This window comes from Prionailurus bengalensis, chromosome B1 (assembly GCF_016509475.1).
Source record: "Prionailurus bengalensis isolate Pbe53 chromosome B1, Fcat_Pben_1.1_paternal_pri, whole genome shotgun sequence".
NCBI lineage: Eukaryota > Metazoa > Chordata > Mammalia > Carnivora > Felidae > Prionailurus > Prionailurus bengalensis.
In genome coordinates, this window is record NC_057344.1 from 122,005,837 (window position 1) to 122,125,819 (window position 119,983).

The 119,983-nt window shown below is 37.0% G+C and overlaps 1 protein-coding gene across 2 annotated transcripts; it reads left to right on the forward strand.

Annotated features, from left to right (window-relative positions):
* The first annotated feature begins 14,462 nt into the window (after positions 1-14,462).
* Positions 14,463-117,308, forward strand: EMCN (endomucin). 2 transcript variants are annotated; one of them, XM_043571718.1, is made up of 12 exons: positions 14,464-14,668; positions 52,937-53,056; positions 59,380-59,457; positions 70,653-70,763; positions 82,506-82,544; positions 94,626-94,718; positions 95,190-95,243; positions 96,942-97,037; positions 101,473-101,497; positions 102,675-102,736; positions 109,196-109,269; positions 116,777-117,308. In XM_043571718.1, the coding sequence occupies exons 1-11, from the start codon at positions 14,602-14,604 to the stop codon at positions 109,228-109,230; spliced, it is 780 nt and encodes a 259-aa protein (XP_043427653.1). In that variant the 5' UTR covers positions 14,464-14,601; the 3' UTR covers positions 109,231-109,269; positions 116,777-117,308. The 2 variants fall into 2 exon arrangements, with proteins under 2 accessions (XP_043427654.1, XP_043427653.1); XM_043571719.1 differs by lacking the exon at positions 82,506-82,544 and having other exon boundaries at positions 14,463-14,668.
* Positions 117,309-119,983: the final 2,675 nt, after the last annotated feature.

Below are 119,983 nucleotides of genomic sequence, written 5' to 3' on the forward strand. Positions count from 1 at the left end.
TACTTATAGTTGAGGTACCTAAACATGTGACTGTACATATATGTATACTTGTTTTTTGTAATACTAATCTGATATTTATCAGACAACTTGATAAATTCTATTTCTCATGATTCCTATCAAAAAAATTACTTTGCATTTACATTTGAACGTATGGAATCTATTAAATGTTTTCCTTATAGAAGAAAAAAAATGGAACCACATGCTGAACATATGACTTGATAAATCTGATGATTAGGAGAATTATCCACAAACTGGCATCCAATTCTATACATTTCAAACATTGTTTTGCTTCCACATCCACAAGTTTTAGTACCAAAAGCCATAAACACATTCAAATTATAATCACGCAACAGGTCTTAGCCACTTACGCACAACACAAGCCCAATCCATGCAGTGACCAGTAAAGACATTCCTAAAAGACAGTACAGTGCACTGAAACAGATGGTCATAACTTCATGGTGCAGAGAAATGCCTGTCAATCATAACAATCATATACCACCAAATCTTTAAATTCCCACTCAAACTCTTCTTACTTATATCCCCATGATATCTATTGCGATGCTACCCAGGAGGGGAGGAAGGAAGACAATGGAAAGAGAGACAATAGTCTAAACTGATTTCCGTTAAAATATCTTTCTTTCACAAATTTTACAGCAAACACATAGAACTATATGAAAGCATTCCTAGGTCCTACCCAGATGACCTTGAAATTAGCATATGCAAGTGAAACACTCTGAAATGTCAACTTCATTAGCTTTGTGGTAAATCTACTCTTGCCCTCAGATCTTTGTCTGATGGAAGTCTCATCCATCAATCTATGTTTTTTTTTTTTTCCAGAATGAATACTGGGGGAGATGGGTGAGGGAGAGAAAGTCTGGCCTCCTGCAGGGTAGAGGCTCTGCATGGCTTCTTAAGGGGCCATTAGCCCTGAGTCTCCTATTTTGTTTTCTAAATCTTTTATCTTCTGGAACATCGAGGGGAAAATGAATTGATGTTTGCTGTGGCAAATGCTTCTATTTTTCATTATTTTCATCAGGAAGAAAATCAACAAAAGGGAGAAGCTCTACTATTTCTTTTTGGAGGTTAAATTTGTTTTCTGTGCACAAAAACGATAGCTACCATAAGAAGCGCATGTCTAAAATTAGAAAACACAAAGTTTCAGTAGGTTATGAGTTCTTCTCAAATCTCCAATGATATCTTCCTAATGTTAGTGATTCTGCTCCATATATGGCTCTTGCCTCCCAAAAGTCTCATATCATTGTAATAATCAAGTAAATAACTTCATTCTCTAAAACAACTACTCATCTCAGCCTCAGCTCTACCTATAAATAAACTTCCCAAAACACATGTTTTACTATACTGCAAATCTGAGCTAAGCAAAATGTCTGAGTCTGTAGTTTATGGGGCTTTGTTTTCTGTCTCATAAAATCACTAAGTAAATGGAAGCATTCCCTTTTGTTTCACTCCTCAACAACATTCCTACATTTAGTAACACGCTAAAGGCCTAGGTATTGGTGGATTCCCTTATTTGGGAGCTGATTAAGATGTCTGATATGGAAACACTTAGTAAACCCTGGGGAAAACAAACAAAAATGAACACACACACAAAAATACAGATGTGCTTCTAAAACTTTAGCATGCGTAAGAATTACCTACGTGATACTCTCAGTAATATAATTTTTAGGATCTTAACTTTAGAGGTTTTGACCCTCTGGTCCAGACAAAATCTATGCTCTTTATTTTTTAGTAAGCACTCCTGGTGATTTTTATGCTTATAGTCCATTGCCACACTTACAGAAGCCTTGTGCTACAGAATTTCTAAGCTCAGGTTGACAAACCAAGACTCTTGATGGCTAGTACTTGGGTCAACATCAAATTGGGTTAAAGCCAATAGCCAATTCTAATGTATAAGCATTTAGTATTTTCTCTTTCTTGTCTTTCTACATCTAAAACTTCTTTCTCATTTTTGTTTGCTTCTGTTATACTTTTGGTCTTACAATCCATTTAAACATTTTAAAATTCTGAATTAAGATATTTTTCAGAAATTAACATTTGGAATTGGGATAAGCAATTGGTGTGGATAAATCTTTCTATTTTCAATGATAGTGAGATATCCTTCTATATCTTTTCTTGACTTCTCAATAAACTATAAATGTCTTCCAAAAATTACACTCAAGAGACAACAAGCCATCTGGACATCTTTGAGACAAAGTAGCCACTACGATCAATTGTGCCTAGCCTACTGTGGAATTTGACATAAATTAGTTTTAAAAATTAGATTAGTTTTGGAATTCAGAGATTCTCCATTCAAGACCAGTATCAGTTATGGAATTTCTAGGATTTTTTCATTCTTAAAGTTCAGAAGAAAGCTATAACGAAAAATTTCTGAATGAAACACTTGATTGTAATGCAAGAAATGGTTACCCATTACATAAGGCCATGGGTATTGTGAGAATGCTATGTTTATTATTTATACTTCTCCACATCATTCAATGAGCTTCCACCGAAAGTATTTTAGATGTTAATAAGAGTATACAATAAAAACCATATTTCTTTAGAAATGAATTATTTTAAAAATCAGAGTTTTAATGGAATGGTACTTAAAGAAATAAGATAACTACCATCAGAGTTTATAAAAATAAGAAACCAGTTTTAAAGAAAAATGTTAATTTTTCATTTAATTTCATTAAATTAAATTTCAATTAAATTCAAGGCTTAGGGAGCCATCCTTGAAGCTTAAAATAGTTATTTAAGGAAAATGAAAAAAAAAAGCAATACATTCTATACAATACAATGGATAATGAAACTCAGGAATTCTTGGGGTGCCCTGGGTGGCTCAGTCAGTTGAGCATTGACTTCAGCTAAGGTCATGATCTTGCTGTTTGCGGGTTCGAGCCCTGTGTTGGGCTCACTGCTGTCGGCGTGGAGTCCATTTTGGATCCGTTGGTCCCCTCTGTTTCTACCCTTCCCTGGTTCATGCTTATTCTCTCAAAAATAAATTTTAAAAGAAGAAAGATAAATAAATTTAGAAATTATTTTTTGTAACAGAAGAAGAAATAACCGTAAAAATAGAGATATCACCCAGGAACACTCAGGCAGGGTTTTCATAGAAGCATGACTTGGTTGGATCACAGTGGATCAGCATCTGGTTTTTAGTTTCATAGACCCAGAAACTGAGCATTTTCAGATCTGGAGCATTGAATTAAACTAGTCATATCCACCAGACTCTGGTTGTATAGAAACATAAAGGCTAATTAATTAATGTAAATAGAACATAATTATTGCTAAGTATCTGTGAAACTTGCTTTATTGGTCAGCATGTTTTGTTTTTTTTCTAAAGGAGAATTATACTTGGCCTGCAAACTTATAATCAGAAGATTGTTAGGACAGCATGAAATAAAAGGTGGTATAATTAAACACATTAGACAGAATGACATTCTAATGGAATTACACCTTGGTCACCATGCCTTAAATTTGAGTGTTCACAAAAACACCTCAGTCAAATAGAAAGAAAAAAAATCTAAAGCCACTTAGAATATAACCAATCCTTCAAAATTTGGAGATATTATATTCTTGCACTGTATAAATCGGGATGCAAATGTAATGAGATTCAAAAGGGAATTCATGAATGATTATTCAAGGCAGTTTGGAATGTTAGGGATTTTAGGGTGCAAAATCACAAAAATTAATTATGTCTTCCCATAGGCTGAACTCATTGCCACCTGAAAAGATCAAGCCAGGTTTAATTAGCTGTGAGTTTGACAATATAAATGGAATTTATATTTTAATTTAAAGCAGTAAACATTCTGTAAAAGTGAGCTTCTGAAATATTGTCACTGCTTTTAAGACTTCATTACACCGATGTTGAGAAAGCTTGATAGGAGACAATTAGAACCACTTATACAATCTTAAAGTGAGACTTTGGAATGAATGCTGAGAGTGAGAACCAAGAAATTCAGCTGCTTACTTTTAAATAGTAGTAAACACACATTAAAAAAATTTTTTTAATAATGATCTAAATAAGTAATTATTAACAGGGTAACCATCAGAATCATCAGTATATATATTTTTTTCTCATATGCATGCCTGGCCCCTACCCTGGGTTTCCGAAATAAAAATTTTATGTTTAAGTCTTAAACATATATATTTTTGAAAAGCTCCATGAATTATATTTGATATTAAAATTCATGGATAAACATGGGCAAAACTGCCAGTGGTATAGGGTCAAGCCACTCCAGGGTATCAGAATCTAAAACCTCTTAAGACAGGAAATTTGAATTCTATGGTTGGAAATGTGCTCAAATGCAGCACTCAGCTGCTTGTGAAAGCCATTACTATGTCATTTCCTCTGACCAAAGTCTGGATTTGGAAGGATGGGTTGAATTGGGTCCCAGCTTTGTTGTTAATCCAAGATATTTTTATGTTTAGTTGTGCAGGATGAGAAAATATTAAGTCAATGCTAGTTTAATGAAGTTGAAAACATTTTTAAACGATTCTATTTGGTGATGAAATGAAAATGATTTATTTTGAGGAGCTTGGTGCAAAGACCATTTGCATTTTGCTAAAATTGTTTGCATTCTGGCAAGACAAGGCATTTAATAATGGCCATATTCTTAATTATTAACACCCTGTTCCTAAAACTATTTGTATTACTTTACATCTTCTTACTTTTCAGAAAATTGAAAATAAAGTATCTTACTTTTATGTAGAAACTAATGAGTATTAGAATAGTTTTATTCAAATCATCTTTAATTTTTGAAACAAGACTATCAGCTTGATAGTTTCAGAAATAAGAAGTGTCATTGTCATTTTATAGATGAGTAAACTAAGATTCAAAGAAAAGTTATTTCTATTCTAGTGCCACATAAAAGAACTGGAATGGAAAGTTCATCAACTATTTCAGATAATTTACATATATGAAATGATGTATTACTTCAACAGCCCCAAGGGAAATTTTTTTTTCTCCATTTAGGATTAGAGCGACTTACTAAGTTGCTCTTAGTCACATAGAGAAAATGGCTAAGCTGAGGCTATTTGCACCCAAAGCCAATGTCCTCATGATACACCAACTTCTCTCAGTAAAATGAGGAAAGCTACATAATCTCTAAGAAACTATCTAGATCTCCTTTCTCCCCACCCACCTCCTGGACTACTCAACGAGCCTTCAGTTGAATCAGTAAAACTTTCATTGCATTTTATTGCTTAAGGAAAAATGGAGCAGGCAAATGTGGGGAAAGAAACTAGGATTCAATAGACAATCTTTCTAAAAGGTTAAGATCAGAGCCAATGGATCAACATAGTTGACATAAAACTTTAATTATTTTATGTCAGGCACTCTACTAACTATGGGGATAGATGACCAAGACAAATGCTCTGCCATTGAGAAATTTACTATCTAGTGTGGGAGGCATATAATGTCTGAAAAATAAGAAAAATCAAGATTTTCAAAAGAATGTAATAAATAGGATCCTCTACTGGTCAGGACAGGTTTGGTAATGAAATAAACTTGAAGCAATCGCAGTAGCTTAATACAATAAATGTTTATATGTTGCTGATACAAATTCAGAGCAGATCTATGGCTTAGAGGTGGAGACCTCTACTCCATACAGTCACTCTGGGACCCAGACTGTACTCTCAGGAATAGATGGTCTCAAAGGTTGCCATGGAAGGGGAATAGAAAGCATATGCCTTGTCCTGAGAGTGACATGTGTTATTCTGCTTATAGCCTCTAGCCAGAACCAACCACATAAACCTACCTAATGCAGGAAGTTGGGCATTCAGTAAGCAGTAAAAGTGTTGGCTACAGATCTCAGCCAGTTTTGACAAGAGTCAGGATTGAGAATGTAGAACATCACCATCTGGGAAATGTCTCCACAGGTTAGCAGAATATTGGTCTCAGATACAGCATCCAGGGGAAAAAACAAACTAAAACAAACTCTACATCTAGGTAGTCTCTTCTGAAGAGCATATACTAGGTCAAAAACCAGAATCCTGAAAGGAAATGACCAAAGAAGATTGGGAATTAAATATAAAGATTGAGCCACAGGTTCTTAAATCCCTGACGTATAGTCCAGAAGGCATTAGTAAGGTAACCCTTTAACTGAGAAGTGGTTTATTAAGAGGAATGAGCCAGTACAGACACTCCATTTCTAACTTTAAGTTTATAGGTTTCTATGAATACCCAAAAGCTGTGCCTACAGTTGGCTTTCTTTATTTGGAAAAAGAGGGGGGAAAAAAACTCACAGTTTTTAGAGAATTAACTAACCTCCATTTGTCTGGAAGTTTGGAAAGGAGAAGTAAATAAATCACTTCATCATGCCTTTAAATTGGTTCAGATCTGCTCCTGTGAAAGATCCCTTTGACTATTACTAAATAGCCATAGACGTGAACAATGCAAAAAAGGATTTTGAAAATTAAGAACAAGAATTAGAATGGGTGAGAAAAAAAGGAGTAAAACTTAAATAGGTAAATTAGTAAAGCTAGATGGCTCAGATGTAAAGTGAAAAGTGAAGACACTTAGATGCCATTCACTCACATGTCACATTTTTCATGAACATATCTGTGAAAAATACCTGGCATATACTACACACTCAATAATTTTTAATAGGTGTCTTTTGACATAAGAAAAGAATATTTCTCTCAGATACTATTTCTAGCACACCAAAAATGAGACATCTGAGCAGAAATCTTGGATATGGGCTGTATGGCAACAGCTGAGCTAAATGGAAAGTCAAGTAAACTATTAAAGAACTTTCTACCTGCCTATTTTTTATTCATCTACATATTCCAGAACTTTACAGAAGTCATCATACCTATGCTGTGTTAGATATTATCAAATGAATTATATCACATTTTATTCCCAAAAAGCTCTTGGAAAAATCTTATCTCCTTATTAATGTGATTTACATAATTAATGGAAAAAATACTCTTCAACTCAGTTTTGTACACGGAAAAGTCAATTTATGATAATGATTTCCAGAGCTTCTTAAGGCAGATAAAGATGAAGAAATGGTAATTAAAGTTTTTTACAGGACGAGTGGTCCAATAGAAGAATGGGCTGCCTCACAGAGTAATGAGTTCTGATCATTTCAACTTTTGACATGCAGGCTCATTCATCATTTGTCAAGGGGATTTCTGACAATGATATGTTAGGTAAGAATTTGCACTGAAGTAACTTATTGTATATCTCATCTCTGAGCTACCATGCTTTTATGATTCCATCATATTTGTGTCCTTATGTATCAAGAGCTTTAAGAGATTGATCCCTATCAAGTTAGGGAGTTGGTTTGAGAGGAGAGGACTGTCTTTACATGTTGAGGAATACAATTGCGACAAATCATTAGGAATGTGAAAGATAAACTGGAAACTTCAAGAATTAGCTTGCCATGTTTTCTATCACTTGAGCAATATGAAATAGCACTGGTTTTGGTCCACTAGAAGTTGATTAAAAGAAATTTAGTAATTAAGGAAGAGAGTTCACTGGCATAAGTTTGACCAAATGGTGAGGCCCACCCACTCTTCATGTTCATTGTCCATTTTGGCTCTGTAGGAGGGAGACTTTATATCTCCAGTATCATGGACCCTAAATATCTGTTTGTCCTCAGTTCTGATCCCAACACCTTCAGAAGATTCCCTGATCCCCACTTCAGATAGACAAGTAATAAAAATAAGCTTTTAGCTTCTATCTCCCTTGAAGGAAGTACTTGACATTTAAAATACCTTAAAGTGGAGCATGGACTGAATTCCTGCAAATACCAGTTAGAAATGTATTTAATCTATTCTCAACATATTTTGGGATTTGCATCATCAGAATATTTCTTAGGAAATTGGTTAATCACTCTAGAATGAGAAGGTTTATGTAAAATCCTAAAACTTGAAAATATATCACTGAATGAAGGCAATTTCTTTTAGCCTAAAGATTCTAGAAGTTTAAGGTTAGTTTAATTGTTTGGTTGTTTGTTTTAGAAAACTTTCTGAACTTTCACCTAATTCTCTAAACAACATTCACAGTTGCCATAGTGATTATCCCCATTTTTTCATGGTAGCATGAAAAAGCATATAAAGGCCAAGGACTCAGTCAAGTCACATATAACTAAGAAAAGGAGTCAGAATTTGAACCCAGAACTCATATTCTTTGCCAGTTCATGAGATCACTTTTTGACATTCCTTCCATTTTTAGGTAACTTTATTCACTGACAAGCTGGCAGAGGAAGAAAGCAAGTATAAAAAGGAAGTTTAATTTAGATGCTTAATAACAGTGCCAATTGAATAAATTTTCTCAGCACCATATGAGTTAACATAAACTCATCAGTGTTGAAGTCTTCATTATACAATTTCTTCAGTGTCAAAGATGTCAATGACAAGCCTTGATATGTCCTTGTAAAGAATTCTGGGTTGGTTCTTGCATAACCTCACAAAAGCTTATCTTTCAGATTAGACAAGAAATACAGAAAACGAATTGCATAAAAATACAAACAAAAACAACTTTTCACCTCTCAAGTTAGGGTGGTTTAGTTCCTTTCAAGTATTATGTTTCATTAAAGTGCTCTTAAATCACATACTTCCTAAAAATTCAAACATTAGAATACAAAACGTTTATATAAATATTCCCTCTAAATTAAATTTAATTAAAAATTTAAATTAAAAATTAAATTAAATTAAATTAAATTAAATTAAACAAAGTACCAGGTAGAACAAAGGCTTTGTTTGTTTATTTGTTTAAAGATAGAAATAATATATGTTTACTCTGGAAAATCTTTTAGAAACACGAGCAAATATAAGATAAAAACCTTATGTGATTCACTATTAAGAGATAAGCACTGCTAACACTTTCTGTTTCTCTCTGTCTCTGTCTCTCTCTGTCTCTGTCTCTCTCTCTCTCTCTCTCTATATATATATACACATACGTACATGCAACAAAACATTGTGAAAATACATCCATCTCTAAAAAAATTTCTCTAATACTATTTTGTGGAAGAATATGGTATCTTACTCCCCAATAATGAATGTTATTGACAAATATTTGTATAACATTAACCTTAATGAGCATCTTCATTTTTAGAATAAATTCTTTTTTTTTTCAATATATGAAATTTATTGTCAAATTGGTTTCCATACAACACCCAGTGCTCATCCCAAAAGGTGCCCTCCTCAATACCCATCACCCACCCTCCGCTCCCTCCCACCCCCATCAACCCTCAGTTTGTTCTCAGTTTTTTTTTTTTTTTAATTAATTTTTTTTTTCAACGTTTATTTATTTTTGGGACAGAGAGAGACAGAGCATGAACGGGGGAGGGGCAGAGAGAGAGGGAGACACAGAATCGGAAACAGGCTCCAGGCTCTGAGCCATCAGCCCAGAGCCTGACGCGGGGCTCCAAATCACAGACCGTGAGATCGTGACCTGGCTGAAGTTGGACACTTAACCGACTGCGCCACCCAGGCGCCCCTGTTCTCAGTTTTTAAGAGTCTCTTATGCTTTGGTTCTCTCCCACTCTAACCTCTTTTTTTTTTTTTTCCTTCCCCTCCTCCATGGGTTTCTGTTAAGTTTCTCAAGATCCACATAAGAGTGAAACCATATGGTATCTGTCTTTCACTGTATGGCTTATTTCACTTAGTATCACACTCTCCAGTTCCATCCACGTCGCTACAAAGGGCCATATTTCATTCTTTCTCATTGCCACGTAGTACTCCATTGTGTATATAAACCACAATTTCTTTATCCATTCATCAGTTGATGGATATTTAGGCTCTTTCCATAATTTGGCTATTGTTGAGAGTGCTGCTATGAACATTGGGGTACAAGTGGCCCTATGCATCAGTACTCCTGTATCCCTTGGGTAAATTCCTAGCAGTGCTATTGCTGGGTCATAGGGTAGGTCTATTTTTAATTTTCTGAGGAACCTCCACACTGTTTTCCAGAGTGGCTGCACCAATTTGCATAGAATAAATTCTTAAGCATGTAATTTCAAAGAGTATGTTTTTATAAGTGTTTTGATGTATATTGCTGAGTCACACTCCAGAAAGCTTATACCCCTAAAAAAGATAGTAACTTCCTTTGAGCATTCATCAAAACTGGGTATTGACGGAAAATATACCCAATTTTATTTGAAAGGCAAAAATTGTTATCTCAACTGTTTAATATCCATTTCTTTGATTTCTAGTGACCTGAATATGTTTTTCCATTTCATTGGCTTTCTATTTCTTCTTTTGTGATGGTCTTTTGTCTATTTTTCAGTTGTAGAGTCATTGGTTTATTGTTGGCTAAGAAGAGGTCTTTACATATTAAGGATATCAGATCTTTTTTCTGTATTATTTTTTTATAAGATTTTATTTGTTTTTTCATCTTAGGGTGTGTTGAGCCAAAAATATTTTATTTTTATTAAAAAATCTGTGTTAAGAAAACAGATCAAGTTTTCCTTTCATGTGCTCTGCTTTTTGTGTTGTGCATAAAATGTTCTCTCCAACCCAGCTACATGCAAATAATTGCCTATGAATTTTCCAATTTTGTTTTTCACATTTAATTGTTTAGCATATAAAAATTTATTTTAGTATTCAAAGTAAAATAGCAACCTAACTTTAATTTCTTAAATGATTAACAACTTGCCACAAACCAGTAATACATCCTACTAATCATATGTACTATATGTCAAATTTGCTTATATCTAGTCTCTTTTAGACATACACATATCTGCAAATATATGTAAGTATATAAATATACCTATTTGTATATAAACTTCCTATTTTATGCAATTGTTCTTCCCGTCTCTTCTGGCAATCACCCCCATTTGAATGAATTATTTTACTTTAAAAATACCTTCTGATATGTTAAGACAAAACTGACCCATTATATTACTCTTTATTTTTCCTTTTGCCTAAGCCATTTAAAAATGCATTTTCCTTTTTTTTTTTTTTTTTTTTTTTTTTTTTTTTAGTTTTTATTCAAATTCCAGTTAGTTAACATACAGTGTAATGTTATTTTCAGGTGTACAATTTGGTGATTCGACACTTACTTAAAACACTTCATGCTCATCACAAGTATACTCTTTAATTCCCACCACTTTAACCCATCCTCCACCCCCCACCTCCTCTCTGGTAACTATTAGTTTGTTCTCTATAGTTAAGAATCTGTTTCTTGGTTTGCTTCTCTCTTTTATCCCCCTATGATTATTTGTTTTGCTTATTAGATTCCATATATGAGTGAAATCATATGGTATTTGTCTTTGTCTGACTTATCACACTGAACATAATATTCTCTAGCTCTATCCATATCATTGCAAAGTGGCAAGATTTCATTCTTTTGATGACTGAATAATATTCCATTGTATATATACCACATCTTCTTTTTTTAATACTTATTTATTTATTTTGAGGTTGAGAGAGACAAAGAAAGAGAGTATGTGTAGGGAATAAGCTTCGGAAACCCCTGGCTTGCACTGATGGGTTAACAAGGCATAAAGAATGAGAAAGCCATAGGATGTTCACACCCAAGTTTGGGTAAACAAGATTAGGTAAATAGGTATAGAGAGGGCGGGGCAAAGGCCCCAGTATAGAACAAAGGTATATGAGATAAACAAGATTAGGAAATGCCCCCCAATTTAGTACTATGGCAGAAAGCTGCTTTCAAGGGAAGGAAGGATCCAAATAGGTAAACAGGTAAATAGGGCTATAGACTGCCTTGGGGTGAAGTTGCCCAGAGAGGAGCTAATTAGCAAAAGAAAGGTGCCTTGTTCCTGAGATAGCATGCTCTGTCTTTCTTATCCCCTAGACCAGTTTAGGTAGAGGTGGTGCCTCAGGTCTTCTGTAAACAACTTTCTGCCCAGCCCCAAGATTTTGTTTTGTATTAACCCAAACCCCTAGCCCTGTATATCTTCAAAACCCCCTTTACCTCACGCCCATGAGTTAATGTTCACAGTTTCATTGTCATTTTCTGAACGTTCATCACAATGTTTGTAAGCCTTCTGATCCTAATAAAAACAGGCAAGGACCCTTAATGGGGGCTCTTGTCTTCTCCCGGACATTAGCCATCTCTTGCATTTTTAATCCTGTGTCCCACTTTCTTGCTGGACAAGAAAGAACTCCAGATCCAGAGTCTATGACAAGAGTGCAAATGGGGGAGGGACAGAGAGAGAGGAAGAGAGCAAATCCCAAGCAGTCTCCATGCTGTCAGCACAGAGTCCTGAGCAGGGCTTGATCTCACAAACCATGAGATCGTGACCTGAACTGAAATCAAGAGTCAGATGCTTAGCTGACTGAGCCACCTAGGAACCCCATAAACCACATCTTCTTTAACCATTCATCAGTTGATGAACATTGGGCTCTTTCTATAATTCAGCTAGGTAGATAATGCTGCTATAAAAATCAGGGTGCGTGTATCTCCTCAAATCAGTAGTTTTGTATCCTTTGGGTAAATACCTAATAGTGCAACTGCTGGATGGTAGGGTAGTTGTAGTTTTAACTTTTTGAGGAAGCTCCATACTGTTAAAAATGCATTTTCTTAGTTTATGTTTTAGTTTTAGTTTTTTTTTTTTTCATCTACAAGGCTTTCCTTCTAAATTGACATAATATTCTTTTATCAAATAGTCTTAAAATAGGTATCTAGTCTTTTTCATGAAAATGCCTAGCAATTAGGGCTGAGAAATCAAAAAGCTCTTGAACCCCTATGGCAATGACTATGGTCAACTGTGTGCTGACAACTCCACAGTCAGAGCAGAGCAAGGAGCAGGAAGTGAGGCAATGTAAGTGCTCGCCTGTGAATTCATGGCCACACCTCAATTTATTTCTGGTAAGTGCATGTGACAACTATTCACATACATTACTATCTTTATACTGTCCAGGATATGCCAAATAAAGTAACAAGTCCAAAGGCGGTCTGTTTTAGAAAATTAATTAGAAGAGAGGGTAAAACTTGGTCTTGCTTATGCACAAAATACAAACTTGGAGGCTCTTCTGAGACTTGGTATAATTTAGGAAGAAACAAGCTAGAGTTTGGGATATTTTGATCAGTTGACTTGTTCTAACCACTTTTGTAATGAGTCCTCCTCAGCAAGGTGCAGCAGTGAATTGTGTGTCTTTCTTATAACCATGTAAAAGCATAATTTTGCAGTAGTTTTCATTGTGAAACAGATGGCTGTATACTGATTACTGACACTCTTTTTTCCATGAGGCTTCATACCTAAAGGTTTTTACAAGGATCATTGGATGAGATTAGCTGTGCAGACCATGGTTAAGGAAAAGTGTAGAATTCCTGGGCACACATTGTAGCCAGGGCTGTGGCTATGCTATCACAACGTCTTAATCAAATGCTACTAACATCAGAGAGAGCCCTAATATACAGAGAGTCTTTCCTAGTTGGCATTCTGGTCTGAAGAGTCTGTCTCTCCCGACCTCACTGACTTACTGGGAGACCAGTCTACCCCAGTGCCATTTCGATCATATTTCTTGGAGAAGAGTGCCCATGGGGGGTGTACAAGGTTTCCCTGGCTATCTGAAAATAAGGCATTCCTATAAAAACTTTCCTAAGTGGAAATGGTGTGAAGAAGCAATTATCATTAATTTATATGGAGAATTTTTGAGCACTCTCAACACCCCCCCCACACACAGAAAAAAAACAAAAATAATCTTTCTTAGGCTTTTCTCATAGCTTAAGACACATCTTGCTAATGGACGCACAGGTTAAATGGAGATAAAGCGCAGATGCTCACAGGGTAGAGTTTAACACTGCAGTGGCTTGACTCAGAGATACTGAGTGTCATTCCAGGGAAGGAGCTTGGCGGGGCCACTCTTGTTGCTGAAGGTTGCGTGCTGACTCTAGAATAGCTCACTGCAACACGAACACTGAACCCTACTTGCCAAAAGCAGGGGTTGCCTGTATAACTAATTTTTCCTTATTCTGCATCAAATTCCACCAATAAAAAACAGGAATGAGCAGTGAAGAGTCACATATCATTGTTTAATTCTATTAGAAATGTCCTAAGAAACCTCCCCAGACATCCCTAAGAAGTCTTTTTGCTTACTCAAGAGCAGAGCATGACCTATTTATTAAAGTTTTACACTTATTTCCAGAAGATGGTCTTTGCTAATCTGGCTTTCAAGTTGGAAGGAAAGAAGAAAAGTTGATTCCTTATGGATCTTGCTCTAAACTTTAACCCTCAGGCGGTTAAAGCCTCTTTATCCAAAGTGAATCTCTGTTTAATAAGGCCCCTTTTATAACCGCTCCAAAACACGCTTTCAAAACAAAAGTTAGAATGCTGTATGGTCCATTCTCAAGAAAGATCTGTTTCTGTTCAGCACCCGCCCTGACCTTTTTGTTGAAGAAGAACAAAATAATGTAGTAACAAAAACACAAGTGGCTGCCAAAGGAAGAGAAAAAAAAGTTCCTGTAAGGGACTGAAACAATAAATCTCCTCTCTGCTGAACTCCCAAAGGGAGTGTGTGTATTTCCTCCCGTTCTTTATCAGAGCCCCCGAAATAAGTAGGAATGGGCAGTGGCTGTTCACATTCAGCACACCTTTTCCATTTGCTAATAAGGCCCTGCCAGGCTGGGAGGGAGTTGTCTCTGCCTGACTCTGAAGAGAAGAGCCACGGAGCCTATCCGCGGGCACCATGAAATCCCTTCAAGTGACCATCCTTTGTCTTCTGTTCGGTCTTTATAGCAGTAAAGAGGACACAGGTACCATTTTCTCTTATTCCTCTGATGGTGTGGATCAGAAATCACTAGCAGGGGACTCAGTCTCAGTTTACCCTCAGGGATCTTGCCCTGAAACGTGGCTGCAGCAATTCATTTGCTGTGTCCAGTGTGTGGATGTTGACTGGGAATGCATTGAGAAGGCTCCACGGAGAGAATGTTTGTTTTCACTGAAAGGAAATGTTTGCTGGTGCGGTGGCCTTGCAGCGTATTTGATGGGATCGTAAAGGTACAGAGAATACACAATAGCATGTTTTGAAAATAAAAACCTGGGAATAAAATACTGGTTAAAAATGTACTATTTCTCACCACTGTGCTCCTTTCAGGTGTTAAGTCTGGAAATAACGATTGTCAAGTATGGGTGAAAGGCTGTAGTCAGAAACATTGCGTTGCAGATGCTGGCCTATATGCGTGGCCACTATCTTTTGGCTCTGATAAATTGCGAGGTTGGATAAAGCTGCCTAGGAAAATGAATAGCAGTATCTTGAGGTGGTAGGGGAAGTAAAGAGGAAAGTCATTTTGATAAAAGTGAACAACATTTATTTGCTCCAGAAACCAGCATAAATCCACACATATACACACAACATTTGGCTCATCATCTCAAAAATCTTACCCATTGAAGGCAGTTTCAGAGACTCAACCAAAGGCTATATGTGAATCAATATAAGTCTTGACTATATTAATGACCAGTTGCAAGAGATTATTAACATTTATCTTTAACCCTTTCTGAGGGATTCACTGTACGCAATTAAATTTAATCAATATTTATTAGGATCTTACCATGTAGTCATCAGTGCAAGAAATACATGAATGATTAAGCCATTGTCCTTACCAACAGTGGTAAATGTAGTGTGGGGAAAAATAAATATGTAATTCTAATACACGACAGATTTAATAAGCATGAAAACCAAAGTACAAGCTATCATAAAAGAGCACAGTTGGGAAATATTGATTCTGAGGGGCCCTGGAAAAATATCAGTTCTAATTTTATTTTTTCATGTGCTCTTTTCAAAAGTTTGTTGCCTACAAAAATTCTAACATAGAGTAATAATGTAGGAAAAATTATATACACTGCTTCAATAATATTTATCATTAATTTCTCAAAATACATACATAAATTTAGGACTCATTCCCAAACACTTCAAAATCACCTATGATGGCTTACCATGCATCTTGGCGTTTCCAGAGTCAAGTTGCAGCAGGTATCAAGGCCAGAAAACCTAACTTAGAAGAGTTACCAAGAATCTGAGTTTTAAAATAAAGAGTATTTATGAGAGGCCACAGAAATCAGTATATGAGCTTTTAAGTAACTCTTCAGTATGCATGGGAAAGATTGGTAGGAATCCCAATGCCATGAAAAACACTGCTTACAAACACGGGTCAGGTCAATATAAATTTGAAAGTCTGGGTGAAGCTGCCCCCTACCCCGGGTCTGTAAGTACACTAATTTCCCGGCATTGTTAAACTCTGAATGGATTACATGTCTTTCTGAAAGCAAAATGGAATGGTATCAGTTCAAGAATTCAGTAGTGTCAAATCAAGAATCAGCCTGCAAAACCTGGCCGTAAGAAAGATGGAAAGGTACAGGATAACCCAGAGATGACCTGGCAGATTTTCTGTTTATGATCATTTGGGGAAAATACCAACTTCTTTTAACTCACCAGTAGTGAGCACAACCTGTTAATGGTGTCTTCTTTCTAGTGAACTATTAACCCAAGTAAGGTACTTTCTTATTTAAGCAGATATAATGATTACATAATGACTATCTCCTTCAACTTCTGCCAACAAGCCTATTTGTTAAGGAAAGTGTCTGTAAAATCTACTCCATTTTTCTTAAAAAAGGAAACTTTAGCTCATGAGCATAAATTGCCCATCCAAGTGGTGCCCAGAAGGAACTGGAAGAGGTTTTCCACCAGGTTGTATGATTTTGTTGCACCTGGCTCTGCCTGTTCTGTTTCCGTCCCCAGATATGCCGCAGGAAATGAAGCATTTCCTAAGCTGATTTATTAAGTTCTTTCCCTAACCCCCTGTACCGGAAACACATTGATTTCAAAGCTTTGTACATTCCCCAAACTTAGAATGCTTAACATATTTCATCAGCAGAATTGATTATTAGGGGTGAGGAGGGAGGCATTTCATCTGCCTTAAATTCACAAGTTGTCAAGAAGATCCATGCTTTTTTGCATAGTAATTTATTTCTAAATAATGATCTTTTAGAGAAATTGACTACTTTTCTTTTTCCTTCTGACATTTTTGTCAGTCCCAGATTTAAATAAATACAATATAGTCTTTTGTGCTCATTGTGAAAATCAAGTGAATCTTTCTACACAGCAGTGAGTGACTTTCTATTACTTGGTTGGTGGTATAACATTTTACATTCTCCAATTTGGAAAGCTGTTCTGTTGAAATATGTACGTGAAGTTCCTGAAAAGGAACTGTCATTCTTTCCCAAGGTTTTCTAAATTGTATTTAAAACGGAACAGACCCCTCCTGTGGCTTTTAAACCCCTTTGGCTTTTAAGCCTAGATCTGTGAGCCTTTTCCTGTCAAGACTGAAAGAAATGAAATGAAGAGGGCCTGGAAACAAGTTACTCTTCAAGCGCCATTTGCTTTTTGGAGTTTACATTAATTTAGGAAAGATGAAAATGTTTCAAGCATTTGAAAATGGGAACAAACATCATTTTATTGGTATCTGAAGAAGAATTTAATTGCTTGGAGAGATTCATTTGATACTGATCGAATATTCAGTTTCATGGAAAAAATGGATTGAACACACTGTAAGACAGGCATTATACTAAATGCTATAGATTTATAGAGAATACTTAAGACTCAGCCATGGCCCTTGAAATGGGGAAGAGAAGAGGAGGTAAGGAATAAGAAGTTTGACTATATTGTAAGTCTTAAGTGGTGAATAAAGAATGATAGGGAGCTTAGTTTGGGGTGTAAGGGCATCAGAAAAGACTTCATATAAAAGTGGAAATTATGATGAACTTTGAAATTTGAAAAACAGGACATTCCAGACCGATGGAATTTCTTGAGTAGGAACATGAAAACATCAGTATATTCTAGTGTAGAAATGTAAGGAAATCACACATTGGATGTAGGTTAAGTTTTAGAAAATAAGATTGGAAATAGAGTCTCAAGATATGTGGCTACCAGGATGAAAAATATTGGCTAGTTATCAGTCAATAGTTAATACTGAATAGTTAATTCATTTAGAGCCTCTAAATGTGTTTCAGTGTGGAAATTATATGATTGGGCTATACGTTGGGAAGATGAATCTGTCAGCAGGATATAAATTAGACTACTGCAGTCAGGAGAGGCGAAAGCTAAAGAAAATAGTGCAAATGTTATTGCCAGTCTAAAAATATGTCAATAAAGTGAAAAAAAAAAAGATTTGGGGAAGAGCCTAAAGGGAGTAGAAAGTTTGTGATTTGACATATTCTTGACTGGCAATGAGGGAGAAAGTGAATGAGATGTACAGAGAGGATTATCTGAAGACCAGAAGTAGGAACATGGTTTGGGAGCAGAGGGAGGGAAAGATAGGTGGAGACCATTTAAGGAGAAAAATGAAGTATTTGATTTTGGTCATGGTGAGTTTGAAATCCTAATAAGATATTTAAACAGAGACGTTGAGGGTAAATTAAAATCCGCAGGGAATTGTAATGCCCCTGAAGTTGAAGGTGGCGGTGAGTGTTCTTTACTCTTGAATCCCAGGAGTTCTTAGTCCTGCCCACTTTAAGATTCATAACAGAGAAAAGCAATTTATTTCTCACCTGGATGCTCATATTTCTAGCTCTCTCATGGCACTTGTGTTTTAATTCTATCATAATTGTTTGTAGGCATATCTGATCTCCTCTTCCAGACGATAAACACCTTGAAAGTAGGGGCCATATTTAATTACCATATTTATTTTGTTTGTCCAGTAACAGTTCTAAACATATAGTAAGGACATAGTTAGCCGGATGACATGTAAATAAATGATACAGTTGCCTTCTTTTTTTGTTTTGTTTTGTTTTCATTTTTTATTTCTTCCAATGACAAGCACTCACCAGTTTACTGCCTTGTTTGTATGAAAGATTATGGACATGTATGACTCATAGTGTATAACATGGATACAAATGGATTGCTTTGATCCTGGCAATGAAAGTGGGCACCAAATATAAGGAAAAGGGAAAAGGGCTTCTTATCAAAGGGAAGCCAGTTCCCAAAGTCTGGCCAAGAGAGAAGATGACAGCTATAGATGGACCACCTAGCACTGGGTGACAGTAATTTACAACAAATATGGAAAAAGAAACAGCCTTGACTATAATCTTTGGGAGGAAGAGCATCTAAAAAGAATTGGCTCTACTTTTCCTTTTTGGGAATAAAATACTTTATGTAATATCTTCTTATAGATAGGAATATTCAAGAAGAAACCTTATTCTCAAGCAACTTGTTAAAAATACAAAATGGATTTTTAAAAAAAAAAACAAAGTTCATAAAAAATGAAGTTTAAGAAAGTTAATTCATGTGTTATTTTAGATAGCATAAGAGTTGCTTTAGAGCAGATCATTTTACTGATTACTTCTGTTTAGCTTAATCACTGTCAGCAAATCTTACCTAAAATGGGTGATCTATTGTAAGGAGAATGAACCAATAGGCAAACAGATCCAACGGGGAAGTATTCAGTCCCCACACCATTTGTTTAACATTCTTTTTTATTCCACTACTCATTTTGTTTGAAGTTTCTACCTAAAAGTAGAAGTGATCAGTCTAGAATTTCTGCTTTCAAGAGATTCATAACAGTAGTCACCAGTAAATTCTCTGGCAATTTTATCTTGCTAATTGTAATTATTCAAATAATTGAGGGAAAAAATGATGCCCCTTTGGGATTTTCAGAAAGCTTGTATTTTACTGGATCATTGCCCATCCTTTCCTTTTCATTGATGAAGTTCCATTTCATGCTTCAGGTAAACATTTTAACTTATGAATAATTCTAATTCAAGTAACTTCTATGTTTTGGGTTTTTTTTTTTTTTTTAGTCATCACTTTCCAACTTCCTCTTCATTTTTGAGAACAATTTGAGATGCACATTTCTAAACAGTGAATGTCAAAGCAGGAATGTACTCTAAGGGACATTCAATTCCTGTTAGTAAGTGCCTCTTTTCCCGTTACTGAATTCCTGTGGGTCATTATAGGATAGGATAATAATTCCTGTTGGGTGTTAGAAGAAACTCTTTTAGTTAGCAGACAAGATCCCTTTTGTACTGTTGCAGACACAACACCAGCATCGACATGAAAACCATTAGTGATGGCAGTTACATCTAGAAAGGCCGCTGTATGGTTCCCAAATTTGGAACAACCATAGGAAAAATTGTTTTAAACAAGGAAAAGAAAAGAAAAAAACAGTTTTCTAAACTTGAATACAAGCTTTATGTCTTGTAGAAATATCAGCAGAGATAATCATAACTAGTGTCTAAATAGAGGCAGCTACTGTACAAGCATTAGACCCCTGTTGTGTCTTTCCCTCTATCTTCTCTGGCTGTGTTTACTCCAGCCATCGCTATGGCAACCTGCCAGGCACATGTGTAGCCTGACTGCGCCTTGCTTCACGTGAATGTATATCTTTTGCTTTCTTGTCTGTGTCACTCTGATACTGAGACAGTGTCCCTGGCAGAACCTCACATGGCACTGTTGGGCATCTGAGCTGTAAGAGCAGGAGCAGTAGCCCCTCTATGAGACAACGCCTGCCGAAAGGGGAAATGGAGCCAGTGAATAAATGCTTTCCTCTTCTGTTCCTGCTCTGTTTCACTGCTTTAGTCCTCTATTCCTTTCCCTGACTTCACTTTCCTTTACAAACTGCACACAGAGAGTTTGCACACTCTGCTTCGTCTTGGGCTCTGTTTTCCAGTGAAATCAGGATTAATTATTTCTCTTGATGGGCTCATTTTAGTGTGAATGATAAGAATATATCGAGATGTAGACTTGTTACAGTTTCTCTGATACTCCAATCATTATTCACCACCTTTCTTCCTCTTCACTTAAAAAAAAAAAGCAAGAAAAAGCTTTATCGATCTTTTGTTGAATATGTTAAACGATATTCTAAGCAGGTCCTTTTCTAAGGCAATCATTTGCCTGTTTGTATAGATTCAGGAATGAATTATATTGTAAGGTTGGTAGCCAGAAATGTTGAAGTCATTGATTTTATTCTTGGTGCACTGCTCATCTAAAATATGAACTGCTTTTTAAATCTGTCTGTTCAGTCATATTCTGTCTTAAACACAAATTAGTTGTGTCAAAACCCTGACATAGTTGGATCTGGTCCAATTTAACCCATATGAGTGTCATCACAACATCTACTGACATCTACCATTTATTAAGCCAGACATTTTACACAGATTACTTCCATCACAACATTTTAAGGCCAACTTTATTATTCCCATTTTACTGATTAGGAAATGAGGCTTGAGGGACTATAAAGTTATACTAGAGCAATGTGGTTTAAAATCAAACAAGAGGAAGTTCTTCAAAATCTTCCTTGTAGCTTGTTGCCTTCCAGCATGGTGAAATTGCAAGACGTTGAATTTTTCTAATGGAAAAGAGAAAGCATAGAGACTTTACCACTTGGGTAATTCAGAAGCCACTGCTGCCTCTCATAGCATCTTCCACACCTTAAAAACCACAAACTAAGTGCCATGAATGAGTTTCCACTTAGTGATAATGATCCTCTTGCTGTGCTGGATTCAATTAATTACTAAGGGGATGCATTGAAAAGAGGTGTAGGCATTTGCCTACCTACAGATTGTTAAGTTAGTTGGGAAAAAACAACGTGGTTGTCTGCAATATAAATGTCAGTGCAGCTAATACGAGACTTGGAGAAGGAAAGAAGCTAAGGAAATAACTAACAGTGAATTAATCACTTAGTGTCACATTTATAATTCTTTTGGAGCCAGACTGTCTGGGTTCAAATTCCAGCTCTGCCACTTACTATCTGTGTGAACTTGGGCAAGTTATGTAACCTTCAGCTTTCCCAGCTGTGCAATGGGACCAGCACAGTCCCTACCTCACGGGAGTATTAGGGGGATCACGTGAAGGCATGCACACAAAGAAAACACCCTCAATAGTGCCCTGCATGTGAGAACTCTGTAAGGTTTGCCGAGTTTAGGGACTCAGAGTTCTCTAGTTTATTATATCCCATTCCTTAGACAAACTGCCTTATTTCCAAATCGATTCTAATGCAAACTCAGCAAATATTTAAATAATTATGATGTTAATTCTCACAAAGTGAAAAACCAGTGCGTGAAAGTTTTCACTGAAGAATTGATGTGAGATGCTAGAAAGATGATTGCCATGTTTTTAATCACCATACATGTAGGCACAATTTGATATGTGCAGATCGTATTCTCTAGAATGTCTTTCAGATTTGTAAGTTATTTAACTCACTGTATAAACTAACCACTCAAACTAATAAGTAAAAATATGTTTGTGTTTTTTTGTTTGTTTTAATTTTTTTGATGTTTATTTATTTCTGAGAGAGACAGACAGAGCGTGAGTGGGAGATGGGGAGAGAGAGAGAGGGAGACACAGAATCTGAAGCAGGCTCCGGGCTCTGAGCTGTCAGCACAGACCCCTACACGGGAGTGGAACCCTCAAACCGTGAGATCATGACCTGAGCCGAAGACGGATGCTTCACCGACTGAACTACCCAGGTGCCCCAAAATGTGTTTGTTTTTAATGAAGATGCTAACTTTGTAGCCTGAGAATTGTCAACCTCCTTACATAGTCTCACCTTCCTTAAGGTATTGAGCACTGCTTAATCTGAGAGGTGGATACGTGAGGGGAAGACACCTTGATTTTAACGTGAGAACCAAGTTTGGGTCTAGCTTCTTAGTATGCTGAAATTAACCAAGACATTAAATACTTCTTAGCCTCAGTTTCTTCATCTGAATATGAGAAAAATGATATTTGCTGACACAGTATTAGTGTTACATGAAAATCAGAAAACCTATTTGAAGTGCTCTGGAACTCATAGCTTACTATTTAAATATTGGTTATTAATATGCAAACTAACATTTAACTCACAGTATCAAGGAATAAGTAGGAGGGCATTTCATACATTTGGGAATTTGTCCTTACTGACTGGCACTCCACGATTGCATTTTGAGCTACAATACTTTTATATGTTGGGGCGCTGGGTGCCTCAGTCAGTTAAGTTTTGAACTCTTGATGTCGGCTCAGGTTATGATCTCACTGTTCGTGGGTTGGAGCCCAGCCATCAGGCTTTGCGCTGACAGCACAGAGCCTGCTTGGGATTCTCTGTCTCCCATTCTCTTTGCCCCTCCCCTGCTCATACACATGTGCATACTTTCTCTCAAAATAAAGAAAGGAAGAAATACCTTTATATATTTTTCTACGGCTGCTACACATTCAAGTAGCCATGTGTTGAACTACTGTTTGAGTTATAAAAACCACACACATGAAACACAGAACCATTTGTATCAGGCATTGAATTTATTTTTAGCTCAAATGGGGAAAGAAATTATTTTTTGTGGTATGAACTGTGAAATCGTCCTCCGAGAGCATTTGGCAAGCGTGAGGACATAAACGGCGAGCTCTGGGACGCTGTCTCTAGGGAAGAGAGGTCACTCCTGCATTCGTCAGCTCGTGGCCATGGTGACAACTCTCTCCAACAATGAAACATCTCTCAAGTATCTCTCCCTGTGGACCCAGTTTTTGAAAACGAGATCCTCCATTTTAAATACACAAAATTAACAGCAATTGCATTATTGGGATTAAGATAATGAAATGATGTGAATCCGTAAGCTTTTCTTTTTCTTTTTTTTCTTTTATTTTTTTTTTATGAATCCATAAGCTTTTTGTTATTTTTCTTTTTATCTTTTTCTGACAGCCTCATTTGTTGGGGACCAGTTTTATATTAACCAAAGTTGACAACTCCCAGGATTTGCAAAGTTAGAAGAAAGAAAAATGGCAATCCTGCCAGCCATTTAAAATCCTTTGATTAGGGTCCATTGTAACCTAACTGAATGTAAATCTCTTGAGAACGAAGACAATATCGAATTGATCTTTTTTCCCCCCAGGACCTATCTTTGGACACATAGGTGGTGATCACTAGCTCATGCTTCAATTTGGAAAACTGTATTTCTTCAAAAGTCAGCTGAGTTGAAAAAAGCCAGAGTTGAAAATATACAAAACATGCCTGGATTTGTTTTCAGTGACTTGAGGACAATATTTATTTTTATCCTTGGCCTGCGTAGTGGAGAAGTTGTGAGTGTCATTTTGGTCAGCTGAACTGATTTAGTTTGCTTTATGAAATTGACCTGCAGTCCTATTGCTGTATAAATAGCAGAAAATGCCCACCTCTGGTTTACATTAACTGTTCAAATCGCATAGGAGTGGTATGATTATCAGAACGCAAGTGTTGAATCATTCCTGTGTCTCGCTCAGAAGAAAAAAAAAAAAGGTATCCTACAATTCATTGGGTAATTCTGAAACACTTAGATCTCACTAGTCCTCATTCCCGCTAAAATGTAAAATTGTGGAAGTTCAACTGTAGAGATGCATTGATTACAGACTTTACCTCTCCAACTCTGAGGCCTTCATTCCGTGTGTTGAGTTAATAACTTTATTCTAATCTTGTCCAGAAGCAAAGGCATTAAATAATTCAGTTATTCCCAGGTTTTAACATTTTCGTTGATCAGTAAATAATAAAATTCCCCTCGGGCAGTTGACAGGCAATTAACCGGTTTTTACTTTGTCAACTAAAGACACAAACTACCTACAATGTACATACCATTTCCCAGTAGGTTACACAAAATAAAGTCTGCTTTAGCTGTATGTATATATCCGGCAATAGAACAACTTTTTTTGCACTGAGTTCCGACTAATGTCACAAGCTGGCACTGTGCAAAGGTGAAGTGTACTGGTTGGTCTTGAAGCCAAGAGGCCCTCGGTGTTAGTTACCAGGGGCCACAAGCCTGCTGTGTGGCTGGGCCAAGCAAATGTTTTAGCCTCTCGAGTCTTTAATTTCCCAATCAACAATATGAGTACAGTCCTACGAAATCATATTCAAGTTTTCTTCCAGATCTATCATTGTGTGATCTGTAACAAGCAATTTCTGTGTATTTTGACTCAAGTTATCTTGCTTCACTTTCATCCTGTTATTTCTAGATGTGTTCATTTTGGATCAAGATTTCAATTCTATTTCCTCATGTTGTTTCCTTTGGGAATTTTCAGACAGGGCTGTAGGAAAGTATCTACTTCACAGGTAAAGGGTCATTTCTCTGCCATGAGACACATGTCTCAGAGGACACACCCACGAAAGACAGTTTTTTTCCCATTTGCCCTGTGGTCTTATTTGTATATAATTTGGACACATGTGATGGTGGGAGGGATAGAAGAACAGAGAGAGAAAGAGAGAGAGAAAGATAAATTCACTGACATCCAGAAAAAGATTGAGAGTAAAGATGAGGTTAAAAGAGTCGAGAAGGTGCTGGAGGCTGGGAGAAAGAGAGAAAGCCTCTCTGAGAGGGTTGGGATGGGGGAAATATGAAGAATAAGAAGGGGAGGAAGAAAGATATGTAACAAAAGCTCTGATAATTTGGGAGGAGCACTCCCCAGTGGCCTTCCAGCCACTCTTCTGGACCTGATATGCAATAGGGTTCTTTCTTCTTATCATTATATCTCCTGCTAGTCCTTCATTCTTCCATCCATTTCATTTGCAACATGCTACACATTTTACAAAGCACTTTATGGATCAATTATCTCATTTAATTCTTGCCGTTGCCTGGGTGATTGTGCAGGCTGGCGTTACTGGGTTCGCTGTCAGAGGAGAAAAGCCCAAGGACACACACACTGTAATTCAGATCAGTAGGTTTTAACATTTATTACTCATAAGAATCACTTAAGTTATCTGTGAAAAATAGATTTTCCTAGGGCCCATCCCCAGTGCTTCCAGTAAAATCCAGACAACTCTGCTTCAGCAATTACTATGGATAATTTGTATACGCTGGCACACGGACTTACGTTCTGAGAAATCCTGGACTAGATTTCAATTTCCTGAGCAATCATCTGAACTCTTTTTATTGCCCCTCAGACCCACAAGATTCCCAGAGGTGTTAACCTTGAAAAAAAGGTGCTAGGATCTAGTGCTTTCAGAGGGAGACTTAGTATGAATTCAGAGCGATTTTTAGTTTTTTTGTTTTTGGGGATTTGTTTTTCATTTTGTGTGTGTGTGTGTTTTGTGTTTTTGTGGTTTTTTTTCCTTGTACTAGTTTAGTATAATAGAAATTAGATTTGGCCAAGGCAAACTGGATTTGAACCACTGAAATCTCCATAGGTGCATAGGTTTAAATTCCAGGTTTTTTATCCATCCATTGTAAGGAGATTCCCTACTCATTATGAGTTCCTATTGATTGCTTTCCATTCTACTATTAATCTCCTTCCTGTTTTCATCAACACTGCAAGACCTTGGGTCTCTGTCCTGTCGCTGCTCAAGAGGAACCCCCTTGAATAATAGTTTGGTTAGAGACACAGCTACGGCCTTCTCGTCAAAGTTTCAGGTGGTGTCCGAATGTGTTCAATAATCCAAACACAAATATTTTGGTTCCTGGAGAGGTGCTGGAGCCAGAGGAGTCTGAGAAGGTATGGCGAGTTCAAGGGCCAATGTTAACAGATACCTTGTAAGCTTAAAAAGAGATTGAGAAGCTGTGATGTTATGAATCTACAATAGCCATGCAGGGAAACTGGTAGTATTAGAAAATAACAAGGTGAAATTTGTCAGCTGGCTTATTACCTGCCATGACTTAACACACTGGGATATGTGACAGGAGGAATTCAATAAGCTCTCTTCCTGGGCTCACAAACTGGCATCCACTGACATAACCTGCACATGTGTATCGTTTGGCCCCAAAGTGTTCTATGACTACAGGAAAATATTTAAAAATAAGAAAATTTCACAAAACAGCAACAAAGAAGGACATTGATGATCTTATTTTCAGGTTTTCTGGCAACTCTGGGCCTCATATTCCTCATGGCAGCATTCATTTAAATCTAAGTAATGGGGCGCCTGGGTGGCTCAGCTGGATAAGTGCCTGACGTCAGCTCAGGTCATGATCTCGCGGTTTGTGGATTCGCGCCCTGCATTGGGCTGTCTGCTGTCAGCACAGAACCTGCTTTGGATCTTCTGTTCCTCTCTCTCTCTCTCTCTGCCCCTCCCCTTCTGCATGATCTCTCTCTCAAAAATAAATAGCCATTTAAAAGAAAACCCTCAGTAATACATGCCCCTTTGAATTATGGAATGTTCTCTCTCTTATAAACATATGGATACTTGTACCCTTCCTGGGTCTCTCATTCACTTCTCTGTACAACCACTGTGGGTATTGGGGTTAATTCCTTCACCTATTTCATAAAATTTGTAGGATTTCAAATAAGCATTAAGTGGATAATTTGCAAACTTATTCCATGTTTGTGGTGGTTCAGTGGATTTGGAAAGAACAGGGTTCTGGGGCAATTTCCTGTAATTGACTAGGCTTGCTAACTCCATCTAAGAATTTTAAAGACATATTCCAGTCACCATTTTTTTCATTTTTCATAAATAAGAATGTTTTTATTGAAGTATGGTTATACATAATTAACTTAGTGCTGATGAATACTCTCTTTTTTTCATAGACTTAAGAAAGCATAAAACTTAGAAAATGATTTAAAGAATTTAGAAGCTACAAATCATAAAATGTGATTAAAATTCTACACTATTTTTGTTTCCCACCGTCTCTTAACAATTTATTTGGTGAACATAAACTTCCACCCATGAAGAAAATATTGAAAGCCCATGGCTTTTTCGCTCACTCTTAAAAAGTGAACAATTGGGGCGCCTGGGTGGTGCAGTCGGTAAAGCGTCCGACTTCAGCCAGGTCACGATCTCGCAGTCCGTGAGTTTGAGCCCCGCGTCAGGCTCTGGGCTGATGGCTCGGAGCCTGGAGCCTGTTTCGGATTCTGTGTCTCCCTCTCTCTCTGCCCCTCCCCCGTTCATGCTCTGTCTCTCTCTGTCCCAAAAATAAATTAAAAACGTTGAAAAAAAAATTAAAAAAAAAAAAGTGAACAATTTTATGGACAACTAAATTTGCAGAGTGCATCAATTCAAAATTAGAATATACAATCCAAAACAATGATTGAAAATTTTCTCCTATAGAACATGTCCATGTGGGATGGAATTCTACAAAGTGGTTTCTTTATAGTCTCTCTGTTTTTCTGGTTCCCTGTCCTCCCTCCAGCCCCTTTCTGACCACTCCATGCTGGGAACAGAGTGAGCAAGGAGTAAGAAAGGTGAATGAAAGGTGTTACTTGACCTAGCACCGTAAGTTGTGCCCGGAGCCTCATAGATAGTTAAAGACAACTGCTGAATGGTGCATTTTCAAAGGTGTGCTTTTGGGCCTCTTGCCCCTTGCAGCTCTTCGGTTCATAAGAATGGATCCTTATTCTAGGAGTTCTCTTCTTAGTCCTGAACAAAGAACTGGTAATCCTGTGTTAACCCAGAGCTTCACGATGCTAACGTGCCCACCTCTCTACATATACCTGAGGAACAGGACTCAAAGTAGCTCTAAATTCACTCTCTCACTCTCTCCCTGCGTTTGGTCCACAAGAAACAGTCATATATCTCTTTCTCTAATAAGCTCTGCTGGGGCAGTCATTCTCAATGTAGTAATAACTCTCCTGGTCCTACACTACAGCAGCTAGGCAGCAGTCTTTCATTGTACTGATTTTCCAAGTATGAGTCACTGGCCACTATGACTTTCAACTGTAAGAACCACATATTAGGGCAGGTTTGCATTGCAGACCAGACAAGCCTTGCTCCTTGGGGGTAAAGTAAGTGAGAATGGGATTCGAAAGAAGTATTTTGCAAAGACAACCTCCTGTCAAATAATATCTACGTGCCTCTCTCCACACTTTTATTCCTTTTATGTTACAGAGTGGATAAAGGGATTCCAGTGTCAACAGGCTTTAGGTATTTTATTTGAAAATCTGATTATGATTGTCTCACAACTTTGTGATTTCACATGCATTAGTACCTGAATAAAACTTTGATGTTCACACATTGGGCCAGATATCGTGTGCCAATCTTTCCTTTGAAGCAATTAAAGCCTTGAATGTGTATTTTCTCAAAGTTTGATGTAATTATGCTATAAATCAGTATTATAATTAGAACAATAAAATTATCTGTATGTTTAGAAGTTAAGGCATTCCCTTATAAGTGACCTACGGATCATAGAAAAAACGATGATAGAAATTAGAGAAAATGTGTTGAATATGAGGAGGAAATAAAATATTTTATAACAAAATGTGTAAGATGGAGCTAAACCACTTATTAGAGGAAACTCTGTAGTCTTAATTGTACACATAAGAAAGGAAAAAATAAAAGAGCAAAATAAACCCAAATAAAGTAGATGGGAGAAATAAGACAAGTAAGAGCCAAAATTAATGAAATAGAAAAGAAATATATAGTGCAAAGAATTTCTGTATATAATAAGATTGCTAAATTTCTGCCCAAATTAATCAATAAAAAGGAGAGAAGAAACAAACAAAAATGAAAAAGCAAACATCACTCTAGATGCCACTAAAAATGTAAGTCTACATTGTAAAAAGCTTTATAATTCAATAATTTTGGAAATTTATATAAAATGAATACATTTCTAAAAAATATGGCCCCTCAAAACTAACTCAAGAAGAAATACAAAATTGTGGTAGATCTTTACTCATTAAAGAATTGAGGGGCGCCTGGGTGGCACAGTCGGTTAAGCGTCCGACTTCAGCCAGGTCACGATCTCGCGGTCCGTGGGTTCGAGCCCCGCGTCGGGCTCTGGGCTGATGGCTCAGAGCCTGGAGCCTGTTTCCGATTCTGTGTCTCCCTCTCTCTCTGCCCCTCCCCCGTTCATGCTGTGTGTCTCTCTCTGTCCCAAAAATAAATAAACGTTGAAAAAAAAAAATTAAAAAAAAAAAAAAAAGAATTGAATCAGCAATTAATAACCTTCCCACAAAGAAAAATCTCACAACAATTAGTGTCACCAAAATGTTATATTAAACATTCAAATAACAAATAAATTTCGTTTTGCATAAACTCTTCCAGGGACTAAAAATAGAAGTTTTACTCCCCAACTTATTTTATGAGGCTAGCAGATGGCTAAAATCAAAACTTGACGAGAATATTATGAGAGGAATATGTTGGTCAATCTCATTATGAAAAATAGATTTGAAAATCCAGCAAAACATAAAAAGTTACTTAAATTTGCCCAAGTTGGGGTTATATTAGCAATGTGAAGTTGGTTTAAAACTAGGAAACCAATCAGCATACCTGACTGACTCTGACAGTAGAGCACACAGCTCTTGATCTGGGGACTGTGAGTTCCAGCCCCACGTTGGGCTTAGAAATTGCCTTAAAATAAATAAATAAATAAATAATAAAAAACTAACTAAGAAATCAACTTAATTCACTAGATTGACAGAATAAGGAGTACAACATATGATCGTGAGAACAGATGCCAAAAAAAAAACTCTTTTAACAATTCAATATTATTGAATTAATAAAAAAAAATGGAAACAAGATATTTTAATCTGATAGAATAACTTCAAAAACTGTGACAATCATTGTGTGGAGTGGGGAAATATTAGCTTTCCCTCTGAGAATGAGAACAAAACAATCTTGTCCCGTAATGTTATTTTTATAAAACATTGTACCAAATATGCTACCTAGTACTATAAGACAAGAAAAATAAATATTACCATAAATGGAAAGGAAAAAAGTAAAAATTTATTACTTGGGCAGGATACGATATGATTGTATAAGTAGAAAATCTGTAAGAATTTATTGAAAAATTATTAGAATTGAAGAATTAACTGAGGTTTCTGGATATAGAATTTATATAAGTTAATTACATTTCTATCTATGCAACAACCATTTGAACATTTAACAAAATACAGTTTACAAAAACATCAAAGAAAAAAGAAACAACACCAAGTACCTATAAATAATTCTAATAAAAGAGATGTACGATTCTTAAGAGAATACTAAAACTTATTAAATGAAATTAAAGAAAACCTTAAAAATTAGAAAAATATACCATGTTCATTGATTGGGCAACCCCGTATTTAAATTATGTTAATTTTCTCCAAATAGATCTGTAGACTCAAGATAACTCCAATTAAAACCCTAATAAATTTTATTGTGGAATGTAGGAATCTGATTTTAAACTTATATGGAAGTACATTAAAGTCAAGAAAATCTTAGTAATTCTTAAGAAAAACAAAAAAGGAGAACTTGTTTTACCAGTTATCAAGTGCCATAATAAAGATATAATAATTAAAACTGTCAAATTGGAGCACAGGTGGTGTATCAAGCCGTAGTGGCATTAATGCTATAAAGATCAGTGGATAGAATAAGGAGCCCTTAACCAGACCTACAGATATATGGATCTTAGATAGAAAACAAAGATGGTAAAACAGAGCAGTGGGAAAGGATTGGCTTTTTTCATAAATGCTGCTGGGACAATCCGGTAGCCACTGGGGAAAAATTAAAATCGATTCCCACATAACACGATATACAAAAACCAATGCCAGATGAATTATATACTGATGCAAATGTAGAGTTTAAAACTTTAAGAAGAAAATTCAGGAGAATATCTCTGAAACTTTATTTTAGGAAAATACACAAAAAACAGTAACCATAAATTAAAAGGCATATATTCTGTCGCATTAGAATTATTCAGTTTCTAAAAAGAAATAACAGCGAAAACGAAAAGACAGCCACAAAATGGAACAAGGTATTTGACATGGATATAACAACAACAACAACAACAAAAAACTCATCTAGAATATATAGAAATAATTACAAATCAGTAAGGAAAATTAAAACAACCCAATCCCAAAACAAAACAAAACAAAATAATTGGCAGTCTTAAATAGGTACTTCACTTTTTCAAAAAAAAAGAAAAGAAAAAGAAATACAAGCATGCTCATAGTTGCACATTTTTTTATAATAGACAAAAATTAGTGACAGCTCGAATGTCTATGAATTACCAAATTAATAAGTAAATTATTGTTTATTCATTCAATGAACTGTATGAACCAACAATAATAAACATACTATAGCTATAATCAATAAAAAAATCTTAAAATACGAAATTGAACAAAACACAAAACATACCTACAATATATTGCAATTTACATGAAGATAAGAATGGTCAAATTCAAATTTTATCATATTCAGATATATACATAGACAGTAAACCCAAAAAGAAAGGCTAGAAATTAAGTCAGATTTGCTACAAGATTTGCTCTAGAGCAGTGGGAGAGGGATATAATTCATAGAATATTCCCAAGAAGCTTCTGCACTGCTCGGAATATTCTCTCTCTTAATCTGGGTCATAATTACACTAGGTTCTGGTTAATGTCTATTCACGATATGTATATTTGTATTTTCGCACTTTTCTGTCTATATTACTCTTTTATAATGATTACAAAAGATACAGAGCCTGAACTTAAGAAACTTAAAATTAAAGATAGGATCTACCTACAAGGGAAATAAGCTGTCTTATGGGGTAGATGAAAAGACTCCTCAAGTCTTAAGAGTGATTACTATGTAACAGAGGCTGAATCAATTTAATCAGAAAATATCAAGAAATAACAAGAAATTTGGTATATAAATCTCTATTGTCATTATTCATGCACTATTTGCGGATTCTCCATTTCTCCCTCCACCCCTGCATCCCTAGGACAAATCTCCTAGGAATAGGGAAGACCATATAGTTTTAAGCTTTAATTTAGATGTTACCAATTTTCTCTCAATCTCATTCTGTTTTTCTCTTGGATTTTAGGTTGTCATTCAGTCTTATTTATTTAGAGTCAGAAGCTTTCCGTGTGAGACTTGCTTCTGGTTTGTTCCCTTGTATTGAGCTAGCTTTCTGTAGGATGTCACTACCTGGAATTACTTTAGCAGTCAGAGGCATTCATCCTTTTTAATTTGATATGCACTAGTCGAGTCGTGCACTCTTGTTCCACGGGACTAAATGCTGGCGTGAGGACTCATGGCCAGCAATGCACCTCCGGATCTTTGGTCTTCACCAGATCCTCTTTGAGGCTGGAACCTGTCTTGTGAAGTCCAAATCGAAGCTGGGTCGCTATGCTTCTTGGTGTTCAAGACAGGCTGTCATGAATTGGAACAAGGTTTAATCTTCCTGAGGACTCTAATTTCATTTAGATTTGACTTTCTCCAATTTTCATCTAAGTCATGGAAAGAGAAGTACTATTTAAAAACATTTGTAGCCATTCTAAGAATTGATAAAGCATTTATTAAAAGTATTATGAGCAAAGCCACATGCTTTGTTTACCACTGAATCATTTCAATATGGAAGCACATCTGACTTTATGATTTAATAACAATAATGCCATATGTATGCACTAATTTGGAGTTTGCAAAGTACTTTTATATACATTATCTCTACAAAATCCTCAAAGGCAGGCAAACTAGTATATGTTAACTACTTTCAATTTATGAATAAAATTTTAAATATTTAAGGGAAATTAACAAATATATAAATGGGATTAAATGTTAAAGGATCTCTAAAGGAATTGTTAAATTTGCCTATTAATAAATAGAATAATAGCATTTATAAATTGAGTTTAAAATCTTAAGAGAGAAAAAGATTTTTAATTCTGTGAATTAAAAAGAAAGTTAAATATATACTTCCAAAACTGAATTAACTTCTATAAGACATTTTCTGCACACAAAAGACATACTTGGGGGCATCAAAAAAAAACTTACATTTAGAAACTTGAAAATATGCTTACAGAACTAATATACTAAATATTAGTATCATGAGTGCATAAGTAAATTCTTCGTATTGGTAAGGGAAATAAATCATTAACTGTATACCATCACTTATTTTTGCCCTGGTACATAGTAGGCATTCAGTTATTGTCCGTTAAATTAATGAAAAGTACTCATTAAGTGTTTAATTGTGTGGTTTAAGAACAGTATATATAGGGGCCCCTGGGTGGCTCAATCGTTTGAGTGTCCAACATTTGATTTCCATTCAGGTCATGATCCCAGGGTCATGGGACCCAGCCTCAAAGTGGGCTCTGTGTTGAGGTTGGAGCCTCCTCATGACTCTCTCTCTCTCTCTCCCTTTGCCTGTCTACCCTGCTGTGCTTTCTCTCTCTAAATTATTTTTAAAATTATATATACAAATTCTAAGGAGAGGAAAGTTATTGTAGACAGAACTAATAAACAAGGCTTTAGGCAGATGGTACAACTTTAGCTGAACTTTAAAGAAAAAAATTATCCATGTTCTCTGATATTTTTATTTAATTTTTTAAAAAGGAGAAAAAACACGAGCAAAACTACGACGTTGGAAGTAAAAAATGTCAAGTTTAAGAGATAGCAAAGAAACCAGCTTATCTGTTGGGAAACAATGGGAAAGTTGAGTGAACAGGTTCAGGCTATGAATAAAACTTTGAATTTTTTTTCCCTAAAAGACAGCAATTTATTTTTTTAATCTAATATTCTCTGTGTTTGAAAGTAATCCAACAAATTGTAACTATTGTGGTAGCCAATATCCAAGACGGCCTCCAATAATCCCTGCTTCTTGGTATTCAAGCATGTAGGTAGAACATTCTTGCACTTAATTAAGGCTGATTTGTGTGACTCATAGGATACAGTGAAAGAGATATTGTGTGATTTCTAAGGCCGAGGCAGTAAAAGACATTATGGCTTCTACCTCAGTCTCTCGGATTGCTTTCTCTGGGGGGAGCCAGCCACCGCGTTGTAAGAACAATCGGGCAACCTTGTGGACAGACCCAGTGGAGTAAAACTGACAGCCAGCACCAACTTACCAGCAATGTGAGTGAATCACCTCATAAATGGATCTTCCAGACCCATCACACACTTGGAGATTGGTGCCCCACCTGCAATCTCTACAGACTGCCATCTTGTAAGAGACCCAAAGCCAGAATTGGTCAAAGCTGCTCTCAAGTTATTTCCCCACAAAAATTGTGGGAGATAGTAAGCAATTGCTTTAAGACATGAGTTTAGAGACAATTTGTTGCACAGCAGTGTATGGCTGATTTAAGTGCTATTATCCAGACGTGTAATACTTTAAAATTTTTGATACAATTTTTTTAAATGTTTATCATTGAGAGACAGAGAGACACAGAGCGTGAGCAGGGGAGGGGTAGAGAGAGGGGGAGACATAGAGTCTGAAGTAGGCGGCTCCAGGCTCTGAGCTATCAGCACAGAGCCCGATGCGGGGCTCGAATTCACAAACTGCAAGATCATGACCTGAGCCGAAGTCGGTCACTTACCAACTGAGCCACCCAGGCGCCCCAAGTTTTTGATACAATTTTTGATTGATATTCAGATCAGAAAGAACACCTTGCATCAAGGGAATTGTCCTGGGTTTCAAGGTAAATTATTTTCTCTCTAGCGATATCCACAGTAAGTGTTTAATTAATACTGGATGAATTTATTTAATTGATCTCTTATTTACTTGTTCCATAAGCCAAAAACATCTTTAGGATTATATGTCTTGCCTATTAAATTCTTAAAGTTCGGAGCTTTAATTTGACATTGAAGAATTGGTGCAGATAGAACTAAAATAATGCTTCATCACCTTTTTTTGTAATACTGTCATAATAATAATAGCAATAAATTTTATAAGCAGCATAGATTAACATAATTTTTAAATTACACACTGTAATTAATGGAAGTTATAATGTTATTTTCATTGCAAATATATTTTACTAATAAATTTGGGTTAGTTATCCTTTGCATTTCTTGATGTGCTTACATGAGAATTACTGTTAGCGAACTATATTTGCCCATTTATATCTCTGAATATCGGTAAAATAATCAGTAATTTTTTTCATCTAGTAAAACATCAGAAATGTTAAGGTGAAATTCTTTTCACTTCCATTCGTATATTGGGAAATTAAGATATAGACACAAATGATATTACAGTTTCAGACACTGTTTTCTCAGATTAAACAGCAGATCATCCCAACTCCTTTTTCTTCTACTGGAATCCAATTTCCATCTCTATTCACATCAATTTCTCTTCTTTGACAAATTTTTCTCCTACTTGTCTAAAATGCAAAGATCAAAATTGAATTCATGTCACAATAAGAATCTAACCATTACTGAACAAAAGAGCAATGGTTGCTTCATAGTTATATAACATGATCTCATCACTACAGTTCCATTTGCAAGTATGAATTTAAGATAAAGTATTATATTAATTGTTCTTTTTCTTTGGTTTTACATCTTTTCCTGATGTATTTATTTATACTATTCTACTAAATTTGTATACTCTTTGCTTTTACTCTTTGGTTGTTCACTTTATTCCAACTGAACTTTATCTTGTAAATAAACAATAATTTATCTAAAATTTTTATCTTGTTAACACCCTTATTCTTACCCAAAGTGTTAAAAAAAAAAAAAGCAGTTCAATTTACTATCCTTTAAAAACTTGACTTGGATGTTTTTTTAAGTGTAAAGGTCAGACTCATTTGAAGTACTGTGCTAAATGTTTTCATAAATTGATTCTACTGTTGACTGCTTTATAGTTTGTCTACTTCGTTGATGATAATGTCAGATGAGACAAAAATTAAAAGCTTTACTCAGGCCAAACTTGATTGTTACAGGCCTATATGTGGACCAGTGGTATTTAAGACATTAAAGATTATTCGTCACCCACTCAGCCTTTACTTTGTACCTATATTATCAGTCCCTAAAACAATGCTGAGCTTTAAGCCCATTTGACTTTGGTTCTTAAAAGAGGATGATAACATGGGTGCCTGAGTGGCTCAGTCAGATAAGCATCTGACTTCAGCTTAGGTCATGATCTTGTGATTCGAGAGTTTAGCCCTGTGTGGCGCCCTGTGTGACAGCTCAGAGCCTGGAGCCTGCTTCAGATTTTGTGCCTCCTCTCTCTGCCCCTCCCCTGCTCATGCTCTCTCTCTCTCTCAAAAATAAACATTAAAAAAAAGAAGAAGATGATGATAAAAATGTACGCAAGTATGAGAAGAAAATGGAAGGAAAGAAAATAGATCTGACTTTCTGCTATATGGAAAAGCTATAATTAGGTGGATTACAAGGTACTTTATGACTAATTGGGTGGCCTTAAGAAGCTAGAGCAATATTCCTAGGGCATGTAATGAGTACAACTGGTGGTACTTGAGATAATTTGGGGGATGAATGTTATGGAATCAACAACCTTGACTCAAATCTCTATTATGCTTTTGGTTATCTCAGCATATTTTTGGTGTCCTTATGTCTTTGTTATGGCCTAACACTCACTAATTTCACTTTTCAACATGGAGCACACAGGATCAAGCATGGAACGACCATAGTTAATAGTATCTATATGGAACATTACTTTTTTCATGTTTTTATTTTCATGGTTACTTTAATGACCAGAGAGATCTTACTCTTCGTTTGTGGTACTAATATAATATTTCTTTTTAAAAACTGGATTAAATTTTTAAAAGTGGGGGTGCCTGAGTAGCTCAGTCGGTTAACCATCCAACTCGATTTCAGCTCAAGTCATGATCTCAAGGTTTCTTGGACTCAAGCCCCACATTGGTCTCTGCTCTGACAGCACGGAGTCTGCTTGGGATTCTCTCTCCCTCTCTCTCTCTCTGCCCCTCCCTGCTCATGACTTGACTTTTAAGAAAAAGAGTAAGGACCTAAGAGCAGGCAGAGTAAAGGATATAGAGACTCAACAAAAGTGGTACAGGAGTGGATACAATTTTGGACACACTTTCCTGGAGATTCAACCTCAGGAGGCTGCTCTAGTCAACTTTGGCATTTACTTTGCCAGCTCATTTTTCCTTGCTAGTAGGCTGTTAAAATGAACAAGAGTTCTGAGGACACTTTGATAGTTGGTAAGTAACTCTTCTGAACTTAGCAAATACGTTCTACCTCAACCTTTGTCCAGGGAGAATATGAAGAATCATGCTTCTAAATGTTACAGAAGTCTCACTAGAGATAAGAAAGATGCCAAGAACACAGAAAGTGCCCTACAAATTATTCCCAGATTTTAAAGCGACCCTCTATCAGAAAAAAATATCATAAGTCCAAATTGATCCAGTCTTCAATGCTACTGAGGTCACAAAAGAGCAGAGATATGCTTACAAATAGTAATGAAGTGTAAGAAATAAGGATTTACCATTACACAGGGAAAGTTTATTTCAATATGAGGCTTCAACAGTGAGTCATATGTTCAATATAAATTCAACCTGTTTTTACTTTCTGTTTTTAGCCAGTGGCAATTCTATTTAAAATGATAGAAGAACTGCAATATTTTGAAAAGTCTGGCTATTCAGGAAAATTTACTGATGTTTATCTTTTAATTAACATTTAATAAGGGCCTGTTGTCAAGTACTATACTAGTAGTTGAAGATACACAGATAAATGTTAAAGCTACTTGCTAGAATTGCTTGAAAATTCATTATTCTAGTACATTTTGCCTAAGGATTTTAAACTAATAGCAATGTTTATACAGAGCATCATACTTCTTCAATATCTATTTCAATAGAAGACACTAATTATATAATGGTAACAATGTGATATTACATCTATTTTGTTTTCTCTTGTTGACATCTCTGTTACTTTGTCAGGAAAGTAGATTTAATTGTTCTGGCATGAATTTGTCACCCAAACCAGAAAAAAAAAATCAGTTTGCAGATTAATGTCAACTGTGATGTAATGGTGGCCTTCATGGTTAGGAAATACTTTATTGCTCAACAATGGTGATATCTCTGATTTAAGTAATTACTGATGCTGCATTGAAATTCTTGTTCTGTAGAGTCTATTTGTTCTGATAATGTCTCCCTCCATATTTGCGAAGCAAACAGTTTATAACCCACTCTGTCTGGAACAATTTTCTACAGAACAAATTTATGGTTTATCCTCTGCTCAGTAAACGCATTGTCATCATTGTGACTGAGCAAATCTGATTCTTAGACTAGTAAGCAGCATTCAATAAAATAAAAAAATCATTATATATACCTCAGATGTCACACGGGTGTCTCCAGCCTTTAATATAAAACCATGTTCAGATTCAGCTTACTCTCTGTTCTGGGTAAAAGCCCAATTCCTCCAGGGGTGCCTGGGTGGCTCAGTGGGTTGAGCGTTGGTCATGATCTCACAGTTTATGGGATCTCACAGTTTATTGGGCTCTCTGCTGACAGCTGAGAGCCTGGAGCCTGCTTTGGATTCTGTGTCTCCCTCTCTCTCTGCCCTTTCCCCCCGCCTCAAATAAATAAACATTAAAAAATATATAAAAAATTTTGGGGCACCTGGGTGGCTCAGTTGGTTAAGCGTCCGACTTTGGCTCAGGTCATGATCTCACCGTTCGTGGGTTCGAGCCCCACATGGAGCTCTGTGCTGACAGCTTAGAGCCTGGAGCCTCCTTCTTATCCTGTGTCTCCCTCTCTCTCTCTGCCTCTCCCCCACTCACACTGTCTCTCTCTCTCTCAAAAAAATAAACATTAAAAATTTATAAATATTATATATATAAAATATATATATGTACGCATTTATATATATAAAATATATATATGTACACACATATATATATAAATTTTTTAAAGCCCAATGCTGGATGTTTCTGCAAATCCTTTGTCGTAGAGGGAGGATTAAGTCCTCATTCTCACCTTTCTTTCCTACTGCCTGTATCCATCAGATCATGTACTCCTTTTGGTTTCTTGTGACATTTTCTTTAACTTCACTTTGGCCACAACCAAAGCACAGCTCCCCTTTCCTTCACGCATTCCCTTGAAAGATCCACTTAACTAAAATCTTGGTGGGTATTTGTACACTTTGTGTGTAGCAGCCGATGTTACTGAAAAGGGAGGTTTTAGGGGCGCCTGGGTGGCGCAGTCGGTTAAGCGTCCGACTTCAGCCAGGTCACGATCTTGCGGTCCGTGAGTTCGAGCCCCGCGTCAGGCTCTGGGCTGATGGCTCGGAGCCTGGAGCCTGTTTCGGATTCTGTGTCTCCCTCTCTCTCTGCCCCTCCCCCGTTCATGCTCTGTCTCTCTCTGTCCCAAAAATAAATAAACGTTGAAAAAAAAATTTAAAAAAAAAAAAAAAAGGGAGGTTTCACATAAGAGCGATGCAACGAGTGCTTTATTATTTATTTATTTATTTATTTATTTATTTATTTATTTAATTTTGAGACAGAGAGAGCATGAGTGGGGTAGAGGGGCCGAAGGAGAGACACAGAGAGGGAGAGAATCTTAAGCAAGCTCCACATTCAGCTCAGCATGAAGCCTGATGCTGGGCTGGATTTCATGACCATGAGATTATAACCTGAGCCAAAGTCATGAATCCAACACTTAATTGACTGAGCCACCCAGGTACCTAAAGAGTGAGTTTTAGATGTCCTTGGTCTGAAAAGTCCTTTGGATGCTTTACCTTCTTTCTCGGCCTTTTCTTTCTCCTCTTTCCCCACATCTTTCTGTCATTCTTATGGGTAAAACATTGAGTCCATTTTTTGTTGTTGTTGTTTTTGGACAAAGCAATTCAGCTCTCTCTAGACCTTTCCCTTACATCTCATATAGTTCTGAACATCCTTCTTATTTTCCAAAATTATTTCTCATGAGGCTATAACTGACAATGTGTTTTCAGATAAGAACAAATTTGCCATCCTACTTTTTGTCTTGACATTTGGGAAGGGTTCTTGGAGTGGTTCATTCTTCTGGTTAAAATTGGACAATATCATGCAGTGGGGCACTACTTTTAAATAATGAAGCAAATTTGAGTTGATTGAGAGGTGAAAGTATATAATTTACTTCTTGTTCTCCTGTACTTTATATATGGATTTTTTTTCTCCTGCTGCGAGCAGAGCAGACACTTCCCAACCAGGCTTTGAGAGCATATTCTGGAAACGTGTCTGTTGCCTACTATTAAATACAAAAATCTGTTGCAATGTTCAGTGTAGGCTCCTTCTTTTTCCAAAGGCTGCATCTGGCCCACAACATGCAGAGTTATTTTTAAATGTGTTAGATTTAATTAACGCACCACAAATGACTCCTTTGATGATGTCCTAATGGAATGTTCGAAATCTTTTTAATTTGGAAAATATACCCTATAAAAGCTAGAGTCTGAAATCGGAAAGTAGACACTATGCCTACTTTCCTGTTCTTGTGGAAACACATAACGGGTCACTACTGGATGTGTGGTTCAGGCAGTTTGTCCGTCTCAAAAGTGGAGGACCTCTGGGGAAAGAGAATCAGAGGAAGAAAAGACGTGCTATTGTTCTAACACCCAGAACTGGCATATACTAGAAACAAAGGGGCTCTAAATCGGCGCCTCTGTCAGTCTTTGCTTGTTTGTTTCTAATTAAAAAGTATGAGTCACAGGTGTTTGAAGAGTGGCCCTAATTTTGCATTGCAATGGATCAGACAAGATTTCAAATTCTGGTGGTTTTGTGATGCTATACGATGCCCTCAGCCAAATTAACTAAATTATACTGTTATTGATGTACTTAGATCCACAAGTCAGTGGTCCTCAAACTTTTTTGAAGAGAAATACCTCATTTACGTAGAAAGATTGCGAACTCCCCTTCCAGTGGGATAATATTTGCACCCGCTAATTGAGGAAACAGAATGCTACTAAATATTAAGCAATTCTTTAAAAGTGGTATTAATCACAATAGAACCTATATCTCTTTTAAAATATTAGCATATATGCGTGGATCATTTTTTTCACAATAGAACCTACATCTATTTTAAAATATTAGCATATATGCGTGGATCATTTTTTCAATACACACACACAATATTTAGTGTGAATACAGATTTTTTAAATTTGTATTTTATTTTAATTCCAGTGTAGTTAACATACAATGTTATGTTAGTTTCAGGTGTACAATATAGTGATTCGATACCTCCGTATGTCACCTGGTGCTCACGTGTGAATACAGACCGTGACCCTCGGTAGAAACTCCCCAGGTTCCATTGGTGCAGTGTCTACAGCACACTGGCAACCGTGGGCCTAAGGACTACAACCGGAAAAACTTCTTTCTTCTACTATATCACCCAACTCCCAAGTTTTCTTTTCTCTGTCCTTTTCTATCCTTTTTTTCAATCTTTCTGTTCTGCTACCCTAATCTGTTCCTTGAAATAAATGATATAAGGAAATTAGAAAAAGAGAATAATGAAAAAAATAATTTAAGAAATCCGGCAAAGTGGTTGTCAACGTTAGGGCATAACTGGGAGAATTAGGTTATGATCTCAGGAGGAGTTTAAGTTCTTTCAGAAAGACTTTCCTAGCTCGAACCTACTGACTGTATTAGACATGGCCCCGTAAGTAGTTACTCCAGTATTTAGAGGCGGTATAAGTCAGAAACATAAATTGATCTGACCTAATGATAGAACTCTAAAATGTACCTCATTTCACTGACTTTTTAGTCGGGATAAATTCATGTGTAATCCAGCTGTTGACTGCATCTCTTACCTTTTTTTTTTTTTTTTTTTTTTTTAATTTTTTTTTCAACGTTTATTTATTTTTGGGACAGAGAGAGACAGAGCATGAACGGGGGAGGGGCAGAGAGAGAGGGAGTCACAGAATCGGAAACAGGCTCCAGGCTCTGAGCCATCAGCCCAGAGCCCGACGCGGGGCTCGAACTCGCCAACCGCGAGATCGTGACCTGGCTGAAGCCGGACGCTTAACCGACTGCGCCACCCAGGCGCCCCTCTCTTACCTTTTTATATGTATCATTGTTTGATCTGTACAGAAGCCGTATAGGGTAGGTTTCCAAAATATTGACAACTGAAGCTAAAGAGGTTAAGCAATTTGCAGAAAGTTGCACAGCGGGTCGATGGTGGGGCCTGGATTGGGTAACATGGCCCCAGACCCCTATTCCTAGCACTACACTGCCCCTTGCTTTATAACCTAGCTAAGAGATGATTTTTCCTTTATTCAGTGCCTTTCTTGCATTTACTGAATATATACGTTAGAAAAGAATTTGATGCAAATAAAATTAAGGGGGCAAAATAGTTTTTTGCTGTGACAAAGGTAATGAGTGATTTTGCTATCCAAGTGAGACCAAACAGTAAGGTATTTACCTTAACACCGTTGCTTTACCCCAAAACAAGAAAAGAAACAGTCCTTTTTACAACATTGTCCTAAATCTAAGACAAGTAACAAATAAAGGGAAGAAGACACTTAAAAAGTCGTACCTTCAAACACCCTTCATAAATTTTCTGAGTCATTTGATATTACAATAGAAGTTGACTTTCTTACTTTTTTAATTTTTTGGTAAAATTGTTTCACATGAATGTTCTACTCATGGACAAGAGAAGATAAAACTTTGAGCTAAGAGATTTTGTTTTAATTTGATTTATTTAATAATCTCTGATAGATGAGTGATTGGTCAGCCAAAAACTGATGAAGTACTACCGATGATCACTGGTTTTTTTTTTTACTTTTAATATTTTACATACCTTCATTAGCTACATTTATTTTTATAACAATTAGCAATAATATAAGAGGAAAATACCGTACATTAAAGTCATTAAACTACTCAAGTATTGGCATAGCAATACTGCAATCACAAAGATGATCTTGTAGTTCTAAAACTCTAGCCAATGTGGAGGGAAAAAACACGAAAGAGGGATTAAAACATTTGGGTTTAAACAAGCTCTAAGACCTTCTAACTCTGCATCCTGACAAGTCACAGTCAGTTACCAGGACCTCCATTTCTTCATCTGTATAATGTAGATAACATTTGTGTCTGTTCAGCTGTTTCACAAAATTGTTGTTAAAATCAATAAATGTAATAGAAAGTAATTATTGTTAGATCAGTTTGTGTCCTTGGAATATCTATCCCTTAAAGTCTTTTTGTCCTTTCAAATAACTCTTTTCAAGGCAAGAAAAGATTATCTTTGACTTTTCAGAAAGTAGAAATAACTCTTTCATTCTTTTATTTGATGCCTTCACAACTAAAAGTATAGTATCTCAGCTGATAATAAATTAAAAAACATTTTAAAATAGCTAGAGAGCGTTTCTTTACATTTAGAAAAGACAAAAATAAAAGTAGATGAAATGATAAACAAGATATCTCAAATTTAGCCAAATATTATTTTCTAGCTCCAAATGCAATACTGTAGACTATTTTTGGAAATGCATTTGTCACTAATTAAATATAGACATGAGCACACACCCCCCCACACACATTGCTGAGAAGGAATTGACTACTTTATTTGATCTGGGCTCTATTCTTTCATGTAGTAATTAATTCACCTATAAAAAATATTTCATCTTCTTACACTCGCTCTTCTACGTTGAAAAGAAAATTCTGAAACCAAGTATTCCCAACGTCTGTTTCAAAGTTTGTCTTTCGCATTTTTCTTGAGTTCTGAGTAGACCAACACCCTAAAGGGAAATACATTTAGTCCAGGTAACATTATCAAACTGCAAATGAATGCAGTCATTTTTGCCCCTTGAAATACGGAATTCCCTTCTGGGCTCAAATTTCTCCAAGGCAGCACTAATAACCCCATAAATCCATTGTATATAACTGCTGAAGTACAAGCCTTCATTTGGTATGTGGAAGTGCAATTTGTACTTTATTATTTGCCATCATGGATGTTTCCATTGCAATTTAATCCTAGCGGTAATAACAATTTTATTGTTGACGAGAAGTTGTTCAATGGACGCTTTTTATAGAGAGAAAACTGAGGCCCGGAGAGGAAGAGTGGCTCATACCACGTTGCACGGTTAGCCGGTGGCACAATTGCCAAGTCTGGGTCTTGCTTCCATCTCTCATCATGTCATTTCATGTGTGTAAGTCGTGACTCTAAACAAATGTAACCTGCTGGTAGAAAGTGTCTAGTGAGCCTGTCCCGGTTTCTGAAGAAACACTCAGGAGAGCCTGTAGTTAAGACCCAAGGTCTCAAGTGGCTACATCCTAAGCTCAGAGGAAAGCTGGAGGTGCCATTAGAGAGAGAATAGGACTCCACTGTCTTCTAGTATCACTGCCCCTACGTGAAGCCCAGAGAAGGGACAGAGCAGTGCTGTTCCTCGCAGGACTGAGAGGGCACCCAAGTTGGTCTCCTTCCTGAAGTCATGAGATGGGTCCAAGAGTCTTGCTTTTGAAACTTGCTGGTGCCTATGAGAATGTGTGAAGCCTAAGGCCCTTGTTTCCTTGGAAGATGTTTTTTCTGGGCTACCAAAACCACAGTTCCTCTCCGGCCTCAGAGTACGGCCTCGCGGGGAGGGACCGTGGGATGATTGTCTAAGAGCCAGAGAGTATGGCCAGATTGTTCCTTTTTCCTCCGACTCCCACCCCTATAAATATTAAATCCAACCTTTGCCTTTTCATGCCTCAGGAAATCGAAACTCTTAAAATCTCGAACAGAATACAAAAAGTCCCCTGATAATAGGGTTCACAATCTCAAATATCTCATTATTATGGAATCTGATTTTGTTGTTAAGTCACGGTTATTTTTGTGGAAGGAAATAACTGTGCCGCCCCATCGTTTCCAACCTGACATCTGGGTGAGTGGAGGAAATTTGCCTGTACGCTTCCATCCACTCGTCGGCCAAAACACCTTGAATTCTCAGGTCCATTTTGCCGACATCGCTGTTTTCTGTTGAAGAAACTCACCAAGGCAATGCTGCCTTCCTGTTCTCCCCAGAGGGGCCAGGTGGCTGAGACACCTGTCCACGCTCGGAGCCGGCCAGGCTTGGCGCTCCCTCCCCACCTCACAGATGGCTGGTAACCTGAGGAGATTTCCTCTTTCGGGCACAGCTTTCTGCCACTTATCTGATTTTTTTTTTTTTTTTTTGTCTCCTCTCTGTGAGAGATGAGTTTTTTTTTTTTTTCTTCTTACTTACCTTCCCAATTCATTCCGCCTAGGAAATTGAAGCATTTTCAAAACTTGTGTGCTTGCTATGGTATTTTGTTAGTCTGAATTGAAAATGCAGTGGAAATTTAAAACGCTTTTTTCAAGAGTTGCCACTAGCTCTGATGTTTTCGTTGAAAATGGGATTTTCCTACTTTCCTCTCCCAAAAGATTCTGCTTATGTCTAATATTATGCCCTCCCAGACCTTCTGTTATATGGCCTCTCTTTTATTTGGCTCCCTTCACTTTCTTCTTCTGGTTGTGTATACTTGCTTTCTTTTCTCCCATGAAATAATTTTTTTCTTTCTTTAATGTCTCAGCTAATTCTTTTTGTTTTTTTTAATTTTTTTTAATGTTTATTTATTTTTGAGACAGAGAGAGACAGAGCATGAACAGGGGAGGGTCAGAGAGAGAGAGGGAGACACAGAATCTGAAACAGGCTCCAGGCTCTGAGCTGTCAGCACAGAGCCGGATGCGGGGCTTGAACTCATGAACCGCGAGATCATGGCCTCAGCCGAAATTGGACACTTAACCGACTGAGCCACCCAGGCGCCCCAAGCTAATTCTTTTTGAAATCTCTCCCTCCGAGAAAATGATTCTGATTGTCCCTGACACAAAGAGAAACATCACCTTACTTTGATTTCACTTAACATTGTACAGAAACAGCTATGCATAGTATTAATTACATAGCACCATTTTATACAGCATCTTGGCATAATCTGATAGTTGGTTCACATATGTATAGCTTGAGTATTCAAATAAACTCTAAGGTCCCCTTGGAAAAACATGTTTTTCTATTTTTGCTTAGCTCTTCATGAAATAGATGCTTAACAAATGTTTATTGCGGTAAACAATGCATTGGCTAGTGGGCTACTCATACATTTAAAATAGGACATTATAAAATTTGGGGTCAGTGCAAACAGAAGAAATCATCAAAGGCACATCATCACTGAGTAATTGTTATATTATTTTAATTGATAAAGATTTAACTGTATTTAATTCAGTTGGCAATGAACCAAAATGAATTTTGCTATGTCAAAAGAGAAGGACTACCGTTAGTGTAAGAATGTGTTGATAAGACACTGATAATGGAAAGGAGTTGGTGTCTTGCCTTTCATGAAGGTGCTGGGTTATTTGTGTTTCAGGGTTTTTTTTTAATGTTTATTTATTTATTTTGAGAGAGAGAGAGAGAGAGTGTGTGAGCAAGAGAGGGCACAGAGAGAGGGAGAGACAGAAAGAATCCCAACCAGGCTCTGCCCTCCTAGCACAGAGGCTGATGCGGGGCTCGAACTCACAAACTGTGAGATCATGATGTGATCCAAAATCCAGAGTCAGAAGCCTAACTGACTGAGCAACCCAGGTGCCCCATTTCATGAATTTTGATATTCTATTTTGATAGGAATAGAGAAAGTGGCATTGTATTTTATTTATGCCTTTGTTTATTTCATTATATTCATGTGTAAATATATTTTACTTTCATATATCAACTTACAGTGTATTATATTATATATTTATAGTTTTTCATATACTTCAATATCTATATTTTTTGATGTGTGAGGGACAATTAAAATTTTCAGCTTAAACTTCAAAAATGATTATTTACTAACAAAGAAGATAATAGGGTATCAGTTGAACAAGGTTGGAATATTAGTAATTACTGGCAAGTGACTATGAAAAATGCCCTCCCGCTATTTACCACACCCCAATTCATGCACTGCCATCCCATGTAAATTTAAGAAGTGAATCCATATTCATTATAAGCTGTGATGCATAGGAGATGATAACTGAACACAAGTGAAAACTGAACAATTGAGAGTTACTTTATTTCAATATAAAATGTGTGTAAAGTTTTTAAAAGCTTCGGGCGCCTGGGTGGCGCAGTCAGTCAAGCGTCCGACTTCAGCCAGGTCACGATCTCGCGGTCCGTGAGTTCGAGCCCCGCCGTGGGGCGCTGGGCTGATGGCTCAGAGCCTGGAGCCTGTTTCCGATTCTGTGTCTCCCTCTCTCTCTGCCCCTCCCCCGTTCATGCTCTGTCTCTCTCTGTCCCAAAAATAAATAAACGTTGAAAAAAATAAATAAATAAAAAAAATAAAAAAATAAAAGCTTGAGGAAGTGGGGATGTACAGGAGGGGGTATTGTATGAAAACAACATGAATTAGTGGGAATAACAAATTATATGCTATTGAAATATAAAACTATCTACTTTACTTTGAATTCCATAGATGAGTTGATCTAGGTTATGAAATTATTACGTAACAATTGTACTTTGAGGATTATTAGACCATTAAGTAATTAGTATTTTGTATACACTGTAACTATATATATATATTTTTTTTAAATAATCACTCTTTTGTTTCCTTAAAGAGCTTAAAACTTTATTCTGAAATTTTGTCTATGGATAAAACTCGCAAAGTAAATCTTTTCTCCTGTAGTTCAAAGGGAAACTTTGGCATTGTCTCCATCAGAAATGTATTCCATTTAGTAGAATGGGGGAAAAAAAGGTTTTCTCTGTTACATAATACAGAGTGCTCAACTGGGAATTAAGGGAACTTTTTTAGTAATTATTGCTATGATCTTTTGAAACTATCTTAAACTCATACATTTCCTAAGCTATAAAATGTAGGGTTTCTGTTACAACAGGATATTTTTAGAAGTTCTTTTGAGGACTCAAGTCTTAGAATTCTAAGGTACTGTCATTCAGTGTTTGTGTTCATCTAGAGGAGGTAAGATCTACCTTCTCTAGCAGTGGTTTTCCAGTGGACTTTGCTTATAGACTTGGTAGGGGAAAAGATAACTAGAGAGATACCTGCTCATTATGAGGATGGATGACACTCTAACTTTTATGTTCTTTTTTTTAAGTTTTTATTTATTTCGAAAGCGAGAGAGAGCAAGCAGGGGAGGGGCAGAGAGAGAGAGAGAATCCCAAGCAGGCTCCGTGCTGTCAATGCAGAGCCTGACCTGGGGCTCAATCCCATGAATCATGAGATCATGACCTGAGCCGAAATCAAGAGTCAGTAGCTGAACTGACTGAACCACCCAGGTACCCCTAAAATTCTAACTTTTAGAGACTACTTGTGAATACTTAGAAACGTAATAACAAAGCACATCTAAGAAGACTGGAGTAGATGACCAGATCATTTGAAAATAGGAAAAAATACGATACCTGGTTTTCATCTGTAAGCTGAATTTTCCAAGTTCTCATGATTTCTGTAATTAAAATAGTTACTTTTTTAAAAATCCCAATCCTGCTTCATCCTTTAATAGTATGGGAAACTAGTGTCATTTTATCTATTGTACTCTCTCAGTCTAGTGTGGAATCAGGATAAAATGCCATCTGTTTTCCTTATAGCATCCTAAGAACAGCACTATTTGGTTAGACATAAGCAAAGATGCGAAGCACAGGTCTTCTTGTGAAATTTGTCTTTAATTACTTTGGAAATAAAGAAAAATGAAATGCTACCTCATCATGTCTTGTGAAGAGAAAATATTTCAGAATGAGCCATTATCCTCAATAGTTTATTAGGAGAGCAGATCGACCTAAGAGAAATTTATAGAAAATGCTGTAAAAGCATAACTGGTGGTTACTTGCATCGTGGTCAATAAAACCTTCAACAGTGGTACTTAGAATAATTCTTTCCCACCATATAACAGAAGAACGTTTCTATTTGCAGAATTTTCCAACTGAGTAAATCTCTATTTTTATTTTTCAAACATAAATAGCTTTAGTAGATTGGAAATTTCCTTCGGAGCTCTAAGTCTATTTTATGGATGTTTATGGAGGGACACATTTTGTATGTGTATGTATGTAATGTATATGACAAAATGATATTTTTTTAAGAAAAAAACCAGTGAGGTATTTTGTCTGCTTCCTCATCTTAGATACATAAGGGCAAAACATCTGTGCATCTAAGTCACTTCTACCCCTGTAATATCACACCCTGTGAAAGGCAGAGCAGAAGTATGTGGCTTTGCATGGAACCACCTTCCCATGGCAAGATCTGTGGTGGGTAAGAGTCAAGATTCAAGGGGTTCCGGGTTAAAATTGCAACTGCGTTACTTCCCACTGTATAGTGTGGGCAAGTTGCTCATCTTTTTTGAACCTCACTGTCTTCATCTGTAAAGTGCTGATCATACAAGTATGGGCACCACAGTATCTTTTTACGATTAAAGGAAACAATCCACAGAAAGTGCTCACATGGCACCTGGCACATAGAGACACTCAATACTTTCACAGGCTGTTTGTCAGTCTTTGCCAAAGGAGGGCATTCTCTTTGATGGACAGTCTGAAGAACTAATAACAAAGACTTGAATGAGTGCTACTGGATTAAGAGTTTACTCAGGGAACTCAGTAGCCAAATGGGTTGAAGTATGGTAAGGAGGAAAAGCCTCCCAGTACCTCCCAATCTTACCACACAGTGGTTAAAATTTTGCCTGCTTTTAGTTTGCCTCAAGTCATTTTATGGATATGAACTCACTAATCTCACATGATGACTTCAAAAGGTCATGGACATTGGTAAACATAAAAATGGGACTTGCAGGTCAGTTCGGTTAGCGCTGTCTCATTCTCTGCCCCACCCACTTCCCCATTGTTTTTCCTACAGTGGAATTTCTATTTGGTCACTTTCCATGGCTCCTTACTTAATAAAGATTCAAGTCCCTGGCTTGGTGTTCAAGGTCCTTTATGATCTAGCTGCCAGTATTGTACCAGACAAAGCCAACTATGCTCTTTCAGAGCATACAGCAATCCAACCAGATACAACTGTTTGCAAGGTGCTCAATCACCTCTGACTTCCCCTCCAGATGTTTGTCCATACCCCTTCTTCTAGCTATGTGGACGTGTTACTTACTCTTCAAGCCCTAGCTTCTATGTCAACTCATTCATAACGGAGTCCTTGCTCATGTCAACATGGTGGTCATCCTTTATCTTATAAACTCTTGCCCAATTTCTTGTCCGGTAGCTTTCAAATTTTTAGCTGGAATCACAGCAGGAAACATTGTGCACTGACAAATGTTTTATTCAAATACACACACACACACACACACACACACACGTGCACAAATTTCATGAAACAATACTTACCCTCATTATCTGCAATATCACTCTAATGTTTTTTCCTCTTTTATTTGGCAAAAGCTCTGACTGTAATCTACTAACTAGATTTTAATTACTCTTTAATTATTTCATAACCTGCAGTTTGAAAAACACTGGTCTACACAACCCATACAGAATATCCTTGATTATTTATTGTGTGTAGGCATTATGTTCCTTAACAGACTGAGAGCTACTCATGGGTGATACCATGTGGTACAACATAGAGCCTTTTATTAGATCTTATCATGCTTTCCATATTAGTTATGCAGTAACTGTTTATAGAAGCAAAAAATAAAGGGAAGAAGGAAAGGGGGAACGGAGGGAGGGAGGAAAGAAATAGGAAAAAAGTCTCCAGGGATGTTGATTATACTCAGAAATTGAGATTGCTACTATTTAGCGAGTTGACAGGTAGGGATCATTTAAGTTATTTACAGGTGAATTTTCCAGTCGAAGTGGAATGTGCTTCTTTGAATAACTTTCTTCAACTTCAGTTTCAACTTAGAAATGAGTGTTACATCAAAGATTCTGGGATGAAAAGAAAGATGGAACAAAATGACTGACAGAGAAAAGATAACCTCATGCATGGTATGTTCCTTCTCCCTACTGGGGGAAGGGGTTGAGACCGAGGGTGTGAAGTGCACCCAGAGGTGAAAAAAGCTTTTGACTTGACTTCTGTAAAGCCTGTGAAAAGGCAGTTCTGTCATTCCTGAATGTGCTGAACAAATCTGTATGTGTTGAATACATCAAGCAATTTCTGTGTACTGCCTATAAACAAAGTCAGTGCCGAGTGCTAACACTTCCAAGCACCTCAAGTCTATAAAATGAAACAGGAAGTGTATTCTATCTCATGACACCTGAAATATTGCTCACAACTGTGCAAGATTATTGGTTTTTCCCAGATTCAAAGAGGAAAATCTTGGATGAAATTTAAATTTGAGAAGTCAATGTATTTACTGCAATGACATACCCAACTTGACTGGCATTGAAACTTGTCTTTGTCACTCGAAGTCCATACTCTTAACTAACATGCTATATTATATATACTCTATACAGATGAAGTAACAGCACAGAAACAATGCCTTCCATGGACGTGAATACTTTGTCCAAGACCTTTATACATTTTTGTTTGCTATTTTCTGATCTTTAACACGACAGTGACTGTATACAGACAAGACCAACAAATGCAAGATTAAAAGGATTCTATAAATGCTAACAAATTCAGTAATATTGTGTAAAACAAATATTTCCATAAATCACTGAGAATTAAGTTCTATATACTTCACTTCGAATAAATAATATTTCAATGAAAATTTACAACTTACTATTAAATATTGACTTCTATTGCCAAAAAGGAATTATTAAAACTAAATATGTAATATACCTAATAATTATCATCTTCATCTTTGTGCCTTTGATTGTTGCAATTTAGAGAACTAAATCATTTAATAAATAAAAATAAATAATAAAATGTATGGTCTTTCTTTAAAACTTTTTTAAAAATTAAAAATGAAATATATTTTGTTCCTTTGGAATGTTTATAGAAAAAGAGAGTGGAGGGAATGCTTTATATCAAGAAGAGATGTATGAATATGGACATTTTACTACTTAATAATTCCAGTGTTCTATGAAAATATTTAGTAAAACATCCACTGCCCAGAGAAAATCCATTTAATTAGTTCATCTCACAACGTTAGTGAAGTGGGCTTAAAAATATTGTCAGATTTAGTGGTATCTGGGTGGCTCAGTCAGTTAAACAGCCGACTTTGGCTTAGGTCACCATCTCACAGTTCATGGGTTCAAGCCCCACATCGGGCTCTGTGCTGACAGCTCAGATCCCGGAGCCTTCTTCGGATTCTGTGTCTCCCTTTCTCTCTGCCCCTCCCCTGCTCATGCTCTGTCTCTCTCTCTCAAAAATAAATAAACGTTAAAAAAATGTTTTAAATAAAAAAATTGTCAAATTTCAATTTATACATTTATTCCTCCTAAGAGTTTCAGGAATCATTTTGTTTCAGAGCTATAGACTGCTCCTGCCGGCTCTCTTGAAAATTCACGTCGTTGGTGAGAGGCAGGCGGAGTTAGTGAATGAATATTGAACTGAAGGCTGAATTCATTACAATTAGAAAATTAATTTCAAATCCATGCCCTGCTTACTGGGTTAGCAGCTGTATACATACAGTTTACTTTGCTTAAATATACTAGTGTTATTTGGCAAAATAAATTGTAAACTTCAATGCAGCTGCTTTAACATAAGCTATTTTTTTTCAGGTGTTAACAACACAATCACTGGTGTATTACCATCAACTCATGCAACAGAAATATCTGTATCAACATCAAGCATAATACCAAATCCTGTTTTGGAATCAACATCGGGAGCGTCTCCTAAAGGTAGGATTAGCAATTAGTGAAATTTATTCTAACTGTAACAAATAAAATTAGTAGCATCTACATAATCTGATCACAGAAAAATAATTTGATGTGCTGTATCTATTATTATGAAGGTCTGTGCTGCTTCACTCTTTTGAAACTTACATGTTATTTTGGGTTGCATACAAAGCCCTGAGATGGCAGTGGGCTTCTTTGATGATATTCTTTTGGATCATTTCCTGTTTGAAAATAATCCTATTGTGAATGTTGCATACACAAAGTTTATTTTTAGAAAATAAAAAAATTACCATTTCCTTAGTCATAAAAATATGTTTCTAAACATTCCAGTTGTCCACTTAAGCAGCACAGTTAACAAGGTAAAACTGTATTAATAACAGATTGATCTGTTAGTTGCATAAGGCTGACGATAGATTTAATTTGTAAGGTTCGATAGCAGTGCTACCACTATTTTTTTTTAAGTTTATTTATTTATTTTGGGAGTGAGGCGCAGGGAGAGAGAGAGAAATCCAGGCTCCACACTTGCAGCACGGAGCCTGACCTGGTACTCAAACCCACGAACTGTGAGATCATGACCTGAGTCGAAATCAAGAGTCTGCTGTTTAACCAACTGAGCCACCCATGCGATCCATGTCATCATTATTGTTAATGGACTGAATGACACCTGGGCAGCAGGTGTCATTTATCATTTATCATTTATCATTTATCATTTATCATTTATGGGCAGAAATTCCAGTTAGAATGGTAAGGTCAGAGGAAGATCTGAATCACACACCCTAATGAGGAGATGAATGAATTTCTTTCTCGCGTCTTTTTCTCACTTCTCTACTTACTCTTCATTTTTCATTCCAAGACCAAATTCAAGTACATGTAGAGGACACGAGGGCTAGTTCACTGGACTTAAAAGGGATGGTGATCCTCAAAGAAAAAGATGAATGATGAATATAGTCCACTATTTCTGAAATGTGCAATTCTAAGATGAAACCAAACCAATTCCTCTAGAACGTCTCTACCAAACCAGGAGAAAGCATTGCACAAAGAGGAAAGCACAGTGGATTTTATCCCCAGAATGTGGCACAACCTTTATTGCCAACCAAGGGAAACTCCAAATGACACAGTCAAAAAAACTAGGGTTCGTGAAGCCTGCAGCCAACTCCTGCACAATAGATTTTTTATTTTATTTTTAAAAATTGTTTCAGTCCTATGTTCTCGAGGCTTAAGCAGAGGCATTCTAGAACTTTGACAAAGTGTAAGTATTTGCTGCTTCTCTCTGTCTTTTTCTGTCACTCTTTCTGTGAGTTGTCAGCTGAGTTCTTGACATAAAATTGCACCGATGCGGTAAAAGCGTGTTATTTTTGTTATCAATAACATCCCCTAAAAAGTACCAATAAAGAGAAGGTAGGTGCTGACATTGCATGCGGACTCAAAAGGTTGAAGTTTTACAATTTTTACATGAACTCCTTGGAACTCACGCCTTCCCAGTGAGAGGATTCCTAGCCCATTCCTCAGTGACCTGTGGTGGTGAACAATGTCCAAATAACACAACGACTATGTTAAAAGGCCATGAAAGGTCAGAGGTGAAGGGTTCAGTGAAGGAATTCAGGCAGAATTGTCATTTGTGACCCAAGAAATGCATCTTTCCTTTCAGGCTGGGAAGGGAAACTCTATACCTACTCATATACTTAGGAGGCTATCCTAATAACTTCATCACTGGAGGATCCTGTAGGGGACCCTGAAGCCCCTTGTCTGAAACAATTCACTTGGTAAAGCACTTGAAATCAGATACACACACACACATACACACACGTACATATCTTTCTCTTTATTTCTCTTCTTTGGACACTTTGATTGCTGTATATTACTCAGTTAACAAAAATTAAACTCTAATCTGTGTTCTTCAAAAGTTCTCCCACGTGACCTTTAAATTATTCATATTCAATTGTACAAATTGTAATAGGCCAGTGAAGCCTTTCTTTTTTTTTTTTTTTTTTTTTTTTAATTTTTTTTTTTCAACGTTAATTTATTTTTGGGACAGAGAGAGACAGAGCATGAACGGGGGAGGGGCAGAGAGAGAGGGAGACACAGAATCGGAAACAGGCTCCGGGCTCTGAGCCATCAGCCCAGAGCCCGACGCGGGGCTCGAACTCACGGACCGCGAGATCGTGACCTGGCTGAAGTCGGACGCTTAACCGACTGCGCCACCCAGGCGCCCCTGAAGCCTTTCTTTTTATTAATTTTTATTATAAAAATGTCTAGATGTACCACAAATGAAGAATACTATAATTAATACCCATTTGCCCATCTACCAGAATCAATAATTATCAAGATTTTATCATATTTGCTTCATATTTTTCTTTCTCCTCCTTCCCTCCCTTGTTCCCTTCTATCTTCCTTTCTTTCCTTCCTTTTCCTTTTTTTCTTTCTTCCTGTTTATTTGTTTTTTGCTATTATCTAGTGTTTTTAAGGAGATTCAGGCTTTTTGCCATTTTTCTTCACACACTAAATGTCCGTCTCAAAAAATATGGATGTTCTATTGTAACACTACAATATCACTATCAAATCCACCAAATTAATAATGCTAATGCCTCAGTTGAATCTAATGTCTATTTAGAGGGGTTATAAGGGTTAAAATCTAGTAACCATGGATATGGCAGTGGGAGAGAGATTAAGGGAAGGAATGAAGTCCATCGTGGAGTCTCTCAAGAAATCAGCTGAGAAGGTGCTGGCGCAGAAGAGAAGAAGAAAGAAAGGCAGGCCATGATGTCTATAATCTACTCTCTAATTTGGTATAAGAAGCAGAAAGTCCAGCATGGTAGTAGGGACCAGTGGAGACATCGGTCAGAGGATGGTCCATTGTACTTATAGGAAAATGAGGGAACATGGACAAGGAAGACAGATAAAGGAGCTCCTGTTTGTCTGGCTTATTTGATCACCACTTTTGTATTAAAAACATGGGTTGGTTGGGCTGTGTGCCAATATATATATTTGGATGGAGATATATATATATATATATATATATATATACACACACACATATATATATACGTATACACACACACACACACACACACACACACACACACTGGATATTGTCCATGCTGTTAAAGGTAATGTAATTAATACAAAGATAATGTAAAACTTGTTTCAAATTCTCATATTCTAAGTAGTGTATCAGTATACGTGGCTTCCTGACTTCAGGCTTGGGAGGAGTTTAAATCTGGGGGAGTTTTATACATTGTTTAATTCTCCACAACAACCATAATAATATTGGAAAAGTGTATCTATGATAAAATTATTCTAGTCTACTTTCCTCATGGGAACCATGGGCATTTTAGACACGATAAAAGTATTTACCAAAAAAAAAAAAAAGCAACATAGAGAAGCTTTTTTTTTTCCTTTTAAGGCCTCCCAAGTCAGATTTTCTTGCTTAAAGGTCAAAAGGTACCTGATTTAATAGTGCTTATATCTATCTAAAGCACGTAAATTTTCTTTCCCTTGACAATGGCAGAAATTTTACCATTAGAGAAGTGGAATATGTGCTAGTGAGAAAGGCACTCTTGCAACGACATGGCCACAGTGGCAGAGGTGACGAATGGAGCTTTGCTTGGAGGAGGGCTTGCTTTCAGAGGCTTCCCGAGTTAGAAAGATGGGACCTGATCCCCTCCTAGATATGTACCAAGTGCACTGCCCATTTTGCTCAAAGGCCAAGTGGCCAGAGTTAGAATCAACATTTGGCAGGCACTGAGTGCCATCATCATAAAATCAACTTCTAAGATACAAAAATAAACCTGAAATTTTATTCTTAAAACATAACTGTTATTCAGCTTGATTTTTAAAGCACTTAAGAGTCAAACATTCTTTAATTAGCTGAATTAATTTGTCAGCATTAATGTTTCACATTTCTGATAACTCAATAGATGTTCAGTTCCAACTGAGGTCAGTAGAAGGGCCAGGTAATTTTGGCCATCTCTTCCGTATAGCGTGCCAGTTATGGTGACGTTTATGATGGACGTCCTCTCTAGAACTTGATTACCATAAAACTGGAGAGAACAGACTGTATGAAAGACAATCTTCTAAGCTTTCTTATAATATTGGGGGCAAAAAAAGGTTTGGGTACCATGTTTTTCTCCGTATCTTCCTTCTGTTCTCCATTGTCTTTACAGTCCTTATTGAGTTTGAAGTGGAAATGACTTACCTGGGATATCTTTGTACAAATTTTTTTTGTTGTTTCCTTGTCATGGAATTTTGTGGTGGTCAAACTGACATTTGGTTTTAGTTTATACTCACAAGATATAAAATGCTTATAAATTAGACATTTTCTTTAAACCCTGATGATTTTTACAATAATGATGCATTTATACTTCAGAATTTCAACAAATTTAACACATAAGAAGAATTTTATTATAAGTTATATGTAGATTGCTTATCCATATTTGAAAGTGAATATTCATACATTAACAATAAAGCTAAAATAAATTGTGCTCTGTTTTGCTATAGATAGAGTTATATTGATTAGTTACAATGATCATAGGCATGATCACAAGATCACTGTTCACACACAAGCTCAGGAACACCAGAAATGGATAGCCATTTACCTCTTGCTTTTCCAAAGACCAAGGCTGAAACTGAAGCCAAACAGATTTGGGCTGAATGTGTGGGCCAAAGCTCAAATTTGTTACACACCTTTCCTCTATCAAACATGAAGTCAGGATAGCTATTAAAAAAGGGGGGGGGCAAGGTCCTCAGAAACCCAAGAATTATGCACAGTTGATACTTTTTCTGTTTATATTCATGATTATTGTTATAGGTGTCCTAATTATTTCCTGTAATCTTCCCCATTCTTGAATTTTCAAGTGATATATGAGACATATACCAGTGAAACACAGGAAACAAGGTGACTGTAAAAATTCAAGTCAGCCTCTTCTTGGTACCAAGATTCCAAGACTGGTAGTGATGAAGTGAAAACCAAGGCGCCACACCTGGCTGGAAGGGACACTTCATTTATATCATTACATCTTTACTTTAAGATGGAATTGTGTGAGTGGGCAATGCAAAATCCCAAACCTAGCCTTGAGGAATAATGTTTCCTTTGTTGGTTTCTTCTTTTAAAATATAACCACATATTGGGTGTAGAAGACTTTGAGAAACTCTTAAGTGCTTCACCAATCTCCATGTTATAATTCACAGAATCCACCTGTTACAGCCACTTTCCATTTCTATAATAACCAATGACCTCTAATAAGTGGTGAGGACAGAGGGGCAGAGGACAAATCCTTCACCCCCTGCTTGGAGGCGTGTGTCCACAGTGTTCCTCCAAAGGTCTTAACTTCCTTGTCATTCCTTAGTATTTTCTGATATACAGCTCCAGCCAGCTTAACCTTGACAACTCTCTTCTGGATGGGTTTTAAAGTGTTAAACTGTCCAGAGCCAAATTTTTCCTCCCCTCCCCCACCAAAACAGTGCGCATTCTGGGATTTTATATATGCCACATAGTAAAAATGGAACGTTATGTCCTAATCACAAAAGGGTATCCTAACGTGTTTTAAGAAGGGAATGTTGACAGTTATAGGTGTCAAACTGTTAAGTCGTATTCACTACTTAAAGAGGATCTTCGTCTTTTTGTTGGTCCCCATGTCCTGTATGAGTAGCACCTTATCTGAAACATTTACTACTTGCCTACCATATGCCAGGAATTAACCTTGATACTACTCAGATTAAAGAGATGACTAAGAGTTAACTACTGCCTTCAAGAATCTAGAAATGGGACTTGCACCCATTTGACTGGGAACTCAATGAATATTTCATAAATGGACAAATTAATTATAATAGTTTGCAAACTCCTTTATGATTTATATAATTTGGGAAGTTCCAATGTCATAACTAAATCAACAAAATGAAATGTAATTCTGGGTGGGATGTGAAAGTTCTATTGACTAGGTTATTTTTCTCTTTAGGAAAAACAAAATAATTTTAAAATATTTGTTATATATATATATATATATATATATATATATATATATTTAAAGATACCCAAGTAACTATCTGCAGTGAAAATTTGCTTTAGGGGCCTATCACAGAAAAAAATGTGCGTGTGTGTGTGTGTGTGTGTGTGCTTTCACTGGGTCATCCCAAGCTTTCAGTACTTATATTCCTTATTTCAAACAAAAGGAGATAGAAAGTAGAAAATTAAAGATAGGCAAAGGCTGACCCAGTACCTCTGCAGAGGGATTGTAGTTCACCTCCAGATTTGACTGACTTTTATTTGTTCCTTGGCAGGTGAGATGAAATTGTGATTAATAATAATGTCATCTATCTTATCAAACTAGGAACAACAAATAAGGAATCCTTAAATTCATCTTTGCTGCCCACACTTTCTTCATTAACTACAACAATTAAAGATGAAGGTAAGTAGTCATCATTTTCAATCACTTTTCTTCCATTAGTATAATTCATATACCATAGTAGTCACTCTTTTGAAGTGTACAATTCAATGGTTTTTAGGATATTCACAAGATTCTGCAACCATCACCAGTATCGAATTCTGGAACATTTTTTATCACCCCATAAAGAAACCCTATATCTCTTACCAATCACTTCCCACTTCCCCCTACTCCCACCCTCCCCAGCAACCACTAAACTACTGTCTGTCTCTTTGCCTATTTTAGAAATTTCATATAAATGGAGTCGTATTGTATATGATCTTTCGTGTCTGACTTTCACTTAGCATAATGTTTGTAGGTTCATCCATGCTATAGCATTTATCTGTAGTTCATTCTTTTTTGTGAGTGAATAATATTTTATGGTATGGATATACCACATTTTATTTATTAGTTAATGGACATTTCAGTTGCTTCTACTTTTTGGCTATTATAAATAATGCTGCTATGAATATTCTTATACAAGTTTTTATGACCATATCTTTTCATTTCTCTTGGGGGTATGTATCTTAAAGTGAAATTACCAAGTCACATGGTAACTCTACGTTTTAACTTGTTGAGGAACTGATTTCCCGAGGAGCTCTACAATATGACAATACCACCAGAAATGTATGAAGGCACCAATTCTCCGCTTTCTAATCAATACTCGTTGTCGGTCTTTCTCATCATAGCTATTCTAGTGCATGTCATTGTGGTTTTGATTTACATTTCACTAATGACTAGTGACCTTTTTATCTACTTGCCAACCATTTGTATATCTTCTTTGGGAAAATGTCTATTTAGTTCTTCCTTATTTTTTAAAAATTGGGTTATTTTTATTGTTGAGTTGTAAGCATTTTTTAATATATTTTAAAGACTAGAGCCTTATTGGGTAGATAGTTTACAAATATTTTCTCCTACTCTGCAGGTTGTCTTTTCATTTTCTTGACGTAACTTTTGAAGCACTATAATCTTTAATTTTAAGGAAGGAAAATTTACCTATATTTTTTTTCTGTCATGTAGGGAAGGTAAATCTGTACCTCTACCCATTTTAGGTTTTCAGCTGGGACTCTCTAACAAGAAGACAGATTAACAAGATAAAAAAACAAGATAAAAAATAAATGTGGACAGCACACATCACATGAGAGGCCTAAAACAAAGAGTAACTCAAAGCAGTTGCTTAGAATTTTGGCTTATATAGCATCTTTAACAAAGAACAACAAGTTCGCAGCTAAATGATTGTACCAAAGAAAGTAGTTTAGGCTTCCAAGGGTGGAAAACTAAGGGAGGGTAAATATATAGAAGGAAATTGATGCACTTTTTTTTTGAGACTTTTTTTTTTTGAGAGAGAGAGAGAAAGTGTACACCATGCAAGCATGCTCAATTTGCAGGGGTGGGGGTGGAGAAGGAAAGGGAAAGAGCAAGCACCATGCCCAGAACAGCCAGCAACATAGGGCTCTATCTCTCCACCCTGAGATCATGACCTGAGCCAAAATCAAGAGTGACACTTAAGCAACTGAGCCACCCAGACACCCCAGTAAGGTTTATTTGCAGATTCCCTTAGTGCCTTTTCTGGGCTGATAAAAGTCTGTCTCCAGTAAAAGGAAAATATGTATCCTGCCCTTAGCAGAAAAGCTTTTTCTGCATTGGCTGCCTCTTAATTGGCTGCAGTTTAAAATAATTTTTATGCCAAAGAGGCATATTTCAAGGTGACATATTCTGGTTTCCTTCCACCAGTGAGGTTAAATCTAAGAAACCATTGCTCAACTCAAGGTCACAAAGATTTATACCAATCGTCTCTTCTAAGAATTTTATAATGTTAGCTTTTCCATTTAAGTCTTTAATTTTGTATATGGTGTGAGGTAGGTGTCCAGCTTCATTCTTTTGCACACAATTAACCAGTTGTCCTAACACCTTTTGTTGAAAGGACTATTCTTTCCCTATTTGAATTGTCTTGGCACTCTCAATGAAAATCAGTTGGCCATAAATGTATGAGGTTTCTTTCTGGACTCAAATCTGTATCTGTTTCTATGCCAGAATCATACACTTTTGATTCCCATTTGCATTAAGTTTTGAAATCAGAAAACGTGAGTCCTCCAACTTTTTCCTTCTTTTTCAGCGTTATTTTCACTATTCTGATGCACTCGAGTTTTTATATGAAACTGAGGATTAACTAGTGAATTTCTACAAAATGTCAGCTGGGATTGTGATGGGGTGGCATCAAATCTTCAGATCAAGTTGCGAAGTATTGCCATTTTAACAATCTTAAATCTTTTTTTTTTTAATTTTTTTCAACGTTTATTTATTTTTGGGACAGAGAGAGACAGAGCATGAACGGGGGAGGGGCAGAGAGAGAGGGAGACACAGAATCGGAAACAGGCTCCAGGCTCTGAGCCCATCAGGCCAGAGCCTGACACGGGGCTCGAACTCACGGACCACGAGATCGTGACCTGGCTGAAGTCGGACACTTAACCGACTGTGCCACCCAGACGCCCCACAATCTTAAATCTTACAATCTACAAATATAGGACAACTTTCTGTTTATTTTAGGCTGTCTTTAATTTTTTTATGATGTTTGTATTTTTCAACATAGAAGCCTTGCATTTCTTTTGTCAAATTTATTCTTAATATTTTATTCATTTTCATGCTATTGTAAATGGAATCATTTGCTTAATTTTGTTTTTGGATTGTTCATTACTACTGTGTAGAAATACAATGTATTTTCATATACTGATATTGTATCTTGCCATCTTGCTTAATCCATTTTTTGGTCCTATATTGTGCATGTGCGTATTCCTTTGGATTTTCTATACACAAGATTTTACAAATATAGTTTTACTTCTCCTTTTTCAATCTAGATGCTTTTTATTTTTTAATTTTTAGATGTTTTTTATTTTATTTTCTTATCAATTTGCCCTGGCTAGAACCTCCAATACAACACTGAATAGAAGTAGTGAGGGGAAACATTCTCGTTTTGCTCCTAATTATAGGGAATGCTTTCACCATTAAGTATGATGTTACAGTGCATTTTTCATATATGCCCCTTATCAGGATGAGGAAGCCCCTTCTAGTACGAGTTTGTTGAATGTTTTTATCGTGCAAAGGTGTTTGATTTTGCCATATGCCTTTTCTTGGCATATTGAGATTATCGTGTGATTTTTATCTCTTATTTTCTTAAGATGCCATATGACATTGATTTCTACATGTTGAACCAACCTTGCATTTCTTAGATAAATTCCAGTTCACCATGGCATAAAATCCTTTCTATATATTGCTGGATTTTATTTTTATCATTTTGTTAAGAATTTCTGTGTCTAGGGGTGTCTGGATAGCTCTGTGGGTTAAGCATCTGACTCTTGATTTCAGCTCAGATTATGATCTCACTGTTTATGGGTTTGAGCACTGTCAGTGTGGAGCGTGGTTGGGATCCTCTCTCTCTCTCTCTCTCTCTCTCTCTCTCTGTCTCTCTCTCTCTCTGCCCCTCCCTAGCTCACACTCTTACTCTCTCTCAAAAATAAATAAATAAACTAAAAAAAAGAATTTTTGTGTCTATATTCATAAGAAAGAAAAGTTTGTGATGTCTCTGCATAATTTTGGCATCAAGTTAACACTAGCCTCATAAGATGAATTAAGAAGTGCTCCTTCCTCTACTAACTTTTGGAAGAGTTTATGAAGAATTGATGGTAATTATTGTTTAAACATCTGGTAGAATTGACCAGTGAAGCCATCTAGTCCTGGGTTTTTCTTTGTGAAAGTTTTTTGATTACTAACTCAGTCTCTTTTTTCATTACAGGTTTATTCAGATTTTCTTTTCTTAACTCAGTTTTGGTCATAGTTGGTTATTTCCTGGGAAATCAGATTTTTCCCATTTCACTTAGTTTATATAATTTGTTAGCATACAATTGCTTATTGCATTGCCTTATAACTCTTCTTATTTCTGTAAGGATAATAGCAATATGTTCACTTTCATTCATGATTTAGTAATTTGAGTCCTCTCTCTTTTCTCTTTGTCAGTCTAAGGCTTGTCAATTCTGTCAATCTTCCCAAAGAACCAGCTTCTTATTTGATTAATTTCTCTATTTCTTTCCTATTATCTATTTTATTTCTCTTCTCTCTAATCCTTATTATTTCTTTCCTTCTATTGGCTTTGGGGTTAGTTCAATCCTCTTTTACCAAATTTTTAAGTTGGTAGAATGGAACATTAATATGAGATCTTTCTTCCTTTATAAAATAGATGTTTACATCCATAAGATTACCTCAGTGCTAGTTTTACTACATCCCATAAATTTTGGTAGGTTGCATCTCCATGTTTGTTCATCTCAAAGTATTTTCTAATATCCTTTGTTATTTATTCCTTGGCCCATTGGTTATTTATTTTATTCTTAAGTTTCTACATGCTTATAAATTTCTTCCTATTACATTTAAAAGGAATTTTTCCTCTTCAGTGTTTTTTGTGTTTTGTGGGGGTTTTTTTTTGGGGGGGGGAGAGAGAGAAAGAGGGAGAGAGAGCATGCATGAGTGGTGGAGGGGCAGAGGATAAAAAAGAGAGAATCTTAAGCAGTCTCCACACCCAGTAAGGAGCCTGGCCCAGGGCTCAATTTCATGACCTTGAGATCATGACCTGAGTCAAAATCAAGAGTCAGACGCTTAACCAAGTGAGCCGCTTGGGCTCCCCAAATTCTTTTTTTTTCTTTAAAAGAATAATTTTTTTAGTAATCTCTATACCCAACGTGGGGCTTGAATTCATGACCCTGAAACCAAGAGTTGCATGCTCTACCGACTGAGCCAGGCAGGTGTCCCCCTCTTCAGTGTGTACACTACCTATCAGAAATTACTTCCCTTAAGCATTCAATTTTAAATTTTAATTTAATGTAATTTTAAAAATAAAGCATATGTAAACTATCCTAAAGTATATTATAGATATCCTTGTCTCTATTAGGCAGAGTATAACAAGCATAACTTGAAAATGCTTTGCAATTTGTTTTCAAAGTACCATTTTTATAGTAGGTAGTGCATTTGGTTCTTATTTTTAAGAAATGTATTATCATTTTTTAGTTTATTTTTAAATTATTATTTAATTTTTATTATTTGAAGATGGAAAACCTGGGTTTCCGAGATGTTAAATGACTTAACAAAAGAAGCACAAAATTATAGTAACAATTTGCAATTTGAAACCTGATACTTTAGTTTCAAGTTTTTCTTTCCATTTAATTCAAAATTCATAATCAATTATTTCTTAATGAATTGGTATTATTATTTTAATCTCAGTTGTGATACTTGGCTTTTAAACAGTAAGTGCCTCAGGTATTAGTAAGGTGTATGTGGTTTTTTGTTTTGTTTTGTTTTTTTCTCTCTGCACAAAGTAGTCACCAAATTCTATAACTTTAACTTTTCTCTTAAGGTTTTGGTAAATGTTCTTGTTCTTTCCCTGCTTTCAAACTATCCTTTTGATGATATTGCCAGCCTGCTATGGATGTTTATTTCCTTTAAGTGGCAAACACACATATACACATGCACACACATCTATATAAACACACACAGCAAAATTGTTAGAATTGTGTTAAAAAAAAAAAAAGGAAATACATCCAGGTGAAAGGCCATGTTCTTGCATAGAGTGTAGGTTCATGAACACCTGAATTTCACAATAACGGTGGATCTTGTTATTCCTGCCTACTCTGAAATTCCTCATCTTGCTTTTAGTGTGGATAGGCAAGGTTACCATTTTACGACCCTCATTATTAAGTAAGACAATTGTTAATTAAGAATTTTTTTTCATTGGCAGAGATATTTCCATGTAAAATTTTATGAGGAAGCCCAAAATGCCAATATACTGAATAGTAGTTGAACTGCTTGTTTGAAGCAATGTGGTGGTGGTATATGTGGGCAGGAGGGATTTCTACCCATTTTTCTCTCTTACTGCTAATGGGAGTCTGTGAGGCTTCCGCACTGAGCCCTTAGGGCTTCAGCAGTACGGTCAAAAAAATTACTGAAACAAGGCATTATTATGTTATTTAAATGCCATTCACAGTAAAATAAAATAATAATAATAATAATAATATGCATTCTAAAACCAGAAAACAAACAAAGCAACTCTTTTTCTCCCACCATTTGACACGGAGTCATCCCATTGGTAATTGTTGTGGGCTATAGTTTTCAAAAGGGCAGCTCAAATATCCCAAAAGCTTTTAAGAGTCCCATAAACACTGTTGCCAATTATTTACTTATGAGTAAAATCAATAGATCTGAGAAATGAAGGAGACGCCTCTACCAATATTTGGTCTGGCTCCAGGAAACACTATTAAAATAGACTTTTTTTAAGTGGAAAGTCAATATCTACTTATTAATGAAGTCTCTAAGGAAGAGCAGGGGCTCAAAAAGAATCCCAAATGACTGGATCCCTCCGAGGTCACGAAACCACTGCAAACCACGTGATTTCTGGGGTATGTAAGCAAAGAGCCACTGTCAATACAAGTAAAACTTTGTACCTGGCCTGGGATCAGTCCCAAATTCCCATATGAACTTCACTTGATAACTGAGTTAGAAAATGAATAGATCTGAAGACGTCTAAACATTCTCTTAGCCAAGGCCTGAGTGTCAGAGAGCTCTCGGTAGTACGCTCTGGTCCACTTTCCCTGGGGTTGTACCCAGGTCCCGGTTGGTCTAGCAAGAGGGAAAGTACTGGTAAATGCGCACTTTCAAGGGGCCCTTCACACATACCCTTACCCACAGAACAGGAAACACAAAATTCACATAAAAATAAAATTCTCTCCTCCTCTTGTCTCCCATTGAAAGCTCTAGTCCTACTTTGCCTACACATTCCTCTACCATCACCATTTTGTTCTCTTCAGAATCTTTGGAATTCCGTTGTAGCCTGGTTCCATCCTGAAGCACTGAAAGAGATACAGTCTGAGTTCTCTTTGAATTGCTCAGGTGTTTGGTCTACACCCCTTCACGTTTTTTTTCTCATGACATCTAAATTTATTTACATTCTGAGGTATTCCTTTTCATTCCAAAGAAAGTATCAGAAGATCTGAGCAAACTCTTAAGAAACCTTTTCTTCAGTCTTTGACACTGCTTTGATGCATCTCCATAGGACCATTGGTATAAATATTTAGGCCTCTCACAGTCTTTACATGAGTGGCTCTTTCATATGACCCCTAGAAGTCACGTAAATGAATCAAGACATTACTTTGATTAAGTTTATCCAAGACTACCCATGTTGCCATGGTTACAGAATTTCTATGGAGTGCTAGTCCATAGCACATCCCTGGAAATGGAGATCCTTGGGCAATTGCTTTAGAAAAGACTACCCTCCTAGGGTTTTGCAATGCACAGTAACATTTCTTTTAATCTTAGTAATCCTATCAAAAAGACATCCATTTGGCTTTTTTACAATCTAGGCAGCTCCAGTTAATTTGACTACAAATGTTTTTTTCTTAAACATAAAACCAAATTAACATACCACGGTACTAATATATTTAGCATATGTTTTAATAAATTCTAACTTTGTCAAAAAGCCCCTTATCTTATATTCTGTTTCTGAAGACAAAGCGACCACACAAGAAGCTTTTGCTATGTGCATTAGAAAAAACAATACTGTAATTCAAATTATATAATTCCAAAGGAGTAACGCTGCTTAATCCCATGCCTTGCACAATTTAACTCCATAAACTCTCTCTTTCAAGTCGGTCTGTTGTAAACACACCCTAAATTCCTAATATAATTGATACTCGTATTTGTTGCCTTCTTCCCAAAAGTTAATCTCACAAAATATACAAAACGAATCTCACATTAATATTTCAAGGTAATTATAAAATAGCCCCAATCCTTCACATTCATTCTGCTCATTTCTAGCCAATGGTTTTCACTTAATGGTATGGTTGCAGTGAAGGTGTCTTCCCGACTCTTACACTATGGTATTGATGCAACTTTCTCAAGCTTCTAGCATCGATGCAACTTTCTCAAGCTTCTAGTGTGTCAGACTCTTCTTATTCCAAGTCAAATACAGTTGTAAAATTCTTATAGTTTGTCTTTCATTCATCCTACCTATACCAAAGTTTTAAGACTTAAAAGGGCATGAATTTCAAAACAAGTCCTAAGAGTAAAGTCAATACTATTTTGATATCACAATTTAAATTAGTATTACTCAATGGGAATGCAAACTGGTGCAGCCACTCTGGAAAACAGTATGGAGGTTCCTCAGAAAACTAAAAATAGAACTACCCTATGACCCAGCAATTGCACTACTAGGCATTTATCCACGGGACACAGGTGTGCTGTTTCAAAGGGACACATGCACCCCCAAGTTTATAGCAGCACTATCAACAATAACCAAAGTATGGAAAGAGCCCAAATGTCCATCGATGGATGAATGGATAAAGAAGATGTGGTATATATATATATATATATATACACACACACATACAATGGAGTATTACTTGGCAATCAAAAAGAATGAAATCTTGCCATTTGCAACTACGTGGCTGGAACTGGAGGGTATTATGCTAAGTGAAATTAGTCAGTCAGAGAAAGACAAAAATCATATGACTTCACTCATATGAGGACTTTAAGAGCAAAACAGATGAACATAAGGGAAGGGAAACAAAAATAATATAAAAATAGGGAGGAGGACAAAACAGAAGAGACTCATAAATATGGAGAACAAACTGAGGGTTACTGGAGGGGTTGTGGGAGGGGGGATGGGGTAAATGGGTAAGGGGCACTAAGGAATCTACTCCTGAAATCATTGTTGCACTATATGCTAACTAATTTGGATGTAAATTTTAAAAAATAAAAAATAAAATTAAAAAAATTAATATTACTCAAGCTAAATAAGGTTTGTCAAACCGAATACATATAATATCACCTAGGTTTACAGTACAATTTGCACCTGTAGATCAAAGAAGATACATAGTGTTATCTGGGGGAAATGACCAGACAGAAAAACTAGAGGACAGCAAGCCATATGGGTTAAAAGAACAGCCTTAAGATTAGTTTCATTTTTCTGAGATGGCAATCACTTTCTGGCAGGAGTCCAGAATCTACTATGTGAGAACTCCAAGTGCAATTGGGAAAATTTTCCGAACAAGATGTTAATACACGACTGTGACTCTCCTATCTTTTTTTATTTTTAATTTATTTTTAATTATTTTTTATTTTTTTTAAAGATTTATTTTTTTAATTTATTTTTTTCAGTATATGAAGTTTATTGTCAAATTGGTTTCCATACAACACCCAGTGCTCATCCCAAAAGGTGCCCTCCTCAATACCCATCACCCACCCTCCCCTCCCTCCCACCCCCATCAACCCTCAGTTTGTTCTCAGTTTTTAAGAGTCTCATATCTTAATAAATGTAGGTCACCCATTTTCTTCTGTCTTGAGACTAGAATTTGAAACATCTCAGTATACTAGGAAAATTTCAAAATTTATGGCTGTGGCAGCATTTGTCTCTGCATCTTTCCTTCTATTGGTTTTAGGTCCACCATGTATGTTTAAAAACATTTTGGTTACCTTTAAAGCATTCAAGATTCCTTCCATGGCCTACATGACACTGTGTAATTGACAACCTTTCCTGTGTTAAGTATGGGCTCTCATTCTACCCTCATTTGTGATGTATATTCCACATCAATAATAGGCAATTCTCAAAGCAATCTCTTTGGCATTGTATCCCCAGATATTCCATTATTCTCCTCTTTTCTTTGTATTTTGCTAATCAGCCAGCCTCCCATCTTTCTTAAATATATATTCTCTTTACCATGTCCAAGACTTTTGAGTCTGTCTTATGCTAGGGAATTCTTTAGGCCATCAGGATAGCTGTTTCATGGTTTTCTATTTTTAACTCGGAAGAAGAATTCTTCACCAAATATTTCTAAAGAGGAAATCCTGTTCCAATGCTTTTCAAGAATATGTTCTTGGAGTTCCAGTGAGGAGCAAAATCTTTACCCCACATATTCCTTCTTCATTCTCGAGTGTGGAGTTCCTGTATTCAGGGTGATCTTTTGTACTTCCGTGCTATCACAAACATCAATTTCTGCTACAAGCTATCTCTTTACTTTCTCAAATATTTATCTGCCAATTTAATACTTTAAGATTCCTCTGAAGTTTTGCCCATTTCAAATCTTTCTTTACCATATGCAGTGTTAATGCTATGGCCTATATTTGAATTTATATTTATATTTTGCTGGCATACCAATTCCTGAAGCCTTTTTGTGTGAAAACATATTAGCCCAATGTCTATGAGGGCTTCTTGCAAACTATCAATTTCTCCAGCATGAATCTCTCAACTGCATTAAAAATTTGCATTACACTATAGATGCTTGCTGGTATAGAACGGAAGCTGATTGGCAATTCAAAACAGCAATTCAGCCTACGTTGTGAAAGAAATCTATTAAACTGATTTCTCCCACCTCCAGCTACCATCATATCTAGTTAACTCTAAGCACGCACTAATCATCATGTCTGTCGTTTCTTCACTAACCCAATGTTCTCCACATTAGACTTTGAAAAGACTGAGGGCCATTCATCATTTTGTTTTTATAATATTTGTGTAAATATAAATTTTTTCAAGTAGTCATATTCCAGTGTTATTTTTGTAAGTTCAGGTTACCTTTCCTTTGTTGTTAATTCTCCTTCCCCTTCTGCCAAAAAAATGTAAAGTTTATTCTATGTACTTCCTGTTATCCCTTTCCTGCTGTCTATTCCACCCACCTAAAAATTCTTTCCCAGACAGCATGGGAACTACCATCTTAAACTACTTTCTTTCTTACCACCTTTCTTACCACCCCCTTTCTAGGGTAGCTGAGTGATTAACTTTTGCATCAGAAAGGCTTGGATTCAGATCCTGCCTCTCTTCTGTTACAAGTTACATGAAAATGGGGAAGTTAACTTTTCTGAATCTCATATGTTAAAGAATGATGATAATTATTACTTAATTAATAGGATTACTGTTCTGTTCAAATGAGATAACCTATAGCAGACATACAGAAGAGTCTAATATTCCTCCATTTTCTTGATGTAATTAACTGATCACCAAAAGGTACTCACCAAAATGTTGAATTTCTAAGTCTTGATCAGAAGACTTTCAGTAACTAAAGTTCAAGTTGTAACTGAATTTTAATATTAATGCTAATGAGATTATTTATTGGTTATACCCCTGATGGCTGCTTATCCTTTTACATCATTAGGAAACACAACCAAGGGTGTCATGAAGAATGAGTTCACCACTGCAAATGCAACAGTGACAAATCCTCCACTTCCCAACGCTGCTTCAACATCACAGAGTTCCCAACACAAGAGTAAGTGTAAAAATTCATGCTGAAATGTTAAATTTGTATGTTGGATAGCATTAAATTCAGAACATTTTCCAGCCCACAGCTACCGAAGAACCATGCCCCCACTTGTCTTATCTGGTCTCTACCAAATTGGACAACCATTTGGCAACTTGGCTTTGTACCGTGATACTTTATCCCTCCATAGCCACAAATGGGTGGGTGCCAGGAAAGATCACTTTAAGGCCAAACAGTAATCTATGATATCCCCTGACACAAAGCACAAAAAGTGACCTTGGCAACAAATTAGAAAACTTTGATGAAATGGGAAAATTCTTAGAAACAAATTGCTAAAATTGACTCAATAAGATAGGTAGTCTGAAAAGATATAGAAACAATTAAAGATATTGCATTAGAAATTTTAAATGGTCCCATGAAGAAAACTTCAAGCAGGATGGCTTCAACTCTGAATTCTATATTCAAAAGAAATGATACCATTCTTCTCAAATCCTTTCAGGAAGAGGAGGAAGGAACACTACAGAAGTAATTGTTTGAGGCCAGCTTTATCCTCGTACCAAAGCTAGAAAAGAATGAAAAGAAAACAAAATCAAGTAAAGAAAACCAATATCCTTCATGAACATTGATGCAACTATCCTTAATAAAATATTAACAAACCAACTTTGGCAAGATACAGAAAGGGATAGAAAACATAAATAAGTGATTTTCATCCAGGAATGTATGACTGGCTTATTACATGAAAATCAAGTAGAGCAACGCACTATATTGGTGGAGTCAGTAGATGCAGAAAAAGCATTTGACAAAATTTAGTACCCACTTTTAATTAGAAATTTCAGTAAACTAGAAATAAAGTGTAATTTCCCCCAACTGAAAAGGGTATCTATGAAAACATCATCCTTAATAGTGAAATATTTCATGGTTTCCTCTTAAGATCTTGAACACAGCGAAGAGTCCATTCTTTTCAAAATTATAACCAAGGGTCCTAGATAGGACAATAAGGTGATGACAGGTAAGTAGGTAGGTAGGTAGGTAGAATAGATAGACAGACAGATAGATCCATTCATATAGATTTGAAAGGAAGAAATAAAACAGATTTGCTTAGCATACTATATCATAATTTATGTAGAAAACCAAAAAATTCAGAAACTACTAAAGCTAATAGAGTATTTCCTATCACAAGATATAAGAGATACAAAAATAAACCATATTTCTGCATGTTAATAATGACAATTCAAAAATAAAATTAAGGGAATAGTGACATTAACAAAAGCACCAGAAAGAATAAAATATTTAGGAATATATTTAATAGTAGAAGTGTAAGATTTGCACAATGAACTATTGTTCTGCGAGATATTAAATAAGTAAATGGAGAGATATTACATATTCATTGATGGAAAGACTGAATATTTTAAGTTGGCATTCCCCCCCATTGATAAATATTTGACTAATTTATTCAATTCAATTCCTATCAGAATCATAGAATCACAGCAAATCATTAGAAATTGATAAAATGATCCTAAATAATATTTGGAAATGAAAAATACCTAGAATAGCTAAAACTATTTGGTCAAGGAAGAGCAAAGTTGGAGGACTTACATAAGCTAACTTCGAAACTTACTCTAAAGCTATAGTAATCAAGACAGGTGTTTTTGAGACATTATTAATAGTAACAATATTCATAATAGTCACACTGGAAACAATCCAAATGCCCACTAACTGGTGTGTTGGAATATTCCATTGGTTTTTCCATTTGAAATGGGTTTGGATCATTCTAAAACAGGATATCCATACAATGGGCTACTATTCAGCAATTTAAAGGAACAAATTACTGATGCATGTGGTAATACCATGAACCTCAAAACCATTATGCTCAGTGAAAAAAGCCTTTTAAAAAACATCACATATTTTATATTTCTATTTATATGAAACATCCAGAATAGACATTCTTATAGGGTCAGAAACCACATAAGTAGTTGCCTAAAGCTGGAGGTGGAACTGGGGATTGATTGCAGAAAGTCCCAAGGGAGTTTTTTATGTTGAAAATATTCTAAATCTGGATTACAGTCTTGGTTGTACAGCTCTATAAATTTACTGAAAATTATTGACTTGTACACTTAAAATGAGTGAGTTTGGTTGTGAATTTTTTTATAAAACTTTATCTAAAAATAAAAGGAGGGGCACCTGAGTAGCTCAGTTGGTTAAGTGCCTGACTCTTGATATCCGCTCAGGTCATGATCTCATGGTTCATGAGTTCAAGCTTTATGTCAAGGCTCTGCTTAGACAGTGAGAAGTCTGCTTGGGATTCTCTCTCTCTCCCTCTCTCTCTGCCCCTCTCCTGCTTTCTCTCTCTCTCTCTCTCTCAAAATAAACATTAAAAAATAAAATAAAATAATAAAATAAAATAAAATAAAATAAAAACAAAAGGAAAGAAAATGTTGAGCTAGTCTAATCAAGTTTACTTTCTGTGTAACCTTAACTAGAAAACTCAAACAAATGAAAAAGTGATTAGCTGTGAAAACTGAAGCAGAAAGGTTTCAACAGAGTGAGTCTGAGACAACCATGACGAATCCTGTGCATACCTATGGCATAAGCAAACAGATGGTATGAATAATAAAAATTGATAGGGAAGAATGGAGAGAAGGGATGTGGGAGATGAACAGACCCCATGAGCAAGATTAAGTTGTTCGTGAGAGACAGAGAGAGCGGCAAGACCTAGAGCTCCCTTGAGCTTAGACAACTTTCTAGCTCCAACCACATATATCGTCACTATAAGCACTTCCCAAATCCTGGCCTCCATGGTGTGAAGTAATTTGTATTTTTATTCAAAATATCCTGACTGGAAAAGCTAGTAATCTGCCATAACAGCCTTATCACATACCATCCATTATAAACAATAAAGGCATTCTTGGCATATCCATAGTCCTTAATAAGAAACAGCTATAGATGACTCTCCAAGTCTCTTCTTGGGAGATCTCTATGGTAGAAGGAGATGGCAAGTGGGATGTGCAAGGCCCAGTACATCAGGAACAGGGGCGCCTGGGTGGCTCAGTTGGTTAAGCATCCAACTTCGGCTCAGGTCATGATCTCACCGTTCGTGGGTTCAAGCCCCACGTTGGGCTCTGTGCTGACAGCTCAGAGCCTGGAGCCTACTTCGGATTTTGTGTCTCCCTCTCTCTCTCTCTCTCTGCCCCTCCCCTGCTCACACTCTGTCTCTCTCAAAAATAAACATAAAAAAAAATAGAAACACATCGGGAACATCCATTTTCCCATTATATTGAATTCTCTTTAGCATAGCATAAAGGAGGTTATATAGAAGGAGCCTAATTTCATACCATAACTGTGAACTAATGGTTTTATTTAATGAGACAATTTCCACATAGAGGAATTTGAAGAGAGGGGCCATTGCTCCTTCATATGTAGAACATTTCCTTGTGGTAGTGTTTTGGCTTCTGTTAAGTAGAATCTATTTTGCAGGCAATATATGTCTGTAAGGTACCTTTAGCAGACCAAAACCCCATCCATTTCATCATATGATTGTCCTGAATATAAACAAGAATAAAAATAAATATGCATCTGCAAAATGTATAGCAGTTGAAGACTAAGCTCAAATAATCTGTATTCTGCACTAATACTCATTCAGTCGCTGATTAGGAAAATGTCATTCAGGGACCATGGTTTATTAAAATTAGCACTTATACAGAAGTGTGTGGTCAGCCCCATGAGTCCATTAAGACTCCTAATTTTACTTTGATTTATGCAGTAAAATGCCCTATGCATCTCTGTTCTGGGGACTATTGTATTTATTTAGCTTCTAAACACAGTTTGAAGTGGCTTTCTTCCAAGTAGTTTAAAAAAAAATACACCCACAAAGCTATTTCTTGAAAAATAAGGCACCCTGGAAAGCAAGATAATTAAATAAAGGTATTTACTGCTACTCTTTGCATTTGCCATTTGATTAACCAGTTCCATACTAAATCCTTTAGATATTTTTTTTACAAAACTCATTTTTGGGGTAGTCATTTCTCCTCAGGCCTCTCTTGTTTCTCAAGGTGCTTCCTGCTTAGTATGGAATCCATTTGCTGTAATGAGTTTGCACGCATTTCCATTTGCGCCTGATGAAACCAGGAGCTAGCCCAGATTCCCAGTTAGCAGAGCAATGTTCCCTTTCCATCTCTACCCATCACGCACATAAATATTCAAAATTAGCAAACCCAAGAGCCAGAGACAGGAGGAGAACCAAACAATCTACTGGTAAGAGAAGGTTGAACAGCTGAAGCTTTATCTTCCTCTTAAACATAGGGTAATGGATCCTTGGATAGTAACTATCAGGTAAAAGCACTGTGGGTACCTCATCTGAAGTGTAGATTTGATTTCAAGTAAAGAAGAGTTAGTGAAATTTATTGCTTTACTCCCTAGAAAGGATGTAGATCAAAAAGAAGCAAGTCCTCAAACCATTTATCTCTAATCATTTCCCATTCTCTTAAAGTTCTGTGTATTTCTCCTATGTTACTCTTTTATTCAACCTGGAGAAGACATGTTCCTGGAATTCCAGAATTTTTAAGATAGAAAGTATCACTAATTTAGTGTTTAGGGATGGCCGCCAGAAGGCCTTTGCATTCCTTGGCTTGTAGATGCACCCCTTTAATCTCTGCCTCTGTCTTCACATGGTCTTCTTCTCTGTGTATTCACATGCCTTCTCCTCCCTCTGTGTCTCCTCTTTCTGTCTGTGCATTTTCTTCTTTTTTATTTTCTGAGTGTTTAATGTTTTTATTATTTACTTTTGGGAGAGAGAACAAGACAGAGTGTAAGCAGGAAAAGGAACAGAGAGAGAAGGAAACACAGAATCTGAAGCAGGGTCCAGGCTCTGAGCTCTCAGCACAGAGCCTGACGTGGACTCGAACTCATGAACTGCGAGATTGTGACCTGAGCCAAAGTCGGACCCTTAGTCGACTGAGCCACCCGGACACTGTGCATTCTCTTATACAGATGCCTGAAGTTATGAAGTTCCTTAACTTAATTACAACTGCAAAGACCTGTTCCAATAAGGTCCTATTCCCAGGTACTGGGTGCACATTCAGTTGGTTTCTGAGGAGAGAAGAGTAAAGGAAGAGGAAGATGGAGAGGAGACAGCAAAATAGGTGCTTTTCTTGCTGGTCATTTAATCACGTAGGTATCTGTAACCAGATTTAAAAGCAAGCACGGTACACACTGCAAGAGATTGGCAAGGAAGGGAAAACTATTACTCTTTCTCTTGCTGGTGAATTCTCACTTGGCTGAGGAAAGAATGTGGATAAGATTATACGTAGAAGGCAGATCGAGATGGACAATATGCCAATACTTAACTCAACGAAGGCAAGGACTTGGTCCAAATACCTACAAGGGTTTTGCCAAGCCAGATTTCCTGCTACCACAGCATAGACAATATTACAGACTTAAAATCTGGCTTCTGTCAAGTAGAAATGAATAACATTTATAAGTCATCAGTAGGTTATTAAGGAAGAGTAATAACATTTACAAATAGTAACTAGTTTATCAAATACGTATCTTTCTTCTATAATTTATTCCAGCTTAGTATGGAGTTTATGTCTGCACCAAAACCAGAGATAATTGTACAATAACCAAATAGACATTTTAGATATACTGGTAGCTAAACATGAGAACGACCTAAGCTCAAGCCCTGCTTTTTCAGGCACCACACCCGTCTTAAAATAAAAATTAAGCTCTTTAATCATGCCAAGAGGAAGTTAGCTTATTGGTTATGAAGCATGATTCTGAAGTGCGATTGCTCAGGCTCAAATAATAACACAATCGTTTATTTGTACTATGGCCTTTGATAAGCCACTTAACTTCTCTGTGCCTCAGTTTCCTCATCTGTAAAAGAGCTAGAAGATCATAACCTTGTAGGATTCTTGTGAAGATTAAAAGAGATAAAATACACAAAGCTTAAAGCAATTCCTGGCAAGTAAACATAATAAATGTTAGCTATTATTTTATTAATAATAATCCTTATAAAGGCCAGGCAAAGTTGGTATTTATCACACCAGTTTCAAATAAGGAAATAGGTTCAGAAAGACTAAATGACTTGGCCATGGTTAAATTAAAAGAATCAAATTCAAACACTGTTTTTCTTGCCTCAAAACTCATAAACTCTTCACTATACCCTATTTGTTCTCATCATGACTATTTTATATGAAGTATATAAAGGTAGTAGAAAACAAGTCAGTTTATTTATTTATTTTGAGAGAGAGACCACATGCTAGTGGGGGAGGGGCATGGAGAGAGGGAGAGAGAGAATCCCAAGCAGGCTCTGTGCTGTCGGTGCAGAGCCTGACACGGGGCTCAATCTCATGAACTGTGAGATCATGACCTGAGCTGAAATCAAGAGTTGGACGCTTCACCGACTGAGCCACCCAGGCACCCCACAATTTGCTTTTAATTGTGTGAATCATATGCTTGACAAGTAAGTGTTCACCAATTACAACACAAATCGGCTGATTGGCTGGCCCAGAATATAAGCCTGTGATTCTAAGAAAGGTGGTTCACCCATCAGGCCAGATTTATTCTTGACCGGCTTTTTCATCCTGAGCTCCTCATTTGCATGTTCCTATTTCTTCTTCCTCTCTTCTTTCCTCCAATTGCTTATCCCGATTCTACACATCCATCAAGGGCCTCTACAAGATTTTAGCTCAGTATTTCCCACAATTTAATGAGTGTTACGAGATATGTAAACCATTTGCACTATTATTTATTAGCTTCCTTTAAACTGATGCACTTTTTGTTCTTAAATTTGCTTGAAAAGAAAACCATTGTAAATGAAAAATGTGTTTCATTAGGCATCAACAGTAGCTATAAAATCGCTATAAAAACAATTTAAAGGGGCACCTGGGTGGTTCACTGGGTTAAGCATCTGACTTTGGCTCAGGTAATGATCTCACGGTTCATGAGTTCATGTCCCATGTCAGGCTCTGTGCCGACAGCTCAGAGCCTGGAGCCTGCTTCAGATTCTGTGTCCCTCTCCTGCTCTGCCCCTCCCCTCTGGCACTCTGTCTCTCTCTCTCTTAAAAATAAATAAATATTAAAACAAATTAAAAAACAAAACAAAATATAATTAAGTTGTAGCTAGGTTTTGTTGCTTGCCAAAGGCTCTTTGTTTAAGGCTTGGTCATTCTTGTTTAAAAAAATAAATCAAGATAAGCACATGTTAGGTATTCATCACACATTTGCATTAAATTGTAATTTTGAAAGTTCCTCATTGAAAAAAACCAAATAAACTGAAAGAAAGCTGAAAAGATAATAACATTCTCATTGAATGTTTCAATCTTATTTAATGTCACTTTCCAGTACTGCCTTATGGAATCTCATAAACACTATGCATCTCATCCTTTGGAAACTATTAATTTATCAGATCACCCAGGCTCATTATTTCCTTAGGGAACTGCACCATATACCTATGCCACTTATCTGGGAACTTAATCATAACATCTCTTACATGATATTTAATTAGTTTGTATTGTTTCACATGGGCAGATACAAGAGGAATTCTTAGGACAACAAAGTCTGAGTCATACACAAGTCATGGTTTAGCCAAACCAGAAATACAAGTTAACACTTGACCAACATGGGGGTTGGGAGGGCTGACCTTCTGGGCAGTAGAAAACCCACGTATAACTTTGACTCCCCAAAAACTTAATTACTAATAGCCTACCGTTGACCTTACAAATAACATAAGTAGTCAATTAACACATGTATGTAATATGTATCATATACTGTATTCTTATAATAAAGTAACCTAAAGAAGAGAAGATGTTATTAAGAAAGTCATAAGGAAGGGCTCCTGGATGGCTCAGTCCATTAAGCATCTAACTTTGGCTCAGGTCATGATTTCGCAGTTCTTGAGTTCGAACCCCGCGTGGGGCTGTGCTGACAGCTCAGAGCCTGGAGTCTGCTTTGGAGTCTGTGTCTCCCTCTTGCTCTCTGCCCCTCCCCCGTTCTAGTTCTCTCTCTCTCTCTCTCTCTCTCTCTCTCAAAAATAAATAAATTTTAAAAAATCATTAGGAAAAGAAAATACATTTATAGTCCTACACTGCACCAAAAAAAAAAAAATCCGTGTATAAGTAGACCCACACATTTCAAACCTGTGTTGATCTGGGGTCAACTCTAATGTCACATATAATGACTCAGCCAACACTGTGCATAAGAAAATGATAAGGAAAACATGAATTGGGCATAGTAAATTATTTTTAAGCATATCAGTAAAGAATTATATATGGAATATATATGGGAATGTACCTTTTCTCCTTTCCTGTTAGTGACATTTTCTATGCATAACTATATACAGTTATATATGCATATATAGTTAGGAGCACAATATTCTTTATAAGACGATATTTAGCAAAGTTGTTTGTTGTTTTGCTGTTTAAGCTTTCTGTTTTAAAAGCTAACTGAATATAGTTTTCGATTAATGTGGATTTAAGTTTGAAAATTTAGAAGTTCTCTTGCATTTCATAATACTTCCATTTCATAGAATAAAACTCAACAAACAGATTTAAAGTTGCCAACCACTTTGACTAAGATTTTGGTCTTTAGTAAATAGTTAAATTTGAGAGTAGCTTAATAGCATGCACTACACTCATTTGCTATCTGACTTTACTCACTTCACTATAGATCAGAGTCTAGATTTTTCTAAAAACATGTATTATGAAACTTACAAGTAAAACTCAGGAACAATTGTAAATGACTTCACATTTCATGAATTCCCACTTTATCCGTGTTCTATAACATTCATCTTTAATAAACTTTTATGGCCACAGAACTGAATCCAAATTTGAAGTGCCGTATGAAAACACTTCATTACTTTCAAAATAATCTCTCTTTGATTTCATACAAAAAAGGTATCTATTTTAGTTTTGATTAAATATTTAAGATCTGCAGAATTTGTTCCTCAAAAAAACAGCATATGCATTCATATATAAAAGTCTGAAAAAAAAAAAAAGAAAGTCTGGACCTCTTCATACACTCAATATAAGGGTTTTGCACTGACATGCGTTATTATTTTGATTCAGCTAAGCCTTAAGACATAGTTCATTTTTTTATAAATGACACGTCCTTCTAAAATTATTATGCATTTCTGAAGGCTAATAAAAAAACTAAATACAGAACAATCAGGTTTTGTCTGATACAAGTTTAATTTTTTTTCATTCTTAATGAAGTCTATCAGCAAGAAAGGTTATGACCTGATATTCATAGCAATAGGAACAAAGGGTTTTAATTGTCTTTGCATCCTAATCCTCTAGCAGCTGATAAATATTTTAACTGCATCTTCCAAATACAGCATTATGCCATGTTCAAAAGTATTTTAACTAGTTATCAAAAGCAAAAATTAATTACATAAATTTTCCATTCAGGGTGGGTTAGTGGATAGAAAAACTGTCTACTTTAGTAGAAGAGGATAGACATTAGAATGAACACACGTAATTTATAATCGTTGTCCCCACCTTGAGAAAGGGGTTTCACTTTTCTCAGCTAATATTTGTAGATCTGCAGAATGGTAATTGTCTGTCCCTTGCAGACATCAGCAAATAATATGTGGAACTAATCCTAAGAGTATGCTTAATGGTAGCTATAGTTATCCAACTAGCAATTTTATTTTATTTTATTTTTCTATATATGAAGTTTATTGTCAAATTGGTTTCCATACAACACCCAGTGCTCATCCCAAAAGGTGCCCTCCTCAATACCCATCACCCACCCTCCCCTCCCTCCCACCCCCCATCAACCCTCAGTTTGTTCTCAGTTTTTAACAGTCTCTTATGCTTTGGCTCTCTCCCACTCTAACCTCTTTTTTTTTTTTTTTCCTTCCTCTCCCCCATGGGTTTCTGTTAAGTTTCTCAGGATCCACCTAAGAGTGAAACCATATGGTATCTGTCTTTCTCTGTATGGCTTATTTCACTTAGCATCACACTCTCCAGTTCCATCCACGTTGCTACAAAAGGCCATATTTCATTTTTTCTCATTGCCACGTAGCACTCCATTGTGTATAAAAACCACAATTTCTTGATCCATTCATCAGTTGATGGACATGTACGCTCTTTCCATAATTTGGCTATTGTTGAGAGTGCTGTCCAACTGGCAATTTTAAATAACACATTCTTTTCCCTGAAAAATTGAATGCAGGTAAGTAGAATTTGTCTTATTTATTACTATTGTTATTTCCTATTCTCACTCACTCATTCCACATTTTTACTAGAGACCTGGTGGTAGGTACTGAAATTGCGGCTCTGAATAAAACATGCCATCTCTGTCCTCCTGGAGTCATAGTCAACTGACAGCAAGTACATTTTAAAAATGTCAATGTGGTAATAAAAGGACTGTTGAGCAAACGAAGCCGAGTGGCGGAGTTTGAAGAGAAATAAGGAGTCCGCTTTAGGTGAGGTGGTTGGAGAAGACTTCTCTAAGTGGTGACATCTGAGCAGAGTCACGATAGATAGAAGGAAGCCAGAGCGTAGCCTGAGAGAACACCAAGGCACAGGGAAGAGTGAGCAGAGGAGCCCAAGGTAGGAAGAGCTCCATGATGTTATCTACCAATCAGGGTGAAACAGGGGGTCGTGTCCTGTAAAGACTTACCATCCATAATGAAAGGAATAGGGAGCCATTAGAGTAGTGAAGCTTAAATTTAAATAGATTTTTCTAGGTGGCTATTGCAGGTACTAGGGAGAGAGATCGGTGCTAGATGAACAGTAGCCAATTAAGTAATGAATATATTTGGAATATGTTTTGAAGCCAAAGCCCATAGGGGTGAGAAAAAGAGGAGAATCACGGAAGGCTACTACTTTTTGGCTTGTGCAGCTGGGGGACAATGTTACCATGCACTGAACCAAGAAAGTGGGGGAAGAGGAAGATATAAGGATACCAGTCAAGAGTTCTATTTTAAGCATGTTAAATTCGAGATGCTGATAGGCAGTCAAGTGAACACACAAAGGGGTCAAATGGATATTTTAAACTATCGCTATTGGGCTTCTGGTTATTTTAAAATCATTTTCTCTGTTTTTCTCTATTTTTCACATGACAGATTTTGTTCATGGTACATACACTCAAAGTTGTTGAAGTGATCTTTGATTGTAATTTTTTCAAGTAATTTTATTGTAGAAAGCTCATCTGAACTATGTTTATGTTAAAGGAATTCCCTGAGTTTGAGAGGTATCTGTCCGAACCTTCCTGCGTCTCTCTCAGGTCAGGAAATGCATCATCTCTTAGTGGGAATATGACACATGGCCATGTCACTCATTAAGCCCCGCCCAAAGGATTTGTAGTTGTCTGCATTTTCTTGGCTTATTGAGGATATGGAGTTGTACCAGATGCTCTAAAACAGGATTCAGCAAACTGTGGCCCACAGACGGGGTCTAGCACCCCACCTGTTTTCGTAAGTAAAGTTTCATTGGAACACAGCCATACCTACTCTTTAGGTGTTATGCATGACTGCATTCACACCACAACGGCAAGTTGAATACTTGCTACAGAGACTTATGACCCACAAAGCCTAAAATATTTACTATTTGGCCTTTTAAGAAAAAAAAAATGGCTGACCTTCGCTCTAAAGTCTTTCTAACCAGGAACACCTTGTGATTTTATGATTCAAAGAAAAGTGCATCAGAAATGAAGTAGGATCTATATCCATTTACGACCTGTAACAATTGGGACAGTCAACATTTCCTTGTAGTGATTTTCTTTTCTTTTCTTTTCTTTTCTCTAAAGCTGAGAATCAGAGTTCAATCAAAACAACAGAAACACCAGGTAAGTTCATTTTCTCCTCTCTGAGAACATTCATGAGAAAGATCCCCAAAATGAGATAAAAGGAGATCAGTCAGTGTGAGGGCAGAGGAAATAGTACAAGAGAAAACATGACATGACAACTAACATGTTTAGGAGAACTTGTATTAAAAAAATAAATAATAAATAAAATGCAGATCAGAGTATAGGATGTGCCTGAGTGCCCTGTGGCCAGAGTGAGTGGAATCAGTCCTGGTAAATGCATGAAGCCTGTGGAAGAGTCCTCTGCCCAGAATCCGCTCTTCCCCGTCTGTTTCTGTGGTTGGCATGCCCTCTCCCAGAAGCATAGTATGTCTCTGTCTTCTCTGTGCTTCCCAACACAGCCTGATCCTGGCAGTCGGGGAGTTGATGTTACAAACCACAGTGAAGCCTAAAATATTATCACTCCAAGAAGTGCTCCTGTTTTGTTATCCTAAGTTTTAAAATGAGTAAATCTAGGACGATGGCGCAACAGAAACTGAAAAAGATTGTTGGGCAGAGGCAGATGGTACCATTGAACCCTTCTGTTGTGTTGAAATCGTAATTATTTGGGAGACTTTATCTTCCTACATCCCACCTCGTACTTTTATAAATGATAAAGCTCTTAGGTTCTCAATCTTGCTCACCTATGGTACGTATAAAAATGAGGAATATGTGAAATACACTTAGAAGATCATGTCCCTTTTTTACAAAGCCAGAAAACTAAAGCTGTGAAAATTATGAGCGACTCCATTTTCAGAGCAAATGTACTAAATAATCATCATAGTCTACCTCCTGCATCATGTGTTCAAGGAACTCAAACCTGAAAGGATTATGCTGTTAACATTTGATTATTTATCTTCTACACAATATATCTCATGAATTCAGAAGTTATTTTTATATTAATTCTTTTTATTTTCCTGTGTCACTGTATTTTTTTAAATACTTACTTCCATTTGCATAGTCTAAAATGCACTAGAAAATGCACCGGGAAAAACAAAGCAAAACAAAAAATAAAAACAGTGCATCCATTGGCTGATGGTTTGCACTGTTCTGGAGAAGTCCTTCCTTTCTGCTTCATGGACTAGTTAACCAGGAGAAGTTACAGATGGAAGAGAATTGAGAAGCTGCCAAAATCATCAGTTCCCTTTAAGGAGGCACTGAAGAATCCTCTGAGAGATTAATTTACAAAATGCTAGCTTTAACTATAGTTGATTTTTAACTGGAATAGAAAGCCCATTTACACCATTTATAGTTTGAGCTACAGAAACTAGTTCTAAAACAGATAATAAACACATCATTGATTTGATCAGTGTACTAAAAAGAAATGAGACTGACTTTATAAACTATAAGATAAGTCAGTCTTTAACTTCAAAGATATATGTTACAGGTAAAGACTAAGTCCAGACTCACTGAAAAAAAAAGTCTAATGACAAGGTATTAATTATATATCTGTTGGAAACTATAATCATTTGTTTGTTCAATCATTTGTTATCAAAAGTGTTCAAATATCAAATTGTGAAACAGTTTGATCAAAAATATGGTCAAGAATAGGCATCTTACTTGAAATACTTAGTATTTCTTTTTTAGGTAAAAGTTGAGGTAGAATTCTAGCCCCCAGAATTATTAGTACTGCCACCTTTTTATAAATATGGGCTAAAATGCATCATATATGGTTCTCACATTTGGCATTTCCTTTCATATTATGCATCCATCTTTCATTTTCTTAGAAAAACTATGTTTTTACCTCTGATTTCAAAAAATATTATTAAGGGTATATAAATTGATGATTATTTCATATAAAGACTTTTTGAGAATTCAAAGTAAGTAAGGGCAACTATACATAGAGCATCAATTCTAAGAAATTGTATGTAGATATAATGGCTAACATAATAAAAAAGATAGTTATAGTTATAGGGAAATCACTGATCAAGTTTGGAAGACATGAACATTCATTCAATTTAATAGAGGAAAGGCAATACGAGGTTGATTGTTGTGCTTAATGATGATAAGCATGAAGAATTCATGCTCCATGTCTGAAGAATTCATGCTCCATGTCTAAAGTGGGAAGGTCAAACGTCAACTACCCACTGTAATATATATGGTAAGACCACAAATTTCGCATAATACTCTACTAAATACACAGAACCATATATTCAACCAATCGCCACTAAGCTGGGAATTTAATAAATAGTCATTCTGTTCTATTACATGTAACACTAGCTAATAGTTGTGAGTGATACATGGAGCCTGCCATTAAGGGTTACCAACAAAAACTAATCAGCATGGTAAATAACTGTAATAATTTTAGTAGCCATATAGGTCTACAATGATGTGTCATAGACAAACTTCAAACTTCTTAACCGTATGTTAAGATTGGGGAGGGAGAAATTTTTCCCCCTTTAGCTGTGGTTGTGTTATATATCAGATTTAGGAAAGCAGTTTAAGAAAGATGAGGAAAATGTTTGTGTAAGAAATGACCGCCTAGCTTCCAGATTATCCTGCATACTCATTTTTCTAGCTCTGAGTTCAGAGCTAGCGAGGAAATGCAAAGAAAAAGTGATGCAGGGGTATCTATTCCATAGATACGTAGGAATTACGTAGCCATCACAACAATTTTAATGATGGAATTCACTTTTCTTTAGCCTTATCACTTTTCCACAGACAAGCATAGCTAATAACGTGTCCTTGAAAATGAAACTCTTGATTTCTTTGATAAGAGACCTTAGATTTGAAGAAAAATGGACCAATATGCCTCAGTGTATGGGGAAATAAATAAGCCAGTTGCCTTCAACTTTCTGGAAAATACAACTATATTACTCAGGGTTCTCCAGAGAAACTATATATATCTATGTGTAAAGATTTATTATATGGAATTGGCTCATGCATTTTGAAAGCTGAGAAGTCCCAAGATCTGCAGTCAGCAAGCTGGAAACCTAGAGACCCAAGAGAGAGCAATGTGTACATTCAGTCCAAGGCCTGAGAACCAAGAGAGCCAATGGTTAAATTCCAGACTATAAGCCAGCGGTCTCAAGACCCAAAAAGAGCCAATATTTTAGTTTGAGTCCAAATGCAGGGAAAGACCAAGGTTCCAGATCAAGACAGTGATGCAGGAAGAATTTGTTCTTTATTCCTTCTTTTTTTTTTAATGCTTTTATTTATTTTTTGTGTGAGAGAGAGAGCATGCAAGCAGGGGAGGGGAAGAGAGAGGGGGGACAGAGGACTCAAAGCAGGCTCCAAGTTGACAGGCTGACCGCAGCAAGCCCAGTGTAGGGCTCAAACTCATGAACCACGAGATGATGACCTGAGCTAAAGTAGGACGCTCAACCGACTGAGCCACCCAGGCGCCCCACTCCTTATTTCTTACTGAGACTCAGCCAATTTATTCTATTCAGGCCTTCAACTGATTGGATGGAGAGCCATCGACATTGGAGAGCAGTCTGCTTTATTCAGTCTGCTAATCCACATGTTAATATCCTCAAAAATAATCACAAACACTTCCAGACTAGTGCTTGTCCAAATATCTGGGGACTCAGTGGCCAAGTCAACTTGACAAATAAAATTAATTGTTGCAGCAACATTCCCATAGTAGACAATACAACTTTGAAAGATCTCATTGTACCCATCTTCTTTACTTTCTTTTACTGTGTTTCACAACTTCAACTGTGTTGTAGATGTTAATTTTGATGGAAAATTAGAAGCCAGAACAGACATGACAAATCCCACCCAACGTGACCACTGGCCTTTGAAAAGGAGGATACTCCCTCCTGGCATATTCATTGCGCTCAACACCCTATGTAATGTTTGAGAATTGGTCGCTGATCTCTAGGAATTCATATAATGTAAGCATCGATCATTCTATACAGAAAATTAGTTATCTGAGTATTCCAACTCTGAATGACAGAATCTTGGCACTATTGTTCAGTTAGAATCCACTTGAGCTAGAAAAATACATATAGCAAACCTAAAGGTTTATTGTTGTTGTTTTTTTTAAACCTGGAAATTGTATAATGTTTAAAAGATTGGTTGAGAATAAAAGAACTCACTAATGGGGTATGTCAATATTTATGTGGTAGGGTCTGCCATAAACTTTCACTTAAGAAATTGTATATATCTGGGTATAGCTAGGTGGTTTCTCCTCTAGTTTGGAAATCTGCTGAGTCTCCAAGAAGGGCGTGTGACTCTCTAGTCTACACAGAAGGTCAATAGGAACTCAGTCTCAACTGATTAGCTACCCAGCGTTTGCTTTAAAAACCAATACATTTCAATGTTACTACTAATGGTGTGTGCCTTATAAAATCTACAATGTGCTTTATTTAATATATTAGGAATAATTCTCTCTCCTTGTACGTATCTGCATAGTCTGGTTTGGCCCGTTGAAGGAAGGAGGTGTTTAGTTTGTTTTGATGAGAAGAAGGTTGTCTTGATTGGAGTCTAAATTTAAATAAACTATATTTTATGTAACAAAAATAGGAGACATGGACTTGTAACTCATTCCTGCTGAAATACTGTAGCAGGCAGCATAATCGTATTTAACAGCACAGACTCTAGAGCCTGCATTCAAATCCCGACTCTGCCACCTACTTGCTCTGTCATCTTGGGCAAATCACTTCATGTCTCTGGGCTTCAGTTTCCACTTTGTAAAATGAAAATATTTACAACACAATGATTGAATGAGTTAACATCTGTAAAACACTTGGAATAATTCCCACAACACATAGTGTCCCGAAAGGATTGGAAAATAAAAATCCTATTTAATATTTTAATGCCTATATTTTGAAAAGCTTCACATTCTCAGAAAGCATAGCACTGACATGGTTACATATTGTAAAGCTTCTCAGTGTTTTCAAGTCATATTATCCACCTTGTAAATTTAAGGTAAGATGATGTATCTGTGCTGGGGGAAGGGTAAGAACATTCTAAACCTTTCAGAATGTGGAGAAAAGATGTCACTGGCCTCATCGATAATGGTTCCATTAACAAGTAAGATAAACTAAACTCACTTAAAATCCGTTGGTTACATGGTATAATGAGAAGGGAGAAGGAAGTTGTGAGTCCTACTTGGTTTATTATGTTTTAGTTCTACTTACTGTCAGATGTGTTACCTTGTGTCTTAGAGCCACAGAATCTCTCATGTAGAAAGCAGGAGATTAAAAATGTTCCAGAATAAGGTGCCTCATTCATTCTTTGTATATTATATAACTTTCTGGAAATTAATAGCCATTCATATTCAAATCACAAAAAATTCAGCCTCTTTCTTCAACATGTAATTCCAAAAACTTACCTGAGGTAAATAAATCTCCTTTCACAGTTATTACTGGGTTAAAAGATTCTGTTACCTCAGATTAGTCACACCAATGGCCCAAAGCAAAGTGAAAGAGATTTGAGATAAAACTTTTTCTGCCTTGCTTTAAGAGTACACCAAGGTTGGGGCGTTTGGGTGGCTTAGTGTGTTGAGCATCATCGGACTTCGGCTCAGGTCATGATCTCATGGTTCGTGAGTTCCAACCCTGCATAGGGCTTGCTGCTGTCAGTGAAGAGCCCATTTTGGGTCCTCTGTCCCCTTCTCTCTCTATCCCACCCCTGCTCATGCTCTCTCTCTCAAAAGAAAAAAAAAGAAAAGAAAAAAGAAACAAAGAAACATTAAAAAAAAAAAAAAGAAAGAGTATGCCAAGGTTAGAAACGTAAAGTCTGATGAGAGCAGAAAACTTCCCCTTTGATATTTTGCCCATTCAGTAAACAGAGGGTGCCATTATAGGCAAAAATATGTTCTAGCTATGACAAAATCTGGATTGAAAGGAACTTTGACAAGAAACCAAAATCTTAAAGCTAGAAGAGATTTCAGGGATCATATCAGCAAATTCCCCTCCCAAAACACAGAATGGTACCAGCCATACTCTCAGCATTTATTGCCTGCACCACTTATATGCCACTTACTTATAGAATAAACCTTTTTTTTTCCTCTGATAATGAAAGCCTAGAGTAGACTGTGCTTCCTTTTCCTGAGTTGAAGGATGCTCAGGGTCAGTTCTTCTAGGAGCACCAGAAACTGTGTTATGTTTGTTATTAACTCTTAAAAGGAGCCTGTTTGTTTCATCCATTTGCATTGGTTCTGATTTCTTATTTCTATCGTATTCACCTCGTGGTATATATCATTGCTTAAGCTCCTCAGATCGTTTTTGTTAAGAGTTAGCTCATAAGTAAAACTCAGTAAGAAATAACAGAGTCTCTCTTATTTTGATCCCGGACATATTGTTCTGTCTTATTCTTTATTTCTTGTTTCACATCTATCAACTTTGGGCTGTGCTTCTCACCTCCTCTATTAGAATGTAAGCTCCTTAAAGGCAATAAATACCTCTTGTACTCCATAGTATTTCCTTCAATATCTCCTGTTAGACCCAGAGTAGCTGTCTACTTTTTTCTTATTGTAGAACAGATGAACATACTAATGACACAATTATTTTAAATATGTACCAGTCCAAATATTAAGATTCAAAAGGTATGCTCATTAATTCATTTTATCTTTAACAGTAGTCATTTCTACAAAAAAAAAAAATTTGTTTATCCATAGAGCAAAGGCTTATGGACTGTACTTCCTGACACTGTTCTAACATTTGGGAGACACCAGTGAGCAAAATATTATCCTTGACCTCAAGGATCTTACTTAGAAGATGGTAAGTGTTACAAGAAAGAGAAAATGCACAGCAGTGTAGGAAGGAGGGATCGTGAGTGCCGGAGAGGTGAAGAAAGGTGGGGACCATTTCACAGTACTGAAAAATGTGGTCAAGGTGAGCTTTCCTGAAAAGACTTAAGTAAATACAAGGAAGTAAGAAAACCAATATGTAGAGGAAGAGGATCCTGGCAGATCTAGAACTTGAGGAGAGGCCCAGTGTGTTTGCGAACCTCTAGAGTTAGTGAGGTATGGGGGCAGGGGATTTGCCAGGCAGATTGCCTAGGATTTGGAGGATTATTGCAAGGGCTTTGGCTTTTTCCATAAGAGAAATGGGGAAACATTGGGGGTTCTGAGCAAAGTAGTGACATGGTCTGACTCATATTTTATAAATATAAATCTGAGAGCTAAGAAAAGACTGTCAGATGAAGCAAAAATACTTTGGTAGTTTTCCAGGAGAGAGATGGTGTTGGCTTGGACCAGCATAGTCACAGGGTAGGTGGCATGAAGTCTCCAAATTCTGCATATATTTTGGAGGTGAAACCAATAGATATATTCCTGGTGATCCTGCATGTGGGATAGGTTATAAAAGATGAGGCAAAAATAGCTGTGAGATCTTTGGCCTGAACCACTGGAAGGAATGATTGCCAGATGGGAAGGCTAAAGATAAAATTGAAGTTCAAGTTTGGACACGTGGAATTTAAGATGTTTATTATTTGCTGAATAAGAAGGTGGCTTTATGAATCTGGAGTTTAAGAATGAGGTCTGGAAATATAAATTAGGGGATCATTAGCATTGATATTGTATTTAAGCCTTAAAATTGAATGAGATCATCAAAGAAATTAGCATAGTTAGAGAGGAGAACTACGGACTAAGCCCTGGGACCCTCCAAGATCAAGTCAGATAAAGGAGGAACCAGCCAAAGAGACCAAGAAGATTAGCCCATAAGCTGTGCTCTACCGGAAGTCACATGAGGCAAAGGTGTTCAGGAGGAATGACTCATTGTGTCAAATGCTCAAAAGTTATTTTTTAAAATGAGAGATGAATCCACCAAATTGCAATTTAAACACGTGTCCCAGTTATTTATAAATAATGGGAAACAATCATTCAATTCAATTAAGTTTAACTCCTTAGGTACTTCTTTAAGCGTAAAAAAGAAAGTGTTTGGAAAGAAGTAAAAAGGACTGTTTAGAAAATGTTTAGAAAGTTTAGAAAGCGTTTAGAAACATACGCCTGCGTGGCTCAGTCGGTTAAGCGTGTGACTCTTGGTTTCGGCTTAGGTCATGATCTTACAGCTTAATGGTTTCAAGACATGCATCAGGCTCTGTGCTGGTGGTGTGGAACCTGCTTGGGATTCTCTCTCTCTGCCCCTCCCCCACTTGCACTGTCTCTGTCTCTCCCAAAATAAATAAATAAACTTAAAAAGAAATTTTTAAAAAAAGCATCTGGAAAGTTTAGAAAGTGTTCAGAAAGAAGCAAAAAGAAGTGTTTAGAAAGAAGTGTAGGCAACATACAAGAAATAAAAAAAGAATATATAGCTGTATTTTCTTTCTCATATAGAATGTTTTATCCTCTGCTGCCACTCACACTTTTCTCCCGTTAATACCGATGTATCACATATACCCTCCTCTAAAAAGGCCATCAGGGACTCCTGCAGCCCCAGTCTCTCCTCAGAGGAGTTTGCGGCTCCCAGGAACAGGCCTGTTAGGCTCAGCCTAGGAGAGGCATGGCATCAGCAAGAACACAGCAATGAATTTCAGAAAGCAGGTGGGGAACCTTGGTCAATTACACTTCCTGTGTAGTTGGAGTTTTCTAAGGCTCATTCTCACTGCCACCACAGGTATGCTGAGATATCAATAAGGCCTTCTGTCTTTAAAACGCCCAATGGTTCATCAGGTAATTGCTTTACAGCAAGGGCCAAATATATGCCACTGTCTGATGCCAGTGGGGTAAATTTGGATGCACCTTGTTACAACAGACTTGGTTCTGAGGGTCTCTACCTCAAACAGCCTGTTCCAAGCATTGGCCTGAAGCTTGCAAACTATATTTAAATTATGACAGAACGTATCTGAAATTCAATAATCGTTACAATCACCAAAAGTCAGGGTCAAACAGTAAATCTATGTCATCTAAGAGCACTATATACTTCAGTTATTCCGGTTCCTGGCTAGAGAAAAGAAGCATCTAGAAACATCGAGGTATCCATAAAGTCTATTGCATATATTTTTACACTAAGAATTTTTTGAGAAAGTTAGACAAGTTGACTTTGGGTGAAAGGTACAACTCTTTAGAGGCCTAATCACAATATAATAAAAAATATATTATTATAAAATAATATAATATAATAATATAGCATATATCATATTATATTATGATATTATAATAATATTATATATAATATAAATATATTAGTATCAAGTAGTCTTCTAAGCAATTTAAATATAATTTTACTCATTTAACTTTTATAACACTATGATATAGAACTATTATAATCACCATTGGTACATGTGGAAACTCAAGCACAAAGAGGTTAAATGACCTGGGGCACCTGTGTGGTCAGTAGAGCATCGAATTCTTGATTTCAGCTCAGATCATGATCCTTGGGGTCATGGAATCAAGCCCCCACCTCAGGCTCTGTGCTGAAAGCATGGAGCCTGCTTGAGATTCTCTCCCTCTCTCTCTCTCTCTCTCTGCCCCTCCCCAGCTTGCACTCTCACCCTCACTCTCAAAATAAATAAATTTAAAAAGGATGAGGGGGCACCTGGGTATCTCAGTTGGTTAAGCGTCAACTTCAGCCAAGGTCATGATTTCATGGTTCATGGGTTCGAGCCCCACATCTGGCTCTGCCTGACAGTGTGGAGTCTGCTTCAGATCCTGTCTCCCTCTCTCTCTGATCTGACTCTCCCCTGACCATGCTCTCTCTCTCTTTCAAAAATAAATAAACATTAAAAAAAAAAGAGGTTAAGTGACTTGCCCAAAATTCTCCAGGAAACCAGTTCTATAGTCAGATTTGAACCCATGTACTCTGGCTTCAGAATCATGCTCTTAAATACTCCACTATACTTCTCTTGTACATCTTCTGCCAATGCTGCTTCAATAGTAATATAGGATAATAGAGTCTCAACAAAATCCACAGAGATTATCAGCTCTGAACACACCATGGATCCTTCTATCTTAGTCACAGAAAGAATTCCATTAGGCCCACAATTTATGAATTAAGCCAAGAATAACAATTTCATCAATATGAGCATTCTAATAGGCTATCTCAAACCTGTAAGTTAATTTCCATAAGTGGGTCATGACCAATATTGTAAATATTAAATAAAAGACAAGAGAAAACAAAACACCAGAAGGCACTGCACATTATTAGAGGTAAAGTGTGTGTGTGTGTGTGTGTGTGTGTGTGTGTGTGTAATTGCGTGTGTGTAGATGTACTGGTTTCAAAAATGATTTATTAACTGAACATTTCAGTTAAAAGAAAAACAAAAAATTTAAACTCTTTGTCCAAGGAGCCAATACATTCTTCTTTCAAGAAGGGTTAACTCTTCTTGAAGGGTTAACCTATGGATCATTAGCACTAAGAACTGGCACTGGACTATCAACATGTTTGAAGTAGGAAAGTTTGGAGTTTTATATAAACCACATAGGTTATATTTAGAATTATAGCCATTTAGCTTGTCTGTGAGAAGGTAGTAAGATAGGGGCACCTGGGTGTCTTTATTGGTTAAGCATCCGACTCTTGATTTTGGCTCAGGTCATGATCTCCGGGTTCATGAGACTGAGCCCCACGTTGGGCTCTGTGCTGACAGTGCAAAGCCTGCTTGGGATTCTGTCTCTCTCTCCCTCTCCCTCTGCTCTCACTCTCTCTCTCAAAATAAACATTTTTTTTAAAAGAGAGAAGGTAGTAAGATAAGATTTGGAGTCTTGAAAATTAAGCCTTGGGAAATCCCAGGTGAATTAATGCCATTGGTAATTTAATTACCATCTTGTTCTCTACCAACACAATCAAAAGAGCAACATTCTCACTAAAACACTTGACGCTGGAAAAAACAACTAAAAGTACCAAGGTTTCAGCTAGCTCCCAGTCTTTCATGAAGTACTTCTTTTTCTGCCTGTTTAGTGCACTAGTCTGACATTTTTCTTTGTTCTTATGGGCATATATCTAGCTTCCTCCCACAGATCCCTTGCATGGCAAGAACAGTACAGACTCGAAACATCATTCTTCCCCCACAGATGTCAAAAATGCATGAGCATGCAATGCGCGATGGACTGTGGGTGGCAAAGAAAGAAGGATCCAAGGCAGTCATAGGCGATATCAATTTCTTTGGTGCAATTATACATGGCACCCATACTCCTAAGGGGGCCATAATTGTAAGAGAAGCCTCTTGGTGCAGCCAAGCAGTCAGCTACATATCACTGCACACCCACTGTAGTTAGAGCTCCAGGTGGAGGATGGTGGGGGTTATGGCCTTCACACTGCCAGAACTTAAAATTTAGCAGCGAGGCAAGCCAAGCAGGTGTGATAAAAAGAAATCCTTTCAAACTACATTCTTTGAAAAATAATTCTTTTTCAAAATCATTCGAAACGCAAACTGTGCTTTATCCCAAATTCACGAGGATAGATGCTTTCAGTTTATGAAGCACTTAGGTATTTATATTTCCTTGCAACTTATTGAGATTGGTGGGTTTTGAATAATGCAACTTTATTTATAATTTTTGTTTCAGTCCTTCTGATTGAAGGTTGCAGATGTTGACTTAAGTAAACACATTAATGAGAATAATAAGTTAAAGTTAATATTTCCTTTGGAAGAAAAGAGCATGGACGGTGGCAGAAATGCAACCAAGCAGCAGTTATTCTAAAGAAGGCACATAAATGTAAACAACTACTGAGCTTTACAAGTGCAAATGAAGGAATTTTCCTTGATATTTTCCCCAGCCAATCCTTCTAATCAAAGCCTCAACTGCAATCTTTTCTTCAACCACCAAGAAACACGATAAAATCTGAAGTCCTATGCATTTATGTCTATTTTAAGTGCAGTGGGGGGAAAAAAAAACACCATCCGCCAAAGTTGTAATATCTGAAATGTGAGTACTGTTTTTGAATAGATTCACATCCCACAAGAATTTCATGAAGCAGGTGATAAAGGCAGCAGCTTAGGAAAAGAGACTTGCTCAAGCTTTCTTGGCCAGTTCTCGAAGACGTGATGCTGACGCCCAGGTTTTGTGATTCCAAATTTAATCGTCTTTACAGGAAGAATAGATGAACTTATGATTAAGTGTACGGTTGTATGTATCTTATTATTCAACAATAAACCATTTTCACGGGTCTTCAGAAATGCAAACTGTTTACAGCCACAAAGAAATTCAGTAAGAGGAACCAATACCCTCGTCTGACTGCATTTGTGATTTCCCTACAGTTAACACTCTATATCCAGAGACATCACCTTCTAATGCCAGTACATTACCCTCAATATCAATAACAATTCCAGGAAACATCTCCCAGTTTCAAGGTATGACTTCTGTGTAATATGAGTGGAAGCTTGGTTACTTGATCTCTTCTCACCAAGAAAACCCTACAGTCTTTTTTAAAAAGCTTTATTGAGGTATAATCGAAATACAAAACAAAACTGCAGGGACACAAGGAAACTTTGCAAGTGATAGATTTATCTATTACCTTGATTGTGATGATAGTTTCACAGGTATATGCCTTTGTCCAAACTCATCAAGTTGTATACATTAACTCCCTACCAAACTTGATGTGCAAAACAGAGCCCTTTCAGAATGAGATAGTTTTGTTTTTTTGTTTTTTTGTTTTTTTGGTTTTTTGGTTTATTGTTGTTGTTGTTTTCCGCTTGAAGCATCATACTTATAGATCACAGAGGCTTGCTTAAATGGGAGGAGAGGGTGGGTGGGGAAGGACTGGGAAAATGGCATACATTAACCAAAGGTGATTTATTTTTTTTTCTTTCTTAAAATAATAGATACTGAGGATGCAAAAAATGCAAGCTCTTCTTCAGCCAGCCCCTCTTATTCCAGTGAGTAACGGACATATCTTCACTCACGGCGATAAATACGCAGAACGTTTGAATGTGACTGATAAAGGAGAGGATTCAATTATAGACAGCCTTTATCAACTTTACTGAACCTGCAATCCCATTATAATTCTATCTAACTGCTGCTCGCTTAAGAATTTCCTACTATTGAGTCTGTTTTTTTTTTTAATTTTTTAATGTGTTTATTTTTGAAAGAGTGAGACAGCATGAGTTGGGGAAGGGCAGAGAGAGAGGGAGACGCAGAGTCTGAAGCAGGCTCCAGGCTCCGAGCTGTCAGCACAGAGCCTGAAGCAGGGCTCCAACCCACAAACCGTGAGATCATGATCTGAGCTGAAGTCGGATGCTCAACTGACTGAGCCACCGAGGTGCCCCTTGAGTCTGGTTTTAATGAGCACACCCTTGGGATTTTTTCCTTACTTTGGTGCTCAGCAATTACCACCTAGGGTCAAGGTGAATTGATGAGACTAGTCTCAGATAAGCAAAAGTGCACAGGCAGAGGGGTCTATAAAAATGAATTGTTTATCTTCAGAGAACTCTACCTTAATGTTAAAAATGGCCTTTAAAGAAATGCCCCATTTTAGCAAAAACATATATATGTCATATAACGCATGTGTATTCTAGGACTGAATAGAAAAAAATCCATTAATTTCTCTAGAAATTAAGGATAAAGTGAATGTATATGAAACTGGATTAGAAAAGATTGTCTAATTTTAGGTAAAGCCATCGTATTCAATAAGTCAGCATTACATTTACTGACGTGCTAATTCGTGGCATCTTCATTTTGGGAGGCACCAATGATCTCACTCAAGGTCTAATATGAAACAAGCATTTAACCATAAAATTGGAAGTGTTAGCCATCCTACAAAAGAATTGAATAAATATAAGGAGTACATATGCAAGCAGCTAAGAATAACTAATTAAATAAGAACTATAACCTCTGCATCTCTGGTTGTATCCTCATGACAGCTGTCTTGGGAAATGACTGTCAGAACATAAGGCAGGTGCTAAAAACAAAGCAAAACAGCAAGACTCTCCTCTTAAAAACTCACTCTAACTTACTGTCACAACACCTCTCCCTTAAATGCATGACCACATCCACATACATCTCTCTTGGACCATGTGTTCACTTTTAGAAATCGATTCTGCTTTCCACTTATATCCACTTGTGCTATTTTATGCTGTTTCTAGTTTTAAGATATCATTATGGAAAGATATTTGTGATATTTTAGGATGCCAACATTATGACTAGAGCAGTTCCAGTATGGGAGATATAGATGATGATGATAGACAGATAGAGAGATAATAGATGATAGATTAGTAACCTTATTATACAGTAGTAAAGAATATAATGTGTGAATGTGGGTCACACCATAGTCTAGAGGACATCTCCAGTCTTCCATTTGCTTCACTTCTCCAGTGTCTAACTAAGGTGAGGAACCAGCTCCCTTAGGTTTACAATTTTATTTCAAAAGGCTGCAAGACTGACATCAAGTGGATATGTCAGAAATGACAACTAGAGCAAAACCTTTAAATCAGATAAATCTTCTTTGCCTAAAATATAATATGTCTAATAGAGTGATGTTTGAAGAAGGAAGGATGCATGCATGCTTTTGCTCAGTAAACTACTTACTGTTAAATTCAACAGCCACGCTAATTGACAATGTCTTCAATACGTTTTAGGTATTATTCTGCCAGTGGTCATTGCTTTGATTGTGGTGACCCTTTCAGCATTTATTCTTGTGGGTTTGTATCGAATGTGCTGGAAGACCGACCCAGGTAGGTGACAGGGTTTTGTCTCGTTTTGTTTCCTGAAAGATGAACATATATTCAGTCTAAACTTGAATTTAAACTCTTGAGGGGAGAGGAGGATTGCTGAAAGAAAATGCCATGTTGCTTGATTACAGAAATAGAAGAGAAGGGACAGAGAAACCCATTGAACGCTGACGAATGTAAGGAGTGAGGATTTACTAGTGGCAGATATAATCAAATATGAACAGATTATTTTTAATGAAATAACCCCAGTTTTGTGAGTGGTCAGGGGGTTATGGTAGTAAAGAAGGCATAAAATGACATCCCTTATCTGTAGTGAAGATTTTTGTCCACTTCCATGTGACAAAAAATAAAGGTAAGTATTGCTAAGGATTTAGTTGAGGGGCCCACAATCTCTAGAGGAGTGTTCTGTGACTTATTCATGCCTGGGGGAGACATCTTCCTTTCGATGAAGGTGTGTTCCATGACTGTGTGTTCTGCTAATGGACTCATCTCCTCAAGACCGAACACGATGGCAATTTTTCGCGAGACTTAAGTGTGACGATTCTTTATTATCCTCGTTCATCTCTCCAATAACATTTAAGGTCCTTCCACTTTTCTTTAAAATGGCACGGCTATTCTTAACTGTAGAGAACAAACTGAGGATTGCCGGAAGGGAGGTGAGTGGGTGAGTAGGAGGAGGAATGGCACAGATGGGTGACAGGCATTAAGGAGGGCGCTTGTTGTGATGAGCACTGGATGTTGTATGCAAGTGATGAATCACTAAACTCTACTCCTGAAGTGAAAATAAATAAATAAATAGCACTGCTCTCTTTTATGTCATCACTCTTTGTTTTTCTTTTTTTTTTTTCTTTTTGCTACTTCATCTTTTTTTCCCCTCCTCTTAAATACTTCTGGTTTCCATAATTGCATTATATTTTTATTTTTTTAATATTTTTTTTTATTTTAAAAGAGACTGAGATTTACAGAAAAGTCACAAAGATAGTTAAAGAGTTTCCCTACACCGCACACCCCATTTCCCTTATTATTAATATCTGACAGTAGTATTCTATATTTGCCACAATTAATGAACCAATCAATGCATTGTTATTAACTAAATCCTTACTTCATTCAGATTTCCTAGTCTTTTTTCAGTCTGTCTCCCGTCCCAGACACCTGAGCTCTCTCGAACCCCTTTCAGTTCCCATGTTTCAGCAACCCCCTTCCTGTTGCCTTAAGCATAAACCTATCTTTCCATCCCAGACCTGAGCCCTGGTTGTCTAGTGGAGGGCCCTCATCCATGCTGTTCCCTCTCCTAGAACACCTTGCTCACCACTTACCTTTTATGACATACTTGATCTGCAATTTATCCATAAAGACCTAGCTCAAGCAGCCATTGAGTGTATCTTTCTATAACACGCCATCTCTTTAAGAGGAGTAGAGTGTTTTGTTACTTCTACTTGCACAGAATTTTGTAATATTATTCATCACATTATCGTACAGTTACTTCTCTATGTGCCTGTGTCCACTGCAGGGTGGGTCTTTGTTGGGGCTGCCATAACAAAAATACCACGGTAGGGTGGTTTCAACAACAAACATTTCTCACAGTTCTAGAAGCTGAGAAGTCCGATCCAGGCATCCTCAGATTTGATGTCTGATGAGGGCACTCTCCCCGCTTTGTAGAAAGCCACCCTTTTACCGTGTCTTCACAAGGCAGAGGGGACAGGAGAGCTCTCTGGGATCTCTTTTATAAGGGCACAAATCCCCTTCATGAGGACTCCACCTTCCTGACCTAATGACCTTCCAAAGGCTCCACCTCCCAATACTATCCCATTGGGCATTAAGATTTAACAGATGAGTTTTAGGAGGACACAGACATTCAGTCCGTGACATCGGGCAAGCCCTCCAAGTCACAAACCACATATCGTTCACATTGCACTGTGTATAATACATAGCAGAGCCTTGCTTGCTGCTTGTTGACTTAAATTTTTAATTTTCAGTAAAATGGAACCTTCCCTTACCTCGCTTCAATTCTGAATATTTTACTAACACAACGCTACCTAAGTCTCATATACTCTTAAAAAAGTAAACATCAATTATTTTTATAAGATATGCAAGCCACACTATTCTGGGTTTATCCCCTTGAACAATGTGCTCCCAGGACACTAGTGGATGCTGCTCCTGAGCCCAATCCCTGACCATGTACCTCACGGAGAGTTCAGGGCCCAAGCGTGACAGTACGAGGCAAAGTTATGAAAAACAGTAGTGCTCATTATAGCTCTTATTGGAAAATAAGAAAAAAACAAAGAAATGCCTTTCCCTTTGGGAGTTAGCGAATAAACTTCTTAATAATGTCTGAAATATGTTTCCTTAGTTTCCAGAGGGGAAATAGCAATTTTATAAATCAGTTTAATTTCTCTAAGTTTCTAAAACACCAATACTATTTTATGTGGGAAATCGACTATCCAGGTTGAAGCCTGTGGGTGTTGAGTAGGATAGGTAAAAAATTAATGTGCTAAATCCATTTGTAAAAATACCCGGTACTGAAAGACTGCTTTGCATAAGAAGATTTGCAACTAAGTTATTTGAAAAGTTGACATTTTCTATTAAAGAAATGAATTGGATGAATTGGATCATTCAGGGGAAAAAAATGTACAAAATACCTATAGCTATGGAGAGTTATTCTTTTTTTTAACATTTATTTATTTTTGAGAGACAGACAGAGAGAGAGAGAGAGAGACAGAGACAGAGAGAGAGCATGAGCGGGGGAGGGGCAGAGAGAGAGAAGAGACAATCTGAAGAGACAATCTGAAGCAGGCTGCAAGCTCTGAGCAAGCTGTCAGCACAGAGCCTGATGCAGGGCTTGAAGCCACAAACTGTGAGATCATAACCTGAGCCAAAGTCGGATGCTCAACCGACTGAGCCACCCAGGGGCCCCTGGAGAGTTATTTTGAAAGCATATAATACTTTATAACCAAGTTCGGTAATTGTACAATCAGCAAAATCTATGTGGTTATTGTTAACTTTGCTTTCCGAACAGACTTTTACAGCATTGTTATTAAATTAGCACCATTAAACACCCACAGTTCAACTCTCTTCAAGTGTGTGGGTTAGACTTCAAGTTCAGAAAATTTGTAAACATTCTCTGCTTTCTGGAGGACAACATGAATCAGAGATGTCGGTATAAAATTAAGCTTATCTGGATAATGTTGACAGTAGTCTGAGCTTTAACCTAAGTAAGAACAGCACATATGCAGAAGGTAGTCTGTTCATTCTGCTAATGAACCTGTATTACAGTATTCTAAGGGGAAAAAAAGGCATAGAAAAAAATATCAACTCACTTTGAAGCAGGGCCATAAGCATCATGAGTGATATCATACATAACACTTAAAATAGGAATTTAAAAATGCTGTTAAAATCCTACTGATGTTGGGAACACAGAGTTAGACTGGTGAACAGCATATGGCGCCGTGAATTATATCCTAGGGATTAAGAGTCATGATGGTGTATCTTAGCCAAGATGACAGAAATAGAAGTAGCCAAAATATTAGTGGAAATCAAACTCTTTATAAAACAATGATGGTCATTGCCAGGAGACTTAGAGTGAAAAGGCCCATCCCAATGACAAGGGCTACATTAGACGTGAAAGGAATTCCAAGCGACGAAAGCTGAGTAGCAATGAAATAAAACCACAGCACAGTCAGGAACAAAACAAGGGGGCCCTAGGCAATTACATTAGTTTGCCTAATTTGCCACAAGGTTTGACCACCAACATATCCTCCCTAAAGGCCAAGGCTTTGTGCAGAATGAATCATTCTGAATTCTCACTCTACATCCAAAATGTCTTCTACCAGACTGTGGCGCAGCAGCCAGGCAAAGCAAACAAAAGATTAGCTATAGTTAGTAGCCTCAGTGACATTTTGCAGGGCACTTTTGAGAGGCTGAATCAGTGGGCTCCAGATGCAATTAGAGGCAATGTCTACATCGTCGTTCGCCACAAATACAGTGGCTTGTGTCTCCAGAAAGAGCAATGTATAAAGGAGAGCCAAAAATCCAATACTCTGGTATAAAAAGGTAATTGGATATTTTGAGGGAAATTTTTTTCCAGAGATACTAAAATAAACTGAAACATTTTCTGCTGTCTGTGGGATGTGTGACCATGGATAGTAGTTTCACATAGCAATATGAAACTATAAGATTAAAATTAGTCCAGAACTAAATTCAAGGGAGTTGTCCCACTTAGGGCTATTCCATGAATGTGTCAGCCATACCTGAGGAATAGTTGTAACCATATATGAGAAGTCCAGTGGGGCAGCAGGGGAGATTTTTTAAAAGTTACAAAATGGCTTTATAAACATCTCTGCACAGAAAGTAGCTGGGGTCTGGGAGTGGGTGCTTTTATTGGGGGGGGGGGGTGTAGCCAGCTTCTCACAGCTGTAATAACAATTCTCTTCTCCTTTAGGCACACCGGAAAATGGAAATGACCAGTAAGTAGCCACATCCTTTTTTTTCCAGAAGCTCTGACTCTACCATATCTGTATCTGTATATCTACATGTAACATTAATCTTCTACTCATACTTTTTTTTTGGTTTAGTTTTAAAACAAATTGTGCAAAAATCACTAGAAATAGACTTTGGCTATTTGTCAGAACTCTCTATCCAACAGAGAGATTCCAACAACTAAAAGGGAAGATTTGCTCTTAAACTTGGATAAAGGAGTAAAATGGGAAATCCAAACATGGAATGCAAAGAGAAAAGAATGCATAAAAATAGCCAGAAAGAAAAACCTCATAGAGATTTTTAAGATACAGTTTTAAGATAGCTTTCCCAGTGAAAATTTCAGTATGTTCATCACAGTTAGGGAATAATCATGCTTATGCTTTGAGACAGCGCTGAGTGGCTTTATCTTAGCAGTCGATGGTTATTGGACTTTGACTTTATTAAAACAAAAAAGCAGTGCTTACCAATCCAGGCAACTGTTACAGTCAAGGTTCTCCAAAGAGACAAATCGTTTTTAATGTCAAAAACAAATTTTGTAGTTAAGATTTTTGTTGTTGACCTGAATTTGTAGGTTGCCTTTATGGAGTTGTGAACTTTAAAAATAACAGCCCTAGATCACCTACCTTTCTTTATTAGAAACAGAGTCTCTTGAGATGTCCAAGTAAAGGAATCTGGGTTTAAAACTGTTTCAAATCTGAGAAAGGATTGAGTGGAGACTCTTGGTTAGAATAGACAGTTCAGCTGCTATAGTGCGGTACATAGGGCCTCATGAAAAGGGATATCCCCAGAACTCAACATTAGCCCAAAAGGTTTGGAAACATTCCTATGCCTTCCTTCAGGCACCAGAGGCCTTTGTGATATGGACCTTGTGTCAAGTGTTTCACGTGATCTGTTTCTGTCTTATCTGATTATGATTGCTTAACAGTGTGACAGAGATTGATAGGCTTTATTTTAGAGGCAAAAAGTGCTATAAAAGTATACATATGTCTGTATGTAAAAAGACACAGGTTTTCCCATAGAAACACACACACACACACACACACATATATATATATATGTGCTTTTGTGTCTTCTTCATTCTGTTTATATCATGTATACTTTCTTTCACAGAGACATACAATGCTAATTACTGCAGTGTTCACTTATGTTTTCTGTTCCAAATAGACCTCAATCCGATAAAGAGAGTGTGAAGCTTCTCACTGTTAAGACAATTTCTCATGAGTCTGGTAAGTATCCAGATTGTCGATTAGCTGAAAATGGTTATTTCAAATTTTTTTTAACAGGTATTCATTTTTGAGAGACAGAGAGAGACAGAGCGTGAGTGGGGGACGGACAGAGAGAGGGAGGTACAGAATCCGAAGCAGGCTCCAGGCTCTGAGCTGTCAGCACAGAGCCCGACGCGGGGCTTGAACCCATGAACCGTGAGATCATGACCTGAGCCGGTCAGACGCTTAACCGACTGAGCCACTCAGGTGCCCCTGAAAATGGTTATTTCAAAATTGAACTTGGATTTTGTTCATGTGAAACACAATCAAAAAGCATAATTTATTTGGAAATAATTAGTAACTCCCCCAAAATACAAAATTCTCCTATTGGGGAAAGATGAATCCTACAAATATTATTTTTGGTAAGATTATTGGACTATGGTACTTTTCGAGGTTGCTTTTTATGATATGTATATGTGTTCTAAAGAAGGGGTGGGGACTTGAGGCATTTTCTATTCTGTAGCAGTAGCAGAAAGAACATTAAATGTACCACCCGGTTTTTTATTAATGCTGTTGTTTTATTTTTGCTAAGGGCTATCTATAGTCAGCTAGAACCAGGACTCATCAGTTAAAAATATAAATCCTATTTTGTATCATTTCATATAATTTTAATTGGGTTTCTCAATGAGGAGAAAACATAATCTCCTGTTGGTAACATTTAAATTTCTTTTTTCCAATTTCCTAGGTTTTTTAATTAGATTTGAAATGTGTAAGTTCTTCAAAATATAGATTGTGATTTATATTAATTATATTTGCATCAAGAGTAATGAAAAATGAAATGTCAGATAGCTTTCAAGAAATGAAGAATTACAGATTTTTTTCTTGTTTTGGGTAGACCAAATATTTAAAACATCAGTATTACAAAACAGCCATATGAATAATAGGGCACCTGGGTGGCTCAGTTGGTTGAGCATCCGACTCTTGATTTGGGCTCAGGTCATGATCCCAGGACCATGGGATCGAGGCCTGCATCAGGCTCCATGCAGAGCTTGGGATTCTTTCTTTCTTCCTCTGCCCCTCATTCTCTCTCTCTCTCTCTCTCTCTCTCTCTCTCTCCCTCTAAAATACACAATAAAAAAATAAAAGATAATTATTCACTCAACAAAACAATCCATGTGGATCTAATTTAAATATCAAGTGAAATGAGCACACTTACAATATGCAGCCCCCCCATTTCACCTGTACAAAATAGTCACAGAACACATATGGTATGCAACATGAGAGCTTTAGAATGACCGGCTCCATTTTACATATGCAGCAAAAAACAATTCTGGCAAACAGAAAGCAGCCAATATTGTCCCAATTCAAGAGCAAGCTGTCAAAGGCTGAATGTGGTCCCAACTTCAGGTAGGAAGTTCTAACTAGAACAAACTACACCAGGCAGACAGAAGACTTGAAAACTGAGGAAGGGTACCCAGAACCTGCAGACATGCCCAGACCCCTCATGTGAGTCATTTGCTCTTATGAGAGACATGCTTCATTCTTGCATCTAGGCTACTCTTCGATGTACACATTTCCTTTATTCCCACTGTGTTCTCTTGGAGGTAACCGTCTGAATGGGCAAAGGAATAAAATGCATTCATAGAATAATTGGAAACCACTTACAGTTTTCCCCTGGTTGTTCCCCAGCCTCAACTAAATTGCTATGCCTATTCTACCAGGTCAGGGAAGACCAGCCTACATGTGAACTAGTCTTAAATAAGGATCTTAAATGGTGATCACACCATTTGCCAAGAAAAGTTCTCAGAACCTGCCTGTGTCTAGACAAGCATCACAATAATTTCATGCACTCTCCTTAATCCCTTGGGGATTTAACAAAACACTCTGCAGCCTTGGGGCTCTCCGAGCTGTGGGTTAGCAGGCTAACGAGCATTTGGAAGAAGACTCCATGTAGAGACCCTGTGGCTATCCTTATGAGGAGAGGGCTGGAATCAGGACCACCTGCTCTACTGCCCCCCATTTCTATCAGGGAAATGACAACTGACACCAGAATTGAGGCTTGAGGATTGGAAAACTCCAGAGAAGCTTGCGTTTCTTGGTTGCAAATTTAATATGTGATTCTTCTTTAAGGTCCAAGGAAAATTCGACATAAACTGTTATCTCCCACTCACATTGTCACAAGGGTAATTAATCAGTGAAATAGACTATGGTGAGGTAGTTAAGAAGACCCTTAATTCTCCAAGATTCCTTTTCATCATAAGCAAATTTTTAGGTCACAGGTTTAAGGAGGAAGTATTACCATGGAAATAATAAAATCTATTCTCTGGTTCCTTTGTTTCTGCCAACCTTAATTTAAGAATCATACCTCTTTTAATGAAGTAACCTCTCAATGGTCAGCCCATCCTGATTTTCATGGGAAATATTTGGTGATGGGAAAAAACTGAAATTGTGCATTCAGAGTCTGTTTCAATAGCCTAGAATTAATCATCTAAAACACAATGATCTCCAAATGCTGTTTGTACTACCACGATTTTTATTAAAGTCTGGCCCCTGAAACACTCATCATCAAATCTCTGTTCACTCTCTTTTAAATTCAAATATGTTTTTTTTAATAAAACTATGCTCACAATACTCAACAGAGGTTACATTGTTATAACTATTTTTACCCAAATACCTTTTGCCCAACAGTAACACTTTTCCTCAAAGGTAACTGGAATAAAACCTAAAATGGTTAGGTTTGGTACAAATGCACACCTTTGGCCAAATTTTCCACTATCTCCTATATAAAAGTTTTAATAAATCTGAAAAATACAGAAAATAATTTGATAGAACGAATATCTGACTACCCACCACTCAGAATTGATGACTGTTACATTTCATGTTATTTGCTCTGTGGCCTAAGAAATATAGTGCTAATGTGCCTAAGTGGTAACAAAATGAAATTTGAGCTTCAATGGCCATAAGAACTCATTGGATTAGTCAGTACTTTAATTTATAAAGTCTGGTATATCTCAGAATAAACTGTGCCATTTTAGAGGTCAATAAATCATGTTTCCAAGGAAACAGCGCTCTGTAGCAACCCATCTTCAGGGGAAATGCCAGTGAATACTAAAGTGTCTGGGTTTCCAGAAGCCTCCATGAGCCATAGTTATTGTTCTGGTCATTTTCTCCTAATAAGACAGTTCCTTGCTCCAAAGCCTCCTCTGATTAGGCCATGTTGTTTATCCATCCACACCTCTTGCTTTCTTCAAATATGTGCTCTCTCAAGTAGGTTCTTCTGCTGAAAATGTAACCCATAAATGTTTGCAATTTGATTATTTAAATTAGGAGTTTTCTTCAATGTAAAAGAAAAAGTCTGCTAGAGTACAACAAGAATCTGCTTTCAGAAAGAAATGAGCACCAAATATAGCAGATCAGGCAACCCTTTATGAGAACATACAAGATCCCACTCAGCTTTAGTAAGAAATCTTGCCAAGTTAAACATTACCATGATTGACTGCAAAATATACATATGTGCCATAATGCATTTTAAATATGATTGCTACTTACATCACATCTCAAAAAGTTAATATACATTGCCTTTTTTTAATATTAAAGACTGTAAGGATTATGAAGAAAATTCCTTAAAGAATATATGACTTCCCAGAAGAAAGAAAGCATAGTATCTTTGAATTTCATTTTAAAGTACTACTTGAGGCATGCTTGGGTAGCTTGGTCGGTTGAGTGTCTGACTCTTGATTTCAGCTCAGGTCACCATCTCACAGTTCATGAGATCGAGCCCCACCTCAGGCTCTGCACTGACAGCACAGAGACTGCTTGTTCTGTTCTCTCTCTCTCTCAAAATAAATAAATAAAGGTAAAAAAATAAAGCACTACTTGATATTGAACCATGTGGAAGAAGAAAAAGCAGATCTTAACTCATAATTTTCCTCTGCTTAGAAAACTGCTAGGTTTGTATTATCTAAGATGAAGTTCAAACACTTTGGCATGTCTACAAGGCGTTTCGTGATGCACCAGACTTCCTCTTGCTTAGTTTGCGAACCATGTACTAACTCATATTCTCCGGGCACTATTCATCTCCCGTCCCTGTCTTCCTTGCTGAACTCAAGCTCTTTTGAAGGAGGAGATGGTGTCTTGCTCCCTTTTGTCAACCCTTCTCTCCCCACCCCCTGCCACTTCCCCATTATGGTAATGACACATTATGAGTATATTGTTAATATACTAACACTAATTAGTATATTATGGTAAGTACTCCTTAAATGTGCAGTCATTTTTTTGCTTATTTATTTTTACAAATGAAAGAAAGAAAGAAAGAATGAATGAATGAATGAAAGTGTGAAGATGAGGAAAAAGATGAATGGATTTAGAAAGGCATACATCGATTCAGCTTCTGTCTTCTCAGCCCTTCAACATCTGCCCATACCCTGCATTTCCATCAAGCCTTCCTTGACTGTCCTAGGTGTACATGGTCTTTTCCTCTTCCAAACTTGTTTTTTTTCATTTGGCAAATCAATATATATCACTGCCTTGAAATAGCTCTTCATGGTTTAAACTTCCATTTTATTTATTTTTTATTAATTTTTGTCAATGTTTATTCATACTTGAGAGAGAGGGAGAGAGAGAGAGAGAGAGACAGTGAGCATGAGTGGGGGAGCAGCAGAGAGATATGGAGACAGAATCCGAAGCAGGCTCCAGGCTCTGAGCTGTCAGCACAGACCCCGACACAGGGCTCGAACTCACAAGCTGTGAGCTCATGACCTGAGCCGAAGTCAGACACATAACTGACTGAGCCACCCAAGAGCCCCTTAAACTTCCATTTTAATATTTGACCACATTTTGCATAATGGAGAATAGAGAAAACTAGAGAATAGAAAATAATTAAAAAGTTCTTATGAAATGCAACACAATACAATCATTAATGGCTTGGTGTATCTCTTTCCAGCTGTTTCTTTTGTAGGTGCGTGTTTGATTTGCTTTTACCAAAGACATTATTATAACCTATTGGATTCATATTGTAACTGAATCTTTCTCGTATTTTCTATTCCCAGTTAGACAGAACTTGGAGGGAGATAGTAAGAACTGGAATGATTTTCGGGGCACCTAGGTGGCTCAGTCAGGTGAGGGTCCGACTTTGCCTCAGGTCATGATCTCACGATTCGTGGGTCCGAGCCCCACGTCGGGCTCTGTGCTGACAGCTCAGAGCCTGGATCCTGCTTCCGATTCTGTGACTCCTTCTCTCTCTGCCCCTCCCCCACTCACACTTTCTCTCTCTCTCTCTCTCTCTCTCTCTCTGTTGCTCAAAAATAAATGTAAAAAACAAATTAAAAGAAAGAATTGGAATGATTTTCATAAGCCTCGCCTGACATGACTCTGACAAACAGTAGGAGTTCAATAATTTTTTTTATTTTGTTCACTTCTCATTCCTGTACTTCATAGTCACGGATTCCAGGAGGTGCTGTGCTTTTTGCAAAATAACAATAGCGAGCACAGAGTTGTGCTGGAAAGCGGCTAGGAGGGCTGTCGCTCTGTGCCCGGGATTTCTCAGAGCATGGCACCTAAGGGGTTCTTGAAAGGGAGCCCCGGGTTGTTCTCCTCGTTGGTCTCTGGCACCATTTAGTATCACCATGATAGTGCCGGTGACAGGTGACATTAACGGAGTTCCCAGAAGACAGGTTTCTAAAAGACAGATAAAAGTTGGAGCAAAACAATGACATTTATTCTCAAAGCTGGAGACTTTGACCCATACCGCTTTTATATAGTGTGACTGATGTTGATACTTGAATCTACCTGAAAGATGCAGGTAGCATGCAGTGTGTTGATCATGAATGAATTCAGGGGCATGTAAAAACACTTGGGATCCTCTGCTTCCCATTATCCTAGGTCAATATTTATATTTATATTTATATTTATATTTATATTTGTATTTGTATTCGTATTCATATTCATATTTATATTTATTTATATTTATATTTATATTGGGTGACGGAATAACACTGTTATTTTGACTAAAGCCCCCTCTACTGCTGTGTATATCACCAAAAGGTTTATGTTGGCTTCCAAATTCCTTTTCACAAAACTCTTACCCAACTCTTTAAACAGAGGACCCTAGAATGTCTTCCTGATAAAATGGCAGTTTAAATATATAATACAGTTTTGCTTAGGCTCAAGGAACAAGCAAAAAACTATAACTCATTCCCGAGAGTGCCTCTCTTATTATCACTTCCTGACTCACAACCCCTGCTCCCAGAGAATTAGTTGAGCATTGCACCTTTAGGGTGGAAACAGATGATGGTGGAACAAAGCTCGTAAATCTTGGTGAACAATTTCCAGGCGATACCAAGAGGCAGATTGTGGCTCTAATGACATTCTTGCAGGGAAATTGGACTTTCCTTGAAAAATAAAAAAACAAGCCAAGAAACCTTATTTTCATCCCTATTCACTCTCTGAGCTTAGAGATCAAAACATTTCTTTTGTTTGTAGGTGAGCACTCTGCACAAGGAAAAACCAAGAACTGACAGCTTGACGAATCCTCTCCACACCTGGGCAATAAATATGTAAGTTTTTTTAATTTCATTCAGTGAGATGCTCATTAATATCTGCTTTGTTAGAGTGCTGTAGCTTAGATTATCTCGAAAGACTTTTACAAGCTGAAAAGTTAATGGTTTGTGTCAGGGAGACCATCATTATCTATTTGTCTAAAAACAAAGAAGATTTGCCAGAGAACTGCATATATTGGGGGCTATAGAAGATTCTTCCAGTTGCCTTGCCTGCTACAATTCACTCTGCCTATTGGCAATGTTTTCACGTAAATGCACTTTGCCTTTACCTCGGTCAGAATATGCACACTAACAGTGGCAGTTAGACAGGGTTCTATTGTTAACAGAGACTCAAAGGACCAGAATGGCAATGCTTACAAATTTTCAGTTTATTGCAAGAAAAAGATGTGATACAGCAGCTGCGCTAACGTAAGGAGATGCATCCCAGCCAAAGACTGGCGGAGGGCAAGGGGTTCAGAGGAGGGAGGTAGGAGGTCCATTTGTCCTCCCTCTGTAAAGACTGCACTGGGACATCCTTTCCCTGTGGGTGCAGGAACCATGGATGTGTATACAAAGCACCTTAAGCAAGGTGATCCAAAAAGGTAGTCTCAGCTGGGGTTTCTGGTATGCAGCGGGGTCACGAAGGCATAGTGTTGCTAAATAACTAGCTGAGACACAGAGCCCGCCAGTGTCTCTATGAGAACGGATGCAAATGAGCAATCTCATTGCAGCAAATGTGATTCAATAAATAATTGAAACCTCTCAAAACTATGGTTACAAGCAACACTGTTACTCTGTATGTTCTGTGCTTTGACCGGGAGTCCGGAGTCCGTGCAATGCACATACATTTCCTCTTTCAGTAAAACAGCTCAGGCCAGTTTCTTGCCTGCTAGAATCAACCCTCTTGGTTTAGCATGAGATTGTCTTTTGCTTTCCTAGAATTGAGTAAGAAGATTTTCTTCCTATTTTAGTTTAGTTTTCACAAGATGCATTGATTAAGTGCCCTCACAATTAGCGTTTGATGCTTTTTAGAACCTGCAGAAGAATTTACCCTTCGGCAACTAACAGTAAAAAAGCAAAAGAACAAACAAATACGCATATGCCCAGAATTGACCTGACCACGATGGTAGGCACTCTGGGTGGTGTCCAGAGGAAGGGATATTATTTTCGTGTCCACTACCTATGTCTACTACCCAGCTAGTAATACAGCGCTGTCACGGACACTCAGAGAGCACTTGTAGAATAAATGGTGCTTGCCACGTTTCTCCAGCCAGTAGCAGGAGATGGAGACAGAGGACTGCCATCCAGATGTGAACACCAGTGTCAGATTCTATCCTTTTCTAGCCAGCAAGGGTGGATTAGAAAGAGAAGAATCTGAGATTCTGCCTATCCTTTCGCAATGGACATTTTTAGATGCAGAGTTGGAGAAGCTGAGAAATTTAAGAAGTTTGTGGAGGCAGGTGGTCCAAACCTACCTAGTACATGGAAAACTTGCTCTCATGCCTGCTAGGGTTCCTTTGCAACCTTGTGGCTAGTCAAAAGATGCTTTCTAAATTATCAAAATGCTCAACTCTTAGTGACCAACTGTCCAATTTGGCAGAAGACAAAGTCTTCTTTTCAGTTGGAAAGAAAAGGTATACAGAAGTGAGGGATAGTGGTGACCCAAACAAGCTCAACAAAATAAACTTTTGTCCAGTTCCGATTCCTTTCCATTTTTTATACTTTAAAAAATATCCCTAGCCTTTAATTTCATGTCTTTAAATTCTCAGAAATAAGTAGCTTTTGTCTCTCGTCTCTGTAATTTTGGAGTTACATAACCATGTTCTGAAGAGTAAAGATCAGAACAGGAAGAGACAAGTTTGACACATCAATTCGACTATTTGTCCAACTTTTTTTCAGTCTATTTCTCTTGGCAATCATTGTACTTTGAACGCAGTAACCAGTGAGCAATGACTTTCTAGATTATCAATTAGAAATCAGATATCAACTCAAGAGATTCAGAATAAATAGGAATGTAGTCATCAGAACCAGAAGCTTTGGGAAAAGAAGTGGGGAATTTTGGAACTGTGGAGGAGTAGCAAAGTTCACAATGTTAAAATCTTTCGTCTCAAAATCAAATTCTGGATAAACTTAATGTTTGCTGCTTCATATATCAGTCCTCTGTTTTGTGCAGAGGATTATATTTAATGTGATTTGGCAGGGCAGAGAAGAATTCCAAAATACTTATAACCTATGATTCTTGCCCTCTCCAAAGTTTGCCTAGTGGTAACATGAAATCACATACAAGAAATAAGATAATAATTAGAGAAAAAAAATTAAAAGCTGTGTGAGCATGATTGACACTGATTCATCAATTCAAACAGATTTTAAAATCCCGGAGATTTTATACCAACAAGAGGAAAATTGGTAAGGGCTTCAGTAAAATATTATCCTTTCACTGCAGATGGATTGCTCCAATTAGGGATCATAACTTTTTAAGAATAAGAAAAGGATCACATCAGCTTAAACTTTCCCTATATAAATCACTTTGGTCCCATCTATTACCTGGTACCACCTTCAAAATAGCTATTAATGTGGAAATAATTTCTGTTAAGTTTTGAAGGCCACCAGAATCAAAGATTAGAAACATATTAATGGTATGCAATTCTAGATATATGTGGGCTCATTTATAATGTAAATGTGCTCTGTTATCTTCTTCTGAGATTAATTCTCTTACGACAGGGAGTGGTAAGGATGACATGGCTAGAGGAATGGGTTTGCTGTCGCACAGAACTTCTGCTAAGCCCAAAATTTCCATGCGAAAACGTGGAACAGGCAAAGTATATTCTTTTTTTATTGATGCCAACAAATGGTCTGAGCAAATTGGTCAATAATGAGCATGGAGGTGGGGACATTAGCTAATAATGTCCTTATGGGGAAATATGTATAAAAAGAACGATGCAAAAAGAGAGAGTAAAAGTATTTATGCATGTTTTATTAAGTAACCGATTAAAATTTTTTAAAACACAAAACAGTATAAGGAAATTCAATGGAAAAGATAGGAATTCTACCACATCATGACTTAAAACTTCCAAGCACAAAAAAAAAATTATCATAAAGAAAATTATGAAACAAAAAACAAATTGGGAAAATGTTTGTCAAAAACATGAGACCAAAGAATTAACTTCTTAAATATACCAAAGGCATTATACAGATTAGGAAATAGAAAAATGAGCAAAGGCTAGGAACAGGCAATTCATAGAGGAAGGAATAGAAATGATAATGTAAAATTACAGAAGAGTTACATAAAATCTTAAAAAATGTGAATTAAGACCAAAAAAATTATAACCTTCAATTTAATTAAACCTTTTTTTTCTAATTTTTAAAAATCATACTGGTGAAGCAAATAATATCATATGCTGCATTTGAAAATCTAAATTCGAGGGGCGCCTGGGTGGCGCAGTCGGTTAAGCGTCCGACTTCAGCCAGGTCACCATCTCGCGGTCCGGGAGTTCGAGCCCCGCGTCAGGCTCTGGGCTGATGGCTCAGAGCCTGGAGCCTGTTTCCGATTCTGTGTCTCCCTCTCTCTCTGCCCCTCCCCCGTTCATGCTCTGTCTCTCTCTGTCCCAAAAATAAATAAACGCTGGAAAAAAAATTTTTTTAATGAAAATCTAAATTCGATTAATCTTTCTGAAGAAGAGTTTGGTAATATTTTTATTAAAGGACTTAAAAGATTCACATTGGTCACCCAGTAACTTCACTTTTAGGAAATTTTCATAAGGATATGATTTGAAATGTGACTAAAGATTAATATATAAAGAATAGTAGCAAACATTTAGAAACAGTTTAGACGTCTAATGGTATGGAAATTTCAAGTAAATTATGCTTCATGCAATCAATGACATTATATAACTTAGCAAAAGTAATTCTCAAGATGATTTTTTAATTACATGCAAACACACCCAAGATATAGGTTAAGTGGGGGAGGGAACAAATTTAAAACTGAACAGAAAGCATTTGATTGTTCCACCACCAATTCTGTGCTAGAGGAAGGTAGGCAGCTCCTGCTACATGCATGCTCCCTCACCAGCAGGCTCCCCCTCCATTCTGTTCCAAGCCTCCTGACAGTTTAAGAAGTGGTGGGAGTTTCAGATCAAGAACCAAAAGTCTGGAAAGACCAGTGACTTTATGAGAGTCTCATCCCACAGACCCTCAGCATTATGGAATGTTACTTATTTTCATTTTTCTCCCAGATACAATTCATCCTTTCTGTCATTTCTCAATGGTACCGTGAACATCTAAAAGCACCTTTGTGAACTTCCAGAAGAGCTTAGCATGTTTTTCAATTATTTTTCTTGCATTTTAAGATGAAATAGCTGGGACTAAAAAGAAAAGATCATGAAAGAGATTTATTTTCTGATCCGAGGTATGGCCCTGAACAAACTCCTTAATAATGCTTTGCACTGGGCTCCACATCTATAAAACCAAGATAGAAAGATCTTTTCTTTTAAGCCTATTTTGCTTCTTTGTTTATAAAGTATTGTCAGCGTTGGTAAAGAATCTATCATGATACTTTATTACAAAAATGATCATTCTATTCTTTATAAGGATCATAAATTTATAAAATTTTAGGGTTGTGAGATATTAAGGACCTTAAAGTCTTGCATTATCATTATTGAAGACAACACACTAAATTTAGAGAGATTATAATGTTGGAAAGGAAGCAAATACTGATATTGGTGTAGACATTCAAATTGAAACTGCCAACTCATGGAAAAAATCATTAACGAAGCAAAACCCATTTCTCGAGAAAGATTTTCAATGTGGAATATACTCTGACCAAAACTCCAGTTTGTTTTCATATTGCTTGCTGATTCTTGAAAAAAAATATGGTATTAATCGTGAGCATTATCTTACTCACGTGAATCCAGGTGTTTACCTAGATGGTCTGTGCTGCAAACTTTTGACTTTACCTGGGGACTCACCTACAGAGGAGTATGGGTCAGTTAAAAAATGACAGAGACGCTGCTCTTGGCCAAGTTCAAGGACAAGTGTAAAAAGGCTCATGACATATCGCTGTCCTCAAGGGGCTTATAGAAGTGAAGAGCAATACATGTAAGGAAGATAACTGGACTTTAATATGGTAAATAATAAGACAGTGGTTGTAAAGCTAAACATGGTACCTTGAAATTTAATGGCCAATCGCTTAGAAAAGATGGTATCTGAGCTGAGACTTACAGGATAAGAAACTGCGTGAATATAAAAGAAATTATAAATAACTGGTTAGCGTTGTGCTGTGCTGTGCACATCTGTTGCTAGGTCAGTGAACCGCTGACACTGTTCCGTGGTGAGATTAAGTGTAGAAACTGAGAATGAGCCCTTAAAAGTCGTCATAGCAATCTGATATTGCTGCAACATTCTGTTCCTGTTGTTGTATTTTTTGAAATATCAGTTTGCAGCCGATTAGAAATTTTTGGAAACCAATCTGGTCCTTCACCCTAGATAACTTGAGAAACACTGGTCCAGAATCATAGTTCAATGCCACAAAGGCTGGGAAATGAGGCTGAAGCAGTAGAGGGCCCCAGATCATGGGAGGTCTTGCTTCCCATGGTAAGTCATCAAGGACTTCAGAAAGTGAAAATGAAATACTTTTTCTAAGGAGAATAAAATCAGATTCTTTCCTCCTCCATTACTGCCATCAAGACATTTTCTCATTTGGGGAGACCTCCCCCTCCTGCAAACTTGGATGGAAAATACCCAGGAAATGAGTTCCAAATTTGAGAGGGGAGTCTGTTCTGCAGTCATGCCTAGAATCATTGTGCTCTTTCCAGAGCTATGCTACGCTCTACCATACACTGGACCATCTATCGGTTGCAGATGCTCTAGAGGACATCAGAAATACTCTGCTCTACAATCCTTCCCATAGCTTAAGGCACGGATCCAGTGGCCACTCCCTGCTCTGCAAAGCACTCCCCACTATGGCCACCAGTGTCTAACTTGCCCCCATGCGAGGCAGCAGTGTAACTAACTAACCCTACCAAAGCCCCTGCTTCCACCAACCATGCCATGAACGAGCAGGGTGCAGGTCTCTAACCGCTGGCACCACTGCGCACCCCACCCAGACTCTCGGGAACCACCAGTACTGCCATCAGCAGCACAACAATGTCTAAGCCCTGCCAGCTCAGACCACACCCCCCTTTTCCCACTTAGGCACAGAAGCCCCCATCTCCTGCTCCTTTGGGGGCCAACACGGAAAGTTGTTTCTGCATTGCAAAGAAGAAATCCCAAAGTGATCAAATAAAGCCCTGGCTCTCCTGCTCTCCTTCTTGTGAAGGAGAACTGGAGAGTTGTCTGTTCACATTTCACCCTGATAAACACACAGCAAGCAGCAAAGCATGAAAGTGGCCAATAAACATCTACTCACGTTGTCACCCCAAGGAACAGACCGCCAACTGCCCCTCATTAATGATTGGGTAGAGTTAAGGACTTTCATCAGAAGAGGAATATGATGATATTTGTGCTTGAGACACATCACTGAGTGTTCAATAAAGATTAATTCAAGAGGGGTAAGAGTAAGGAGTAGGACTGGAAGCAGAGGAGTTAGAAAATTATTGCAATATTCCCTAGGAAAGGCACAAGGGCTTCGCCAGTTCTCCAGGTACAGTAGGGATGGAGCTGAAGAGGCAGAACGGGGTAGAGAAAAGTCTGGAAGGTGAACTTTTCCAGAGGTGGTGATTGATTGAATGTGGGCAGTGGGGAATGACGAAGATTACAAGTCTAGGTGTGCCCACTTTTCCAGCATGAGTACCTGGGTAGGTCATGGAGGTTAGAGCAGAGATTTGAATTGTGCAGTGAGAGGGAACAGGTTTGGCTGGCAGTACAGTAGCCCCCCTTTACCCATGGGGGACATGTTCCAAGACCCTGGTGGATGCCTGAAACCACGGATAGGACTAAACCCTGTACATGCTGTGTTCCTTTCCTGTGCATACATACCTATGATAAAGTTTAATTTATAAATAAGTCACAGTAAGAGATTAACAACATTAACGAATAACAAAATGAAACAATTATAAAAATAAACTGTGATAAAAGTTAGGTAAATGTGGTGTCTCTCTCTCTCTCTCTCTCTCTCTCTCTCTCTCTCTCAAAATATCTTGTTGTACTATACGCTCCCTTCCTATGATGATGGGAGATGATAACATGCCTACTTGATGAGATGGAGTGAGGTGAACGACATAGGTGTGGTGATATAGCCTCGGGCTGCTATTGACCTTCTGATCAATAGGTCAGAAGGAGGACCCTCTCCTTCTGGACCGAGGCCAACTGCAAGTAGCTGAAACCAGGAGACGGGAAACCACGGCTGGGGTGGGGGTCAGGCTACTGTAGAGTGTTGTCCCTTGAGACACCTTGACTTTGAAGTGCTTGTGAGACAGTCAAGTGATTCCATCGGGTGGAAAAAAGCAAGTCACTCATATTTCTTAACAAGAAATGGTCCCTCCGGCATCTTCTTCACTTTCTTGCAGTCTGAACTTTTTTCCCCCCACAGGCTTCATCTTCAGCTTCTGTGCTCCAGGGGTAGCAAGGGAGAAAGCTCCGTGGACTCTTTCCTGATGTCCAATCCTGCTCTCCAGTCTGCCAGTCACCTGTCCCAGTAAAGTGATGTCCAGATGGCATGCAATAATTTCATTGAATCCGAAGAAGCCCGGGCCTCCCCCGTCATTTGTGACATGAAAAGCACATTACTACATTTTATAAGAACATGCTTGGGAGTTTTAGGAAGGACCTTTGTGAGCAGCTAACCTGACAGCCAGGTAGGTGGGTTCCTTGATGACATGACCTTCCCTTGAGTTGAAAGTTTCCAGAGCCGGCAGTTCCTATCCGTGGAGACTTTCCTATTTTCTTGGTGTTCTCATATTACCTAATGTTTGTATTTATTGTTTTGTACTATGTTAATGCAGGGACAATTTGCAAGTGTATTATTAAATCTTAGGTAGAAATCATGCCATGCCACTTTGTACATAAAGGTATTTTATTCATATTTTCATGTGTTACTTTTAATAAATAATTACTATATTCAACACACTAAAATATCATAAGGTGACTGTGAAAATGGCAATGGTATTGTCTTCCCATAATCTTGAATATTTGGGTGCTGATTATTTGAACATGAGAACTCACTAATGAAAGACATCTGCAATAAGTGAGAAAGGAACAAAGGATTCACATATCAGACTCCGTTAAAGGGAAGTCAATTTAACATCTCTTTGGTTTTTCTATTTGTAATTCACACTATGTGACAAGGATGTAAGGGCATTTATGACACTCTGTACTGCATTCATTAAGATGATAACAGGAGTGAGACTTCTTATAATCCATTTGGTTGATAGAGTCTGTGCATTTTTAATTTTTTTTTTTTTTAGAAATGTAATGATTTGTTCCAGGAATCATTGTCAAAGGTCCAGTGTGTAGAAACCAATACTTCATAAATACGTAACTATGATATGACTTTTCAGTATATCACTTTCCTAAAAAAAAAAAAAACCCTACGATTATAGCTACCCTCCATCAGGAGCCAGTTCTTCTGTTGAAAGCTGACTGATCAACCTTGACCACTTCTTGGACACAAGGGATCGAAATGTCATATTGGTTGAAGTTCTATGGAAAGCCTTGGAACTAATGTGCTGCCAGTGGCAGGAAGCTCTTTAGCTTTTATGATTACCTAAGCCGCTTTCCATGATAAATTACCTTAGTGTTGTGAGGGCAGTGTAATAGAGACAGAATTTTGTATTTAAAACTGCTTTTTAAAAGTTCATTTTTTACAGTGTATTTCAACACTTCCAGCTTTAAGAATTATATAAATAATCATCTTGGTTTTAGCTTCCTGATGTCTGGATTATGTCTAATCAAGGACACCAAGCAAACATATTGTTGAATGATGCCTCTTTGTGTTTCTTTGAGAAGAGACATGGAGAATAAGGGGGAGGAGGGCAGGGAAAAAGCAAGCACGAAGGTAGAGAAAAAGCCAAGGATCTCTGACATGCATCTCCCTTGAGGGATGCCTTGCCTATGGTCAACTCTAACCTACGAGCCTTTAAATGGGAACAGCAATGAGTAGAGCAGTGTCTCCCGAAAGAAAATATCCCAACACCCATAGAACGCTCTACTGAGTCCCTCAACAGAAACCTTGTTACACAAAATGTACCGCAAAGAAACAAACTTTTCTGCGATTTAAATGACTACAAGTGATATATTATTCTGGTCTCTAGAAAAACCATTTTCTTGACTTTTCATAAGTATTGTTGAAAGAGAGTTTACAAGGTGCAGAAAAGGGAAAGCTTTTTAACGGTCATAAAAGAACGGAATTCGTTCTAGTTCAAGAATTTCATATGAAGAATATGCTTTATACTAACAAATCTAGCATTAAATCTTTAAAACAGCCAAAGTGAAAAGAGGATTGAAGACTTTGCAGAGATAATAGTGGCATTTTACAGCATCAATCTCTTTCGTAGGTAATGTCTACGTTTTTATAAATCAACTTAAGGTTCTGTTAAAGTAGGGTGTTTTGTTTTCAAGCCACAATTGCCATTAATCAGATGTTTCTTAATGACCTGATTTAGATGATCTACTTTTTATGCCTGACTTATTGTAAGCTTTTTATTCTGATCTGTAGTTCAAATGTCACTGCAGCAAAGGGAAGGCTGTATTTATATCAAAGCTAAACCTTTCTATGTATTTGTTCTGCATGGCAATATGAATACAATTTAAGTCTATCAATAGTCAAAACCTAAACAAGCGCTAATTAACTGGCACTGTTGTCATCTGAGAATAAGCAGATGTTGTTGGATGACATAGGGCCGGTGATCAGCCAGCAGGGAAAGACTTCTAAATTCCCCCTTGCTGAGCTGAAATATTCCATTACACATCTGACAAATCTATGCCTTATTACTTGTCTACCTGCCATCGTGAGGATCAACTTAGGACATGGACAAACCTTCAACAATGAACATGCTGCTTTCCCTGATTTTCTCTGTTGAGCCCTACTTGTGATTATGCAAGATTTTGTGGGGTTCCAAAAAGAAAAGTAGATAATGTCCTTTAAAAGTTATGTGTTGGGTGACCCTAGTCTCAAAGCTACGAAACTGCTAATAATGACCCATATTAAAGATATCCATCACTTGTGGTTAATTAAATAATAGTTACCTGGAACTAAGAATTTATGATGGATGATCCATGGATCTTTCCTTAAAAATTTCTCCACAAATACAAACCAGATATCTCGTGTTTCATTAAATGAGTATACTTTGTCCTTGCTTCAAAGGGATTTGTCTCACAGGTGGCCCTGGATATATTTTCTTGTTCTGGATACTTTTTAAAAGCAAAACAGTTTTGACAAAGAAAATGGAAAAACATCCATCATGTCCATCGATGTTACATTCCTGAACTTGAAGTCAGAATTCTACTGAAGTGATCATGGACTAACATCATTAGTTAGCTAACACCATATCCAAGACTCCCTGTGTGTCCGGCATTATACTAAACACTTCACATTCATCATCTCAGTTAGTCATCACAATAATAGTAAGAAATAACTTCTAACCTTTTATTATGTTTTGCTTATTACTGTTATTGTCATAAGCACAAACAAAAACATATCCATTTTAAAGATATGGAAGCCAAGACAGAAAGTTAAATAACTTACCTAAGGTTGTACAACTAGATAAGAGCAAAAATTTGGATTCCAACCTAAATCCCA

Bases quoted from the DNA above. Each gene is read 5' to 3' on its own strand.
- EMCN (XM_043571718.1), top strand. From the start codon at position 14,602: ATGAAATCCCTTCAAGTGACCATCCTTTGTCTTCTGTTCGGTCTTTAT. The intron at 14,669-52,936 runs GTACCATTTTCT...ATTTTTTTTCAG, and splicing joins TAGCAGTAAAGAGGACACAG to GTGTTAACAACACAATCACT. The intron at 82,545-94,625 runs GTAAGTTCATTT...ATTTCCCTACAG, and splicing joins CAAAACAACAGAAACACCAG to TTAACACTCTATATCCAGAG.